The sequence below is a fragment of the Chroicocephalus ridibundus genome, chromosome 3 (assembly GCF_963924245.1).
Source record: "Chroicocephalus ridibundus chromosome 3, bChrRid1.1, whole genome shotgun sequence".
Lineage (NCBI taxonomy): Eukaryota > Metazoa > Chordata > Aves > Charadriiformes > Laridae > Chroicocephalus > Chroicocephalus ridibundus.
The window spans coordinates 122,252,818-122,396,996 of NC_086286.1; the positions used below are offsets into that span (position 1 = coordinate 122,252,818).

Genomic DNA, 144,179 nt, shown 5'->3' on the forward strand with positions numbered 1-144,179 from the left:
ACATAGAGGCTGCCTTCTGCTGCTGCTAAAATCATAGAATGGTTTGGGTTGGAAGGGACCTTAAAGATCATCCAGTTCCAACCCCCCTGCCATGGGCAGGGTCACCTCCCACCAGCCCAGGCTGCTCAAAGCCCCATCCAGCCTGGCCTTGAACACTTCCTGGGACAGGGCAGCCACAACTTCCCTGGGCAACCCGTTCCAGTGTCTCACCACCCTTACTGTAAAGATTTTCTTCCTGATATCTAATCTAAACCTACCTTCTTTCAGTTTAAAACCGTCACCCTCTCCATCCTATAGTTACACTCCCTGATGGAGTCCCTCCCCATCTGTCCTCTAGGCCCCCTTCAGGTACTGGAAGGCCGCTATAAGGTCTCCTCGGAGCCTTCTCTTCTCCAGGCTGAACAACCCCAACTCTCTCAGCCTGTCCTCACAGCAGAGCTGCTCCAGCCCTTGGATCACCTTTGTGGCCCTCCTCTAGACCCTCTCCAACAGGTCCATGTCCTTCTTGTGCTGAGGGCTCCAGAGCTGGACGCAGTACTGCAGGTGGGGTCTCACCAGAGCGGAACAGGGGGACAGAATTCCCTTCCTCGCCCTGCTGGCCACGCTGCTTTTGATGCAGCCCAGGATGTGGTTGGATTTCTGGGCATATTTTCTTGAAGCAGCCTGATGGCCAAATGCCTTCATCCAGCTGCAGTCTGGCTGTCATAGCAGGTCCCAAATGGGGTTTCAAGGGCTGGTTGCTGAAGGCCAAAGCCCCTCATGAGCTAGTCAGAAAACCTAAGGATTTGCAGCTTTTTTTTCTTTGACAACATTGGAAATGAGTTGTCTTGTATCTGTTTCAGATGTCAACGACTCATTTTTATGAATTTCTCAGCAACCAAAAAATTTGTCTTGACTCTCCTTTTTTCTTGCAGGTTTTCACACATGTGCATTACAGGAAGAAGACCCAAATTCCTATTAGTTTAACCCAGCTTGTGACCCAAAGGATGCCTTTGTGTACCAAATTAATTCTTCTGTCAGCTAGCAAAAATGGAAATCAATACAAATTCAATACTACAACTCCTCTTCTGAAAGGAAAAAGACAGGTCAATCCATCTTGCTTGCCCAAAATAAGGATGAAAGGTGGTTTGATCGCATCTGACAGCAGAAGGCTCTAGTTAATCTCAACAGTTTCTTTTGGCCTAAAAAAGAAAAGCTTAAAAAATTAATATCAATGAACTTTTTCCCAAAAGCAGACATTTTCAAGACACTTATTTCTTGGGAGTTCATTTTAGAGCCAGTGGGAATTTTACTACTAAATGGCACGTTTCAAAGTCACCCTTCAAGTCTTGTCTTCAGTAGATCTTTTGGCAGATCCTGGCACACGTTACGCTCTAGAGTAGCTTTACAGCTTATTGATAAAAAGGTCAAAATCCTCTATTCTACTGCTCTATTCTTGCTATGCCCAGCAATGCCTATGCTCGCAGTCCAGGAGATAACGAGAGGATTTCTGCCGTGCCTCTCCAGCTGGCTAGATGAATACCGTGGGCTCCGCAGCGCGCAGAGATTAAGATAACTATTTACTATAACGCAGAAGCTAAGCAAGAAATCCAGGTCGCCCCAGAGCTCCCGAGCCAACCATCTAAGCAATGTGGGAGATTTTCAGCTACAGCACGACACAAAAAAAAAAAAAAGGATTGCATGAGTGTCATTACCCATAAACAGTGAATCTTTTACTGCAGAGAACTCTCTCAGAGAGACGCACCGCAGTGTGATGGATCTGACGCGATTTAAACAGGCGACTGGTACCCCAAGTCCAGTTCTGCTCTCACGTACCACAAGGAGTCAGGATTAACTACTGACGTCAATGAAGCATTTCTGGGGAAAAAGAAAACACACACAACCAAAAAAAACCACTCTAAGAGCAGGGATGGGGGCCAAAGGTACCACTAACGAATAGCAGGGTTTATGAAAAAGGTTGGCACTAACGCAATTATACTGATGCAATTACCCCACAAAGAGACAGCCAAAGCGGAGAGCTCTGCCGGGGGATGGCCACCTGTAATACTAGAAATTCACGTTTCGCTACTGATAGCAATGCTGCAATAGGAAGAGAGGCCTGGGAGAGTTATCAAGTGTTAAGGCCAAAAGGGACAATTCCACAGGCTGGAGAACTGCTTTCACACCACTGCACAGATCCTAGTTATTGGTGTTTACCAAAAGCCTGATCAGAGAAAGGAAAACCCGCTGCTTCTCAAAATACTTTGTTCCAACTTGTCCTTCTTCAGCAAGGGCATTTGAAGTCGGACAAATTCAAGCTAAACACAGCTCGATCTTCCAGTACCCCAGTAATTGTAACAGCCTGCCTGTTCCCTGGCCGGAGATGCTGCAGCATGAATTAGAAACAAATTCTAAAACTTGACTTGCAGTCCCCAAGGGTCGGAATGATCTTTCTAATCAATCCGTTGTTCAACACTTAATCTTCAAACAACCCAAACAGATGATTTATTACTGGTCTCAACTTGAAACAAAAGCACCCGAAGGGTACATGTACATCTTTCATGTGGGCTGAAGAGCTATAATTAAACACTGATGCTTAAGCAAGCAAGAGTGCACTGGGTTTTTCAAGTTTAGCACTGCTGAGCAAATAAAAGTGCAATTCCATGTACTGTCTGCAGTTAAGTAAATAAATTGACCTAAGATGACTTTTTCCAGTTGTGAAAAAGAACGATTTTAGCACGTGGCTGCAGTAATTAGTGACAGACGAACTATTTCTGTAAAATCAGAAGAGGCATGCACCTTTTCCCAAATTTTGAGCTAGCCTCCAGGTGTCACTAAAGTCGGGCTGGGTTTCAGATACAATGGGAACCCGAGGGGCCTGAAGGAACACGGCATCCAACCAAATTTGAACTGAAATGTAGATTACACATAAACAAACTTTAAGCCATTAGAAAGATTTCTCTTTGTTACATTTAGATGGAAGTTGTTCAAGAAAAACACCTCCAACTACAGGGTTCAGAGCGAAACCATAAAGATTTCATTACATCAAAAGATAACAGAAAAGTTAAAATTATATATAACTCCAATAGCATTTGATATTGATTCTATTCCCCTTGGGAGAATGAAAAAAAAAAAAACAAAACAAAAAAATCTGTTTTACAGCGAAGACAGAATATGTTAGAAATTATAAGCTAAGTCACCAGCAACACTCTGCCTACGGACACAATGGGATATCTGACCTGGGGGTCAGTGCAAGCAAATGCCGTTGGTTTTATAATTTTGACCCCATCACATTCACAGACACGTTGAAAATACATTCACATGGTAGTATTAGCCTAAACAAAAGCAAAAAAGACAAAAAACCAAAAGACAATGTCTTAGGGAAAGCCCAGCAGTACACCAGGCAGCTACCGGCTGCCCTATGGCATAAGCCAGGAGGCCACAAGAGGTCCATGCATTAGCCTTCAAAAAATTGGAGATGGGCACTAGAAACAAAAGAGAGACAGACGTTGGGGAAGGAGGAAAGGCAAGAGAGACAGAAAGAGAAGAATTTTGCAGCAGGAAAAAGAAGTTGTGAGGGGGAACTCCAATCCATGGGAAAGCAGGTAAGAATAAAATGCTCAAAATAGCAAAGGAATCCACTTTTAGCCAGACAAGGAAAGTACAAAACTTGTTGGCCTTTCTGAGAATCAAAAGCTTTGACTGTTGAGAAACCAGGGGGAAAAAAAAACAACACTGAAACGGGAGCCAGAGGAGGCGGCAGTGCCCCCAAGGGTCTCCACCATGGGAGCAAGACCACCACAGATTTTAGGTGCATCTTCACGATGGGGGCAGAGCTGAAAAAGCGCTGCATGTCCAAAACCTGTGCTTTCCCCCCACACCCTGAAAGAAGATTTAACTTTGGGAGGGACATAACCCTACAAACCCTGCTCGTCTAGCAGCCACGTACCGTTAACGCCTAAAGCCAAGCAGACTGACGACAGGGCACCACGGCACTTCTCAGTGAGACAAACCAACAAGCCAGACCCAGAGCCACGCAATGCCTTTGTGAAGGACCACTGGTCAAGCACCCGCTGGTTCCGGGAGCCGCAGTCAGCGGGCTGGAAGCGTGCCTGGAGCTAGCAGTGCCAAGCCTCGCAGTGCAGGCGAGCGTCTACCACAAGCAAATTTTACAGGGCAGCCCAGCAGTCTCATTCGTAGCCTGCCAAGGCTCCGCTGGTTTGGCATCTTCCTCTCTTTTGATTCACCAACCGTGAAGGAGATGCCTGTGCTAGATAGCAAGAGAGAGGGGAAATTGCCAGACTGTCTCTGGAAAGGCAACGTAAACCTTGAGGTATTTGTGGTAAATTAATGCACTGCCCAAGAACTTGTTTTGGTGTCAACCTTGACAAAAAAAATGAAAAAATAAATTCAATTTTACCTGCCTGGCCAAGGAGCTCTGGCATCTCTCTATGCTTGGCCACGCAACCAATGCTGTAAGTCTGCAGAAAAAAAATAAATTGCATTGTCCCATGGTGAAATCGCATCTTGAGTACTTTGTTCAGTTTTGGGCCCCTCACCACAAAAAAGACATTGAGGTGCTGGAGCGTGTCCAGAGAAGGGCAACGGAGCTGGTGAGGGGTCTGGAGGATCCCCCCCCGGAGGGCTCTTGTGAGGAGCGGCTGAGGGAGCTGGGGGTGTTCAGCCTGGAGAGAAGGGGGCTGAGGGGAGACCTTCTCACTCTCTACAACTGCCTGAAAGGAGGGGGTAGAGAGGTGGGGGTCGGTCTCTTCTCACAAGGAACAGGCGATAGGACAAGAGGAAACGGCCTCAAGTTGTGCCAGGGGAGGTTTAGATTGGATATTAGGAAAAACTTCTTCACCAAAAGGGTTATCAAGCATCGGAACAGGCTGCCCAGGGAAGTTGTTGAGCCACCATCCCTGGAGGTATTTAAAAGACAGGTAGATGTGGTGCTGAGGGACATGGTTTAGTGGTGGACTTTGCAGTGCTAGGCTGATGGTTGGACTCAACAATCAGAAAATTCCTTTCCAACCTAGACAATTCTATGATTCTATGCTTAATTGTGACACCTTGTGCAGAGCAGCACTTGGGGTTTTCAAGTCTGACCACCTTGGCCCACGGAGTGGAACAGCTCCAAAACCAGCTCCTGCACACTAATGGGTCTACCTTACCCCTTCAACACTGACATTATTAAGCTGCTGCAACACCAATAATTTGGGAAACGGGCAAAATTCCAACTGTAGTTATTTTCATATTTCACCCCCCAGCTGCAATTAGAACTGGGGCCATCAGCCCACGGCATTTAAAGAAATAACAGTTCACAACCCATAGAGGACAGCTACAGCTTTCACCTCTCAAAAACATTTATTCATTAAATGCTCCCAGTCAGTTTAATTTTGGGGTATTAAAAATAAAACTTCGGTGCTCATCCTCATCCTGTACCATTAACTGGTTCTATGTAAGCCCCCAGTTATTTTTAAATACCTAAATGAACATAAAACACAGGGTAAAACTCTGCTGTGTGCCAGCTTCTGGAAATAAGCACCATACTTAAAAAACCCTTTTGATAAATGGTTTAGATACTTTTTTCAGCAAACTGCAGATGCAACAGATTCCTTTTGCAGTGCTGTTGCCTAGGCAAGACTCCTGCTGGATTTCCTGGGAATTTGCGTGGGGGGGTGGGTGGGGGGATGGGCGTGTAATCCAGGAAGCCTCATCCGAGACTGCCTATAAATCCACAGTCGTGATGGACTGTGGTTGCACACGCCAGAGAAGTATAAGGCACTGGAAGCCAGTTCCATACAGAACTATAAGAAAATCACAACATCTCATTAATAAAAATTTCACTGTTAACAGTAAAACAAATGAAGGAAAAATACCAGCCAAGTTAAATGCCATCCCAAGCAGAAGAGTGGTGGGAAACGGAGGTCTTTTTAAATATATCGCAGCAAACTCAGGTACAAGGCAGTTGTTTTCTCCACACTGCAAACTGCACAACGTGGTTCCCTTCCTTCAGAGGTGACAAGTGACATGCACACGGGCTCATGGCTGCCAAGGACACAGGCTGAACACCAACCAGCATCTTCACCTGACACTACACATCCCCTGACAGTCTTTGAGCAATTCTTCAAAATACAGTAGCTGATTTATAAACCAGGCATACAATACCGCCTCAATGAAACCAAACCCTCAGGCAGGAGGGGCACGTAGCTCTGACACTGCACTGCAAAAGGCCATGCAGGGACTTGGAGGAGATGCTATTGATGCCGAGAAAGGTCTAACAGAGACAACCTCCAAGATACATGTAACTTGTTCAGGGGAGGAAAGGGAAGGAAAGCAAAAACCCTCTAAGCGCTTCAAGAAGAGACAGAAGCTAAAGCACAGAAGTTGCTGCTTGACACCAAGAAGCAGACTTTGGGGTAATGGTCTTTTAAAATTTATGTTACAGCAGCACATAAGCCCAATTTTATCTCTATTTGATCAAAGCTCTCCAACATGCAAATGCGTTATATGAAAGGAGCAGGGATAGTCTCTTGTAGCAAGACAACAGCCTACGAGGAAAGAGAATAAGAGAAGATGATGCAAGGACGCAACGGTCCTAGGGGCAAGACCTGTCTCGTGGCCCAGGGCAGAGCCCTGCCCTCCAGAGCCCCAGCTTCTCCCCCCGACACATCTGGCTGTGGGGTTTTCCTAGAACCTGTCCGATGCCCCACATCCCCCAGTTCATTTGCCAACACATTTTTCTCCCTCTTCAGTAAAGGGATATTGATAACATTAAACAGTATTATTTTGATTAAATTTTCTCTATTTCAAATGATGTGAAGCCACACAGGGATTTCTGACTGGAGTAACACCAGTTAATATTAAAGGACATTTATCTACTTTTTTTGGTAGGGGAGGATAAGGACCACTTATTAGAACCAATGACAAAATTTCAACTTTATTTCCATTTGAAAGCGTCAATTTGTCCTGCCAAGAGACAATAAGATTTTTATCAAAGCTTTCGCTAGAAAGGGTTTCTCAGAGCACGGACTGATTTTCGAATAAAAACAGATACACCATCTCACATCACATGGACAAACCATTTCCTTCATCAGTACATCGCATGGGACATGGGAGATCTCCATCCACGTGATTCAACTCTGAAACACATTTACAGCTTGCTCCCCCACATCCAAAGAGGGAAAGTAATTATTTGCCCAGTGCTCTTTCCCATTTATCTCTGGCATCGTCTTGCAGGACCGGATAAAGAATGAAAATTCTCTCCTGACAGACCAAAAAAGGGCTTTGTAAATTCCTCTGACACCCAAGTACTGAGATGGAGAGAACAAATCTTGAGATGGAGAGAACAGCGGTAATGCAGAAATAGAGGTACGTTGTCCACCAGCCTGGGAGGACAAACAGAAATGATGAATACAGTGCCATCTAACAGAATCACTTTTGATCAAAGACAGCCAAAGTCAGCTAGATAATACTCAACATTTGTATACGACATTAAAAATTAAATAATTTTAGAGCAGTTCCACATGCTGTACAGCTCCTTATTGCACGGACATAGAAAAAAAAAAAAAGGAAGAAATTGAAGCACTGAAATGGCAAACGAGGACAAACTCTCCTCACAGCAGTTTTCACAAGCAACCTTTATGTATCAGCGTGTTTCCTCAAGGGTTGCAGCAACTCTGATGGTTTCCTGCTCCTGACAGCAGGTTCAGGACCTTTTCTTTTCTGGTTTTCACGATGCTTCCCGTGGTCGTGCTCCAAGACAGTGCTGTCCACACTCCGAGCTTCTCAGCCACTTCGGTTCATCTCAAACCAGGTTTTCAGTGCTTCCTCTCACTGGCCAGACCCACTGAAGACAACTATCCACTACTAGGACTAGGACAAAAGAAATCAGCAGGTCAGGTTAGATATATCATCCAGGTAGGTGGAGGTTCCATTTCAAACAGGAGGCGCCTCACAGTCCTGCGAGAAATGCTACAAGTTGGTCGTCTTAAAATCTGACCCAGAAGACGGCTCTTGTGAGTCTGGAGAAACTAGGAGACCTGAAGCAAGAGTCTGCATAACCCTTCTAGATGTTTTACATATCCACCACTAACCCCCCAGATGCACAGTCCCATTCTGAAGTTCTCTGAAACAAGATTTTTTTTTTTTATTTTTAACAATTGTTTCAGGTGTGACAAACTTTTCCAGCTTTCATGAGTCAAACTCCATATCTACGCCTAAGCTTATAGAAGGGGATGACTAATGTCTTCCCCCTCTCTGTTACACAACGGTAAACACCTACATGTGGTCTCTTCCACCCAGGTGAGTGACAACATCGACCCAAGTTCTTAGGCACATGCAACCATGGTTTCCACATCAAGTTTTGCCCAGTGAGATCACTTAATACTTTTAGCAAATGTTGCTGAATCACGGGATTAGTGAAAATTCTACATCTTGTTTCCAGAACATTATATTGGTGGTGACTTGAGAGAATTTTAACTTTCAAACATTTGATCCTGACCGAAAGCCTGATAAGATGAGAAACATCTTCACTGTTACTTATTTCCATGCCTGGAGGTGCTCAAGGCCAGGCTGGACGGGGCTTTGAGCAGCCTGGTCTAGGGGGAGGTGTCCCTGCCCATGGCAGGGGGGTTGGAACTAGATGGTCTTTAAGGTCCCTTCCAACTCAGACCATTCTATCATTCTATTTGGATCCTGAATATGTAAAAGCAGGAATGGTAATCTCAATTTATCAAATGTGGAGCTGTCTCAAGCACTTCCTTTCTCTTTTTCTTCTATTAGGTAGGAAATGGTTAATTTTAGCAGAAGTCTGGGGGTTAGTCTTTTTGTTTGTTATTAGGGTTTGCTTTGTTTTGTTGTTACTGGTTTTTGTTGGTTGGTTTTTTTGGGGTTTTTTTTGGTTGTTTTTTTTTTTTTTTTTTTTTTTTAAAGAGACAGCTTTCTGCACTGTATTTAAACTTAGCACATAACAGCAGTGCTGGATGCAACTGAAGGCTAAAATTGGCGAGGAGGGAGGCAGAGAAGAGGGGTCAGAAGTTGCACAAACATACAGCCACTCTTGCAGCAAACGACCCAAAGCACAGCAGGCAATGCTGATAGCAGAAGGGAGGTATAGTTTCCTTAATCCCTCTTTTTTCCCCTCATAAACCAAGAGCATTTGGGCACACTGTCACTGAAGGACACTCTGCAGCTTTCAATAGTAGAATCAGGACTGACGAATAGACTGGAGAAAAGCAAGGAAATGACTTTAGTTTTCCAAAGCCCAGGCTGAACTGACACAGTTTCTTTTGGTGCATCGCAGGAGCACCGCAGAGGATTCTTGTGAGACAGCTAAAGGGGATTCCCTTTCATAAACACAGCATGAAACCATTAAAGTCTTGGTACCAGAAGAAATCCAACCAAAGAGCAGATAACAGTTTTCCAGCTGAGGTAGGAAACACTAACTCAGTGATGTCAACGCATCAATTCTGCCAGCGTTTTCCCGGGAAGCTGCTGAAACGCACTTGTTTCCTTAAGGTTTATACGTTTCCTTTTTATGAATTGCCCTGATATTTTTTATTTTTTTTTTTTAAAAAAAAGAAAAAAGAACCAAACAAATCCTGAAGCTCTTTCGAGTACACAACATCGATTAGCACCAAATGTACTGGCTGGACTCTGAGTGGTTTCCATCCTGAGCTGACGTTCAGCTGGAAGCAGAGCAATCCTCTGACATCCTAAAGCAGCCCTGCTCTCAAACTGATCCATAGTTTTGTGAAGGCGGCAAACAGGTCATTACATCGGCATTTTGGACTCCTAATTCTGTTCCTGCTTTAGTCAGTAACCTTAATGTAGATCTATTTTACGGATGGGGAAAAAAAAGTCATTGGCATTCTCTATCTAAAGGGCTTTGATATCTACAGGTGAAGACATTAGATTAAAATGCCATTTTAAATTTTGTAATAACAGAAGTAGGTTATGTAGCGGTCATAAAAATCTATGGATTGCCACTTCTAGCGTTTAGAAGCTTAATATCCTCAACATACTTTTGAGATACCTGTATTTCCTTCAGAAAGCACTTGCCTTAGAAAAATGTTAAACTAGGTAAGATTTAGTGGATGGTTCCATTCTTTCCATGTACAAATAAGGTGTGAGAGTTGGTAAATTAAGCTATTAAGGGAAAAAAAAAATATTTACCTTTGCTAGACTACACTTCCGCTTTGATGAAAGGCAGTTCATCCTTAAGGCTTCTCTTGTCTGTAGATTTAAAAACAGTAATATTAAAGGAAACAGTTTCACAGAGTGTAGAAAATGATAATATAATCCAGAATAAGTGCTGAAGTGACCCAAGTACCTTTCTGTCCAGAAGCGTCCCAAACAACAGGATGAAGAATCCCTAAAAAATTGAAAAACCAGTTAACAAAACCAGCATTAACCACATGACATTTCTTAAGTGCTTCTAGATGACATTTCCTTAAGGATAGATCTCATCACCCATGACTCGGACAACAGCAATGCGCCAAACGAGTTTATCTGCCCAGCTCACATGGGCTCCCCGGGAATGTCAAGAATGGATATATAATCCATGCTAATTCTCATAACGAACTGGACTGATGGGTTACATACCAGGACTTTTCTCAACCCACTCAGAAGCAGTATTAGCCGAGAAGAGCCAAGGCAGACTGGGGATACAACGGTATGGCAGGTAACACGGGATGTTTATACTGATGAGTTAAACAAAACCATCTTCAATGGGAAGTGAGAATTTTCTGGGTATTCGTTAAATGATAAGGATGAGACGTCTTTGCAGTTACTGGACACGAACCAGTGTATTTTACATTTACAGAATGACAGAATGGTAGGCGTTGGAAGGGACCTCTGGAGATCATCTCGTCCAACCCCCTGCCAGAGCAGGGTCACCCAGAGCAGGTGGCACAGGAACGCGTCCAGGCGGGTTTGGAATGTCTCCAGAGACGGAGACTCCACCACCTCTCTGGGCAGCCTGTGCCAGGGCTCTGCCACCCTCAAAGGAAAGAAGTTCCTCCTCATGTTTAGGTGGAACTCCCTATGTTCAAGTTTGTGCCCATTACCTCTTGTCCTGTCCCCGGGCACCACTGAGAAGAGCCTGGCCCCATCCTCCTGACAGTCACCTTTTAAGTATTTATAAGCATTTATAAGATGCCCCCTCAGACGTCTTTTTTCCAGACTGAAGGGACTCAAGTCCCTCATCCTTCCTTCATAAGAGAGATGTTCCAGTCCCGTCATCATCTTGGTAGCCCTTTGCTGCACTGTCTCCAGCAGTTCCCTGTCCCTCTTGAACCAGGGAGCCCAGAACTGGACACAGCACTCCAGATGTGGCAACATAAAGATGAATTTAACATAAATTCATGATCTAAATTCTTCATCACACTTTACACCAACTGGTTTGTTTCATCATCCCTCTGCATTTACTATGTCAACGCAGGATTCTTAGTGCAGGTACCATGTAAAACAGTTGAGCCGAAAGGAAAGCTTACATCCAGTTTTTCATGCACAAGGCACGCTGCCAGCCCCTCTTTGACCTGCTACCTTTCCCCAGGCTCAAAGTCTGAGCGCGCGCTATTCCCAGTCTCACAGAGTTTACCTGGAAGGCGTTCAGTAGCGCAAACGTAATGTGGAATGCCAGGGAGCGACTCTCGACAATCGTTGCTAATCCAAACCCCCAGGTGAGACCCAGAAGAGGTGTCAGAAGTGCCACGTTTTTGCTAATTCGCATCATGTTCCTCAAATCTTGTGACTTGCAGCCTTCTCCAACAGCGGATCTCCCAGTCTTCACCACAACCACCACTACCACCACCACATTCACAACAATGATGCTCAGAGCAGGTACAACAAAGGCCAAAAGGGCTTTCGTCTCATACCAATTAAGCCAGCAGGCTCCACTCCTTAAATAGCCATTTTTTGGTTCAGTAATAGCAACAGTGAGGATAGATATGACCAAGGGACATCCATATCCAATTGAGAATGCTGTAGCTATGAATACAGATCTCGTTATCTTAAAAAAAACAAATAACAACCCATAGAGAATCAAGAGGCCCAGGGTAAACATCCAAAAAAACAAGGCAAGATAGAAAAAGTGAAGGAAAAAAGTGGCTGCTACACACAACTGGTAGTTTAGGGCTGTATGGTGCACAATAGCCGCTAAGATGAACAGAACATCAGCAATGAGAAGCGACATAGCGATGTTGACCAAACAAAAATGGCGCATGTAGGTTATTTCAGTTTTTGTAACGTGGTGCCAGACAACAGCCTCAATGATAAGGCAGAGAACCAAGCTGAAAATGGAAAGGCCTAACCCTACACGTGTAATGTAATCCAGCGCTGCATTTCGCAGCATGGTGGGGGACATCAAAATGGAGAAGGATTTGAACGTCCGGTGGTGATGCTTGCAGTTGCAAACAACGCTGCTGATGTTGTCCGACTTCATGGCGCACGCCCTGCTATCCCACCTCCTTTCCGTAGAGTGCCACCCAACGCACTGAGCCTTGACGTTCTCCAGTTTATTCACCTTTTCGAAGGTGAGCAAAATATGCCGGAGCTCTTCTGGCAGGGACACCGATAACACCATTCCATTCACAAAACCGGGGTCCAACCGGCTGGTTTCTATAATGGCTCCAAGTGTTGGAAATGCAATGCTGACGGCTTTGGAAGTCTTTGGTAACTTCAAAAGCTCTTCTTCTGGAATGACCACATGCCCGGTGATATTGCCTGTGTTATTGAACTCCATAGAAAAATCAAATCTCTTCCCTGAAGTATTTTTATGTATGCTGTAGCCTTTTGTAGAGATGAAGGGTTCCTGTATACTTTCCGAGCCATTCCTTAGAAGAAGTTTCCCAGCAAATAAATTCACCGAGTCCAGTAATATTGAACCGGCATTCCTGTCCCTTACAAAAGCCCAGTTGGAAATGACGGAGCTGTTCAGAATATGGTTTGCTATCCTGATGTAACTCTGAAACAAGAAAAAAAAAAGTTATTTTTTATGTTAAGAGAAAGTAACAATTATTCCATTGTCAAAGCCTCCAGAAAGGCTCATTGAATTCAAGAGTGATTTCTATAAAGGCAATATTCTTCTTTGACAATGAACAGGGGGTTCCCATGATCCATCCCAGTCAAACCCAAACATCTCACTGGCTTGGTCACTACCAGAATTGTCCTATCCTCTCCATAATCATAACACAAAAGGTGCTTGGAGAAGTAAGTGCGAAGCAAAAAATCAGCACACCCAACTTCTATTCCTGACACCGACTCACAAATGCAGGTCTGCTTACATCACCCTCCCTACATTTCTTTCCCCACCTCTCTGATTTCTGAGTTCATCAAGGAAAGATTTAAGTTTCCATTATGCAACACACGGCAAGAGCTGCGGGTCAACATCTCAAGGCTGCCTTCCCTACGGCATCATACTTTAAAAATTAATTCTTCCTTGTACTGCTCTCCCATGTCTGTAACAGCAGTTTCTGAAAACTTTTGCTTTTATTATTTTATTTATTATTATTATTTTTTATTTAAACTTTTTGTTTGTTGTACTCCACAGAGTATTTCCACCATACATTAATAGGTCAAACTGTTTCTCTGACAACAAAACATGGCCCTGCCTGGAAAACTTTTCCAGGTGATCTCCATGTGGTTTGCAGCCATCACTTCATTGGATAATGGCCACAAGGACAAAACACTGTACGCATGCTCTGGCAAGCTCAGAAACACCTCTTGAAGCCCATAAAAGTAAATACCTGCATTTTTCCTCTATTGACATCCTCCGATAGCAGCAGGGAAATCTTCTTTAGTAATTCCACTATATCAGCAATGTTTCCTGGAATGGCTGGTGAAGACAGGATTTCTGGGATAATGCATGAAAAATCAGCTTGGCAGTTACTATTCCCATGGTCGTCGGCACCAAAATATTTTGCTCCATGTCCAGGCTTCCCATGCACCGGCTTTCCTTCCCCAATAAAAGGAAGGTGTCCTCCAGCAACGCTAACATCTCCGCCAGAGCTTGAAAGGAGGTCACGCTCAGAAATCCTCTGAAGGGAGGAAAATAGATTTGAGAAAATTAATGAACAGAATTAAAATGAAGCTACAACTATAACCAGGCAGGTAGAGTGCTCCGTGGGGTGTGCAATGAAAGTGCCAGATGGCCTGAAACCGGGGACCAAAGACCACCTGAGAAGAAAGTCTTGCTTGTGTAACACACATGAAGGGAGGGGGAAGAACTAAACACAGTGCCTTACTATTGCAGTGGCTTGAAAAAAGTTCTTTATTTTGTAGTTGGGGAGGATTTCAGAGAATCATAGAATGTGTTGGGTTGGAAAGGACCTCTAAAGGCCATCTAGTCCAATGTCCCTGCAGTGAGCAGGGACATCTTCAACTAGATCAGGTTGCTCAGAGCCTCATCAAGCCTGGCCTTGAATGTCTCCAGGGATGGGGCCTCCACCCCCTCTCTGGGCAACCTGGGCCAGTGTCTCACCACCCTCACTGTAAAGAACTTCTTCCTAATGTCTAATCTAAACCCACCCTGCTCTAGTTTAAAACCATTGCCCCTCGTCCTATCGCTACATGCCCTCACAAACAGCCCCTCCCCAGCTTTCCTGTAGGCCCCCTTCAGGGACTAGAAGGCTGCTATAAGGTCTCCCCAGAGCCTTCTCTTCTCCAGGCTGAAGAATCCCAACTGTCTCAGCCTGTCCTCATAGCAGAGCTGCTCCAGCCCTCTGATCATCTTCGTGGCCCTCCTCTGGACCCACTCCAACAGGTCCACGTCTTTCTTGTGTTGAGGGTTCCAGAGCTGGACACAGGACTCCAGGTGGGGTCTCACCAGAGCAGAGTAGAGGGGCAGAATCACCTCTCTGGATCTGCTGGCCACATTGCTTTTGATGCAGCCCAGGACACAATTGGCCTTCTGGGCTGCAAGTGCACATTGTTGGCTCGTGTTCAGCTTTTCATCCACGAGTACCCCCCAGTCCTTTTCCTCAGGGCTGCTCTCTATCATGTCATCCCCTGGCCTGTATTGATAACGAGGACTGATTTATGATGAATTATCTGGTTTATTACAGATTATTGTGTTGCCCTTTTCTCAGGTTCATTGTCTTGGTTTAGATCCACATGAAGAATATAGGCCAAGCAAACAAGGCAACTTCATTTCTGAATGATGCTTCCACACAGGAATATCCCAAATTAATTTCCCCAAACCTTGATTTGAGATGAAGTCAAAGCCTGTTACCAAAGCAATTTGCTCTCTAGGACCCCATTTTCTTCCCTTTGCTCAAGATTTAAAAGGTATGGAGGAAGGGGGCGTCATCGCAAGAAATGATGAGCCTTTGCCAAAGCAGATGCATAACAGTTCCCTCACCTGAAAAAGGGACTGAACGTCCAGGCTTGCACAGGCATCTGCGAACATTTGCCACTTTCTCTCTTCGCAGACAAAGCTCGTCTCCCCGTGGAAGGAGGGAGAACAAGGCTGAATACAAATAGCCCCGTTATCTTTGCACGGAACGAGATTTACACACCCATCTGGAAAATAAGTCAAGCAGATATTGTTAAAAGGTGTAAGACAGCATGCCCTGGTCCATGAGGTGAGTATCAGGGATAAAGTATTGATAACTGATAAATTCTCACAAAGAATTAAAACGACATATAGCTATTCACTGTACCTTGCTGATTGCCAGTCTTTGATTCCTTACTGAGAACCTGAAAAATAAGGAAAAGTGGAATGTACATTGAATGTTAAAACGAGTAAGTAAAAGGTGACTCCTCGTCACAAACTGGAGAGGTGATTTCAAGGGCAAAAATAGTCCTTTTGAGGTCCAGAAGTCTTTCCAAGGTCCAGAATGGAGAGCTCATGGCCCCTTGCTCGTACAGACCAATTGAGAACTCTCTACTCACAGTTTGTCTCGACATATCAAGCCTTCGGTTGCACCTTTCTACTGGTGACACACTGAGCTAGTGGAGAGCACCACATGACTCCAGCGGTTATTACTCAGTCAAAAAGCCTGTATCAGACTTAAGCTTTCCAGCATTTTCATGTCGATGAGAATATTTGACTTGTACATGAGAACAGGCAATCTAAACGACTTTTGCCATAAGACAGAGCTATAGTTGTACAAATACCAGTAGTCGCTTTGATTCTTTCCTGACGGGGAAGCGACCCCGAGGCAGGCATAGTGGGCTCCTCGAGACGAGACCACTTGCTGGGACTGCGTGTCGTACAGCCAGGCGCCACCCAGAACAGCTTCCATCGCTGCCTGGTCAAACGGGCTATCATCTACAACCAGCCAAACCCTGTCAGTCTGGAAGCAAAGTTTGATTACGCGATGCCTTGGAAACAGTGCAGTTATTGCTGGGTAGAGCAGCCTGAACAGCAGCTTTCTAACGCTCCAAGAGTTGTGCTGGAGGTCGCCTGGCATATCGAATATATTGAATACTTCAAAGTATTTTCTCCTGCAGTGACAGGACGAGGGGCAATGGTTTTAAGCTGAAAGAGGGTAGGTTTAGATTGAACATAAAGAAATGTTTTACGATGAGGGTGGTGAGACGCTGGCCCAGGCTGCCCAGAGAAGCTGTGGCTGCCCCATCTCTGGAGGTGTTCAAGGCCAGGCGGGATGGGGCTTTGAGCAGCCTGGTCTGGTGAAACTTACCCTGAGAGCGGAGCGTGGCGTGGCTGGGAAGACGTGCAGAGCCCAAAGGAGCAGGCAGTGAACTACCCTCACATCCATCGCCCCTCATTTACTGCTTTCCTCCTGGGAGAAAGAGATGTTTAAGAAGTTTAGGCATCTCTGTTTTCGCTCCTGAGCACAGTCCAGTTGCTAGTAAGACAGCAGCTAAACCCATCCCCAAAGACTGTCCTTCCCAGGCTTGCAGGGTAATTTTCAGACATTTACCTTTTATTAACTTTTTTCACTGAGAATGATTCTTGAAACTTTTCTGAGAAAATAAAAAAAAATAAATCTGTTCAAGACTGGAAGTTACTGCATTAATAATTTACTTGCAAACTGTAAGCTGGAGAGCTTATTAAAGCATTTCAGCCTGTAGTTCCCTTTTGAAGTGCTTTGAGACACTTGGCCGGCTTCAATGCTGCTATCCTCTCCTTGAGCAGCTCCTGATGAGACCTGCCACAGGAGGTCGGAAACTTGAGCCCCTGGGGCTCTGATATACAAATCGGAGAAACAGGGACCAGACTGAAGTGAAGTGTTATTTGCTTTGCAGACGGGATTCAGGCCTCCACCCCTCCATGAAGCTTCCTGTAATCCTTGGTAAAAGCTTAATATCCTGGGATGCAACTTGCTACAGGCATATTTGCTGGAGGAAAATAATCCAGTAGAGGGAATGAAGGAAAAATATTGTGTTACATCAAATTGGATTATTAAATGACATACATATCGGAGGCAAAAGCAACAGCTGCTGTGGATTCAAGAGAATCGAGATATGTACTAAAAAAAACCCCAATAAAATGCATAAAAATCAGTGAGCTAAAACACTAAAGAAGAAAAAAAAAATGCACGGTGACAAAGCAGGATGATGGTTGGATTTCAGAAGATACACACATGAGAAGGATCGCCAAATCACCACACTTTGACAGAAGATGCTCAAATTTCCCCCCATAGAGACTGACCGGGACAGAGGATGCTGAAACAGAAGAGGTCCTGCACTGACGGAGCACAGGTGTCTTTTTCTATCCAAGAAACTTTAAGTTCTCATCATCTGCTGGTATCAAAGGGCCAGGCACACAGCTGGCTGCCCCTCTCATCTGTGACATTTGCTCACCTAACCGTATTTTTAGATCTACTTAATTATGAAGAGATCATAAAAGGAAGAGCGAGATTTATACACTGAATTTCTAAGTTAGCTCTAAAGGAGAACCCTGTGCCAGCCTCTTGGACTTGACTGGCATTAGTAAAAGCTTTTTCTGGGTTTAAAGCTCATAACCATTAGCTTTTCTAAGGAACAGAATGGATAAGGAGAACAAACCAAAAGACTTGGTTCAATATTGCTGAAGAACGGGAGGTGGCTGGGAAAGACCTACGGGTTTGAGGCAAAGGATTGCATTCAAATTTTCTGATTTCTGCAGTTACTAAATGTTTATTGTATGCCTATAGCCCTAACTCTATTTCACAGCTGGAAATCCTTGAACTCATCATGTACAAATTCATTTTCAGTTTGTATTTAATCAGTGATGTAGCTCCACCCAGGGCTGTTACCTTTACGTGAGGCAGAAATCTGGGACAGTTCCAGGTATCTAAAGCTCACCGAGATCCCGGCCCACGTTACCAGGCTGATCTCCTTCAGTTCCATTGGCTGACTCATCATGGAAAACACCCGGTCTCACCACTGCAAGAATGCGCCAAGGTAACCACAAAGCAGCAACAGAAACTTACAGCAAAACAAGCAACGGAGCAGCAAGTCACTGTCGCTTTAGGGAAAAAAACCCCATGGATATACTACCATAAGCCCACGTGAAAGCATATACAGCTATTCCTCTCCCCCAAAAACATCCAGTTATGGTACTTTTGATAGAGGATGATCTATATATCCTTCCAGTCCCTGAAGGGGGCCTACAGGAAAGCTGGGGAGAGGCTGTTTGCAAGGGCATGTAGCGATAGGACGAGGGGCAATGGTTTTAAACTAGAGCAGGGTGGGTTTAGATGAGACATTAGGAAGAAGTTCTTTACAGTGAGGGTGGTGAGACACTGGCCCAGGTTGCCCAGAGAGGGGGTGGAGGCCCCATCCCTGGAGACATTCAAGGCCAGGCTTGATGAGGCTCTGAGCAACCTGATCTAGTTGAAGATGTCCCTGCTGACTGCAGGGGGGTTGGACTAGATGGCCTTTAAAGGTGCCTTCCAACCCAACACATTCTATGATTTCATGATATCTAATAATAAACTACCTGCTGACATGAAGAGGAACACGCAGTGTGAAGGCAGGGTTTCAGACAGTGATTTCCTGGTCCAAACTCAGACAATGCACTTCTGGGTTTTTTTTTTTGGAGAAAGGTCCGTAAAGAACTGAGGTTCATAAAGGTCCATAAAAAAAGGAAAGGTCCATAAAAACTGAGCTGTTAATCCAAGACACCACAACTAGAAACTTAACACTTTTTGCAAACGGTCCCCTGGATGAAGAACAAGTTGCCTCTCCATGCACCCACCCTTCCTGGGATTCATTCACATTTCAAGGGCAATGGCAGGAGCACTAGGATATTAACTTTGCTTCCCTTTTTAAGAAGCTGTAAACACATTCCTCCTCTCTTCCAGAGGTTTCTGCTCCATCAGGGCACAGGCACGTGAGCTTCTGAGTTGTCAAAACCATCTCAATGTGGAAGGGACTTTCTAGTAGGAGGACACTTCCATACCCTCAGGTATCCCCCACCCAACTCAGAAGACTGTCACCAGCTGCTGATCCTCCTTCTTCAGCTCTTGTCATTTGGTCACAGCATCCCAGGGGAAACAAAGCCCTCAATAGCAGGGAAAGAGTGAAGACTCACTTCAAGGCCAGGCTGGATGGGGCTTTGAGCAGCCTGGTCTAGTGGGAGGTGTCCCTGCCCATGGCAGGGGGGTTGGAACTGGATGATCTCTAAGGTCCCTTCCAACCCAAACCATTCCATGAATCTATGAGTGAGTGGCCAAACAGTGGTTATGAGAGGGGAAAGAGCCTCTTAAAACAGTAAAAAAAAAAAAAAAAAAAGTAAAGCCACCACGTATTTATAAAGTAATCCATATCTTGGTTAATGTATCATAGCATTAATTTCAAAGGCCTTACTCGACAACTTGTGTTGGTTTAAAATCAAAATATTTTGTAAAACCCTACAAAACTACTCCCTCCCCCTACCTCAAGCACTTTCTTGCTTTTAATTTCCGGCAGGATGCTCTTAATTACCGGCACACGAGGCAGCCTGGCCCCGCGTGGTCACAGCTGCCAGAGGGCTCAGCCCAAGCAGCGACCGCTGTGGGAACTACACACCCCGCCCCAGGCCGGTGGACCAAAGGTCTCTGCCCAAAGGGTTCTCCACCACCTGGGGTCACAGCTTTCCCCCCCGCTCCACCACCCCAGACAATGAACTATAGCGAATTCCATGGGGAAAGGTATCCTGCGCAGAAATGACAGGGTTTTTATATACACACACACATATACACACACACATATACACACACACATATACACACACACATATACACACACACATATGTGTGTATATATATTATATACATATTATACAAAATAAAAGTTTACACTGGGCTTGCCATAATTAGCTAGACAAATATACTTTCCCAAACGCTGCAATCTTGCGTATTTAACATTTTTGTGTATTTAACATTTTAAAAAAAAAAATATATATATTAAATCCGCTGTTACAGAACCTGATCTATTATTTTTAGGGCTTGAATGGCTACGTGGCTAGCTTAAAACCCAATAAACCACCATAACGTGGTCACTCGCCATTGCTACCACCTAGCACACGAAAAAGACTGCAGCAGGAGACTTTAGAGCCTTCGACACGGCCATCCAAGAATAAAAAGTAAAGCTCTTAACTATACAGAATTGTATTAGTTGTATTTTTTAAAGGGATCACACTTGGAAAATACGCAATTTAAGCAAAGCAACTTCTGCGCAGAGTGATCTTTACAGCAAACTTTATCTGTTAAGAAAACATCAGATTTTCTTAAAAGTGGCAACACTGTGATTAGAGACCAATTACAAAACTATGAGCAAAAAGATCAGAGGATAATTAAGAAATCTAATTATTTCCACGGATGTAAGGGCAATATAAAACCAAGGAAGTATGCGCAAAGTAAATACAGCCTAAGCAGTTGGGTGCACTTTAGATTGCAAATGAACCAAATTTCACAGAGCACTGATAATTTTCAAGCAGCTCAGTGTTGTTTTGTGCTGGTACTTACTGTTTGCAGAAGTCTGGGTTCCACTGTCGGCGAAATTACAGGCAAAATTACAGCAAAATGAGACAGGCAGAGATCCTGAAGATATCACAGACGAGCATCCAACCATTCATCCGCTGCCATCGTGCCCCAGCCTCACTCGTACGGTCTCACCCAGCACCGCTCGGGTGCTCGGACTCATTTAGAGCTTTCCCATGAAGAAATAACTTTGGCATCAGCCTGTTTTCTTTTCTTGTCCGACTGGATTAACGCTGACGAACCTGCAGATGACAATAAAGGTATTGCACTGCAAAACAACACAACAAGCTACAAACACGCCCACAAAACCGCCAGATCGCCACCTTTGCCAGGAATCCACGCTGATGAATCACCCCTGCCTGGTTTGTACCCTTCCCTCCTGGTGGAGGAGGCACCTTCTGCTCTTCTGCACTTCACAGATCTTCTAGACTTTAGAAACCAAAAAAGAAAAATTCATGATCAAAACCTGGTCAAGTGAACGCATCACCCTTCGTAAATCAAAGCTGACACTACTGACATTGCTAAAAAGCTCAATGAGGAATTAATAATCTTTCCTTTATGGGCTGCACCCATCGTAAGGGGTGACAGTTGTCTGCCAAACCTTGTGCCATGTTCGCTCTTGGCTCTTAATACTGGCTCACCTCCAATAGCCAGTAATTTACTGCAAGTAGTTTATCATAACAGAAGAGAATTCCCAACACTTTCTATTCACAGGGCTGCTTGGGAAGAGCTTCGGTCACTAATTTTTTTTCCTACAGTCCTGCAACGTGTTTGTCAGGAGCTTAGAGAGTTTCCTGAAGTACTGGAATTTTTGTCTGCTACCCCAATTTCATTCAGTCCTCAGCCACAAGGCAGGTCTCCAGTTTTAGCCTAAAGGTAGGTGTTATTTACTGTTCTGTTGTGATAGAGCCAGCCTCGCATCTCACATTTGTATCAAGGAGGAATTAAGCCAAGCACAATTAGACACAGCCAACACAACCTACCTGGGAAGGTTAAAGGACTTGCTCTTGATACAGTACCAGGTAGAGGTGAATTAAAAGGTGGCACCTCAGCAACCTTTTAAATCAGAAGGGCCAAAGACCAGATCGCGTCAAGGTACGGACACCTGTTTTAAAAGGCTTCTTCCCCCAGTCACCTGGAGTTGCGTTTCTACACACTCCCTGAACCCGTGCTACAATGGCAAGACTGAACACCCCTTGATTCTCCAACACCTCCTCAACCTCAGCAACAACCCTCTGAAGGACACAAAGGCTGGCGTGCTTCAACACTCGGACACACGCACATCCACCTCCCAGAGGGAAGAGGTGTCAATCTCTGCTCCCCAGGGGCTTAGAAAGATACTCAAACCATGAACACGGTTTCCATGAATTCATGAACCATGAATTCAAGGAAGGTGCTCCAAGCCCTGAAGCCAGCAGCAGTCTCACGCTTTACAAGCTGGTCGAGGCCGTTTGCATTCTTCGAGCTGGGAGGTACATGCCTGGGCCCCCAGAAGGGAGTGGTTTGTCTTTTCAGCTCTTGCAAAATCCAATTACCCAAGATACACAAGCAGCTGCTTCAACGCTGCTCTAAGAAAGCAAACAGCCAGCAATCAAGAACATCTCTGAGAAACAGCAGCCAAAAAGTAAGGCAGCTGTGAAAACCTGTTTTTCCCCTTTTCCTTTGGGAAGAGTTAAGAGACTTCTGCTAATTTACAACTTTTAAATAAATACCTTGTATTCGTTAAAGTGCAACAGATACTTTGCTACACAACTCAAAGTCAAATCTTGCAACACATTACAGGTTTTCATCAGAGACTTCATTCTCCTAGAAGCAATATTAATGAAAAAGATTATCTTCACAGTGATCGTTTAAATAAATTAAAAAGAAAAAAGTAGATACCTATTTTTATTTTGAAAACGGTACCTTGTATGCAAGCAAAAGCTTTTTAGAGAATGTTATGAAGATTTAATAAAAGCCTTGCCGTTTAAAAATGCCCTTCTGTTGTTGTGTTCTTAATTTGCCTTTTTTTGCTCATCCACATCCCTTTTAAACATGCCATACTCTCAGTCTTCAGTTCTTCACTACAGATTTAAGAAGTGACTCAAACATGAATTTATCCATGTTACTGAGTGGCAACAGCGACCTTAAAAAAAAGGCTCTGAAGATGCACAGTAAGGTCAGTTCAATATGGACCAACGGAGGGGGGGAGGGAAAGGTATAAAGAGATACTGAGAAGTTAATATTCCCAGTTACACTTGCAAAGAAAACCAGTAAGCTTTCTAGCTGTTTGGATCCTAAGCCATCCTGACATTCAGGATCCACAGCATCCCAGTGAATAAATTAAAATCTGAAAGCCTTAAAGGGGACTATATAAATAATAACACATTTTGCACACACACACACACCCCCCAAACTCCTCCTCCAAACAATCTGATGGCATACAAAACGTTCCCGAACAGAACGGACCGGACATTTCAACAGGTTTTTAAACTTATTTTATTTGCTGCGTTTGGATAGCATGCATCATTTTACAGCACCGGTAAACAAGTCAGTGAAGCATACTGCTTTTAGGAACTTGTACTGTGGAATGTCTTCAAAAAACCATTACCCTCTCCCCCTCCGCTCTGGTACATAACACTAGCTGAAGACAAGACAGACATAGATCAGGGCAACTGCCTTATGGCTAAAAATACTCATAGCAGCGATTTTTAAAGGAGGGATTTATTAAATCAAGTCATTGCACTTGGGTCATTTATTGCTATAGCGAACAAAGGCCATTAAATAATGAACACCTCTCATTTGTGGTTTTAGCTGATTGTCTCGTTCTGTTCGTCTGCTCCAAGCTTACGTGCAGACACAATTTCTGTAGAGCAATCCGTTCCAAGATTTGTTTCATGCTCTGATCACAGTGAAGAGCTTGTGTAACAAAATTGGCTGTTCCATTCGGCTCAGTTCTTGCTTTCCATCACCTGACTTAGAGGTTATGAATTCTAAGTGCGAGTTTAGTGTCTGATGAGAAGCGTTACCGCTGCACATTACTCCTAAATACCAAAGATCTGGCTCAAGTCTTCATTTGTGATGCATCTAGACAATTAAAAGTTCAAAGCGTTAATATTGAATCAGCTTATTAGCAACGTGACTAGGAAATATTACCCAATACTTGCACAGCAGATTAATCAAATTTTACGAACAATTTAAATCAGCAACTGACAAACATCCTCCAATTGACTTTTTTGATGTATTTTATGATGCATCAACTGTGGAAAAAAAAAAAAATACTCTCAAGAAGTAACACTTCCATGTCACTTGAGCAAGTGATGTACTACATAATTACTATATTTATGACTACTTCCATGAATAGAAACTTAATTAGTTCTCTTATTGGTGAAGTTGCCAAACTAAGTGGCATGTTTTTGTAATGTAAATTCTAGCAGACCAAAAGGAGATAAGGTGATTTACTCACAGAAGTAATTCGTTTGACTGGCTTTCTAAAGCCGTGTGTTTTTTAATTTTTTAATCAAATGAACGCAGCAATACATATCATTGTCTTCCATCACTTTGCATATTATTCTGGTGCACTGTGTTGAGCTCAGGGGTTCAAGATAATGGCAATCCACAAGATCTCAACTGTTTTCCATAAAACGTGAAAGACACCCTCTTGGAAACCAGCACAATGCTGTCAAAGCAACTGTTCCAATCACTCATTAAAATACAAAGATGTTATTAAATTTAGAGGTACACAATATACTGATAAAGTTTATGGCATAAATATATAAATATTGAGACCTTTTGAGAGTATCAAAGTTCCAAAGGGATTTAGTTGGAGACATATTATAAACAAAACCTGACTATTGTAAAAACAGACCAAGACGCATATTTAAGCACTAGAAAGACCGATGACTTCAGTTTAGATACACAGAAGCACAGGCGTTGTGACTTAAGGTTTACTTTTTCATGCTGTAGTATTTCAGGCACAACAGGTTGAGTTAAGACTGGATTCTGGTCTCGTTCCCGTATTTCTTGCATTTTGTGGTTTTAAAAGTTAATTTTGTCATAACGTTATGATTCAGTCCTAAATCCCTTTTTAATCCAATAGTGCAAGTGACAAAGTGTTCTGCTCAGTTACCCAGATTAGATCATTCGTTCTTATTACAATGCATAGGAGTTTCACCTGCTTCATCGCATTAACAAATTCCTATCTCATGACATAACTTACAAACAGAATATTATTAATATTCTCACTGCAGACAGGCGCAACAGCAGAACCGCCCAAATGATACAAATATCATATATTCCCTTTTGCACGTAGGGGAAAAGTAGTGACTACAATTACGATACAGTTATTCCACCCCTCCCAACAGACTATTTTACAGATTAGTTGTAAAGATAGATCACCCTTTTATAGTATAGATCTCTTTAAAAATTAAGCTACAGGTATTCAATAAAAATCCATTAAGAATTCCCTCTCCTTTCTATACAGATTCAGTAGTATTTTCAAGCAAACCAAAAAATAAGGTCTGCAATTCCAGCACAGTAAGAAATAAGGCCTCTTTTATATTGGCAAAAAAATTACACCGTTATTCTTTTCTGTTTTCTTATCTCTCTGAATAAAAGACTATATTCCTTTTTTTACTACATTTTTTCTTTAAGACTGTAGAACACCAGCATCCATTATTACGAAATAAGAGTCAGTTCTCCTTGTGTTCAGCTTTGAATTCCTGATGAGTTAAAAACATTGAGTCCATAGCTGTCTCATGTAGACATCACTGCTTTCTTCAATTTTTCTATTTCAAGCTGGAAAAAGGACATTTTGAAAAGAAGAGTCAGTATTAAAGTACCAATAATCTAAAGCCTTCAGAGCTTTCACCAAAATTCTAACCTTTGCATTTCAAAGACACGTAAATAAAATTGTAACACGGAAGCATCTGCCAGCTCAATACTTACAGCTGATTTTATACTAATATATTGCTAAACAAATGAGAATTTAAAGTCATTAAAAATTTGCCTACAGTTCTGGTACATCTTATTGGATAAACTCACTCTGAATAAAGCAGTCAAAGCTGGGTTATGGAATCATTTGACATTTCTCCACTTCCTAAAGCAGCCTTCATGCAAAATATCACGCCACAATTGATTTGTATTTCTTCAAATGGATTTAGAGGATACATGGAAGTTACCTCCTCTGCGTTCCCAGGGCATGTTTAAGGCAGCTTCATTGATTGCTTTAGAGATGTATTAAAGAAAGACTCACCAGAAGGTCTTCTCAAGTTTCGAAAGTAGCTTTGTTGTGTCAATAAGAAGTATTATTCCACAAATAAAATGCCCTTTTGTACCAGACTGAAGTAATTTTCTGTAATAAGCTCATCCTATTAACTACTTAACAGCATCACACTGTAACGCAGGTAGCCCTCTTCATCATAGAGAGGTGTGGCGTTCATTCATAAGGAAATTCGTCAGATGCATTCTGTTCTTTTGGCAAATTATCCACTTAATATTTAAGCAGTTCACGAAAAATCTAAGAAAGTTTACTTCTGCCCTCTTTTTCTTTTGATTACATAAAGTAAACTTGTCCTTCAATCTTACAAAAGCAAAGTATTAATATTTTCTCTTGGAACATGCCCAGTTGGACCTATTTCAGCAAAGAGCAGAACCTAGCAATGTTGAACTGAACTCACATGCCAACACTCATACATATTGTTAAAAATAATTTTCCAGATAAAGCAAGCTGAACGAAGAGGAACTGTGAGCCTTTTATATACATCCAACCGCCTCGTGAGGCCCTCATTCAACCACACAGTAACACAGCAATACAAAAAGCTTGAGCAGGTTCGTTAAGACTTTCCTGTGGTATCAAATTCCAGAACACTGCCTAGGTACTTCTAACCTTCCCCCACCTCCAATTGCTAACGTTACCTCCAGATTACTTCGCAACAGCTTCTCTTCTTCCAAATCCTTCTTTAGTTTTTCCAGTTCTCTCCTAACAATAGTTAAGATATCAGAAGTACAAGTCAGAACAGGGGAAAAAAAAAAAAAATCTACATTACTAAGAAGAGGAAGCACGGGCCTTGTTTAAATTTTATGAGAGGAATTCACACAACTGTTTAATGCTACATCTTACAAATAAAACTCACATGTAAGTACATGCCCACTAGTGAACTGGTAGTCAAATCTGTTGGACAACAAGCTTCCACCAACTCTCAAGACTTCCTACCTATCACTATGCCCCTATCCCTAACTTATAATCACAATTTTAAGTAGGCTACTTAAAAATTTGTATTGTTATTTTACTTGGAGAGCAGAATTTAAGCTACAATAACCAGGTAATTTCTACATACAGAATAGGAATTCTTTAGAATGTTTCTAAAACATGCTTTATTTCATGGCTATGTTCAGGCAAGAAAGTGCTAAGAATTATCACGAAGTCGCTAAAGAACTAGTTCATTGATCACCAGAACTCATAATTTACTAGTTTGCTTTGGAGAGCAACTGATCCTGATGTTTTATAACCTCTCAAAAGGTCACTCTAAAAGCCAGTTTAGTTATCTGTAAGAATGTAAACAGAAATAAGGTAAATTTCCTACAGATTGGTCTTTACTACGTTTACTTAAACACCAGTTACATCTTTCTTCGACATCATTCCCCGAACACAACCCTACCCACATGCACACAGACGACAGGCCCACCACGATCACCAATCTGAAAAGCTCAGTAGTATCTTTCCCTACTGCCAGCCATGGCAATACTGCAGCTACTTCTGTGCAGTGTTACACAAGGCCAGCACCTGTACTTACGGTAAATACCACAAAAATTATCTCCTTTTCCTTACAGTGAAAACACTAACTGTTTAACAAATGTTTTCAAAGAGCTACAATTAAAGCAGGAGCGCAAAGGAGGAAGAAAAAAATGTGTATGAATTCAAAAAAATACTCTGACATCGTATTTGTACATTTTTAGGACGTCGAGTTGGATCAAATTCTAAAGAACGAAGTTCTGAATTAATATATAAATATAGGATAGCTTTTTATTTTTAAGAAGTTTAATACTAAAGACATTTGGAAGATATCTATGTATCTCTTTGCAGACTAAGAAGGAAAATATTTACCCATGTTCTTTCTTCAGTGCATCTACTAAACCCATCAAATCATTAATCTGAGTCCTGAGCTCTTCCATAGAAATTTTTTCATCATCCGTCTCTCCTTTAAGTTGGATGTCTCCAGGGAAAAAGTTTAGTACAACAGAGCTTGGTCTCTGAGACGAAGATGGAATTGGTGGACTGAGTGCAGATGGCTGAAAAAAATACAATCAGTAGAAAGCTAAGAAATGAAATCTTTATGAACCGGCCACTTACAGCATACAGATTATACTGGTATGGGAGCTACATGTGCACAAGCTTCCTTAATTTTCTACCCAAAAGGTAAAAAACAGTGTCCAGTCCAAACGAACTACTGTAGTATAAGAGAGAGTTCTTTTATAGAGCTCTTCATTAAGCACTTCCCTGAGGTTCCTGTAGTCACTAAAAGAAGTGCTCACACTGCAGGTCTCTACACTTTAAAAAAAACCCAAAAAACAAAACAAAACAACCCTGTGATTTACTGGAGCCCATTGGTTCTTTATAAACAATCTTTTGTGCACCTTTCTAATTTGCTCAGTTGTTCTGTCTGTTGGGAGACTAATGGCCGAGCAGATACAAAGCTCATTTGGGAAATAGCACCATAGTTTCATGATACTTGATACAGTAGTTCTCATCAGAACTGATGGACTTGATAAAGTATGAATAAACTTTACACTAAAATTTCTACTATGAACATTATACTAAGTGACATGGCTCACGTGCATTTAAATACAATTATTAGCATTTAGATGGTTGCATCAATCTCAATCGGGAATACGAGCAAGATGAACAGAGTACCTAGCTGCCTGGTACTTCTCTCTAGTGCCTTGGTATCATACCTTTTTTGTTTCCACTGGCTTTGGTTTGGCACTTTCTTCTTCTTTCTGCACCTTCAAATTTTTTTCTGGACTCAGATTTTGACTTGCCTGGTAAACCATTCATAAAAAAAATGAGAAGGTTTTCAGAATTAAATAAAAATAAAGTAGTAAATTAAAAAAAAGAACTGTTACATTTTCTAAAGATGCAATAGTAAAAAGAATAAAAATAAACCAAACTTAGATTGCTAGACTACCATAGTTCTCTCTCCCTGACAGTCAGAACTTTCCTTCCCAGCAACACTCATTCAGCTGAATTGAAATCAAACATAGGAATCTTGGGCAGGATTTTCAAGCACCTCTGCAGCACTTAACAAGTCCTTGATGCTTTCGGGAGCATATACAGGCTCCGTAAAACACAAACATCAAGAGGCAGTAACTGTAGATGGCAACTGGCACGACTGAACTATACAACATCCCATGATATAAATTGATTTCAATGGCTCTGCACCACCTGGTTCTCATGGTCTGACAATCTCACATCTTAGCACATGAGATCACAAGTCCCGCATTACAGCAACATTAAATTACAAATTTGTTGTGGCCAAAGACTACATATCGTTAGGTTTGTAAGGCACTAAAGACACTTTCAGAGTTGTGTGTAGGCACAATGCTTATTTCATCATGAGTGATGCTAGGAGAGCTGAGTATTTACTGCAGTAATACCCCTCAGAACAAACACTCCTTAAACGATGCGGCTGCTCTGACGTACACTTCCCTCCTGGGAAGGGATATTCCTGTAGACAAAGTCTATAGGAACTGAGCCTCTGCGGCATTTTGCATTTCACTCTCAGGTAGACGGTCCATAAGACCGTTTTTAAGAGCAATCCTGTTTCCTGGGAAGCTAATTCTTAGTTCACTACTGGGAAAACAAAGCCCATATACTCACAGGATTACCGCTACTGAAACGCGAAGGCGGCCTCCTACCAGGCATCTTGGGTCGGTTTGCAGTAGGGTGGGATAGATTATCTGAGGTAGCTATTACATCATCAAAGCTTAACAGATCTAGAAAAAGATGAGAACAGACCACCATCAAGACCAGAAGGTTTTGCTGTGTTTTTTTTTATCACTTTTTTCGTTAAGACAAAAAAAAAAAATCAGAATTCTTATTGTTTCAAAGACTTTCGGCACATAGAACACATGAGCCATATGAAACAACTACATGACTCTGATCTACCTGGGAAACCACATTTTCCCCCTTGAAAAAAATTAGGTGCTAACTCAACTAGCATTTAAGTTTGAGTTCTCAACAGTAGTGCTGTAGTAACATGGCAGGATAAAACAGACCTAACAAGTATCTGCAGAAAAATCTATTTATGACTGGGTTTTTTGAGAGGTGCCATATTCAACTATGTAAGAGGATATTTTCTTGTTGCTAAACTTGCATGAAAAGCATGAAAATACAAGTTTAGTGACTAAGACAAAAATAAAAGCAACGTGGTAAAGTACATGTCCAAACTTGGTGAAAGTAAGTTAACAAGACATTAACTGCAAGTATTTCTGTTCAGGGTAGTTTTTTCATATGCAGTACTTCGTCTAAACAAAATACACTTCATAAAGTCTGTAATAAAACATTTCAGAACTCCATTCTCATACTTTATTAAATCACAGAGAGCTCTTTGCTCCTTAGTCTCTTTATGCTCATAGCTCTAGGTAAACTCTGTCTTAGATCAGTAGAAATTCTTTATGTCCTATGGGAAGAGGCAACCTTAGGAAAACACCTATTAATGGGAGGAATAGAATATATCTGACCTAATAACATAAGTACTTCCACCTAGTTAACAACTGGACTTCTTAACCATTTCTCCGCAAAAATAATAATACTTACCTGTCGACGAATGCGTAACGAGACAGGATTTTTATGTAAGCATCAACATAAGATTATTGATGTTATATATAATTTTACAACGCAAATTCATTAGACTTGTTCTAGAGACTCTAAATGTTTAGCTAAAATGCCACACAGCATTTACTACAGGCACCAGAAGGTTTGGGGTTTTGTTTTTGGGTTGGGTTTTTTGTGGCCTCTGATTTTTACATGACATTATGATTAATCAAACAGAAGTTATGATACTTCTTTCCCTATTTTCTCATTCATTTTGAAGCTACAGCAAGAGGTCAGATAAGAAAAAAAAGCCCTAAGAACACTGAGCCGGACCATTCATACCACTTCAGTGTTTGGAGGGTTTAAAATCATCTGATTAATCCAAGTTTTACTCACACGTTGTCAAAGCTAATTTATACCTGTAGGTACTAAGTTTTCCACTGAATGCTTTAACTGATTTTAATGTCTTCTAGTCTGCGTTGCTATCCTTGAAGTCCTTAAAATATTCACATCTTTTGGACATCCCCAAACATATTTACTTCATCATCTGCTGTCTTGTTGAAACACAAGCTATCTACTACCAATCTGTTACCAATCAGTTTTGCTGCTTTTTAATTTTTATTAAAGAAAACGTAACAACAGTCTTTTGTAAACATGTAATCATATTTGCAATTAAAAAAAGCGGGGAAGAAAAACAAAGAAGGAAGAAACAGAAGAGTGATGAATGGCAAGCGGCTGACGGAAAAGAGGATGAGGGAGAAATAAATAACTACAAAGGTATTTTTGCTGTAGTTTGTGCCAATAAAATATTTAACTTATTAGAAGTCAAGCAACAGTGATCAAGGGGTATATCTTCATGTTCTTTACTCAATCGACAGTAACCCCAGAGCACTAACCCATGACAAAATGTAAAATCAGGATTTATGTTAGTTGGGTATTATTAAAAAGGTAACAATAATGCAGGAAAAAAATAAATATGCCTCTTCCCCCATCTCAGTAATTTCTGCCTTTAAACAATCCTCCTTTTGTCATTCAGCAGCAATGAGAAATCATTTGGCAGTAAATTTAAATAAGAATTGTAAATTGAGTTGCTACTATGATTGTAATGCCAGCCCTGTCTCCATGAACAAAGTACAAATCAGGCATATTAAGTGTATTAAGAACATATTAAGAATAAATACTGTGTACTTCTGAAAAAAATACGCAGTATTTGACAAGGCTTGAAGATGAAGACTGAAACAGTCTTGAACTGTACATGATTTAAATATAGATGGTGGGATGACGCTAAAGCCAAGGGGTTTTTTTCTTATTTGGAAGATCTTCTAAAGGAAATTGCTACACTTGAGACAATTGCTCAGCATTAGAACATTAGCAGCACGTTACAGTCAGAGGGAATTCTGACTGTACTCGAATCTTCCTTCTCACCTTTCCATTTTGCTGCTTTGGTATAGGGAAGAAATTAAGACACAGGCTGGTGGGGATTAGGGTTTATGGTTGTGGTGGTTTTGTTTGTTTGTTTGTTTTATTGTGCGCTTTGGGGATTTGCTTGTTTGTTTTTCTTTTTCAACAGCATTCTTAGTTATTGTAGGAGAAAGCTTGGCCCCACCGAAACCAATAAAGATACTGATAAAACCCACTGAAAATTCACAATTTACACCCATTTCAATCAATAAAGTGATTTATCAATTAACTTTCTTACAACAGCCTGTGAGTAATTGCAAAAGGAAATCCCACCAAAGTGCCAAAAGAGCAATACCGTACATCTAGGGATAATACGAGTCAAAAAAATTATTTTAAGGCTGAGCGAGAACACCTTTCTTTCTAGAAAGATGAGCTAAGCTTAAACAGTTACCTAGGACAGACTATTAGAAACGTCTCTTCAAGCTTAGCATGGATCCATAACAGAGCTGTTAGGAGCTTTAACAGACACAATTAGGTGGAAGGTTTTGTTAAGGTTCATGAATGCTTCGAGTGTACTCATAGCAGTTTGTCTTAAAAAGCCTTCACAAAAAGAAGCAAAGCTGAAGGGATGCCTAAAGAAATTATGGTTCCAACATCTCACGTGGCTGGGGTTTAAAAACCCATGACAGAAGTGAAACATATGCAATATTTTAGAAGGCAAGACCTCTCATTAATCTGCAGAGTAAGAGAAGACGGCAGGCAGCCCTTTTTCCTATTACTCGTTTTGCTGAGATTGCCCCCCAAAATTCTGGGGACATATATAAGCTCTAGAATATTTAAATTCACAGTTGAGCAATAGTAGGTATTTGCAACCATTAAGCACGTGCCTAATGTGTGACTTTCACAAATACTGTTTTACAATACTCATAATACTAAATACGCTACTATGAAGTCTTTGGCTAATCTGTGCTATAGAAAGGTAAGACATTCAACCTAAATACACCTAAATACATCTAGTCCTGTAGATATTGAACACATTTCACTAGAAACGCTATGTTTGGCTTATCAATAGCTGGACTGTAGTTTTTCTTCTTTGGTTGGTTTGTTGGGTTTTTTTGTTGTTGTTTTTTGTTGGTTTTTTTTTTTTTTTTTCTTTTTAACCTCTACAAGTTTCCTAATTGAAAAGTATAAAGTAACTCCTTGTTTAACAGCTAAGGAAAACAGGCATTCAAAGAAACAAAAAAGCATTTTAAATTGAAACCCAAAAATTTTAGTATCAATAACTGCAACTGAAAATTATGCTTATGACGTTAAGAAGAGGCTATGCGTATGGCAGAAAGCATTTGGATTTCCTTATAGATTGTTATCTTACCAAAATGGAGAAGGGTAGGGTAATTTCCTGACACGTAAGAAGGGAAACATGGCAAACAGGATAGGAAACAAAATCTGGAAAGAAAAGTCAAGGAGAGGAATGTCTAGAAAAAGATTCTGAACCAAAAATTTACTTTACAAAGCAGGAAAAAGAAACATTTGTAGAAGAAACAGAATCGCTTTACATGTTCAGCATGCTATTATTACAGCTTTAGTCTTTTACAGTACTTAATTCTAACCGAACAGAGAAACATTTATGCAATTTTTCAAATACAGCTTTTAAGAGGAGGTATTTCAACATGATTAATATTTCTGAGTGTTTTTGAGTATTTGTCCTTATCTGAAAGAGTATTTAAAGCTTTTCCTTATCTAATGGTTGGGGGCCTAATTTGAGGGGGGGGGGGGGAGGGTGTGTTCTTATTAAAGAAAAAGTTCCATCTGTTTTCGATGGGAGTTTTTTCCTGGGGAAAAATGATACAGTAACACATCTAGCACAGTCTTAGGGATAAACATCTGAGTAGTAGGACAAGGCTTATATTTTTGTCTTTCAGCTTACTTTGACCTGAAAGTGTTTCTTCTGTACCCTCAGTCAAAATACATTTTTAAATAGAGGCAATAATTAAACTGCCAATTCAAAGTCTTTAAAACAAAACATATCACAACATATGCATCAATTTTACTGGGGAATAAAAAAAGCACTTATAAATACCCTGAAGTATTTATAAGTAACATAGATAGTATTTGTAATATTTCCAGGATATTTTAAACCTAGTGAAGTACAATTTTTTGTGGTTCAGAAAAAACATGACTTCTGTCTTACAAACATACACGAACTAACCTTTCCTCCTACAAAGCATTTCAGCTTAGAAGCACATTTTAAAATGCTTATTGGAAAACAAAAATCAGGACTCCTCCTTTCTATTCATAACCTGCTTCAGTTTTTTAATGTGTTATTTTTTATCTTGCAGATGAATTTATTACATTTTAGGACCAACTATCCTACAACCTGAATATCATTATTTGCCTTAAAAAAAATTAAGTTATACTACAATTTAAGAATGTGTTATTACTAAAACTTCTTCTGAGATGAAAGGTTGCATTTGAGATATGCAAGCCAAACACTGCAAGTACAATTCACTAAAGCTTTTTCTGCAGTGCTTAGTCATACAATAAAAACAATTTAGAGTTTAAAAAAAAAAAAAGCTCACAACAAATGATGTCTGCCTAAGAGACAAACAGAGGACTGAAAGCAGTTGCTCTGTCAACTAAAGGACAAAATTTCACTGTACAATAGCTCAGAGAGCCTGATCATCAATGTGGGTGCTTTAACCAGTATCAAGGGTTTTAGTGGACAAATTTACATTTAAAGAGCTGCCAGGTTTGACTCAAGGTGCATTAAGCAAAGCCAGAAGCATGAAATTGAAATGCACAATGCTCCATGCTGGCCAAAATTTAAGGTCTGATAAAGTCAATAATCTAGAATAGCTACGAACTTAAATCACAGAATGCTGAAGGCAATGGCATTACTAAAAATACGCAAGTTAGCTAGAAAAGCAAAAGTTATCTGAAATGCAAGAGCAGAACAAACAGAACCAGTCAGTAAGGAAAACAATTTCATAAAAACGCAAGATAAAAGTGGCAGCAAAAAAACATGCTTTCAAATCAATAGAACAAACCATTACCTATGTTTTTCTCTTCCTGTCATCTTTTACAACATAAAGCTCATCGAGTACCTCGTTTGGTACTTGGAGCCTAATGACATCTGTTCATCACTTGCTCGCTCTTACCTTCAGCTACCTACAGCAGTTCTAAAAATTAGACTTTCTATTGAACAGGCATAAATACACTTTGTGGAATAAATTCCTTAAAAACCTTATTCTAACCTTGTAAAATACTGCAATCCAAACAGGAAGACCCAAAAGAATGTTTTTTTTCTTTTCTTACCTGATTCTTTAGAGCTCTTTACCACAAGTGAATCTACCTCTACTGATTTTGGTCTAAGTGGTAACGGTTCAGAGTCTAACTTTGGTTTTGCTACTGGCTCAACTTCAGATTTCGGTCGAAGAGAAACAACTTCTCCATTAGGCCTGTAGTAAGAAAAAATAAGACAAGGTATACCTAGTTAAGAGATTACGTAGTTCACCACTGAAACATAACAAGAATTAGAAGTAAATGGAAAAGTTTCAGTAGACTTTATAATTTTCTAAAGTCTTCCTAAAAATCAAGTCTTTCAGAGAGCAATTCTTGTCCTATAAAAGCCAATTGTTTTGTTCCAGCTTTCAGAGTTGTCAAACAGGTACAATCCCCTTGTAAAAATAATCCAAAACTTATGCACTACAGACTACATTTTGGCACTTAAATCTAAAATATTACACTCCAGTGCAAGAGAAGACAAGAGAGCTGAATAGCACCTTCAGTAATATCTCTTGAAATATTTAGAAACATACTCAGATTCCTTGACATCAAAGTTTTCCTGTAAAGAAAAGAGTTGCCAAGAACAAGTTATTTCTGTCAGATTCAATGTCTCCCTGACATTAACTGATCTCCCAAATCCTTTATTTGGAAGTTTTATTGCAGTAGAAAAAGAGATAGCAGCCCTGTCTTCCTAGAGCAATGTTAAACTTTCAGACATCTAAACACATTTAAAGACTCCTAAGATTTAAAGCTTTCAATTATTAAAGGGCCACAGCTTACTATAGACCTCTAACTGTACATGTGTATCCCTTTACATTCATACTTATTTCCTAAAATAGGGGAGGAGAACATGACTTGTAGTTTAAAAAAAAAAAAAATAATCTTTACTTGGGAAACTCTCTGAAATACCCCACGATACAACTCAATTACATACTGAAAACCTAAACAGAAGTAGCACAGCAATGGTCCAACTCTTCAGTCAGGCATCCAACGTTCCCAGGGCTGTGCTGAGCAGGATCAGAGGCATCTTTGCCCAGATTGTCCTCTGTTGGAGTCAACCCTCCAGAGTGTGTGCCTTACCCACACTCCCTTTCCCCACTGCCCTCCTCCTCACTGTTTTCTCCTTTTAGGCGTTTGTCCTTTTGGTTCAGCTATAGAGGAGCTTAGGGCTACCAAGATGATTAGGGGACTGGAACACCTCTCTTATGAAGGAAGGCTGAGGGATTTGGGTCTCTTCAGTCTGGAAAAAAGATGACTGAGGGGGGGGATCTTATCAACACTTAAAGGGTGGGTGTCAGGAGGATGGGGCCAGGCTCTTTTCAGTGGTGCCCAGCAACAGGACAAGAGGTAATGGGCACAAACTTGAGCATAGAAAGTTCCACCTAAACGTGAGGAGGAACTTCTTTCCTTTGAGGGTGGCAGAGCACTGGAACAGGCTGCCCAGAGAGGGGGTGGAGTCTCCGTCTCCTCTTATCCCGGAAACTATAGGCCTGTCAGTCTGACCTCGGTAGCAGGGAAGGTCATGGAGCAGATCATCTTGAGTGCCATTACAAGTCATATAATGGACAAGCGGGGGATCAGGCCTAGTCAGCATGGGTTTAGGAAAGGCAGGTCCTGCCTGATGAACCTGATCTCCTTCCATGACAAGGTGACCTGATTATTCGATGAGGGAAAGGCTGTGGACATTGTCTACCTAGACTTTCAAAAAGCATTTGACACTGTTCCCTACAGAATTCTCATGGAAAAACTGGCTGTTCATGGCCTGGATGAGCATACGATCTGCTGGATCAAGCACTGGCTGGATGGGTGGTCCCAAAGCGTGGTGGTCAATGGAGTTAAATCCAGCTGGCGGCCGGTCACAAATGGTGTCCCTCAGGGCTCAGTGCTGGGACCATTTCTGTTTAACATCTTTATTGATGACCTTGATAAGGACATAGAGTGTATCATCAGCAAGTTTCCAGATGACACGAAGCTCAGCGGGAGTGTCGATCTGCATGAGGATAGGGAGGCTCTACAGAGAGACTTGGATAGATTGGACCGATGGGCCAATGCTAATGGAATGAGCTTCAACAAGGCCAAGTACTGGGTCCTGCACTTGGGCCACAACAACCCCATGCATCGCTACAGGCTTGGGGCAGTGTGGCTGGAGAGCTGCCTGGCAGAAAAGGACCTGGGGGTTCTAATTCACAAGTGGCTGAACATGAGCCCGCAGTGTGCCCAGGTGGCCAAGAGGGCCAATGGCATCCTGGCTTGTATTAGAAATAGTGTCACCAGCAGAAGGAGGGAGGTGATTGTCCCCCTGTACTCAGCACTGGTGAGGCCACACCTTGAGTATTGTGTCCAGTTCTGGGCACCTCAATACGAGAGAGATATCGAGGTGCTGGAGCGAGTGCAGAGGAGGGCAACGAAGCTGGTGAAGGGCCTGGAGAATAAATCTGATGAGGAGCGATTGAAGGAGCTGGGACTGTTTAGTTGGAGGAAGAGGAGGCTATGGGGAGACCTCATCGCTCTCTACAACTACTTGAAAGGACATGGCAGAGAGGTTGGTGCTGGTCTCTTCTCACAAGTAATTAGCGATAGAACAAGAGGGAATGGCTTCAAGTTGCAACAGGGTAGGTTTAGGCTGGACATTAAGAAAAAAATCTTCCCAGAAAGAGTGGTCAGACACTGGAATAGGCTGCCCAGGGAGGTGGTGGAGTCACCATCCCTGAACGTGTTTAAGAGTTGTTTAGATGTGGTGTTGGGGGATATGGTGTAGGGGAGAACTTTGTAGAGTGGGGTTGATGGTTGGGCTCGATGATCCCAAGGGTCTTTTCCAACCTAAATGATTCTGTGAAATTCTGGAGACATTCCAAACCCACCTGGACATGTTCCTGTGCAACCTGCTCTGGGTGACCCTGCTCTGGCAGGGGGTTGGACTAGATGCTCTCCAGAGGTCCCTTCCTACCCTACCATTCTGTGACCTGCTGGTAAAGAAAGTTAAACCTGAACAAATGCTTGCTGCCACCCTGTATCTTTGCAGGTATTTAAGGTGTAAGCTCTTTTATGTAGCAGCCGTCTGTTCTTTTATTTGTGCAAGGTAAAGTTCATCACGACCTTACTTTCTTATGGTTCTTTCCAGTCAACTAAACACCCCAAAAGGGACAGTTACACATCAGCAGTTTATTTACAGTTTTGGGTAAGGATCTAGTAAGTACTTTCATGGAGGCAGAAAGGGAAACTGCGTGTGGGATTGTATCAATGCAAAATTAGCCTCAGCAAAACATATACAATTGTCTCAAACTCATGAGAAAAAAATAAAATTAAAACTGGAACTAAAAGAAAAAATGAGCAATTACTTGCTATTACCCTCCCTATTTTTCCAGTAATTCAACTGAGAATACTCAAGACAGAGCATAGGGACTGGATGTGGTTCTGTAATAAGTGCTTTCTTCCCCAGAAGAATACATGAGCTACACTGAGTACCTTTAGCACAGGTACTAACCGTGCTCAGCTCTTCCTTTCTGCCTATCTTACTCTATATAAAATGCTGAAACATTGAACGTTGATGCAGCTCAAGTCTTCAGTTTTTTTCCAACACAATAATACTTCTCAAGTGCCACGTCCACAGGTTCTTTTACACCATATTGCTACCATAGCTACAACTTCTTCATTATGGGTTAAAGCAAAGCAGCCCACAGATTTGTAACTTCATCCGCCCCATGGTTAGTTATGCTGTAATATTTACTTTGAGATGGAGTCAATCTCTTAAAGAATTAGAAAGTTATAAGTTCGCATTGATAAAAACTTGGTAGGTATAGGGCAAAACTTATCCTTGCATCCTTTTCACCCTTTAAACACAAGTTTCTTCCCACCTCATCCATGAAGGAACACAGAACAACAAATCCAATAAAATACACTTAGTGTATGCGATTTAAGTTATACTAACTTGGATACAGATGACGGCAAAACAGGCTTATCTGGACGTTTTGGGTGCAGGAGCCCTGCTTTCAGTAAGCTGTTAGTCTTGCTTGGAGGAATAGGTTTCTTGGGTGGTACTTGAGGAGCTTGTGGCTTCAAAGGCTTCTGATCCAAAGCTTTTTCATCTAACAAAATAAGTCACCGTAACATTTTGAAAGCCCATGTTATCTAGAATTTTTACACTGCTAGTCAATTAGAAAGCAACTGCTGTCAGAAATACTTTCTTTGAAGATCAGATAAAAGTGAAAAAGATATGGAAGTGTCTTAAATGATACCTTGTCAACACACACAAACTACTTACCTGAACTTAAAAAACATTATGTTAAAGTAAACAAAAAGTCCTTCTACTGACATGAAACAATAGTAAGAAATTATGGATTCACATTACTGCACTGCAAATGACAGCTAAGAAGCAAGAATCTCTGTGTACTGCTACTGCTTTCCCTTTTCTATGAATTTACCTTATCTCCTCTTAAAAAGGTAGGGTTTGTTTTTATTTTGTTGTAACTAGACTTCTTCCATACATACAAACAGCATAGTTTATCTATGGGGGGAAAAAGGGGAAAAAAAAGAATATTTATCTGAATAACTGAATTTATTTTAGATAAAGTCTATCTTCCTATAAATTCAAGATACAGATTAACTATGAATAATCAAACAAAAAAGTTAAAAGTATTGTTCAATGACTGTATGACCTAACTGAATACTGTCCAGAGGAGCTGATGTACAACTTATGGGACACTGAAAAATTCAAGCTGCTTCACAAGTGTCAGCTGAATAGATGTCAACCCACATTCCCTAACCACACCCTGTGCGATACCCCGAGCACACCTGCTATTTTTCCTTGTAAAACTACGCCACAGCTCAGTCAGGCATGCATGAAGGACTGAGGATTTAAAAGACTATTGTTCGGTTACAGCAAGGAGTTACAGTCCTTTACAGTTACTGCCCTTACAGTGCTGTAAATGAGTAAACTGGGATGGAGAGACTGACCTTCAGCTTTGATCCTCCCCATCCTCCCCTCCTATGACTTTGCTTTTAATGAAGTATTGGTCTAATGTCTACGTACACTATGGATTTGGGGGTAGGGTTGGAAATTTACTGCTGCTCCATCCCAGTTAAGCGCCTGAACTGCCAGGTCTACAACTGACTTCCTTTGGACAAGTCCTGCAGCCGTGGAGTGCCAGCCTTCCAGCTGTAACATGAGAAAACACTGATTTTCTTTCACAGGAATACTTGGAAGTAAACAGATCATAGAGACACTTCTGCAAGAAAGCATCATGCGGGGCAGAACTGCCTTCCTGCTTTGGGACATTTGACCATTAGGAGAAGACAGAACAAAACCCCTAAACCGGTTGGTATCGCCTCCCAGTCTCTCCTAGTATCGAGTTAAAAAAATAAGCTACTGAAGTAGTGGAAGGCTTCTGCCACACGGTGGTGCTGAGTGTCCAGTGTAAAACAGCCTGTTACGGTGGTAGCCACTTCTGCCTGCTGACCCTATACGCAAGATTTAAATTTCAAATGCCCAATAGCAGTTAGTAGTACTGAAGATCAACTGCCTTTATTTTAGCTATGCTGAACACAAGTTGAGAATTACGCCTTTTGTTTTTAAGAATGAGTTCATCAACAGGGCAGAAAAAATGCTGGCATCAAACCGTATCCCTGAATTACCAACTGTCAGTCTTCCCTTCGGTTACTCCCGCTCAAAATCCACAGCTAAGGGGAGAAGGTTAATACCAATGGTCAAGATTCACCATGAGCACAGAAATCGCACCATTCTGCTGGACAAAACGCATGCCTCTTAGTTGGCTTTTGCTCCACAATGAAAAAAAAAAAGAAGGGTTGGCTAAAAACGAGCAGTTTAGTAACGGGAATAAAAATACTAATCTGAAGACGTTTATACCGGACAAAAATTTCTATGTGACACCACTGAGTGTCCTTCACTATAAATACAGAAATACTTACAGAGTATTGCTTTTAATTTTTGATCAAGTTCCCACCGCAAGTAAAGGCAGCTTTATTAGTCTCCCAATAGGCATTTAAAAAATTACATGGTTTGATAGCTTGTGATTAGAGCTGCTCGATTAATATTCTTTTTGAAAACTAATTACTGTACAATTTCATACTTAATTAATTTAATCACTAGTATCAACATGGTTATTCTTCCACAAGTAAAATCGCACTGATAAAAGGGTATTTCTTCTAATAAAAGGCTACTGATATCTAAATAACTATCTCTTAAGGCCTGACCTTCAGCTGAAAACAAGACAGACTTCTCCTCCACTACTTCCTATACCACGGTAAACGACAGTTCTCTACCTTACTTTATTTTTTCCAGGAGCTTTCATGTTGCTAAGCATTTTGGATGGTGTCACTTCCTATATTCCGCCACAGACAGTTCAACTCAACCATGCAAAGATTAGCACCACAGTACAAACAGAACCAGTCTAAAATTAAACTTACTTCGGTTTAAATAAACCTAAACTTATGAAGAGCCAAGTGATCAAAATTTCCGGAATCATACAGTTGATCTCAATTCACACCTGAAGATACTGTTCCAACAGATAAAAATAATTTGTTTGCTCACATGCAGAGGAAACATAGCTGGTTTTAACAAGTATTCTGCATATGAAACACCTGAGAACACGCTTTGTTTAAAATGTGGGTTATAAAAACTGCCCAAGGAAGGCAAGAAACCCATTGAGCAGGTTTACTTGCCGAAATTCTGCTCAGCCATGGTCAGCCACAGGTCACTGTTCACAGAGCAGAGTATGTTTTTGTAATATGGGTAAGCTGCAAAAACATCAGAATTTTTCCTTTAAGGGCCAACCAGCACGCTTGTTTAAGCTTCTAACTGTGACTTCTAACATAATCAAAACAGTTTGACTTGGCAAGTTTTTCAAACATGAAATACTAGTCTATAATAATAGTAGCTTTTCTTCTGAAAAAGGTGTCCTTTAAATTTTAAGAATAAAGCGGTAAACATCTCCAAATTCTGTGCAACTGGAAAACATGGAACCTAGCAAGAATTAACAGGACAAGAAATCTCAGTTTCTGAGTATTGTGACTGTAACATCTAAGGAGTGTTGTAATCATTCTGTGTTATTTCTTTTCTTTTTCCATCAGAGACTGATTTTGGCTAAAACATTCAGAAGCAGCATCAGATGGTTTGGTTTGGGGTTTGGTTTTTTTTTTTTATTTCCAATAACTTACTATTCAAAATTTGATCTCCTATCACAGAACTATACTTAAACGAATTAAATAGCAGCTACATTATTATGCAGTGCAATACGTATTTTCCAAAATGTAATGCAATAACAAGAAATACACATTTCATACGTATGTAGTAGCTCTTCTAATCACTCTAAACAAATTTCCACCAGACACAAGAACTTCATAGATGGTATGAAGAGAATCTGTATGGTGTCTTCTGAACAGGAACCTACTGCACAGAGCAGCCAAGCTAAAAGCTACACCTCGTTTACAAGAGCATAGTCTGAAATTCACTACGAAGAAAACCCGTCTCACCTTTTTCTTCAGGCCTCAAAGAAGTGAATTTCTTCTCTCCAGTTGGCAATTCAGGCTTGGGAGCTGAATGCAAAAAATAAACCATAGACATTTCTCAAAAAGCTTTAATTATCTTAGTCACTAACTAAAAATACGACACACACCGATTTGAGTTTATAACTAAAAATACGACACACACCAATTTGTGTTTATATTTTCTCCTTTGCAAGGACTGTAACACCATTTATAAACACTCATTTGAGTCTAGCAAACCGTAGGCCTGCGTTAGAATGTTTCCAAAGTAGGCTCCATCATAATTGTGAAAAATATACAGCAGCAGCATAATAAAGCATAAAAAGTAACCTTAAACTGTGACTACAGGTGGCTGCGTTACTAGGAAATACAAAGCTACTTCTGGATTTTCTTTGAAGTCATGCACTACTTCTGAAATTTAATATTTCCTCAGACACGTACCATCATACACATACCGCATACCTGGAGTTTTAACTGGAGGTGGAGGTTTCTTTGGCTTCTGCAAAATGTAATTAAAAAAAAACACAACAGTCAAACAAACAGATATTTCCTATCAAAGGCAGACTTATTTGTGGTTTGTTTTGCAAGCTGGAACGTCTAGCTTGTTTACTAACTGATTTCAAAGTATTTCACAAAGGAGGCAAACAATTCACAGACAGAAAACACAGAGAGAACTGGAGTAGTTCCTCTAATATCTCCCAGACAACCAGTTGCAAAAACAGAAACAAAATGCAGGATTCTTCAAAATCTCAGACTGCTGCTTCAGCAACATGGATAAGCCACAAAGGTATGAGAACTAAACATTAAGAATCACATCTTTTCTAGTCCAAAGAATTTCTCACACCCATTTTGCTCGCACCCATTTTAGTTTCAGTTTCAATATGTAAACCTTGATTTGGGTTAGTACAATGCAAGTTTAAAGGTGTCAATTTTTGAGCCAAAAATGGACACTTTCACTGAAAAAAAAAAAGTTCTAAACTAAATGTAAGAACTACTTCAAATTGACTTCCAAATTACAATAGTCTAAGACAAAAAAACAGTTAGCAATGTTTGCAACACGAACACTGCAGTTACATGAAAAACATTGTTTTGAGCTTCCTTATCACTGTATATTTGAAGTGGGGAATGGTGCATAAACTATTCGAGCCATTAAAAATTTACGATGCCACAGTTTGTACATTGAAAATAACTATTTTAAAATGCAGTCACTCATCACTCTCCTTAAACTGGTAAAATCGCATTTGAATCTCTCGCCCGTTGCAGGAGTACCGGCACCTCTCAGGAGGGACGTCTCGAGCTACCTCACCCTCAGAACCCAATTCATGAAAATGCTCTAGAAGAGGCGTCTTTGTGATCGTACTAAGGACAAGACTCACTGATAAAACAATCCCAAAACCCTACAAAAAGCACTTGTTCTTTATCCAAGCGCTGCTGAAACCATATGAGCTTGGTCTAATAGAGCCCTTCCAAAAATACCTTGCAGTGGGTATTTTTGAAACAGTTGCTACGGATGGATTTCAGTTCTGTTCCCCTACTGCTATTGAACAAGCTCTTCTTAATGCAGAAAGATTTTATTCTGAAATGTAATTAACCAGCATGAAACCCCGTATTAAATTTCTTTCTCTAGTTTCAGAGAAGACAAAAGCTGGTGAACTTAAGTAACGAGACCGTATTTTCTTTCTTTCCCCAAAAAGCAAATACATTATCCAGCCGTGCAGCACTGCTGCCTGTATCAAAAGCAATTACACTGAGAGTTCAGCATCCGCTTGCCATTCTGTGATTCTGATCTGTGTTTTTATTAAGGTGATATCAAATAGCTGATTACAATAATCAGCCATCCAATGCCTTGAACTTCAAAGCTGCTCAGTGCCAGGTGAATCCCTGGACTGAGACACACCACACAAGGCAGAATAAAGGATCAAAGCAAGGTCTGTCTACAGGAAACATCGTTTCTGGTAAAAGAATCATGTTTTTCCCCTTTCAAGAGAGCAATTCTGTATTGCGAAACAGCGATACCACCCACCCCTCGAATCAAGTCAGCTGTATGTTACCGCATTTACGCCATCCTTGCAAAGCTGAGAATAAACGTGAAAAGAAAACGCTGACTTGGAGTAACTAGACTTTCTGTGTATGATAGGTAACTGAGGTTAAATGCTAAGTTAGTAACTATCTGTCAGGTTATATCTAGTAATCCTCTGAATGTCTCCAGTTCCAGCCCAAACGTCACTAAATTACTACGAGACTCTGCTCTGCTGACATAGAGGCTTCAACATTTAGATGTCCTCATCTGGAGCTGAATCTGTCCCATCGAGGGATGACATACATTTCTGAATTAACACAACCATCTTTGCTACACAAACTTGTCCAGAACCAAAACACCACACTAATCGCAACAACAACAAAAAAATAATTATAAACTAAGAACCAAAATTACAAGAGGAAGGAGTACCACATGGAAACATGAATTTCTGCAAGTTAGCACATGAGATGGTGAAAAAAAAAAAAAAAATAATATTTCGAGATCCCACCCAAAGGTTATCCTTCATGCACTGCAACCTACTGACAGATCTTAACATGGAAAAATCCCAGTCGGTCCCACAGGGGTCATTCAGCATTTCACAGTTATAGTTACTTACAGGACTACAGGTGGAAGAGACCGACTGCTTATCTCCTTTCAAAACGGTACGGGTTTAATTCAGTAATCACACATAGCACCACGTTATCAGAACTGTATTCTTTTCTATATGACCTAGTCATCTTAAAATGCATGCCTCAGTTTAATATTTAAGGAGAATTTTAAACATCAACCTTTAAATCTTTCTTCTTTGATATAGCTAATTCAAGATAAAGTTAAAAACTGCCAAAATTGTAATAATATTTTAAGCATAATGTGCTGTGAAGTCTTTTATTCCTTGTATTTCCACCAATACTTTTTTGTGATACTAAAAAATACACGTAAGAACTTACAGGGAAGTCTTTATCAGACTCTGGTATTTGAACAGCAAAATTATCTGGGAAGACTCCTTCTTTACCATTGAGTTCTCCTTTCCACCAGCCTGGCTCTCCAGTGTCCTAAAATAAACAACAGGACATTTCAATCAATATTTACTTCTTCCCCAGAACAGATACAGTTACAAGAACACTGTTTTTGCATTTACCCACAATATAAAAAAATTGTTTGTCTGAAATACCACATTTCTAAGAGGAATACTTTGGCCACCTTAGCAAGGGGAAACAGCTGCAGATCAGATCAGGTTTGGTCGCTTTTTGTTTTCTGAAAAGCAGGATGAAATTATATTACATCATATATAAGATAAGGGTAGAAGGATAAGATCTGCAAAGGGAAGGAACGTACATAAACCCAGTTATGACTCAATGCATAACATTCCATATTCTCAACTTCCTTGACCAGCAGCTTATTCAGTGAATACCTGAAGTGTAACTGGAGTAACACATAATTTTACTAAATAAAAGGGATTCTGACATGATTGATCAAGTCCACTGTTCTGAAAAGGGTGAAGAAGCAAGAAAGATACCTTACTGAGGGGAAAAATAGCCACATGTAGACGTAAGCAAAAAAAGAAATAATGGAGAATTAATTCAGTGGCACAGAAATCCATTACACGATCTTACTGGATTGAGGCCTTACTTTGTCCATAACAGAAAGTATGACATTATTTGAATATTGTAGCAGCATAAACAACAGCTTTCCCCTGTGCCTCAGATCCAAAACACTGCAGATGTCACTCCTGCGTACAAGTCCAAGTGGATTACTGCTGACACGTGCCACTGTCACCAGCACCAAGTAGTTCATCCCAAAGTTCAGTACACAACAAGGATAACTCAGCACTCAGTTCAGCTGAGATACGGAACAGGAAAGGAGAGGGGAAAAAAATAAAATGTAAAATAAAATTATCAAAAAAAAAAATCCCACTCCACAGAAACCTAAAGGAGGAAGCAGCAGGAAAAAGACCCGAAGAGGTGATCAGTGCTGGAAGTAAAAGTTTGCTGAAGTTTTCTTTCATTTCTCCCTCCGTCACCCTTTCAATTAAGTACAACAGAGTCCAGTTTCATTAGTATGGTTATTCTGAGACAGCAAGGATGTCTAACACCTGGACTTCATTCCCCTGCTTAAAACATGTGGTCAGTTTTCTTAATAATACCTAAATCAAAATCAGTAAGTACAGATCTTCATTTCTCTCCTTTTGACACCATAATACTTTCAACCACCACGTCTAGGTTAGCCTGATATAACACCACAGGAAAAGTTTAAGTTCTGAAGGTAAAAAGGCTATTTGCAAAGCTTTACCAATTTCCTCACTGAAAAGGCATTTGGTACTGGGCAATACTGATCCGCCCGGAATGTAAGATCATTTCCCACTCTGCAACACTCTAAGCGTCTCCAAGTTGAGAAGCAAAGGGTTGACTCTCACACAAGAAAAATCCATCCACAGAAGTATCTAATCCAACAGACCCCCCCCCCCCCCGCTCTCACATTTTACACGTTACCTACCTGTACAAAAATCCACAAAAGCTACATAATCGGTTAAAGCAGAACAAACATCTTACCTTACTGATTATCTGAATGATCTCGCCTTCTTTAAAGCTGAGTTCATCATTTGAGCCTTCATAGGAAGATATCGTCCTGCAATATTCCTTGGCTGAAACAAAGCAGTGCAATTAACTCCATTTGCATACCATGGGTAGGAACATACATAACATCAGCTCACTTACGCTGTCTGAAAGGAGAGCTCAGAAATTAACACTAGACCAGCCATCTAAGACTGTATTACAAATGTTCACTATGTCATTCGTATCACAAGAAAAGTAAGATTATACATGCACAGAGCAATGGAGATAAATCTTTGTGAAGCCAGTAGTTTAAGCTCTGAAACGTTTTTTCTACAACAGCAACTTAATTCAAGTACTCTGACTTCCGACAGAGAAGAGAGGAGCCTACTCACTTAGATTTGTAACCGCCTATCTAACCCTCCCCATAGCATTACATATTACATTTTCAGCTACCCTAGACAAAAATGGTTTCAAGCTTTTTATTGAATTTATATGATCTTTTCTCAAAATTGACCTAAATTTCAAGTTTGCAATCCTAATTCAATACATGCAATTTTTATTAACACGTGCAGTTAGAGAAACTTCAAGAGCCCAGGCAGCACATTTGCTGAAACTCTGCAGTGAAACCAAGTAACCGAAGCAAAGGAATTCCTTGGCTGAGCACCTGAAACCAGAGCCCGTCTGAGTGATCAATGCAGACAGTCACAGCCTCTTCTGCAAGAGTAGGAAGAATAATTCCTTTCTTTCCATTTGGTACAGTTCAATAACTAATCCATCTAAAATTGTGCTAACGATTGCAGGTAAAAAAGCAGGAGGATTTGTTTTCCTTTCCCATGCTAGAACAAAAACAACGTGAGAAAGGCCAAAATACATTAATGCAGAAGTCCCGACTGCAAAGAATTTTTGGTACCTTTTTTAAGCCCAGCACATTTAAAGTAACTGAGCTGATAAAAAGGCTGGATTTCTGTACCTGACAGATTAAGGAAGAGGAAGAAAACAAAAAAAAACCTCTAATGTGCTGCCATGACCTATCAGGTATTTGGCACTGACAACACACACAGATGAGCAGCTGCATCAACCCCCAGACAGAGAGCAGCACAACATCATCAGCAGGATCATCTGCAAGTCTTAATGACTGCCTTTGGCTGGATGGTAAGAACACAAATGAGTGAGTTGCAGCTGAATCTTTTTGTTGTTGTTGGATCTTGTTTAATCCACGTACAAATCTTCAGTTAGAAAATGCACAAATTGTATTCTTAAATAAAAGTCTACCTTGGTCAGTCCACTACGTTAAATGCAAAAGTATGCCAAGCTTAAGAGACAGATCTATATAGATATCTATATAGATATCTGCAGGTATGTAACTACACGAGTAATTGTAGGTACAAGAACTTGCGTTATTTTACTGCCTTATCTAGTGATCAAAAATGCTCAACTATAGATCGACGATATTGTGGTTTGTGAAGAATTACAGAAACATAAGCACAACCACGTCAAAGATAAATGTTCAAACTGAGGTCAAAAAAAAAACCCAACACACTGACTGCAAAAAAAAAAAATTCAACAGGTATACTACAAATATCTATCAAATTTGGGGATTTTATTCATTAGTAATGAGTAAATGTAACACAGGTGTAATACATTTCTGTACGTCCTAATTCTGTAAAAACACACGCATTTCCTCACTGCCTGGGGATTTGGCCAGTACAACTGAACTACTCAACCCTCCTTTCCTCTCCTCCTTCTACAAGCACTTCTCCCCTCCTCGCATACACCAAGCCCCACAACAGACAGAAAATGGTACCAGAAAGGGAAGGTTTCGCTCTGCTCCAGCTGCCAGGAGGGCTGGAGACAGGGAGCGCTGCACCCTGCAGGCTGCCACTGTCCCCATAGGTGCCAGGCTGCAAACCTCAGCAGCCAGCACCACCCGAAAGAGCCAGCCTGGTACTTTACAAGTATGAACAATTCACCACTTCAGCACCTCCTTTTGCAAGCCTGATATTCTGCCAGCAGTTAAGATGAAGAAAGAGTCCAGTTTAACTTTCCAGCATTTAAATCTAAGATGGTATTTACAAAGCAGTAAATCTGAACTTCACTAAATATTTTTAACAAAAGGTAGTTTAAAATTGAGTCTTTCCCAAAGACTTGGGACTCACAACACAGTAGCAGGAATTACAGATATTGTATTCTGACATAATGGGGGGAAAGAGGGATCAAATTGTGATTATTTTATTTTTTAAACAAAATTTTTTTTACATACTTGCACCAGAGGCCAAAACAAGCTTCCCAGAAATAGCAGAGCCACACCAAAATAAGCCACGCTAGTCTAAACATTTTAGAGATCTCTGTTTATTTGCTAACGTACTGAACACATTTTATTTTAAACTTGCTCTCTCAAAACTGAGGATGATATACATAAACTATAATATGGTCTATATTAAAATAAAAAACTCCAAAAAAGAAAACCAAGCTTTCTTCTAAAGGTCGTAAGTTCTTAAGTGGTGTCCATAGGTATTACCTCCTACTGATGTTCTACAGCATCTATTACCACTATACTTAAGTTCCTCTCTGATGTATTCATTTCCCTGGGGAGAAGAGACTCAGCATGGCTACGGGATGAGTCCAATTTCTATGCTTTTAGCATGAGGTGCACCTGAAATTATGAAAAGAGCTAAATACTGAATGTTCTGAATGCTCAGGACTGAACATTCAGATTTTTTAAGGCAGACTTGGGTTAATTTTTGTGCAATGTTTTAGACAAGTCAAATTTCACAATGCTCAGGGCTGTGCACTGTTGCTGGCTCTTACAGCAATAGACACGGAATGGTTTAAAAGCACAATCCCAAGATTATCCCGATTGTGAAGTTTAGTAAAGATTTCCAAGTTGCAAGTAAGATCAGCTTCCATCAAATGCACTGTACACAAATTTTTGCTGTATGCTTTGCAATGGCAAAACTTAAGTATTAACTACTCTCAAGCCATTGCACCAAACACTCCTTGACAGTATCAGCTGTTTGCAAACATGGTGATGCTATTTATAGCTATCCAATTCAATAAAGCTAAAATATGGCTAAAATGGCATGAATGGCCTAAAATGGCCCTATAACCTCCTATAGGTACAAATAAACTGGGGCTCTGACTAACAAACCTGCCATTCCAGGTGCCCTGTTGTGCCAGACTCCTGAATACAGGCAAAAAGTCAATTGTTTGTTGCAGTTTTCTTATTTCTGCAAATTATGTGTTCCATGTAAAACAACCCACTTGCACCGAAATAAGGTATTTCCGCACAAAACAAAAATATACTTGAAATTACAATACAGAAGTCGAAAAAATGTCTGCTCTGGAACCAGGCGAAACGAGCTGCTACACATCACATAATTAAGTTAATTCTTTATATGAGATTGGCACTCCCACAAGATGTTTTGGGTTGGCTTAAATATATCTCTCTAGATAAAACTAAGCAATTTGGTAGTTAAATGAAGTCATAATTTCTTAGAGATAATAAAAAAGAAAAATAAAATAAGAAGTTATTATAAACAGAACCACAATGGAACTGGATTATCTAGGGAACAGACTTTAACAAAACTTAAGCACCAATTTTCTGATGTAAGAAACTTAACATACGGTTATGACAGCACATGAGCAACTCCACAGTAAGTCCTGAGCTTAGAAAGTAACTTCTATAATCTAGGGACAGAAACGGAGTTAGGGGACTGGTTCCACAGCATCCCAGCTGAACACCAGAAACTAAGCAGAAAGTCAGTCTGTTTGAGCACGAAAATGTAGCAAATTAACACAAAGGGGCTGCTGCAATAAAACTTGGAAACCTAGCCTTATGTTGTTCTAGGAGACAACCCTACAAATGGTTTTGATTCGTCTTCTACAGAAATGGAAGCAAAAACTCTTTCAGACTCTTTTGCATTTGTGTAACTCCTCAAAGGTACAGAACATTACCCAAAAACCCAGTATACAAAAAAGTTTAAGATTTTAACACAAAAAAAAATTGACAACCAAATACTTCTCCAGAGAGGAATAACAGATGTACCAAGTAATAGATGTAAATGTTCATCAGCCTTACCTTTTGGTTTACTTTCAGCTTCTGATTTTACTACTTCTGATGAGTTTTCAGGTTTTGTTGTACTGGGAAAATGAATTAGCTTCGTTCCAGGGGGATGATTAGGTGATGGCTATACAAAAAAAAAAAAAAGAAACAAAAAGATCTTTGTTAACAAAAATTTGTTACAAGTTTTATTTTTTATTAGGCTACAGAACATCCTCAGTTTTTCAGTAGTTGAAATGACGTCAATGATCAACTCCAAGAGATTCAATGAACTTTCCCATTAAGTACTTAACTTACTGTAGTTACTTCATTACAGCCGCTGCAATAAGAATTTTGTCTACCGATTAACGACACAGCACAGCTTTCAAACTGGAAGAGAATCTCAGGACATTGGCAGATATACTTTGCAATCGTATTTCAGCAGTCCCAAGCGTTACTGTCCCATTGCCCTGAAAATTGCCTCCTCCAGCGCAGAACAGAAGCGGTTGTTTAACAGCTCTGCTGAAAGTCAGTCACTGACCACATTTACTTTGCACTGGAATAAAGCAGGAATATTCAGTAGCCATACACCACCTCAGCTGAAGAAACAATTTTTTTTAACTACTCAAACAAACATAAGAGCACATGAAAGCCCATTCCAGCTTCCCTTCATTCAAATCATTCATACGGAACAGAACCAGAACACATAAATGTCACTAGAGATTTCTCCCAAACGACAGCGGCGTTGCAACTGGTAACAAGTTTCAGAGTTAACATGTAAACAAAATAATTGTTCCAATATTTAGGGTTTTTTTTCCCCAGGAGACTTCCTGATTTCCCAGAAAGATTCAGACAGCTGCAGTTGCATCCGCTGTTTCACAGCTCTATGAGCTACAAACACGGAATACGATCTTACCGTCAGCGCTTACCTGAGCAGCCCTAACAGTGTTACTCATGTTAAAAATCCCATTGCCTTTAGTTACTCTGTTCATTTTCATTTACAGTTAAAACTTCACAGACTTCCTACTGTCAAAAAAACCTGGATTTACCCTCCTTAAAACCAGACGATGCCTGTGGGCTGGTGTGTGGTACCTCTGACATACCATAGAGGAAGCCACGGTCATTCGGGACATTCTCAGAGTACATATGCAATTTAACTTGCTCCAGAATGCTATATGAAGGAAGCACTAAAATAACCCACCTATTACATTAAACAATTCCAACATGGAAATAGCTCTCTACATTTCCCCCTTCCAAAAGGGGATGCAATTAGAAATACGAGAGGAAGTTTAGGCAGGCGGGGTATAAATAGCCTGAGCTCAGGAAGGATGCTGGGACCAGCTGAAACCCATCTCACTATCTCTTGCTGGAGCAGATATACTCTTCAGCACTTTGGGTACATCAGCGCTCAGCCTTCCTGTGCCAAACAGTCTCCAAGTTCCCCAAGGAAAAAAAAGCCCTCTCTAGAGTTTCCTGATCACAGCTTTTTTCTTTACCAGCTGAAAGACCAATAACGTCCTTCCAGCATCCCTCCATCTAACTCCAAAGCAGGTTGAGCACAAATCCACAGAAGCCATTCATTTTTGCAAGACTTTCATGAGAATTATATCCCCAGGCCTCTCCAGGTTGTTCTGTAAGTCAATCCGCCACTGGGATGAGTTCATCGACAAGCATATTAAGCGCTAAGCTCAACTGTTTATTTCATTGTCTTTAAACTGTGCAAAATGGTTTTCTCACATCATTTCCCCTCTTGCTGAGAAACAGCCTACGACACCTTTCCAGACAAGCCAACTAACACAACAGAGCACCAACATATTTTAGTATTTAGACACAGTCAAATAACACAATTCAAAATGTCTGAGCAGACTTCACATCAATTGAATATACTTTGAATCGGCTCTTCATACTCCCAAGTTACAAGGTAGAAAGTAGGGAAACACATTTTTCAATGATCAATCTCATGGCAAGAAAGCAAATTGAAAGCTAGGTGCCAAAACCCCAGTCTATCAGCATTCACATGAAGATGCAGTGATCCCACAGACTTCTGAAGGGACAAAGTCTGGAGAGAACAAGGAAAAATCAGTATGCCTTCATAGAATCATAGAATGGTTTGCGTCCTTGTTAAGGGACCTTAAACATCATCTAGTTCCAAACCACCTGCCCTGGGCAGGGACACCTGAACCAAGGAAAATCAATGTGCTTTCACAGAATCATAGAATCGTTTGGGTCCTTGTTAAGGGACCTTAAACATCATCTAGTTCCAACCCACCTGCCCTGGGCAGGGACACCTCCCACTAGACCAGGTTGCTCAAAGCCCCATCCAGTCTGGCCTTGAACACTTCTAACAATGGACACCCACAACTTCTCTGGGCAACTTGTTCCAGTGTATCCTCACCCTCATAATCAAGAATTTCATCCTTACGTCCAACCTAAATTTATCCTCTTTCAGTTTGAAACCACTGCCACTTGTCCCGTCACTACAGACTTTGTAGTAGGGGCTCCAGAATTGGACGCAGTACTCCAGGTGGGGTCTCATGAGAGTGGAGTAGAGGGAAGTTTTTGGATTTGGAGCCCCTACTACAAAAAAGATACGGACATGCTGGAAGGTGTCCAGAAGGGCCACGAGGATGATCGGAGGGCTGGAGCACCTCTCCTATGAGAACAGACTGAGAGAGTTGGGGTTGTTCAGTCTGGACAAAAGGAGGCTCCGAGGAGGCCTTCTTAGCGGCCTAACGGTATCTTAAGGGGGCCTACAAGAAAGCTGATGAGGGACTTTTTAGGATGTCGGGTAATGGTAGGACTAGAGGGAATAGATTAAAACTAGAGATGGGACAATTCAGACTGGACGTTAGGAAGAAGTTCTTCACCATGAGGGTGGTGAGACACTGGAACAGGTTGCCCAGAGAGGTGTTGGAAGCTCCATCACTGGAGACATTCAAGGCCAAGCTGGATGGGGCTCTGAGCAACCTCATCTAGTGGGAGGTGTCCCTGCCCATGGCAGGAGGGTTGGAACTAGATGATCTTTAAGGTCCCTTCCAACCCTAACAATTGTATGATTCTATGAAAAAAGTGTCTCTCCATCTTTGTAAGAAAGTTCCCTTTATATACACTGAAAGGGCACAGCAAGGTCTCCCCGGAGCCACCTCTTATCCAAGCTGAACAATGTTAGGAGAGAACATTCCCTGAGCTTCAAACAGAAGGTGACACTTTTGTAGCTTCCATTTTCTGAATCATCTCATGTTTTGACAGGACCAGACACAAAGAGGACAAACACCATGCCTACAGGTGGATGAGCGCTGTTCTTAGCACTGCTACAGATGGAAAACACATTCAAGGAAGTCTCTGTCCCTACCTTTTGCCCTACACCATTACAGTTATTGCTGTGGCAGCAGAGGAAAGCAAATCAGTCAGCAAAACAGCATTAATGACCATAACCCACAGACAAAAAATTGAAATTGGACAACACTTGTAAAGCTTTCTTGAATTGATCACCTGAGTAAAAACTGAAACACTGGATTATCTCAGCTGCCTTTAATTTATTGAAAGCTGAAAAAACCCATACATAAGCTCTTGGTATAAATGATGTGAAAGTTCAAGATAAAGGACTGATCACAGCTGTTGTGCTCCAAGGGATAAGAGGGCTCTCAGGTTCAGATCAAACTAGAACTCAAACTAAAGCAATTTCACTATCATCACATTATCGGCTCTCTCCTAAGCTTTAAGTTTGATAGAGAGAATGAAAATGCTCCTTTTCCCATTCACTCATAAAAAAAGGGGGAAAAGAAAATGAAAGAGGATGCAAAGTTGCAAAAGAGTATTTTTCAGGCTTGCACAATCAACAGTTTATGTAGCTCGTTAACCTAAGACATGACCAAAGCCAAAAGCTCGGGAGCATTCATTGAAGGACATTTATGTTGGTAATGACAGCTGACACCTAGAACAGCAATCTCAACATCCACCAAAATTTGAAAAAACCCAAAACCAAACCAAAACAAACCCCAAACCAAAAACTAAAGAAACCCCCAAAATATTCCTTGCTTTAAAGGCCAGGTTTAGCTTGTAAAGGAAGATTTAAGAGTCTTGTCCCACACTGTATACAAAGTCTGTTAGAAAGAGAACTATGAGAGACCTTGTACTGTAGATGTGTTGAAAAGTTCTCATGTCTTACACCGCACGGCTTTGAAACGACCATGTTTACATCAGCTTGGTTTTCCCTCTCTAATATTTAAATACCAAGACATTTGAAGAGCCCTTTTGGATATAACTTACTATGAAAGAAGTTTGAGGGGGGGGTGTTTTGTTTTACAGGCAAGAGCCCTATGAGATGATTATGGTCTGAATGTGGAACAATATTGACAAATTTTAAAGTGGCCAGTGTATTCAGCATGTGTAAGATATTATGTCTTTAGATACCATGTCTTGTAAATTGTTTTTACAGGAAACCCAAAAATAACAGTATGAACTGCTACAAACCTTATCTTGCTTTTTATCTTCTGATTCATTACTGGATAATCTTGTCTTAAGTTTCACTGAGCCCTCTTTAAAGATATCTCCGAACCCAATGCCTCGGATTTTCTTTGGCTGTGCTGGTCCAGATCCAGGTTCACTCCCATTTCCTGGAGAGACCACAGGTGAGGTAGGACCACTGAAAACAGATTCTGAAAGAAAAAAAAAAAAGTTTTAATATCTGAAATTATTTATTTGCTTTTCTGGGGAAAAAAAAGTTGAACGCAGCTGTGTGCCCTGCTCTTGCTAAACAGTTTTTCTAGGAACATTATTATAGCTGTAATACCTCACATTTGTTCTATCTGTATATTTAAAATAAGACCATTTGAAATGACACCAGTATTGCACTGAATACACCGGCAACTAAGTCATTAGATCACTAGTATTTCTTGCTATTTCAGTTCTCGCTCAGGCTCTGCAGTCTGTTAATGTCAATGTTATGTTTTCCATTAGTTTTATGAAACATTGCTTACGCATCCTCTGCAGATGTGTTTTTAGTCCAACATTTAAAAGCTGCTGAAAGCGATAATCAATAAAGGTCCATAATGAGTCCTACCCATTACCACAGGAAAAACACAGTGTGTTTCAGTAGCAGAGTGATGCCTCTCAAGACAAAGCGAAATTTTCCTAAGGCTCAAAATGCACTATCAAAAATACCCGAAGAGAGTGTTTTGCAAATTTATTTAAATAGCTTTTTAACCTGATAACACTTAAAACCTATTTTAAGAGTTAAACATACAAATCATATGTAGTCATTTGAGATTAATCACTGGTACATAAAGATTAAAAGGATCGTAAATATTTTGTTAAGTTTCAAGGCACAACATTTATCCACCCCAAAAAAAAACATAGTTCAGAGAAGAACTTAATTTAGGTGTCAGGAGCTTTTAAGACTTTTTTTTTTTAAAGCTATAGGCAAATCTGTTAAAACCTACAAACTAGCATTCATGGGCAAACTATTCCCATGTGCAGAATTCCAAGAGATAGTCATGTGAAAAGACACAGCTTTTATAAACTGAATTCAAAGCAGCCTCTACATCTTTTAGCCTTTCAGTTAAGTTCTTCCCAGCACATGCACGACTGGGAATTGCAATAAAGATTAAAGCTTCTGCCCTCAACCATAAACTTAGGGGTTTTGATAATACCATGAACTTACATAGCCCTTTGACTTCAGTTTCTCACTTTTCCTCAACTGAGTTACTCTCCACTTAGTTATATCCCTCTTAGATATCTAAAAGGACAGCTAGAAATTTCATTCATGAGAAAAGTCCAGGTTGCATGTTTGAAAGACTAACTCAGCAAGTGAGGCATTGACTGTTTCTCAGGAGTGAGGAAAGTACTAGCAGATACTTGAGATCCTGACTATGAAAGTACCAAGCATTGAATACAACCCCCGGGGGTGCAAGGGGTTGAAAACCCTACCTTGTTAGTTTCTGTCAGAAAATACAATTACTTCAAATTACTGTTCAGTCCCACTAATCTCAGTATTCAGGAATTCAGACCAACACGCACCCATTTATAAATTCAGCTCACCAAACCCCACTGAACTCAGGGAACTTGACCTCCAAGGAGACAGCCACTGAGCTATTTGGGACTGCTCGACTCAAACAACTCTTGCTTTACGCTACTGCAATTATTTCCACAATTTACCACAAAAATCCAAGCCAGACTTTTCTTTCCTATCTCTGAGCAAACCCTTGTTAGAAACAATCAATACTAAACATCTTGTAAATGAGGTGCACATTACTACAAGGCAAAAAAAAAATATTATTTTTTCCCTTGAACATTATATGGCTGTCTTTAAGCATCAATTAACGTGCATTAAGATGTTGTTCTCAAAGAACACTCCCACTCCAGCAGTATCCCATCAAAGTCACCCAGCCTTTTGGTGTAGAAATTTTTCCTCTAGACCTCCCCTGGCACAACTTGAGGCCGTTTCCTCTTGTCCTATCGCCTGTTCCTTGGGAGAAGAGACCAACCCCCACCTCGCTACACCCTCCTTTCAGGCAGTTGTAGAGGGCAATGAGGTCTCCCCTCAGCCCCCTCTTCTCCAGGCTGAACACCCCCAGCTCCCTCAGCCGCTCCTCACAAGACTTGTGCTTCAGACCCCTCACCAGCTCCGTTGCCCTTCTCTGGACATGCTCCAGCACCTCAATGTCTTTCTTGTAGTGAGGGGCCCAAAACTGGACACAGTACTCGAGGTGGGGCCTCACCAGTGCCCAGTACAGGGGGACGATCGCTGGCCACACTGTTCCTGATACAAGCCAGGATGCTGTTGGCCTTCTTGGCCACCTGGGCACACTGCTGGCTCACGTTCCGCCAGCTGTTGACCAACACCCCCAGGTCCTTTTCTGCCGGGCAGCTTTCCAGCCACTCTGCCCCAAGCCTGTAACGCTGCATGGGGTTGTTGTGACCCAAGTGCAGGACCCGGCACTTGGCCTTGTTGAACCTCGTACTACTGGCCTCGGCCCATCGATCCAGCCTGTCCAGATCCCTCTGCAAAGCCGTCCTACCCTCAAGCACTCCCGCCTAACTTGATTTAGCCACAAAGGAACGGCTAAATATAGATACTGCCTTAAAAACATTCCATTGTTAGATTAAAACATAATAAAGAACCAGGGCCCCCTTCCCAGGATTCATTTTAAGTGGAAGCTCTCTGTACTGTTTTTGATTCAATTCAAGTTTTAATTCTCAACTGACATGGTCAAACGCTTAAGTTTTGTGTTAGAGAACTCACGTCTGTGAGAATAAGACTGAATAAAAGCTATTAAACTGAAGAACAATTTTATATCCAATACTAAAAAAAGCTCAACTCTGAATATGTTAACATTTCTAGTGATAAAATGCAGAACATACATTTGCAAGATCAAGACCTTGACTGCAATTTTATTAGAAGTGTACTGGGAGCAAGACGGGTATCTTGATACTCAGCATCAATATTTGCTAGAATGAAATTAAATACTTATCGTTCTTATGAAGCTTGAATCCTTTATTTTTGTAAATAAACTGTAATACAACCATAATACTTCCAATTATACCCGAGATCTAAAATGACTTTGCTAAGGTTTTACAACAAACAGAATACCACCTGTGTCATCCAGAGTGTCCTGTGTTTCTCCATCATCCGTCAATTCCAATTCTTTCACAAAGTTTGAAGGAAACAACCCTGCCTTGCCATTTAGTGTTCCACTCCACCAGCCTTCCTCTACCTGTATAGAAACATTTTGCACATTACTAATAAATCAAAAAGAAATTCTTATTAATTCCATCCATATTTCACTTATAAAACTCTACAAACAACTTTGGGAAAGTTCAAATGACCATGATTTCTCTTTAAAGAAACCCACTAAAGATGTAGAAACAGCAGACAAAAGAGAAGAGCAAGAAAGTAACTTACTGTCACTTCTATCACTACGGCAATGATCCTGAAACACAAAACTAGCCCTATACCCATTAATCCGGAAGAGCAACAAAATGTTCATCAACTTTCTCACAGTAAGGCAGTGCAAGAGGCATTACACATCTAACAGAAGAAGAAAATATTAAAACTGTTTATGAAATAAAGGTGAAACTTTTAGCCTGGCTTTCTAAGGAAACTTTTATGTATTCTCGCTGTCCATCTGCCTTTTTCTTTGTCTTGTCCAGTTCCCCCCAGTCCTATTCCCACGAGCCTTGTATTCATTCAGCAGCTTCAACCAATTTTGGTCGAAAGACACAAGTTCCAAAGATAGAATTTCTACAGATGATGTTGGGTAGAACAGAGAAGAGTCCTTAAGGACATCCCAGCGTAATGGAAAACTAAGTTATACATTCCTTCTAGCAGGAGGCGACTGGCTGAACAGCATATGTCTAACTCTGGATGTGCCAGAAGGCACAGACACTTTCCCATCTGAGTTGGCCAGTGGACAAAGGTAGCTGAGACATACAAGGATTTTGTCGTGGCACAGCAGTCCTAAAGGTAGAAGTCTGTCGGATGCCAAATTTAGTTGCCTTTGCTATTCATAAAATAATTCATTTTTTCTCTGGAAATAAACCTGTTGAGGAATTAGGAAACATAATGACTCCTAAATGCTCAGTTATGTGTTTGGATTCCTGGTGTGCCATTTGCCCTGCAATACTCCAAAATTTAATTGAATGTTTTATCAAGAATATCCCATGATCTGAATCGGAACAAACAAGAGCTGGGTGTGCATAGGTGACAGCGTAAAACAATGCCAGAAGACTAAGAACTGCGCTCCTCACACTTATGAACAGTTTTCAAAATACCTTAAATAAATTGAATGCATCTCCCTAATGAGCACTGTTTAAAATTATAATTAAGATAAGTTTTAAAAATATTTTATTTCAATTGCTCTGTTTTGGGACCAGAAAGCTGTTTTTAGATAAGGAAAAAAAAACAACGGGGGTGGGAGGAGAAACCCGGCAGCTGTTTACATTATCTTTTTTTAGCCTTGTTTTGTAGGTCACTACGCCTGACACAGAGGCACAGTTTCTAAGCACTAGCCTACCTCCCGGCAAGCAGAACGGGCGCAAAACCTGGCGGCTACGGAGACAGGCAGGCAATGAAAAGAGCTTTGTTATTTTTAAAGGCATCCTGGCGCTCAAATAGAGGTTTGCTGTAGATGGTTCAAATTTATAGTCTGAAACAAATTTTAAGTGTAGATTACTGACAAGCGCTGACCAGGCTCCGGCGTCTCATGCTTTATATAATACACTACAGACAACTGGAATTCAAATGTCTTGACTAACCCATAGTGCACCCAAGAGCCATGAGAAATGGACTTTTAATGCTTATGATACAGAAAGCAACTCGAGCATCCATTTGTTTTTCTCCCAAGAAATAAGGCCAGCAAAGCACTTAACAGACTTGCAAGGCAAAGCTATGCCACTTCAGAGACAGTTGGGAATAAAATAAAAGTTTCTTGAGCATACTTGCTTCAGCTTCCTCACCACAGTATCTTTAAAAAAGACTGATTACATACAAACTGTGTTACCAGAAAAGGTATCTTTTACCTGTTTAATGTCAACTGAAGTTCTACGTGCCTTGGTGGAGAGTATCTGTGCATCCCTGGTGCAACACAGACGACAATTTCACAACTTTTACCTTCGATTTCAAAACTCTTACCACTTGATACAAGTTTCCACAAGAGGGAGTTACAGCTCTGGTACACACATCAGTACTTTTTTTGAGTGTGAATTCCATCAACTTATTTCTATAAGATGATAAAAACCTCAGACTCTCTTAAACAAAGGGAAGGAGGCTGAAACAAGCAGTTTTGCCCATCACGTTTGTTTGTTGTTTTGTTTTTTTTTTTAATAAAAATTCCACTAACGAAGTCATGAATTTCGATTATGCTTGGTAACACAGCATGCAAATATCACAAAACTACAAAAATAAACCTGCTATTCTGCATCTGACAGAAGCGGGGGGAAGATACAAAGAAGAAATAAAAGTTTTACAGCAATAATAGAGTTATAACAGGCACTTTGTTCATTTATTTTGCATGCAAAACCCACATATTCTGTAAATAAAAAACCCTGGGGATCCAGCCAGCACACAGCACAAGGGCCTTCCTCCCTAAAAGGTACTTCTGATCCTTGTAGCTGGCTCTCTCAATATCAGCCATTTAAGTTCTGAACCCATCTGCCTCCACTTCCGATTTCACCATCAGTAGTGTCAGTTGTAACTACTCTATTTATGAAAACAATTGCAAGGGATAAATACTGGCTTATTCTCAAGTAACTGGTGGAACCGATCCTCTTGTGGAGCTGATTTTACCTTATTTTCCCCATAAAAAAGGGACCAAATGGTCTTCCACTGAAGTAACAGTTATGAGTTATCTGCATATATGTAAATAGCACCTTTTATAGATAAATGGAAGCAAAGATCGTCTCACAGCAGTGAAGACAAGTTACCCAACAGATGTTATCCCAGCATATTGCACCACCAGTGGACGGTATTTTGTACCATTCTTCATGTTTCTGGTCCATCAGTAGAGTTTGGTGAAGCAGACCTAGCCCACACCTGTCAGGTCTATTCTAGACCATCATAAAACCAGTCTGCAAAGAGCTCTGTGCTAGGAGTCAGCTGTGATGTTTTTCTACCTGGTAGCATTTGCCTAAAAATTTGATTACAAGTGTTTCTCAGAAGTAGCAAAGGCTGGGTACTACAAATACGTATTTTCAAATCATTAGGAAAGGAAGAAGCACGGGGACTGACCAGAAAAAACTAAAAGACAAATAAAATCATGCTTCCTTAAGAAACCAGATGAGGAAACTCTCTGATCTTTTTATTCTGTTTGGCTACTTGGTCATCTCCGAGACATCACACTGAAAACCCCTCCCAAAATAATTCCAGATGTTAACATGTGTGACCCAAAACGGCAGCTTCCACAACAGTTTACTGCACATGCTGTCTCTTGTAAATGCTTATGCTGGACTATTCAAAGTCATGACTGCCGTGTCCAGGCACCATCCACAGATTAAACTAGTGAGATTATCCAGGAGCACTCCCTTATGAAACACCCGCACACAATGGTATTTATGAAACTGGGATTTTAGTGAGCAGGTTTTACAAGTCAATTGCTCTGTTTATTCAAAGAGAACAAATTCTAGAAGTCATTAGTGCCAATGCATCTAAAGCATAATTTTTTCCTCACTAGGAGAATGGAAAAGTCCTTCCTGGCAACTGTTGGGATCCCAGAAAGTTAGCACTCTCTTCAAAAGAGGACATGCATGTGAAAAACAATCTCATAAAGCTACTAGAAGGCACCACTAGACACACAGCTAGGAAAAAAAGTTTGGTCTTCTCCTTTCTCAGGCCCTCAGGGAGGTAATAAGAGATGGCACCAGTGAAGGTCAGAGCATGCCGTGCAGAAGTTTTCCACCTAGTTCTGAAAAGGTTCCTTCCACCATCACTCTGGTCTTTTCTGCAGATTCCCTGACAGATTCCCATATATTCAAGCCTCCAACAACACAAGTTGCTGTTGAACAGAACAGACACCAAGGAAGCACATTGGTAGGAAAAGATAAGAAACCCCCACTCAAATACACAGGGCCATTGCCATCACAGTCTGAACATCAAGACACATCTTTAACTGTATTGCTTACCCAGTGGAAAAGGAAGGCAATAGAAATAACAACATGTAGTTGAGTGCATTTCTATGCACCATATTTTTGTGCAAGTGGCTCGAAGCATACTGTACTACAGGTGCAGGTTTCTGTGCCTAATACTGTTACTATTAGCTCAAAGCTTCGATGAGTTTGCAAGAAAGCATGAAACTGGAAAACCAGGTCAAATAACATTTTTCACCTAAACCGAGATAGAGCATGTCAACTTAAAGGCAACTGGTCATACAGTTTTAGCGTAAGCATCCTAAAAACGAGGATCACAGACAGAGCCAAAGAACTGTAAAAGTCTTTTGAAAAGGAAATCTGTGTAACAGATCGCAATTTATTGCTGCAATGATCAAATACGTCCCTTAAAGATCTTGTACTCATTGATTTAGGATTAGATCCTGAGAGAAGGAACTCCTAAACTATTAGCTTTAGTTTCAAAAACACTGCTTCCCACGCTATTTTTCCAACATCCTTGTAATCCAGGTAATCAGCCAAAAAACCAATTTGACTTCTCGCCACATAAAAAGACAATCAGCTTTGTAAAACAGCTTACCTCTTCGTTGATGTCGATCACATCCCCCAGCTTGAGTTCCAGCTCATCCTCGTTCTGCGGGATGTATTCGTAGAGCACTTTGCACTGCCGCTTCTTGGACCCTGATTCAAGGGAAGTGGTGAAAGTAAGAACGCTTGCAAAAGAAAACTGATTTTTCCTACACCCGGCTCCTGAGGATCAAATCTGACCAGAACAACCATGAACCGACCCCAAAGAAGCTTATAGCTTTTGCTGCTGGTTTTCCAGTTTCCTTGTGTCACTTCAGGCTGGCAACCTGTACCTCAGGCAGAGCTCGAAAACCATCGAGCTTCACAGACTGCCAATTACAAACAAATAAACACTACACTGCCAGTTACCAACATGCTATAAAAAAACATGTTGACACAAGCAAGTCAGTTAAATCCCCACTAAAATGATTTTTCAAGCTATTTCCTGAGCAAAATCTGCAAGAATGGCAACCGCTGCCAGTGGCGGTGTTAGCACTTGCTTGGGAGAAAATGTGCAAGTTTGAGTCTCCGGTCTTTAAGCAATCCTGAGAGAAGTAACACGTGTTTTGTCCTGCGCAACACTGAAGTGCAAATAGCCTTTCTGCCCTCTAACAAAGACCTTGCTAACTACAGGTCTGAGGTAATGCTAACATTCGCTCGGCTCATATTTCAAAATCCAAACTCATTTTTATCTGTGAATGCAAAAAAAAATCTCCCTTTTCTCAGTGCCGGTGTGGAGTCAATAAATTCAACCTAAGCTTTAATTAGCAGCGTTTGCCAAAGACAAAATTAAAATGAAGTGCTGCCTTTAGATGTTTGCCACGTATCGTTAAAGCTTTGCAGGTATTAAAAGGCCAAACGACATGGCAAGAGGGGAAAGCATTGAAGTGGCTTCCAACAACCCCTCCAACCCCAGAGGTGTGAACCTGGAGTTGCCCAATTGCTCTGCACATACCCTGGAGCGACGCTACTGCTGCACCCCGAGGGTTGAGGTATTTCTCCTTCAAACAGGAGCCCGTGCCTTCAGACCTTTTCCACACCACAGAAGCCAGCATGCTTTTGAAGGCAACTGTCAGCCTGCGGTATGGCCCACTCCCTATCCTCCTCAAAAACTACCTGCCACAGCTTAAGTGAAAATATGAATCAAAAGCCTGAAGTAGTAAAGCTTAAACTTGTAGGAGCTGTACGATTTCCATGCTCTCTCACACTTTGCACTCCTCCCACTCTCAAGCTTCAGCAATTAAGATTAGCTGGGTAAAAACATTTCAAAATACAGATACTGCCTCCAAGATTGATCCTTGTCTTATTATAGCAGCGTTTAAAGTCCAAAGTCAGACATTTAGAAGATCGCCACACCCAGCGTCCCCAGTACAAAACACGCCAGGCAGCTGAGGAATATTCAGCATCTAAAATTTCTGAGGGAGGGCTCACCAAATCAAGCGTTTTCTACATGCTGGTATATGGTCAGTGCTCTAAAGAGCTTCAAAGGGGCAGGAAACAAACAATCCAGAAGTATGAAGCTCTATGGGTTATTCCTAATAACATGTAATTGCCCACATAATGCACCCTTCTTTCAACTCCACTGAAACTCATACATCAGCCAAGAGAGATTGTTAGGTTAACAGTAATTGCAAGAAACGGTTCACTGGCCTTTACTACCCCCTACAGCGCTTTCAGGGCTCCTCCTTTGTATGAGATTAACTGATACCAAAAAAAGGCAAATTAAAAAGTCACATCCATTTAATATAAAACTGATTTCAGCATTCCTTTTCTTATTGTAACTCTAAATGGAAGGAGGGGAAACAAACCCACAGATGCATTTCACATCCAGAGCTCTCTCTCACCTGCAGTCTGTTTTCAGCGATACACAGTTTAGGAAGTGCTGCCTTCCAGTTTTGAAAGTCCCTAGATTAACCTAGAAGGCTCAAACAACACTCCAGCTTCACCTGGTGCAACAGCCCTGCTGCTGGGCTGGCAGCCCCCAGGCAATTCCACCCGTTTCCAAAACAACTTGTCTGGCTTCAGGTTTTATTTGTTTTGTACAGCGTAAACCAAATTTAGCCTTTTGTTGCCATAATTTAGCACACCTCCTGTATTTTCCTTTCCCTGAATAAACGCAGCCGTCTATCTACAGGAATACTGCCTGCAGCTTACTACCCACCCGATATAAAATACTGCACTCAGCGAGAGCTGCACAGGAGAACCACACAAGGCAGAGACAACCTACCTCATCGCACGTTGGAAACATGCTAATAAAGAAGCTTAACTTTGTTTTTAACGTTGTAAACCTCATTTTACCAGGTTGGGAACCAGAAACGGAAAGACGACTGAGCACTGGAAACCTTTTGAAGGGAGCGAGCGATTGCCCAGGCACATAGCAAACAGGATCTGCAGGAGCTGTTTAAACAGTCTTCCAGGAAAGAGGGAACAGAAAGTAAAATGGAAACGCAGAGATTGTCATTGTGCCAAGCAAAGAGTTGTGTGCTGAAAGGAAGGTGCTTTAACATCACTTTCCTCTAGGAGAATGAGACTAGCCACAGCACTGCACAGTTTGAGACCAAGTTGTACCCACTACCTGGCCACAGCCACCAGCGTGAGGAAGAGACATGCTGAATATGGGATCATTCCAGGGTTAGGGAGAGCAGAATGAGTAGCCAACACCTGAAATGGCATCAGATCATGTTCACAGAATCACAGAATCATATAAAATCTTAAATTGGAAGGACCCGTAAGGACGATGTTGATTCCCTTTCAGAGCCTAGTTGCATTAATCTAGAAACAGCGTTAATTTTCAGGCTGATTTTCAAAAGCCTGCTGATGCAAACATCTAACACGCACATATGTGCTGTTGCCAGTACGCATATACAGCTCAGATGCACTAAAAAGTAATTTTGAAGTTAACATCCTTAGTTGCCTAGAAGGTTTCATCAAATTTGTATGCCTGGTGGTCCCATTTCAGGGCTTTAAAAGACGACCAGTGGCTCTTCTCCTTTTATGGGCAAAAACTCTAAGCATAAACACAGCAGAAACAGTAAGTTCTGAATTCTTCCTTTTTAAAAAAAAAGCAAGATTAAATCATAAATGGCTGCAGTCCCTTATAAGAGAGGGAGCCAGAGTAATTTAGAGCAATGCCTCTTATAAGACTGAGGTGTCCAAATAAAAAGCACAAGTCAATTTTCTGGATGCAGGGAACGTTAACTTTTCTGCTCTAGGTTTCAGTTACCTTGACTTCAATATTGGCATTAAAACACAGAAACCAGAGGTAGGGAGGCACCAAGTCTACACTCCTGACCATCCAGGGGGCTGCAGTTACAACCAAAGGAAGACCACTGCCTTTTCTTAGATGCCACCAACTCCACCTTATTTCACACTAGAAGCAAGCCTACCAAGCAAGAGAACCTGAACTAGAGGTTCAGGTGAATCAAGCAGCTGAACATGAGCCAGCAGTGTGCCCAGGTGGCCAAGAGGGCCAATGGCATCCTGGCTTGTATTAGAAATAGTGTCACCAGCAGAAGGAGGGAGGTGATTGTCCCCCTGTACTCAGCACTGCTGAGGCCACACCTTGAGTATTGTGTCCAGTTCTGGGCACCTCAATACGAGAGAGATATCGAGGTGCTGGAGCGAGTGCAGAGGAGGGCAACGAAGCTGGTGAAGGGCCTGGAGAATAAATCTGATGAGGAGCGATTGAAGGAGCTGGGACTGTTTAGTTGGAGGAAGAGGAGGCTGAGGGGAGACCTCATCACTCTCTGCAACTACTTGAAAGGACACTGTAGAGAGGTTGGTGCTGGTCTCTTCTCACAGGTAATTAGCGATAGAACAAGAGGGAATGGGTTCAAGCTGCAGCAGGGTAGGTTTAGGCTGGACATTAGGAAAAAATTCTTCCCAGAAAGAGTGGTCAGACACTGGAACAGGCTGCCCAGGGAGGTGGTGGAGTCACCATCCCTGAATGTGTTTAAGAGTTGTTTAGATGTGGTGTTAGGGGATATGGTGTAAGGGAGAACTTTGTAGAGTGGGGTTGATGGTTGGGCTCGATGATCCCAAGGGTCTTTTCCAACCTAAATGATTTATGATTCTAGGGAGCCTTTCCTTGTCACAAAGCCCTGAATTTGTAGCCAAACTTTTATGTTTAGAAAAAACGATCACAGGAAGATGTTTTTTATTATTATGAACAGGCCTGCAGTTCTCATTCAGGTATCTGACTATACAAGCAGAGCTCACACGAAGTTACATGGCAACCGTTTGGAATCTGGAAGGGGTCTAAATCCTGTTCCCAGGAAAATTCATCCCTATTCTTGATGTTACAGGTTACATCTAAGCTTTCTGCCCATGCATCCAGGAGCAGAATTTGGCTTAGAATCAAAGTTTTTTCCTCCGATGTCTCTAGTTTTCTATACAGCCTTAAAACTAAGTCAGCCATTAAATAATTCATATTCATTTTAAAAAAATGCACATCAGCAGCTTAAGCAATTGAATGAAATGGAAAGACTACGTACTCTTCTTGAAGGTTTTGGACGGGGGATGAGGCTGAAATCCTCCCGCTGGAAGCCCATAGCTGCTCATACGCTGCACAAGGCTGGCTACGTTACCAGATTTCTCCCTCCTGAGTGGTACGGCATCATCCTTGGGCTCTACATCCTTCTTAACTTCCTGGAACAAGAGATTTAAAAGACTGAGAGGCCATTCAAATTACCCGAGAGGTCATTGTTTTTAGACAGGCATTTCATAGACTAACAGATTTCAGGTACTCACCGTTTGGTGTGTAATGCTGTATTATACTCAAAACTCAAGGAATTCTGCATCTAAACATACTAAAGGCCTTAATAAACTTGACCCTTCCATACAATCATGTTAGTAAATAGGTACGCTGATGTGCTGAGAAAATTCTGAGACAGAGGTAGCATTTTAGCCGTCTACTCCAACCCTAAGAAAAGCATCTTTGAGCCCAGAAGTCCCATGTTACAACTTTTAAGTCACAGCTCATATTTAAAAACACTTTTAAAAATATAAAGATTACTTTAATGACAGACCCAAAGGGTAGGGCACTAAATAAAATATTTTGATATATAAAACCATATTAGGTCATCATCTCTGCCTCAGAAAGCTCAAAGGTTGTTTACAGATGAGATGCCATTTCACTGCTGAAAGACATGAGCGGAAAATAAAGTGAGACACGAGAAATAAAGTGGGAGGAAGCAAGGGAAAAGGTGTAGGAGGGAAGTAACAGAGGCATCATTTTTCTGGTAATCATCTCCCACCTTCCTCTTTCTAAATTAAGGTGTTAGCATTGGAATTCAACATGCCAATCAAGACTAAGAAGCCTATAAACAAGAAAGCATCAGTTCTTCACAGAAAATCAGCTCATCAAATGAGCCTCCCTGGAGAGCAGATACTCTGAAAGAAGGAAATCATCACTTTGCACAAGACAACACCCATTAAGTCAGATCAATGGCCCTTCTAATGCAGAACACAGCTCCCAGCAGTAGCAATCATACGCTCTTTAAAGAGCTAGCCAGCAACCCAGATCCTCCCCCATTCCCAGAGCACCCATAAGGGTTTCATTAGGGAGATACATCCCCTTCCCTCTCATCTCTGCAGATGAAGCTGTCTAATCCCTTTCTAAACCCATGGTCCTGCCTGCCTCCACAGCTCTCTTGGGGTTAGACAACACATATTTGCTCTCTGCTACATAAAGCAGCTCCTCTCTCTCATCTGCTTTAAGCTGACACTTTACTAGTCCCAGTGCATGCTCCCCACCACTGCATTTAGTTCATCACTACCTCCACGGCTGTGTAAACTCCGATCATATCCCCCTTGGCTTTATCCTCTCAACTGAAGAGTCCCAGCCTTGACAGCCCCCATCTCAAGCTGCTCCATCCCCTTAACCATCTAGCTGACTGTCCCCATCCTGGTCGCAATAGATCTTGTCGTCCTGCTGGTGTTTTGGGCTGTCACTGCACCAGGAGCTGAGGATTTCCGAGAGCTGAAAGCAGCACTGCCAGATATTCATGAGCTGATGCTCAACTCTCAACTGCAAGTTCCATGTAGTCATGGTATGGATTCTTATACAGATTATTTGGCATTTACTGCCACCCTTTTTGCCTACCCAGCTTATTGCCAACAGCATGGCATTGTACTGCAGAAAAGTTTAATAGCACTCACAAAATGGAAGTGTACGCACTAAAATCCCCTCTCCAGATGACCACAGATGCTGCGCAAAGCTGTTACCACAACCAGCTCCTGGGGGATCCCATCAGCAACTCTCCTCTATCCTGACAAGTCACTGATAACTCCTTCACTTCTTATCCTTTAAGCAACTTCCAATCCATAAAAGATTTTTTCCTTCAGTCTCAGAGCAACTTCATTCCTTCGATAACTTGATGGAAAACTCTCTCAAAGTTTTTCTGAAAACCCAAGTGTGTTTCACACACAGAGTCTCATACACCTGAGTGTTTAGCAAGACCCTCAAAGGCCATCAGCTTTCCCACCACTGCAGCATTACAATGTCTTGGGGAAAGCAAACACTCATAAGTACTTTGCAGCTTTTCGTGATCCACTTCAGAACAATTCTTGCATCCATCACCAGTAACCACTGGTTAACAACTGCACTAGTTATTTCAGCTACAGCTGCAATGAAATATTTAATAATATTTGAAAACAATATTGGGAATATATATACACACTTGCTCTTACTGATGTCATGTGAACTTCTAAACATGAGCTTTAAGACAACAAAACCCATGCATTGATGAAATGCCAAAAATAGAGAAGCTTATTCAACGGGACCTCTCGGGTGCTTTCTGGAACATTAGACTCCAGGCTACTTACTGCAGCTGCCCAGCTGGAAAGCTCAGCAGGTCCGGAAAGCTGCTGATGCTTCCAAACAAACTACAAACCTCAAGCCAAACAGTCCAAAGCACCTTCCGATTTCCCAAAAGAACAGGGCAAGTCAAATGAGCAAGACTGCAGGCAGCACAATTTTTCCTCCCGCTCATCTACATTACATAAAGAGCTTTTTCAGAAAACAGGCGAGTAGTTCCTGCTGTTACTCTCCTTCATCTGCAGAGACTTCTGCCCTGGAGATTGTAGCTCTGCTGAGATTCCATCTTCCAAGTTAAAAAAAAAAAAAAAAAAAAAAAAAAAAAAAAAAAAAAAAAAAACAACCACACACACACACACCAAAAAAAAAAAATCCAGAATAGCACAGCATCGTGTCACCTCCCATTTGAAGAGAAATTTCGCATTTCAAAGACTTTGTCATTCTCAGCCTTATAGTTGTTTTTTGCCCAGTTACTTGCAAGTCTGATAAACCATAAGGAACTGAATTAGCTACAGCTGAAAAGTTTTCCACGTGCAAAACACCTTCCCTATCTGCCTCAATGAGAAGGCCATTCTGCTCAACTGAAAAACATACTGGCACATGGAAACTTGTGGATCCACTAGAGTGGATCTGTCCCTGGGTTTTTAAAATTATAATCTTTTGCTATGCAATTTCTACAGCCTCCAAAAGCTGCCAGTTGCTCCAGGAACTAAAGCCTCCCCGGTTAACCGCTTTCCCAATCGTAACACTTTCCAGTGAGGAGTCGGCTCCAGGCTCCTTTCCCAGGTTTGCGCCTCGCACAAGACTTCAGAAGTGGCTGCTGCAATAATTTTGTGAAAAGCAGAGAGTCAAAAGAGGAATCAGGAAGACACACACAGGTGGCCTGGTCAAAAACATGACCTACTTCTAATAAATTTTTAAAAAGGAAAAAAAAAGAACAAGAAAACCCCACAAACCACTTCCAAATGCTAGAACAGGCTGTAAGGTAAGCACCACCTTATCAATAATCTGTAGTAAAAAGACAATGTATTTTGAAGTCCAGCAGTAGTATCAAAGGCAGCAAAGTAACTGATAGTTTACAAACAACAGGACAGGATTCGAGACAAAAGCAGCCACCACAATGAAAGATCACAGACCCCAAAACGAAAGGAGGAATGCTTGAGCAACTTTCTTGCCTGGCTTGAGTCAGTAATTGAAGTGGTGACAGGTAGGAAATACTCAAAGTCTGACATAAGACTAGCAATGGCAAATATAACAGAAAATATAGTGGAATTAGATTAAAAGATAAGAGATCTAAAATAATTCTGTGACCATCAGTTATGTGAAGAAAATCTTGCAGATAGATTCAAAGGCTCAAGATTTATTAATGAGGAATTTCATCAACAGAAGCCAGAAAGAACAATTGGACACTGGGAGAGACTGGTACCACCAGACCTTCCCAATACAGCTAACATATGGAAGTTGAATACTTCAATACACAGGTAAAAGAAAACTTGCTAATCTAAGACATATAAAAGGAAAGAGGATGCAAGGAAAAGATCAAAATGACTATGAGAAGATCAAGATGACTGAGATAAACAGGAGAGGAGTGCTGCAAATAATCAGAAAAGATTTGCAGCAGACAGACACGGGTAAGGACTGATACCGGCCACGCCTGAATCAGGGTCTCAACAGTGACATTTTACTTCATGTATCAGGAAGCACGCTGGGACCACAGCATCCCATAAAGGTGCTCTGCAAAAAGGAGAGGAAAAATAACCCCACAAGAGTCTACTGCTGTAGCAGCTAGGGATAAATGTAGTTTTGACAAAGCTACAGAAGGGTTAGTAAGCCAAAAACTGCTTTTTCCCCATATTCAACCTACTACCCTTTAGAACATCCTCATAAAGCAAGCACTATTTTTTTTTTCACTTCTTGCTAAAGAACTGCAGCATTAATTATCCTTCCTCAGGGCATTAAAACCCACAATAAAGCCAAATCAAGGTAAAGCTAATTCAGGAAATCCTGGTCTCCAAACCTGCATGCGGTCCACTGCACCACAAATATGTATTTTACATCAATCCTAACAGTAGGAAACTGCTCTAAGATTCCTAGTTCAAAAGCACACGTCAGGATGCTCTGACATACGTACCCATCACCACCATCAGCAGTTTCATCCTGGGCATCATCGCTGTGACTCTCTAACCTTTTGGACATACTAAGGTTTACAAAAGCAGTCACTTTTAAACAAGGTATGTATCCGTTTAAATTTCTGAGAACTGACACTAACCAATTCAAGCGCTAATAAGTGTCCTGTTAATAAGAGCCTGCAATTTTTACATCTCTGCCTAAACAGCTAGCCTGACTTTCAGTGGTTGGAAAACAGCGGTGCCCACAGGTCTCACCTCTGTGTCCAAATCAAAGATCAAGTGACCCAGGTACCATGATATCCAACCTGAACTTGCCAAGACTCCAATTCACTGGCTTCACAACAAGTAAGGCATTTTTCTTTCTTTGTTTTAGCTTTTTTTTAAGTCAGCCTTGTACAGCCAAACTAAGAGAGTCTGTTCTGTGACAATAACAACAAAAAACCTCCGCGACACTTCAGCTTGTTTTGAGATGAGGCCACCACCAGCTGCCAGCCAGCAAAAAACAAATGAAAGTCTGACATTAACTGCAGCTGGAAATTTTAATATTTTCATTATGCCAGCCCGCTGCTGCTCAAGGCTTGTCAGTGTTTCCATTAGCAACACAGATTTTAGGCATTTATGACTTGGCAGGAGAAGGTCAATACAGACTGTCTTTTGGCATGGAACACACTCAACTGAGAAGTAACCACCCACTCGTTCTTTTGCAGACTACAGCACTAGTCAGAAAGGTTTGAAGTTTTCATAATATCCACTAAACACGTATTTCACAACAACTACAAACTTTGCCAAAATCACTACAGGCTGATACGCCAAAATGCATATAAATCTAACTCAATAGCAAAAAAAGATTGGGGAGATAAGGGGCTTTTGTTTTAATTGCACCTGTCACAGTTTAACAATTCCTCAGGGAAATGTATATATTTATATATAAAAATCTCAAAGTCATTTAGATACAGCAACATGTGAAACAAGAATTATTCTTCTTTATACACAGACAAAAATCTAACACATCTAAGTTCTCCTATAGCCTCATGATGGCCATTAAACTAAACAAATAAGCAGGCGGTCCTGACCTACTTTTTAAGGGAGGGAGCAGACAGCCTTCCCACCATCAGCCGCCCGCCCCTGCATCACTCCAGCGGGGACAGCAGGATCCTCCCCACATCCCTCGCCAGAAGCAAAAGAGCACTACGCTCAGCAGGGCACCGGAGACAGAGAAAGCAGGTCAGATCCTCTGAAAGGACACGAGGAATGGACGGTTATAAATATGAAGTCTGTTCCTGAATTACAGGGCACAGAGAAGTTCATTACCCAGCAAACCTCAGTCCTTTTAGCTAGATTCTCCAAGGATAAATATTAAGATTGTCGCTGCCCACCTCCCTCTACATATGTCATTATACCAAGAACAGTCCTCTTTAGACTTTTTGCATTATTTTCACTATAAACTACAAAACATGAGCTTCTACAAAAGCAATGTGCATTTCTGTTAACGGCCAAGTACATTTTAAAGCAAGATCTCAAACAGCAGAAAACAGTCTCAATCTCCAAAGACGCTGAGATGACAAATACACAAATATAAGTGTCTGAGCCTCCACATACCATTTCTCATCTCTTTCCTTCCCCTTTTCTCATCTCTCTTCCTCCCCATCAGAACAGCAGTAACAACCTATGGACTGGCAAATTAAGTTTATGATTCATATCTTACTTGGGCAGAAAATAAAGAAGTCAGAATTGAACCTGTCACTTATTTTAGGGGAGAGGGAGGAATTGGAAGCTTGTGATAAATCTACAGGCAATAGTTTTGTTTATACAAGTTTATCTCTTCCCCTCACAGCCTGCAAAACCCCATCACTGAAAAATAACACATATGTATGTATGTGACTGCATATAAATACATGTAAAAATCTGTATAGCTGCATACAGAGGAGATAGTCAGCCATAATCTGTTCAAGCGCAGTGAAACACCATGGTTCTTGGACCGCAAAAATCTTCACATAGCCAGTTATTTAAGCACCCATTCCCTCTTGTGAGTTACAAGCAGCAGACAGGCTAACAACAGGCTGAGTTACAGCAGCAGACAGGCAGGCACAAGGCGGCTTTAACACCTCCAGTCTCTTAAATCTAAAAGATCCCACGTCCTTCCATTTTGCCAGTGTCTCCTCCTTGAATAGAAAACACGTTTTCTCATCCTCAATGCAGGCGCCTACAGAGGTCAAATATTTAATAAAGGCAAAGAAATATAGATGAATAATTTGCAGCTATTCCTACTCGCCCCATTCCTTTGCCATACTTGCCATGAACTAAAGGGCAAGACAACTGATGAACCAAAATAGCTGAGAAGATCCTGAGCTCTCTCCCTGGAGACAGTAGGGACTGTAACAGTAAACCACTGGGATTATTTTTAAGTGCTGACCCAGGATCAGGCTGAACCAACAGTAAGGCAGCATCACTCGTCATTGCCTCTTCCAAAACTGAAATTGCTTCATATTCCGACTTCTGTACACCCCAGACAAAGGCATTTCTGTTCAAGACTAAGGTTGGAAAAAAATTTCCAGCTGACATGAACCCCCAGCAGTTTCCATGGGAGCTACAGACACAGAGTGCTATGGAAGCGACTGGTCCTGTCACTCCTCAACACAGCACACCCCTCGCTCAAAGGCCATTATGGGCTGAGCAGGGCTTTGGAAATTCCCCTCTATATTATAGGAGTTTTACACATTTATATCTAAAGCTTTCACATGCTTTAAACATGAGAGTACAGAAAGCAAGCATGCAAAGTCCTGGTAGATAAACTTATCCACCGTCAAGGAATTCCAGAAGACATCTCTGGACTCTGAGTATAGCAGTTTCATAAATGGTTGGAGAAATATTTTCAGAAAGTTGAATTATTAATACTTGTGCCTGCTGCAGATTGAAATCACAACTTCTAACTTCCCCCCCAAGAATAAAATATAATTAGCTACAGAACTAACTCAAACCAGGCTTAACACTTCTCCAGTTTGCAGACAGAACCCCAACATTTCCTTCTATTAAGTCACGCCCCCATCAGATCACTCAGCATAAAGTTTAACAAGTTACCAATATTTTTTTTACATCCGTTATGCTAAATACAGATCATATAATCATACTGCTTCCCTGTTAGGAAGAAAGGCATCATCAGTCAGGCAAGGTATCACTTCTTTCTCACAATACATAAGCAGGATCTCTGGGAAGCATAAAAAAAAAATATTACTGAGTCATTTCAGACTTACAGACTAAAACTTGAGCCGTTGAATAAATGCAATATTTGAAGGTGAAGAACAGGCAGACAACTGGACTTTCCTAAATAAGGAAAACTCATCTCTACAGAGGGAATGTAGGAACAGGCTTGGAATTTCAGATCTTGACACAGATTACATATATAAAACAAGTTATTATACATGCATATTTTTATACATATATATATTATGGACAACTGGATACCTATAAGACTTGTTCCAAACAAGTGTCAAAACAGATTCTGATTTGAGGTCTTGTTAATATTTGCAAAATACACAAGAGCTAAAAATATGTAATATCTAAGAAGCTTTCGCAATGTTAAAAAAGGCTCTTTCCATCTGTTTTCAACACGGACCAAAGCCCAGATGCAGAAAGGCACAGCAGTCAGATCACCAGACCTACCAACAGTGGGGCACAGAATCTTAAATTAACAGGAGTAACTAAAGGAAGCACAGATGTTTACATCAATGTTTCCCAATAACTTATTTTAAAAATAAAGTTAGCCTTAAAATACTTCTAAAAATAACACCTGAAGAGTATTTTATGGTGATGCCACATTCACAGCCAGATAAAAACATCTTAAAATGTTAATTGCTTTTCTTTTTTATTCTACTTGCTTACACATACGAAAATTTAATTATATTTCTTGCAATTGTTTTATAGACTAACAGTTAATGTCCTGTCAACCACCAGCCACAAAACAGTGCTTTAGATGAATGAAACCACGTTATCACATGTGGCAGAGGGCAAGACCTAGATCCAGCTCCCACAGCACGTGATGTTTTATCAAGCCTCCTACACAAGGGAAGGCAGGAAGACACATTTCTTTCCCTTCTCCCAATTAACTGCCTCTATTGCTGGTCCACAGAAATGTGTGATCCATGAAACACTACAGGTTCACTTTGGTGTTTAACTTGGAACATCCCTTGTTCTTTCTTGTCATCCTCCTGCATCTGCTGTGCTCAGCTTTCTTCTTCCCTGCATCCCTCTCCCAGAGCACCCATCTCTTTCCATTCCCTGTAAAACCTCCAGCACTTCACTCGTGGCCACCCCTGCACAAAGGTTAAAGCAAATTAAAAACATTGCCTTGCTTAAGACACAACATTAAATGCTCGTGAGATTTGCTGAATCAGGGCTAAAAATATAAACCGCAAAATCTCACTGATGATTGATAAAATGTAATCTTCAAACCTGTTTTAAAGATTCACGTATTGACTAACATTTTTAACTAAAAACACAACTTCAACTAAAAACACACCTTGCTTTCTGCTGGTGTTTTTTTAAGCATAGAGAGGAGACTGGGCAGCTGCCCATTATCATCATCAGTTTCTAACAGTTTGAAAGCTTATTACATCAAGTCCAAATCTAATGAACTCACATTACATACACTGAAATAATGTTTTTAGAAAGTGAAGAGTACAGAAAAAGCTAAGCCCAGCATACATTTACCACATCTAACTTTGAGATCAGTTCATTGTAATAGATAGAACTCAGTGTTCAAGGAAAGAAAAACATATATTGAAAAATAAATTTAATACTGAAAATACCACAGTAGAGGAGAGCTAACTTCCCCCCTTCAAAAGGATGACACATCAAAAAAAAAATAAATTCACAAATAGTGCAAGTATTATGAGAAGACAGGCCAGATGAGTTAGCCTCACGCAAGTCTAAGTTTCAAGTTCCCAAGTAGATTACTTCATTCAACATCATTTAAAAAAGCAAAATAACAGATATAGTATTTAGCATTTGGGTGTACACACATGTTGATTTATTATACATATGGCAAAGTACTAAAAATGCAGCGCTGGAATGCACGCCCAGAGCCCCCCAGGTTGTAACAAACATTACTTATTACATTACTTGGATAACTGACCTTTTTGGTACTATTACATATGCGAATTCCAGAGTACATATTTATGGCTGTATTTTAGACTTCTGTATACAGTAAAGGCCTAAACGTAAAAGCAAGTTTTCTGGACACGTCCAGTCAATTATTGCTGACCAAGGCGCTGGCGATGCTGTGTGGAGTCGACTCAATAAGGGTTGCCAGCACCATCTGATGCAACACAGCCTGTGCAAGGCTCCAGCCAGAGAACGATTACCTTTCTCCCTTGCTTGGAGAGGAAGTTATAAAATTACGTGCAAATCAAGTGTACAAAGTAAATACGGAAGGGCAAAAGAGCAGAGTGTTTCATGTGGTTAAAGGAGTAACTACTTGTATATACCTGTTGGCCCTTCCAGACTAGTTTGTGCAACAAACCATCACACCCAAACTGAGCAGCACCACGAATATCCAGGAGCACGCAGTTACAGCGGAGGTGACACCACAAGCCGATACACCATTTAGGAAAGCAAGAGGCATATGCACAATCAAGAAACTTGAATAAGTCAAATCAGAGAGAATAATTGGCATCTTTAGCAGTACTCACACAAGCCGTTAATCACCTTTGATCGTGCTGTCCCTTCGGAACAGTAACTCAAGTTCCCTTCCATACCTGTACTGCCACTGAGGCAAAATTTAGGAGCTCCTTCCATTTATATAAATACATATATAAATATATTTTAAAATTCTAAATATTAAAAGAGGCACTGGTGTTTTCTTCCTTCTCTGTTCACATTCAGCCACGAAAAGACTTCATGATGCTACAGATTTTTACTCTTAGAACAATTTTCAAACGCAAAGTGAAAACTTCTTGACAGGTGTTTTTTTAAGCCTTTTAAAGCATGGATGCCCATCTAGAACAGGGAAAGGGCCACATAATTTCACCAGATTTTCTGCTCTTAAATAGTTAACTCTTGAGCAAAGCATCTGTGACATTTCAGATCTAATAGTCCATCAAGATAAGTAATTCGTATAGCCACATAACTTTCTCATGCCGTTGTCTTTACAATCAACATACCTGTACCGCCTTGGAATATGAAATAATTCACACATCCCCATCTAACGCCAACAGGGCAATAAAATCCCAGTGCAGACACAGTGACGATATGAGAAGACAACCCGGCAGGCAGGTGCCCAGGAGAGGCTGTGGTGGCATTGCTGTGTCAGCAACGGCAGCTCTAGGGTGCAAAGTCTCAGACCATCTGCAAACTCAAACCAACCTCAAAGCTTTGCTTTTCCCCCCTCTTCACGCCAGACTCAGTCAGCTTTACGGAGGGAACTCACGGGGTCAGGGCCCGGCTGGTATAAACCAAAGCAGTCAATCCAGGGATTCAACTGCAAGAGTCACAGGAATAAGAATAATCCATGATGAGCTCTGAATCCCAGCAAACACTCTTATATATGACTATACGCCTATATGTATCAGTGCAGTTGGCCATAACTGCCAATGTTTTCAGCTGTTGGTTTTTGTTGTTTTTTTTTTTTTGGTTGTTGTTTTGTTGTGTTTTTGTTGGGGTTTTTGTGTGGGGTTTTGGTTTTTTTTTGGTTTGGGTTTTTTGTGGGTTTTTTTGTTTGTTTGTTTGTTTTTTAAATCTTATCTTTAGAAACAATGGTTCCCCCATCATAAGCAAGGCTCACCCAAGCCATTTATGTTCCGGTTGGAAGAAACCTGTTTCCTTGTTTATTCAGGCCAAAATAGCTGGCTAATAGAGACCCGTCTCTCACCCCACCAGCACAGGAATCATTATGACCATTCTTGCAGATCCCAGACACATGCCGATGGACAGGATAAGCAGAAGCTGCTCAGGAAAGGCCACATAGCACTCCCTGATAACACACTCTCCCATGGCACTATTTTCTCCAAAAAACGGGAGAAAAAAAGTCAGCAGGAATAATAGATGCACCATCACACCAGCAAGAGGTCTTAAAGCACCAGCCTGAACTCTCAACTTCCTTCCTTGTCAGGAGACAAAGAGCCAGCTTGCACACATCATTTCTCTCATATACTCAGCACCGAAACCAAAATTACTTAATATGGCTTTCAATCTTGCATGTTATCTTTGTTTCTGAAAAACAAGAACTGCCAGCTTCAAAGCAAGCATCGCCTCCTTACCGGCAGGGCTGCCTACCTCTCCCTGGGGACACTAACGACACCTCCGAGCGACTCAGTGTCACCTCCCTACACTACCCACTGCCATGACAGTTTCCTCAAAACAACAGTAAAGCAAAGGAAAAAGGCTGTATAAACTGAAATATCATTTGACCAACAGGATTGATAAATTACTGCATATATAATTATCTCCAAGCTTTACTTGGATGCAAAGAATTCAGAAAGAACACACAGAAGAGCAAACCCCAAAATTCTGGAAATAGATGTGTGTTATTCTATTCTATAAAGACATCCTAATTACTTCAAACTAGATGCACCTGCTTATTCTATATACATTATTTAAAAGCTTGCAGTTATTAATCTGTTGGGGTTTTTTTAATTAATGTTATTACATTATTTAATTGTGCCTAGGTTAGAACTAAGAACGACCTAGAAGAGAGTGACACTGTCTCGTCCTCGATCTCTCCCGACTCCATGATTCCTGTCTAAAGTTCTGGGAGAGGCCTATTTTCTATTTTTGAAGAGAAATTATGGAAGACACTATGCTTGAAGGAGATTTCAGACAAAACTTCTCTCACCGGTTCACAGCACGCTCAGTGCTTAACAGCATCCCACCAGCGAGGACATGGGAAGGAGGCGGCAAAGACTCAGCCTTAAGAAGGTAGGTCAGCTCTGCTAATACTCTACAGTTTTGGTCTAGGGGAGCTTTTAAGGGAAGGAAAGGGGCTTGTTTTTTTTGTTTTTTACATGGACAAACACATAGACCAGGAAGTTGAAGAAGAAAGTAACCTCTAAAAACAAATCACCCTTTTTAAAAGAAATTCTTCATGCAAGCACCACAGTAGTCCGCAACTCCTAAGTATCTCTACGCACCACAGGAGGGTAGATAAGTTAAACCAAACCCAAGTACTTTTGTTGCACAAACAACCCTAAGGCCACGAATTGACAATATATATTAATTAAAATATAAAAGTTATATTGCAATCAGAATTTCTAAATTTGTGCTGCCATTCATGCTCATTACCGCGAAACACAATGTCTGTTTGCAGTATTTGATGTTAAGAACATGCGGAAAATAAAGCAAGCTTACCTCTTCCAAGGACATATTTGCTCAAACACACCCAGTGTTGCAGGTTTGTTTTTTTTTTATTTAGGGGGAGGAAGAAAAAAAAAAAAAGTCACAGCGAGCAAAGTTCACGTGTTAACCTGAAAAGGATCCAAGCTTGGCACTGAGCTCAGTGGGAGCAGCTGCACACACCTGCGCCGGCAAAAAGTCTTCTGTGAACCAGGCCGATGGCAGACGCGTCCTCCGCTGAGCGGGCGGCTGAAGCGGAGCATATCCCAAACACGCTTGGAGAAGTGTCCGGCTTGCTCACCAGAGCGCCTCTGAAGCCTACCGGCAAACTTTTCTACCTTAACTGATGAAAGCTACTAAGTAATCTAGCCGCTGCTCCTCCCTCATTCGGGTTACTGCCTTGAGCTTATGATCGAACTGGTTTTACTACTGTGAAAAAGGCATCTTAGTCACAATACAGCTAGTTACAAAACTAAGAGAGCAATAAATGAAATCAAACAAGGAACCTGAGTTCTTAAAAACCTTCTCAGCTATGTACGAACAAAAACAAGTAGAAGGATGACCACCAAATCATCATTTCCCGCTTATGAACACAATAGTTGGCTGGAGAGTGAATAGAGCTACTCTAAATAAACAAACAAACAACAAAATACCAAAAAAAAACAACCCAAAACCAAACCAAAAAGCCTTCCACGTCCCCCACACACCCTAACAGCTCCAAAAGCCTCACACATTCAGTCTTAACAGCGTTGCTGCACTGCTCTGACCCATGCTGGAGATGAATTTCTGTCTGCACGTTTCACACTCTGATGAGTTTTAGAAAGGAAAGGACCCTCTCAAAGAAAACAATAAAAGTCTGCTAGGTTTCCACTGCTAATTCCTTTCAGGAATTTATGAAGTTGTTTATTTTAAATTGCCCATACAGGAAGAGGAAGAAAAATGGCACTAACAATGTCAGGAACAAGAACTGTAATTCAAATATTTCAACACACAGTTCAAACAGGAATTTCAAATTGGGTTTTGTTAATAAAATTGGAACTCTATGAACTCCAAAATCCAACACTGCAACACAAGCAGAAAACCTTTTGAAAAGGCTTATTACTGAAAAGTGAATTCAAGGAAATTAGCTTCACAAGTGGGCAGTGTAATTGCTTGTAGTTTTTTTAGCTACTTGTTTTCAACTATAAAGTCACTGGAAGCTTCTCCACCACCCCTGGTGTCAGAGCGCTGGTTTCAGGACTGCTTTGGACATCCCACCCCTTGACTTCTCTCCCAACCTTTACAATACCTTCCACTCTCCGTCCAACACAGTGACACTGTCACACTAGTATCCGAGGATGTTCTGGAGGCTTTATGGGTTCCCTTTAACTGAATCTACCTTGCTTTTAATGCAAAACAACATAGGTGGAAACCAGCGCCAAGAACTGCACCTTTGGGAGACCATCTCAGACTGCTGGTTGACCCATCAAGTGATGAGCTTGCAGAAAATAGCCAGGTCTCAGCTGGCACTCGGAACCAGGCACTACCAAGCTCCAATCCTTCTTTCAGGATCTCACCGTCAATGGGCAAAAAGTTTGGGTAGAAGCCAAAAAACCCAACCAAAAAGTTACCAGCAGATGTTCTATGGTACCAAGCATCAGCATCACATCAGTGTCCACAGGAAGCTTCCATACATTCCTTTCTGCATACAAACATTCCAAAGTCATATAGTGCTTAGCTCACCTACTTGTCTGCACAACAAATTAACCCATTTGGAAACACAGTGACAGCTTCCTTTGCTGCACCTCTGACAGCAAGACCCAATCACTACTACTACGTGAAACATAAACCCAGTACCGCTGCCTAAAACTATTCTGCAGTACTTAGAAGATACGAGAAAAAAAAAAAAGTAAGACCTAATCAAGAAGCTATTTCCTGCACGACTTTAACAACTCAAAATGAAGTTGACAGCACTTGGTCAAAACATAAGGAGTTGTGTAAAACATCAGTATTAGCAGAGCCCAGAAGGAGGGAACAGAAGGGGACTGATCTGCTTTGGCGGTGATGACACAGTCCGAATCTGGGGCATCCAATACATCCAGGTGGCATGCAGCCGTAATCGTCCTGTCAACTTTTGGTTGTCCTTCAAACAGGCAAGAAGCAACCGCACGCTGCCTGGCAGCCAAGGACAGTTTACAGCCACCATCAACGCAACAAGCTCTTTTCCTGCCCTCAGACAAGATGAAGAACAGACAAACAAATAAAATGAGCAAAAAACCAAACTAGGCTTGACTTAGCGCATCCCTGCCAATTCTCCTGCAGTTGTCTGATGAAAATCAAAGGCTTCTTTTGAAGAATTCATCTTCTCTAAAGATATCTAACATTTGAAAGAAAAACATGTCCATCTTCACCCAGTTTAATCTCTCATATATTTATTATCATAGAATCATAGAATCATTTAGGTTGGAAAAGACCCTTGGGATCATCAAGTCCAACCATCAACTCCACTCTACAAAGTTCTCCCTTACACCATATCCCCTAACACCACATCTAAACACATTATGTTTTTAAATATTTTATATGTGTACATGAAGAGGCTAGGCAAATCTAGTGGATGACACATGCACTTTCAGTTTCAAATGCTAGTTTTGTTCAGGTCAGCACAGATGATAATTTACCATCCAAATTCTGCATGGAAAGGTTATACCCTGGCCTCAGTTCAATTCTTACAAACCAGCATATATACCACCAAAAAAAGCCAGATTTATCCATGTAGTGAGTTCAGGCCAGATCCCCATCTAATGCATGAAATTATACTCATAAAAGGAGAATAAGATCCTTTCAGGAAGGAAAAAGTATTCAAGCACAGTCCCTGAATTTTGCATCCAAACGTGTAAAACTTGGTGCAACCCTTGGTCCTGTCCACACTGATTTGTTCTCAGATTTGTTGACCCATTTGGTCACACTTATACTAACCTGACCTGTGAGATCCACCCCATGCACCTGAGGTCCCCCCAGCCCTCCCAGTCTGGTGTCCTTCCAGCTGTTTTGTCCTCACTGCATCATTCAGACCATCAGCCTCCTTTCCCTTTGGTGTGGGTCATGAGAACTTGGCATTATTTGTCCCTTTTCAGCATCCTTCTTGTTATTAATCCTCCCAATTAACTTGCTACACTTCTCTACTCTCAACCCTACATCCCCTTTGCAGGAGCTGTAGGGAGGTTCCTGCTTAGAGCAGTAAGACACCCCATCCCATCGAAAACTCAGAGGACACAGAGGCCACCACCACCTGGTGGTGGTGAGCTACTGGGCGAGGCAGCAAATAAGTAAATCCATTTCTCAAGGGACCTTCCTTGTTCACAAGGCCAAAGTACAGCCCTGCTTGTTTCCACCTCCCTCCTGCAGCTCAACCACACCTTGTCCTGGTGCAATGTTAACACCCGCACGCTGGAGCATTTGAGTTTAGCTGCTGAGGCTCGGTATTTGCAGCGCTGCAGTCATAGTAGCGTTTCACAACAATCTACTGCAGCAGCAAATGAGAAGGGGTGGTAGGGGGGAGGGAGAAAAACCCCACTTTTCTACAACAGCTTTCCCAGAAACAGTCTCTTGAACTATCACTACCTGCAAATTAATTTCTAAGAAGGAACTATAATCAAGTTGGCGATGAAGAAAACCATGACTTTCACTTCCCTAACAATTAATGCTTTCCCATCATCTCATCACTGCGTATCAGTCTTCCAGCCTATGCATACCGTCTTAAAAGTTCCCAAGATCAGCCTCATAACTTGCCTTTTTGGTGTTGAAGTTGAGTTATCCCCTGTTGTCATGAAACCAGAGATAATCTTCTTCTGCACAACTTCTTTTCCACTTCTCCAAATCCCTATGCCTTCTAGGAAACTGACTGTCCCCTATAACTCAGGATATCCGACCATGCCATGCCCATACTGAACAGCCGTATAGTTAAAAATACCTGGAGCTGAAATGCATAAGAAGTTTTCAGGATGGAAATAATTATAAGTGAAGTTTATAAAAGCCACAGGGGCAGAAGCGCAGAAAACACCCAAGAAGTTTACTTTTTAACGCGGAAACAAGCCACATCCAACCCCTCTTTGCTGTTCAGTAGAAAGATGCTCTTGATGACACAAAAACCAGAGAAGAGCCATATCTATGCTTTCTTCCTATATGGCACTTGAGTGCTAATTAAAGTACATCATCAACACAGTTAATCGTCAAAACACCACTTAAGGTAAAATCAAGTTATGATCTCCACAGGACTCAGAATGGACTTAGAACAAAACTACAAACAACTTAAAAACATTAGACAAGCGAAAGGCATTCCTTCAAACTTTTCCCTGGTAAAAGACCATCTCTGAGAATAACTGGATTATTCCCACCAGTTTTAAAGAGTGGATACTTAAATCCCTCCGCAATAAATCAAAAATGAGTAATTTTACTTTTTCACAGTTAAGTTGAACAGAAAAATTGACAAGTTTTATGTAAGCAAGTGTAAAATATTTATAGCACTGGACTAATTTCTCCCTAGGTGTAACAATATGAAAATAGCACAGTAAAATACTGTCATAGTTTGGGCTGGGCTGGCCACTAAATGAACGACAGATGCTCTCTTTAATTAGGTAGTTCTGTTTTACAAAGAATTAATTTCACCTCAAAAGACAGGAATATCTAAATTCTCTTTGATTATACTTTACGGTAGTTACACTAAGGAATCCTTGGAAGTTACCAACAAGGTTAGATAGCATAAAGAAGCAACAATCTCTGTAACACTTGCGTAGTTTAGATGAGAAAATATCTGCAGCTCAACAGACTCTGAATTTCAGGAGTTACATGTGGAATAGCACACCTAGCTGCTTTGCAGTCTCCTTCATTGTAACCAACTCATAAATAGGTGCATACTCAATATTACATTTAGAAACTTTGCAGAGAAAACAGGAAAGATATGGAAGGTGCAAACAAGAACTTCAATTAAAATTAGGACACAAACACAGAATAAATATAAAGGGTTAAATAAAAGGTTTCAGAAGCAGTATCTCACAGTAGAAGACAGCTACTGCAAGTCAGTTGCACAGCACTGAGGGAGACAGAGATCCCAGAGTCAAGGATCCTGTTTAGAGAGATGATGACTAATCCAAAAACAGAGTGCTTCAGCCCAGTGGAGCACTTACCTCACACCCTTCCCGTTTCAGATATTTGCTGCTGAAAAATAGGGAACCCGGTCAGGAAACCAAACAAGCTGAAAGCCAACCTGATGTCATAGTTACCTTTTAGCCGGACACATTCCTTTCCCTGTCCCTTTGCACAGTCACGAGAGAGGCGGTGCCGGCAGCGGGGAGTCCAGGGTAGGGCAGAATTGCTCCTTCAAACAAAGCAGCTTAACCCAACCCAGGCTGAAGCACCCACACAACCACAGCCTGAGGATGTAGTTTTTCATTATAGCTGAGCTGACTGAGCCGTGACCCCACTTTCTCAACTCTCTCATGGCTTGATGTCTTCTGTAGGGGTAGATTTGGGGTTTTTTTTGTGTGTTTTTAGTTTTTTGATCAGTTCATCTCACTAAAGCAGGTCACCGTGGGTGCAGACAACTGTTAGTGCACTGCCACAGGAAGAAGGAAACAGAATGTACAGTGCAAGGGTACAGACCAAGAGAAATGCTGAAGTGAATAAGAACAGACAGCAGAACTTAAATGAAAAGGTCTTCAAAAGCATACTAAAAAAAGAAATTAATCAGCTAAAAGGCCTTCCAGTTAAAAAAATCATCTTGTTACAAATACAACTGATGTGTAATTCTAACCATTTCAATAATAACTAGCCTGCTGTATGGTCACAGTAAAACCAAGTCAATGCAGAAAACTCACCTTCACAAAATTGTCAGGGAACATGCCCCTTTTGCCATTTAGCTCCCCTTCTAACCATCCTTCTTCTTCCAGTTTTTTCACATTCCTGATGATTTCCCCAACTCTGATCGTTAACTCATCATCATGCACTGCATCATAGTCATATTCCACGATATAGTCCACTAAAAAAAAAAATAAATTAAATACCACAGTGAGTGCAACTTAGGCACGGCAATGCAACTTGAAAGCCATGCATGTACAAAAAGGCAGACATAATGACAAATGCTAAGAACGAGCATTTCCCTTACAGCAACACTCATTTATTAATTGCAGTGTTCCCAACCATTTTAAGGGCGGGGAGGGGGGGAACGGACAGTCACCTATTAGAATACAGTGAATTTAGGAATATGACACCAGGTCGTATTTCAGTGGTGGGTGGGTTTTGTGCATGTGTGGTGGGAGGGATTACTAGCAGTGATTCCTTTTCCCCCTGCCTTGCCAAGTCCCAGCCCAAGATTTACCCATTATGCCCACAGGGCAAGAATTTGTTACTCAATGCATATTTGGGGCCAAGGAGGGAGAAAGGTTCAAATTGTGCGTGTACGGTACATACATGCAATGCTTTGTTAATTCTCAAACTTGCATTTGCTATCATATCTGCAAAAAACTGATTGCTGCACACACAATATTTTTGCAGGTTTCATCTAAAAAGTGTAATACAGCCAGAAGGTGTACAACTGACAATTTCATACAACTTAATTTGCACAGGTGTGTAAAAGGCACCCTCCTTCAGATTCATCTGGCTTTGTATGAAGAATAAGCAAGTGAGCATTAATTTTGATATAGTTAAGTTTACTCAGAGGAGCATAGCAATGTATTTACATACTTGTCCGTATGTTGCACAAGAGCCATGAGAGCTGCTTACTGACAGCTTAAGGCTTGTTTGGCAATAAAAACTTATTTGTTCATCAAGAATTTCTGTTTGTGCCAGAAATTTCCACAAGCCTGCAGCAATCAAATAATCTTCCCTCTCACTCAAACCCAGTCAGGAAACCCAGGCACTACCAAATATAACACTGTTCTCGCCGAAACCTCCCTCTCCTCTGCAGATCACAACAAACACGCACAAAGACAAGAGCACAACAGGGTTAAAAGACGGAAATCCTGAACGGCTGTAGACGTTTTTTGCCAGGTTACTACTAATTCTATCGGTGCACGATAATAGCCAACAATTAATTCACAAATTAAGGAATGAAACAGAGGAAAGTATTTTTTCCTGGTATTGAACTTACAGCTCCATTAAATCAATGTGTAATTCTGGTCTGTGGACAGTTGTGATTAAAAGCGCTGCTGCACACATGTTGGAATGTGGCTTTTATCACTCTGCTGCTTATAGAAGAGACCAGAAAACCCTTGGCAAAAACCAAGACTACATGATAGTGCCCTGAACACAAGAGAAGCTAGAATGGTCTGCTGTCCGGCAAACGATTGTCTGAATACAGCCATTAACAAAGGAGCCAGTCAAATATAAACACGAAGGCTTAAGTTTTGCTTTTTTTCCTTTAGGAAACAAAATTTGGTTTCTTCATTATGAACAGAAGTCATCACCAGAGTTACCTGCTCATCACACATACTCTGGAACTCACAACATACACTTTTTGTACTGTATACGTTTATTTTTGCCAAACATTTTCTCTAAGCTTGCTTCAAAGCATCATGTTTCCCCATTACCGCCTGCAGCAAGCATAGTAGTTTTGTCTTGCTTCTGCACTGAATTGTTTTTTGAGTGGCTGACATGAAATATTGCCCAACAGATAGGAAATTCTGGCAGCCACAGATCATAAAGACAAGTGCCGTTCATCACCTACAGTCTGGAAATAAAAGTGTCATCTCCCAACCAACTCAACCCAACAATTTTGGAAACCTACAAATGCATAAAAAAAATTAGGAAATAGCCATGTTACATATTTCTCTCATGATAAACTCTGTTTTTAAGCGCATTAGCAGGTATTATATTTCAATATACACACTACAGGACATTTTTACAAAGTTAAACATGGAAAATGGATCAGAACACAGTGTCAGTCACGGTAAATGCTTACAGCATGGCAGGCTACAACTCTAACTGCCAAAACACCTGGTCCTTTTTCCACAGGAGTAGTAGGTAATCACAGCCACACTACGCCAACATGAACTAATTATTTTGAAAGCTTCTTTATTTCCTTGGGGGAACATTTCTATATTTGTTCTTGAAATGCACAACACATTCATTTTGGTCACCTTTCCAGACTGTAAAGCATGGACTCAGTCATGCCAACAAGTGAAGGAGGATCTCCAGAACTTCTCAGTCATCATTCATGAGTCTGTGCTCCAGAGATAAATAGCAACAAATTAATATCAGCTTTTTGTTTTTGAGATCTAGGTGCTGAATATCATCTTGTATTTGTCAGTGATACTCAGTATCACCCTCATTCTCATGGATACGTATACAAAACAGATCTAAACTCTGTTCTCTCACCTAAAAAGTGAGAGAGGTCATTGGGAATATCAAGATAGTTTCATCCCATACCTTTTTTTTCATATGATGACACGTAAATATGAAGCAGCTACACATCTCTATACTACTTGGTCCTTAAGAGGAACATTTAACGGTTTTGCTTTTCAACATTAGCAATTAGCTAATGAACCATCCAGGTAATTTGGACTGCAGTGTGACAGGCAAGAAGCCATCCTACTGCCAGAACAGTCCAGATTAAATAAGCCTCTGAAAGGTCTTAAAGTACAATATTTATCCAAGCAAAAACAGTGTTCTGTGATGACAGAAAATGTTTTTAAGGAATCACAACTCCTTATGATAACAATAATTAGGAGTCACGTCAGTCCATGGATTATACTTCTGAATGCTTGAAGTAGTTCTGAATGCTTCAAGTTCTCACTTAAAAGCTTTACTCAAGAACAGATGCGATACTAAAATCGGTTGGCAATAAATTGGACTGCAGTAATATAAACTGGTCAAAACTTTCACAAACCAGAAAGCCTCAACTGATAAAAGGTGGAGATGAAGCCCTCAGCAACACGAATTACAAAAATTACCTATCTTAACTCCCCTCTGCTTTTTACGCAGCTTTCTGAATTTCAAACCCAACTCTGACCAATTATCTGTAGCTTAAAAGTCCATAATGACCAAGTCTTGGAAGAAAAATAGTCTTCTCAAGCTTGAGCATGAACATTGTGAGGTTAACCATACTTTTCTTCCACATCCAGCAGGACCAAAGCTCACCTGAGAGGAAGTCAACATCCTCCTAGTTTTCAGAGGCAGCAGAGGCCTTCACAAACCACCTCCTATACAAGTGTGCAAAGAAGATTTCTTTATCCTAAATCTCTAACAAATAAGTGGCAACCCTGTTCTGGCAAGAATTCCAAAGATAAACATAAGACATCACCTGGCACATCCTTCCAACCAAAGAAAGAGGGAAGGAAACAAAAAATGACAAACCAAATCAGAGTCAGGTTGATTAAGGTATTACAGAAAGTCAGTTATAGCAGATTGTAAGTACCGACAGAACAAATTTAGAAACACAGGAGTCAGTTCAGTGCCCTGGTAGCAGTCAAGGAGCTGGAAGCTCTGTTCAATGAAGCATCAGACACAGCTAAGCTTGTGTCACTCAAGAGCACCACAGTGGTCACAATGGGAATTAGCAGATGTATGAAGACAAAATAATGCGTGACTAACCTGACAGCCTTCCACAATGAAATGACTATTTCAGTAAACAATGGGAAGGCAGTGGACATTGTTTATCTCAACTTCATCAAGGCTTTGGACATTGCCTCCCGTAACATCCTCATACACAAACTGGTTGAGTAGAGGCCAGATGAGTATACAGTGAAATGGACTGATAACTGTGCAAAATGCCAGTCTTAAAGGGTTGTAATGAAAAAAAAGTCCAGCTGGAGGAGAGTCACCAGTGGTATGCTCCAGAAGTCTGTGCTGAGTTGTCCAACATCTTCATTAATGATTGGGATGATGGGACTGAATGCACCCTTAGCAAGTCTGCAGATGATACAAAACCATCAGGAGTAGCTGACAGACCAGATGGGTGCACTGCTATTCAGAGGGACCTCAACCGGATGAGGAAATGAGCCAGCAGGAACCTCATGAAGTTCAAAGGGAAATGCCAACTCCTGCCCCTGGGGAGGAACAACCCCATGCACCAGTACAGGCTGTGGACTGCTTGGCTGGAAAGCAGCTTGTCAGAGGAGGACCTGGTGGACACCAGGTTGACGTTGAGCCAGCAATGCGCCCTTGCAGCAAAAGGCAGGCAGCAGCATTTTGGGCTGCATTAGGAGGAGTATTGCTAGCAGCTCGAGGGAAGTGATCCTCCCCCTCTGCTCAGCACTAGCAAGACCATCTGGAGACATACCTGTTCTGGGCTCCCCAGTACAAGACAGACATGAATGTATTAGAGTGAGCCCAGCAAAGGGCCACAAAGATGATTAAGGGACCAGAGTATCTTCATACAAGAAAAGGCTGGGAGAAGGCTCAGGGAGATCTTATTGACAAGGGTATGGAGAAGACTGAGTGGTGCCCAGTAAAACAAGAAGATGGCACAAACTGAAATGGAAAAAAATCCACTTAAACACACACACACATACATATATATATACACATATACACACACACACTGCAAGAGTGATCAAACACTGTAACTGTTTGTCCTGGGGGGCTCTGTAGTCTCCTTAGAAATGTTCAAAACCCAACTGGACACAGTCCTGAGCAACCTGCTGTATCTGACTGTGCAGGAGAGTTGGACTAAATGATCTCCAAAGGTGCCTTCCAGCCTCAACAATTCTGTGACTGATTCAAGCCAAAGATACACCATCAGTGGCAGCTTTCTATCATCCAGCCATGACAGCTTCCCAACGTAATTAGAGAATTTCCCAGATGGTGCTTTTTGAAGGTTTTGACCCCTTTTCAGAGGCGGGGAATTGATTAAATCAATAGTGCTAAGTAAAAACACATATTCTGGACATCTTTGGGGGAAAGGTGGTTATAGCAGACTTTATGGGAGTGGTCTGTTCAGCCCTCCGTTTTGAGTAAGATGACAATTTGACTAATGAAACAATAAAACAGGCCAAACACGTCAAAGCCACTCAGCCCCCTCAACCACTACAGACTACGTTGTTCCCTGTGGCAAAGAGGAAAAAGTGTCCTATCTAACAACACTGCCTCTTTGACAAAATAGCTGACGCCTTAGCCAGCGTAGCAACACTGCCTGCACAAGGCATTCAGTCACTGCTGGCACAGGTGGACTCTCCTCCAGAACTTACACAACCGGCTCTTCTGCCAACCACATCGCAGTGCCAGAGCAGAAGGCAAGCCTCCCAATAGGCATGGCTGCATAACACCCATCGTCACTGATTTTAAACAGAGGAAGTCTTCGGCTACTCAGACTCTTTCTGAAGTTGGCTATTATAGGTAACTAAGGCCCTCTGGGCACCCTATAAAAAAACCCCAAAAAAACCAAAACACACACCCCCATAAATAAATCGAGAAAGAGAATGGAAAAATATACTGAAATTCTAGCATGCCTGTGTCTTCAATAGAAATAACCAAGTATCAGACATTCATTCAGCAAAGAGCACAATTTCACATTCTTGAAACTTTGTTTAGGATATTACAATACTGTCAGAATCCAGTGACCTTTCTGTAGTAGCCAGAAAAAGAGACAAACCAAATATAAAATAAATTCCATGAAAAACAAATTTAATAGCTTGTAAAATGAAAAAAAAAAATCATTCATGGGATAACTGAAATCCGTGAATTGACTCAAGCTATTCAGGAAGCCTTGCTGAAATTTGCAGAAGACATGGAGGGAGAGAGTCCAACATCAAGCAGCAAGAGGAGCTCGAGTTGTGTGCCGTGCTCCATAAAGGTCTCTTCAGGCAGGTTTTAGGTCAGTTCAGATTAATTTATTGGAACATGAACCCTGGAAAGTTGTGTGGCCTCCAAAAACATCTTGCCAGCAGAACTGCAGTTACGCTAGAAACTGAGATTTTGCTTTTCCAATTTATCATAACAGACAGTTGCTAGATGCCTGAAACAAACCGTATTAGTACTGGTATTTCCACCTGTCCACCTATCGCAAAAACAACAAAGTTTAGTCTCCTAGAAAACCAAGCTAACATTTCTGTCATTATGTACATATACATAGTTACAAAGATATTTAGTTTCACAGCAGACAGCAAGCTTACACTGGAGATAAAAGACAACAGAAGACACAATCTTATCCTTTTAACTATCATACTTCACAACTACCTCAAAATCAGGTATTAGACTGAAGGAGAAAACTCCTTCCAATTGCTCTCCCCCAGAAACATTCCTACAATTTGTGAGATGTAAGAGTTCCAGCTGTCTTAATAGTAATACCATATAGTATACACTTGGCCACTGAAGACAGATCTTAACACTGAAAGAGCAGTTCAGGTGTTTAAATACTGAACTATGAAAACACCTCCCTGAGTGTTAAACATAAGTAGTGGTTAACAGATTGGTTTCTTCCCACTTCAACATCACGTAATTCCCTGTTACCCTGACCTGAGTCACTGATGACAATGCAAATGCTCAAATAAAGAGACTTGGTGGACTCCCCACTGCCCTTAAAATTCCAGTCCCTGCTTCCAAAATTGCATGAATTTTGTCCTACAAAGCTCTGCTGGTAAAATACATGCATAAGGTGAGCACCAGGGTTTGGCAACCAAAGACAAATCCCTCCTGGCCAAGAGTCTGTGCTGCCCTGCAGACAGGCTCCTTCTTCTGCACTCTGCATCTGCTCCCATGATTCACTCTCCTGTTTACACAATGACCATAATAACCAGTTCCCCAAAGATCAAAGTATTCTTTTGGGGTACAGATGTGGGTTTGGTCTTCCTCATACCGAGTAGGGAAGTGCCTTGCATTCCCACTATTGGGTAAACCACTCTGACTACTGGTCTGGTGCAAAAAGGTACTTCCCTTCCTCTCAGGCCTCAATAGCCATCAGGATGAGAAGCAGCCCAGGGACTGAACCTTGAACAGATGGAAACATACAGTATTTCCTTCTTTCCTTCTCATAGTGCCCAAGACAGTGACATCACCAATGCAAAGTGGGAAGTTGTACTTACACGGCATCTTAACCCAAGGATGCTGTGATCCCATCCTCTCTTCTGTGTGCATTCGCACGCTCCCCTCCCTCTACTCTGCACTTAAATTAGTATTTATTTATACTACTGATGAATCACATAAAGAAAACAGCCCCAGAGAAAACTATTTAGTGCCAACTTTCTGCAAGTTTATCTCCCTAAGGTGGCTCACCGTAGGGTCTGCGACGCAGGACTGCACCAAACCCAACTTTGATCAACATCTACATTATTGTTACAGTCCAGACCTGGAGCTGCAAACCATCCTCATTTATTGTGCCTCAGTTCACAGTGTGGAGCAGTCTCACAGCAAGTCACCTGGATTTCTCTTCACTGAAACTAAACCAAAGATATGCAGCTTAGGAGCACTTTTAACGCATGCTAATCTTTAATAGGCATTAAGTCCATGGGATGAGACTAGAACTATGATGATGTAAAAGTGTCCCAAGCATTCAATATGAATGTCAGGTCCCAAACACCAGTAGTTTCTCTCTACAGATCCACTCATCTTGCCCCTCACCAGGTGCTGCTTTGTGCATAGCCGAAATCTGCCACGAAACCACATCCTAACATAACGCATTAATGATGCAAGGCCACTGGATTCCTGTCAACTCTGATGGCAGGGATGCAGTTCCAAGCTATTAAGACACTGAACAAGGAAGAGCATATTTAACTAACAAAGACCACACAGTCTACACGCATTTTACTGTACAATTCACTACAGCCTTCAGTAAGTCAATAGTTTTAAGTCACACTATAAAGAACAGCAGACACTTAACCGAGCTGTGTCATACAGAGCCACCACGTTCCCACTCCACATGGAGGACTTGCAAAACAGTTGCATCATGAGGACTACTGAAAAAGTGTTAAGTGTCACAAGTAAGACCTTCTGTCTTCACAGTAGCTCAAAAGAAGGTCAGGCACCTCCTGTATGGCCTCAGGAATAGCAGTGACACATAGCAGAGCCATTTCTACCTGTGCCTACTGCCACGTGAGCCACACCAGTCGTGCCAGCTCCAGTCCTGATAAACAGCTCTGTACCAAAGCACTCACGCTGCTCCCTGCTCATGAAGATTTGACCCCCTCCCTATCTGCCAGCCAAGCAAACTTCTACTGCCACAAGGAAGGGATGGGGCAGGAGGTACTCTGCAGTTTAAGATAGTGTCGACCTCATATACTCACGTATGAACTTCGGTCTTGTTTTAAGCAAAGTGCCCTGAGCCACCAAGATTCTTCCAGTAGCTTATAATAAAACAACATAATGCCAATGGAATTGAAAAATTTCCATGTCATTCTATGTACATTTTCTTCTAAGCATAAACAATTAACTCCCAATTTGCTGTAAGCTGATTATTCCAGTAATGGCATGTTTCAAAGACAAAGAACCTAAATCCGCAGAATTTATTAGCTTGGCAAACATTGCTTTCAAGCACTAAAGACACCTTCAATATAAACAAATACACACTGTTAGAACCAAGCTTATTCTACATAAATCCAGCTCAGCTGTGTCCACCCAAACCCTGGGAGCACCATGAACACCCTGCTGCCACCCAGCAGGGACGCAGTTTGGAACCCAACAGTATTTGCTCCATTTGAAGCAACAGCCTTCACTCGCTCCAGCACAGCCCACATCTCAGAAGGCTCATTAGGTTTGTGCAGCATTAGACGAGCCATGGCAAGCAGCCAAGCTGCAGAGTCAGGCTGAATTCCCCAACAAGTCCTCTTTCCACTTCGCCGGCATAAGAGCTGATCAGACAGAGCACGATCCCCGCCGGAGCTCGTGTTCCTGCAGCACTGTGCCAGGGCAGCTCAGTCTTCCAGGCCCGGACCCCTTTCCACTATCAGATTAAAAAAAATAAATCTCTTTTTAGAAGGGAATCTTCCCAATCAAAGACCTGGTTATCAAGAAAATATATCATTCTTCTGGAATATAGCATATCTTTTCTATCACAAGCCACCACCAAAAAGGTGCTGGATATATGTCATGGTTCACAAGATAAATTAGAAACTTACTGAGTACTCTCAGTGCCTACACTAAGGGTATTTTAAACTGCTATAAAGATAGCTTTTAGAACAAAAAAAAAAAAAGAAAAAAGAAAAAAGAAGTCAGAACAAACAGACACCAGGGAAATGAGAAAGAAACACATAACCCAAAAAACAGCAACAAAACAACTTTCAAACATATTGCTTAAGTCTCACAATATTTAATACCTCATTTGGGCCTTTGCTTGCCCAAACTTCAGAATCAGCAGCCCAGCTACTGTCAGCTTCCTGTTTTGGTTAAATACCATGAGGTTCAAGGGGAAAAAAATTACCATTGGAGGAGGGGAAGGAACAAGCTGGAATAAAAGGTAGTTCTGCTATTTTCCTAAAGTATAAGGTCCCACCACATTTATACTTTATAATGATAACGGAGACCTTATTGCGTACTTCCAGTATATAAAGGGGTGTTATAAGAGAGACACAGAGAGACTTTTTACCAAGGTCTGTAGTGACAGGACAAGTCGAAATTATTTTGAACTTAAAGAGGACAGACTAAGAGCAGACATGAGAAAGAAATTTTTCACTGAGAGTGATGAGACACTGGAACAGGTTGCCCAGAGAAGCTGTGGATGCCCCATCCGTGGAAGTGTTCAAGGCCAGGTTGGACGGGGCTTTGAGTAGCCTGGTCTAGTGGAAGGTGTCCCTGCCCATGGCAGGGGGGTCAGAGTGGATGATCTTTAAGGTCCCTTCCAACCCAAACCATTCTGTGATTCAGACACAAAAATATTTTCATGAGATTTTTACCCTAGGTGTTAGCTATACTATACAAATAAAAGAATGTATCAGGAACTGCCTTTAGGATGTTCTCTTCCAGAGACATCCTGTGACTTTCACAGACTCTTGTGATACACCAGATCTGTCAGATCCCTCATTAAAGTTTCACACGTTTTCAATTTTACATCTACAGCTGACAGGCAACTCTGCCGAAGCTGGCCAAACTGAAATTAATTTCAGTCAGTGAACACTTCTCCCAAAAATACCTTCTGGCTGCTATGCCACCAACATCCCAATGAGGAACTCTCAGACAGTACGATCCCCAGCCAGCTCCAGTCGCTGTTAAAGTCAGTGATAAGGCAATTTGAGTACTATTTCGCTTTTTTCTTCTTTTTTTTTTTTCTCCTTCCCATCCTGCAGTCTCTCTTATTTTTCCTTACTCCTTTCGTAACTTGCCCTACGCTGCATCACCCTGTTCCAGCACAAACATTTTCCGCTTAGAGCAACAATCCCTCTACATCAATAGCATGCCTAAAAAAAAGGAAAATAATAACAAAAATAGCAGTCTACCCATGAGACAGTTGAAAGACAGGAGCCTTGGTTCCGTCAGCACAGAACTGGTCCATCTGGAAGCCGATCTGGATCCACCTGGCATTTTTAGATTGGGTAAGTCAATGGTCCATTCTCCAAGAAATGACTCACCACACATTTTTAATAAAAGATTATGTCTAATTTTACAGCCCAGTAAGAATGGCTGAAATAATTACAAAAATGAACAACTGAAAACTGTAAAAAATGTACACTTTTCCTCGCAAACTATTTCAAGTAATGAGAAACTCATTGTATTCTAACAGTAACCATCTTAAACACCAGCTTCTCAAGCTGACTCCTGTACAATTAGCAAGATACTTTGTGAAGGAAATTAAACAGTATAGCAGAAATCGTGCCCAGCAGCATAAAAGATGCAAACCACGCATGCCTCATTTTCCTACTCCAGGCTCCCATAATTTTCTAGAGTGCATTCCAGTACTTACCACCATGTATGACCGAACATGCTTAAATTATGTTTGTGAATTTTCACTTCCCCAAAGCAAATCATTCCCACGCATAGAATCGTAGAATGGTTCGGGTTAGAAGGGACCTTAAAGATCCAGTCCCACCCCCCTGCCCTGGGCAGGGACACCTCCCACCAGACCAGGCTGCTCAAAGCCCCATCAGACCTGGCCTTGAACACTTCCAGGAATGGGGCATCCACAACTTCCCCAGGCAACCTGTTCCAGTGTCTCACCACCTTCACAGTAAGAATTTCTTCCTAATATCTGATCTAAATCTCCCCTTTTTCAGTTTAAAACTGTTATCCCTCGTCCTATGACTACACTCCCTGATAAAGAGCCCCTCCCCATCTTTCCTATAGGCCCATTTAGGTACTGGAAGGCTGCTATAAGGTCTCCCCAGAGCCTTCTCTTCTCCAGGATAAACAATGCCAACTCTCAGCCTGTCCTCAGAGCAGAGGTGCTCCAGCCCTCTGATCATCTTCGTGGCCCTCCGCTGGACCCATTCCAACATACCCTCATCATCTACAGGATACAGCTGCAGAGTTAAGTCATCGTTACCAGCCAGCTGTGAAAAAAGCACTTTAGTGATACATTCCTCACTGCAGGTACGTTAAACTGAATCTAGAAGAAGCATCCAATCAGGTCTTCTCCAATATTATCAGAAATACTTGCCTTAAGCTTGGTCACAAACTTAATAAGTGCTAAAATCATGGATTTGCTTTTATACCCTCACTTCTATGAGCAGGAATTGCCAGACTCCTCCCTTTATAGCAAGGGAAAACACGAAAAAGGAAGTATTAGGGTAAAATCTCTACCACCTACAGGTATTTGATACCCCCTTGTAAGGGCAGAAGAGGTCAAAATGTTTTACCTGGGAATTTACGTTAAGCAAAAAGTGATGTTTTGTGCTACTTGCTATTTCCTTCACCCTGAGTAGAACTCACTGCAAGAAACCAGCCTGGAAATGAGAGGTGACACCTGCAGGAAAGGTACCAAATGTCTTCACGAGCGAAGGTGAAAAACTGCTATTAATTTAATATGCAGAGAAAACCAGAGATCTTAGAGGACACAGAGAAATGTACTTTTTTTTAAAAAAAAAAAAAGCACAACACATTTTCTTAAGTCATGACTCAGACACTGTTCCATATATAGATTTATGCTTCTTCCTCTGTTCCTTCCCTTAAGTTAATTTTATAACATCTATTTGGCAAAACATTCAAGGTGAGTTGCAAAACACTAAATTACAGAAGCTACTATAACAAAGCCATACCAAAAAGCCCTGAAGAACAAAAGGATCATACCTGATTTAGATTTAGTTCAAACCCAAAGCACCAAATAAACAGTAGAAGTACCACAGGGTCAACACCACATTTATAGGTTTTTCCCCTAAAACTTCCACTACATATTTAGCTCACAAAAATACATTTGAAGCTGAAGATTCTGTTGCTTATCTTAGTTCAAATTCTTTTTATAAAGTCATCCCCCCCTCAAAAAAAAAAAAAATAAAAATCTGTATTTGAATTCTATAAAAGTTTCCTTCCTTCAATATCAGGACCCCATGCTACTACAAAAGCTTCAGCTCCTCCTGCAGATTTTTTTTCAGGACTCTTCTAGCCAAAACAGACAGCATGATCATAACTCCAGGTTACAAATTCATGAGTTATAAAAACAAGAAAGTCTCTGAAAGCCTTTTGGGTTTAAACCAAAAGAAAACTCCTTTCACGCTCTAAAAAAATAAATAATGCAAAAATGCTTTGAGAGATGGCCTACAATTTGGCACATATCTAATTCTGAATGACAATTAGTATTTCTGCAAACATGGCAAGAATCTGGCTTTGAAATAAATTTATGGAAACTTAAAAGCATCGTTCAGAGCATGCACAAAGTGTTCCCTTCATCTTTAAAAACAGGCATGATGCAATAGTCTGAATGGTCCCAGATGGGGATCTTGCAAAAACCACAAAATATGCTTAGCACTAAAACAGGGACAAGTGTTCCTATCTGACTTCATGCTGTCAGGACAGTCCATACTAATTATGGCATTAATAAAGTTAATTCACTTTTTAGTGTGGACATTTTAGTCAATACAAAAACTGAACTGTTGATTGAAAGGCACAGAGAGAAATCCTTATGCAATGGATTTTTACAAAAGCCAGTCAAAACCGCAAACGCTCAAGGACACCCTACAGTCTCCAATAGTTTTAAAGGAGATAAAATTGCTCAAAAGTTAGCTCAATTATGTTCTAAAAGTTAGGAGATCGCGTCCTTTAAACATCCATTTTTAACTTGAATTTAGAAGGATTTAAGCATATCTTATTAAGAACATGATTTAAACCTGCATGGCTTGCAGTACTTCCAATTACAGAAAAACAAGGTTTGAAAGGACCTCTGGAGGTGGCTTACTCGAAACCGGTCAAAGCAAGGGCTAACCTCAAAGTCAAATCAGGTCACTCAAGGCAACATCCAGCTCAATTTTGAAAGTCTTTAAAGGATAGAGAAAAAAACAGCCACCCTGGGCACCTTTTCCGGTGCTCAAGTCTCATAGTAATTTCCCCCCATTATATTCCATAAGAATTATCATTGTCCTAACTTGCAGCCATTGATTTTTGGTTTTTCACTGTGCCTCCAAAAAGAGTATCACTTTCTCTTCTCCAGGCTAAGACCAACTTCTTGCCCTTTATATGCACTAATCTCCTACCCACACTCGAATCTATGGTTTCTTGGCATCCCCCTTGCATTTGAGGGGAAAGAAGCAAAACCAGACATGGTACTTTAGAGACAGACTCGTGAGTGCCAGGTAGTGGAGAGCAACCACTCCCCATGACCTACTAGCTATTATCCCAGTAGACATCGAGGTTGTTCCCTCCTAGATACTGGATTATACATTTGTCTTTTTGCAACTGCAGGAGGTTCCTGCTGGCCCATTCCCCCAGTACTGCAACACATCAACCATCGCCCCCTCATTCGCTGCCCCCCACGGCAGGGGTGTTGGAACTAGAGGATCTTTAAGGTCCCTTCCAACTCTAACCATCCTGTGAGTCTATGATTTATTTTTTATTATTATTTTCCTTTTTTTTTTTTTTTTTTTTTTTTTAGGTACCTGAACAACATAGTCTTGAGCACTTGAAGAAACCAGGCTTGCATAAGCATCCCCAGCAGTCTTCTCCTCCTGCTTCAATCCCAATAATTCTTCCCCTGCACACCCATTTGGTTGAAACATGCCAGAAGAACAGCTCTCAAAATAAGAGCTGTATTTTTTCTTTTTTGCAGAATCAGCACCAGAGCACCAAATCACAGTCCTCCCTGAGAAAAAGCCTTCAGGACTGCCCCAACACTCCTCTTTTAACCTGATGGTTGGCTAATCACCAAATATGCAGCCTGGAAGGAGCTACAGCATGTGCTGTGTCTTGCTCAGCTAATTGATAGCAACGCAGAACGATCGGTATTTGAAGAATCTGGGGAGGGAGCAGAGGCATTACAGGAGGTTATGAAAAGCTGTCTGGGGCAAGGGATACCAGTAGCTGTGGTCAAGAGGTAGCGCACCTGAATGCAAGTTCATAGAAAGCTCACCTCTACTGTTCTCAACATGTTCACTTAAACAGTAGTTTGGATTTCAGAAACATAAAGGAAATCCTTTTGACTGTTCCCACCTATTTCACAACTACCAGGCACAACCCTGGTGACCAACTACGCACACAAAAAAAAAAAAGAAAAATCAAGAGGAGGGAAAAATCAGCAATATAACCACAGCTTTCTAAAAAAACACAGGTCAACAGGTCAGGATTTACCACTTCAGTCGCTGAACTGCAAAAGCACATACAGCAGCGTACAAGAAGATACAGCAACTGTCTTAATAGGAAATCAGCACAGTTGTCTTGCTGCGTGGAGATGGCAGGCTGTGTCTTATTCTAGGCAGGTTTTCTTTTTTCTTGTACTACCTACACATTAGAAGTCATTTACATTGCAATCCATATATATATATATATATAAAAAAAGATTCTCTCTCAGTAAGGAAGGATGCAGCATTAAGATTGAAAGAGCAAACCCTCTTCCCACAAAATACGCATTTAATAAAATGATAATCACATGAAAATCAGAGGAAACAATTTTATGCACTCTGAATTGTGCTTTTACTTGAGAACAACCATACTGCTAATTCACATGCAGCCTTATAACACAGACAGCTACAAGAAATGCCTTCAAGCTTTCCTCAAGCTGCAAAGGGTTTCATCCAACAGAGCTTCCGATTTCCCTTCACCACATCCTTACACAGGTACTGGTATGCAGTAAAAGCAGATCCTGTTATACTTAGGCTTCCCATAATGTGAAAACTTTAACATAATGTTTTTAACAATGGTCTTCCACTTTGCAGACAAACTCTCCTTCCCTGTGCTGAAGGACGAGGTGTATTTTCAGTACCACGCATAGTCTTGAGTCAGGCAAACAAAGCACTGTATTTGATTTTCAAGAGCAAAGCAACACAGTTTGTAACGGTTTATGCTTAATAAAAGGACTATATTCCACTGTTTGCAGTGTTCTGAAAGATCTGCTGTCTCCTTATCTACCATACCCATGATAGTATGAGATTAATATATTCGCTTTTGTCCTCATGTCTACAAAAGACTTACTGCCCTCAGCACTTCCACTGCCCCAGTTTCAGAACAGCATCTCATTTTACCTGGCTTCAGAACAGCACTCACTCAGATGAACAGAAAAAGATGTGTTGTCTGTGACAGTGAGGTTTAAAACAAACAGCCCATGGCCAGCTCTTCAGATAGTCATCTGAAACTGCCGACGGTCCCAGGCGGCTTGCAAATCTAGCTAAATTTGTAAAGTCTTGTACTAAAAACTCTGAACAAAAGAATATTCTTCACTTAACCACTTAGGAAACCAAACAGATGGGCTCTGCTTTTCAGGAACAGTTGCTTTAGTCATTTACAGAGAATACAGTTTCATACACCTAATACAACAATCTGAGGGAGAAGGAGTGACCCTGCATGCTCTCTCCCTACTCATTCCCATACTGCTGCCTCTTCCCTTGCGCTGGTCTCGCAGTTGTGCTGCTCCAGGGTGTGCCGGTTTAGTTTGCTGCCAAATCAGACAGCTGGTTCCCTTCCAGTTGGATTCAACTCCGGCCAGTGTCTTGAACTTGATCATCCCATGGACACATGAGCACTAAATCTGCCAAAAGGAAAGATTAAAGAATGCACTACTATGGGCATCATCCAGGGGACTGACCATATCAAGAAGTGATGGATCTAGCACTTCCCTTGGCAATTTGTTGTAGTAGTTAGTAACTTCCCTGATAGAAACATTCAGATGTTAACATAAGTGCAAACAGCAATATAATTTACCTTAAGTTTTAGGCAGGCTTATTCTAGTTAATCTTGCATTTATTGCTTTACAACAGTAGTAAATAAGCCAAGCTCCATAAAAGCATTTAAGTGATGGGAACAGTAAAGTCCAGTCCAACTGCAGAAAATCAGAATATAGAAGGACGGAGGCCTGTTTTTACTGTGCTTGGGTTGCTTCTCAAAACATACACATTATTGAGGACAACAAAAACCAAAATCCACAGAAATACAAGAAGCACCTCAATAACAAGTTCTAGCTGTTCAGGAACAATTTTCTCTTTAAAGGTATTACAAAGCCAATAAAAAAGAAAATGAATGCAAGTTAGAGGCACAGTTTTAAAATGGATAGGGGAAGATGACAAGTTCAAAAAAAGCGTATTTCACAGAAATCTGTGAAATAATCAGTTTGCTGAATCATGAACACTTAGGGAGAGCAATTAATACAGACACTTCTGAAGAAAGTTAGGAAATTTCAGCTTGGATTTAGTGCAAAGTAATTGTAGGCTAAAATGGAAAAGGGGAAACACTCTCCCCTCCCCAGCTCCTGAAATACAGTCCCATCCACTCCCCAGCTTGCTAACATGATGACAAACCTGGCACAAGAGTTTCTTCCACATGAGCCAGTTTATCAGCTCACGCCATGGACTCACAACCACCGGAGCGACAGCCAGCCAGGAAGAGGCATCGCAAAGCTCTGGCCCTTTTCAGCAGCAGCCTAAAGTTATCTCTGCTGAAGCACAGCGGGAAGCTGCACCCACAGGATGGCTTCAGGACAAGAGAGATTACATGCAAAGCAGCCTTAAAACAAAATCTTTTCATAACTCTGAACTTGTGTCTTTAGTTAAGTGATATGATTCTCCTTTACTAGGGAGTGTAAACTTCATGAACCTAGTGGGTTCATTTCTTCAAGCAGCAAGGATGAAGACTTTTCTCTGCCCAGTCCCAAAGATGCATTGAGTGGAAGTGACTTGAACCATTCTGAGAAGTTTGCTTGTTGTTCTGCTTTTGTATTTTTCCTGAAAAATTTAGAAACAATGCAGCTCGGAAAAAAAAAAAAAAAACAAACTACATGGAATTAAGGTAAACTGGTATGTTTCCAATAAATCCACAATTGAACTAAAGAGCTAAAACAGGAAGACAATTTCTATCAGGCACGATTTTGACGTCTGCCGTAAAAGTGCTGCAGCTGACACCAGTGTAAGCAGCATCCTCACCCTCCTGCTGCTTCCATCCACTCTATTACAACCACGATCTTAGTCTCATTTTCTGCAGACCCAGCCTGTCTGAAAGCTAATCCAAGAAGACAGGGAAATTGTGGAAGATTCAGCTTCTACAAGCAAAGGAAGAGGACAATCCTCGCTAGCCAGAGATAAGAGAAGGGGGAGACTTTATTTCAGCACCATCTTAAAATAAAAAGATCAATCTACATATACAGTCAAAAACATTTGACTAAGACTGACCACTTAGTAATTTTATCCAAGAGGTAGAAACTGATGACTTAAGAGCCTTCTTTAGATGGTAAGTCACACGAGTTTCCAGGAACTTGGGCAAAACTGCCTTCCTAATTTAAAACTAAAATAAAAATCATTAATAATTCCAATCCACAAAAATCTATTCACAGCAGCTGAGACTCAGCTGCTGTGGAAGCAAAAAAAAAAAAACACAACCACAAACTAGTACTGCTTAATTCCAAAACCATTTACGTTTTCCTCTACCTGGCAAAGTGTATCACATTCGTGGTGATCTAGGTACTGTTAAGAAAACAGCATGAGCTTAAGCTATTTAAATAGTTTAAAATAATACTTTATCTGATTGAAACAATAAAGGTGATAAAATTCATTTTGAGTTTCTTAAACAAAAATGTCAAATTTAAACTCAAAGTTTACAATCACAGAGCTCTTCAGCACTGAGGGACACAAGCAGACAGCTCCCCGCTTCCTTCTCCAGAGTTCCACAGAGAGCTCTTACTGCAACCCTCTCCTGTAACATCAGAAGTCAGCACTCTCCAAATTGCTGAAATTAAAGGAAAATGGTTCTTTTAAAAAAAAATAATTCAAAAAATTAGATTCTAATTTATTCCATGGAAGGCAATCTTGCCTAATACCTTGAGCATTTTATAGGCAATATATATTCCTTTAAGAAAAGTTAACTTAATATTTTAAATTAGCTCATATTATATTCCCTCCAGTGTACATCAGCCCAAAAGTGGAAAGATTTAACTCATTTGGCAGACAGACACATACTGTGACTTCAGTCTGATTTAGGACTCTAGCAGTGGCAGGTCTTAAATCTTTCAGGAAATGAAGATCTACTGTTCAAAAATACCTACAATGCTTCATTTTCTCCATTCAAGATTTCTGAAAAAGCAACATTTCATATTGATTTTGTATAAAGAAAGTCAATTTTCCATTTGGCTAGAGCAATAAAACATAAGCCCACCCAAAAATACTTGTTGGCATTAGTCAGAGCAAGGAAATACCTGAGCTGGCATCACATTCTTCAAATTAATTAAGTTTACGCTAGCAAACACCAAACGATTTAGGGTGAGAGGAACCTACAGAGACCATTCAGGTGAACATCCAGCTCAAAGCAAGGCTAGAGTCAAAATTAAATCTTTGACATGCTTTTATTTAACATAGCAAGGGGTCACTCTAGAAAAAGAGGCGTCTGAATAGGCACGTTTAGTACTTCAGCCCTGAGAACAACCAGTGTGACAGGGCAGCTGAGGGCGATACACAAACAGGATTACACTCACGCGTCACAGTGACAAAGTTATGTAAAACAATTTCTCATCGCTGCACAACAAGAAGATAAGGGACAGCGGAGGCACTGCTGTCACCTTCACAGGGAGCGGGGCATGTTTGAGATCGTTAGCACATTCACAGTTCAGAGCAGAAGAGAAAAGCAGCATTCATGTAAAGGAAGAGTGTCAGGGAAGAAAGAGTTAAACATAATTTAACTACATTACAAAATATAAGAAGCCGGTTAAACAAAAAAACACCACAACAATAACAACAAAACTTTAAAAGTAACAGAAGAAAAGGGCTAAGCCCCTGTAGAGTGCCAGAGACACATTTTAAGCGTCCAGGTTGTCATTCACCTTTTCTTAAAAATACAAAGGAGTCAGACAGAGCAAGCATCAGCTTTAGAGGAAAAAACCTCACGCTGAAAGGACATACTTCCCCCTCAGACCCCCATTCATGTTAAACTGGAACTGTCATTGCCACCGGCAGTTGTGGAGGGCAAGAACCACATCCCTCTTTGACCCCCTTTGTACAAGTCCCTGATGATCCATCACTATCTATCAAAAAGGCCCAGCGAAACTGCAGACACCTTCGAGCAAGTCCATAAATTACTATTACCAGCCCATGGGTTTTTATAAAAAATAAAGCACCTCCCATGACGGACCAGCTTTCCACATCCTTTTCCTCCCTACCTGCCTTGCAGACAGGACTCTCAGCACAGCAGCTCATACGTTCTTGGAAAAACAAAAGGGCAAGAGCTGAGCTGACAGAAACTCTAGCACCTTTTGATGGGACTGCCCCTCTGCCTTGACCCAAATGCAGTATCCATCAACTCTTCCCAGTTACTGTAATGTAGTTTCCCAGTCTCTTCCAGAGGTCAGCTTTCCATCATCTTCCCTTAAAGTTTTGTCTAGAAAAACGAAAGTGATAATAAGAAAGCACTTTGCTCAAAATTGCCTATAAAAGTACAGTTAGTCTGTCAACATTAGGCTTGTCAAGTATCCTGGTACAGAAGGCCTGTAATAGCTTGTACTTCTGACTAAGTCATTTTATTCTTCAGTAATTTACTGTGAATAAAGTTCAAACTGTACATTGCATCTTACCTATTTGTTGGTAAAAATACTAGCAGGAGGACTCTTCATCTGCCCTACTCATTTGTTTCGGGGGTTCTGGAGTGGATTTTTTGGGCAGGGTGGTTTGTTGGGTTGCTTGGGTTTGTTTAAAAATAGAGAACAAACCTTGAAGTAATGTTTTAATTCATTCTTGTAATACTACTAGTGAATACTGAAACAATTTATCACTATCCCTGTGACACTATTTTAAAAGTATTCAGTCTGTTTACAAAAGCCTTGCAGATTTTTTTTCTGTTGCCAACATGAAGGTGAAGAAAGCAAAAGGCTTCATACAATTTTAATGTTCGATGAACTGACTAAATAGTTTCTGTAGACCAAATATATTTACATATATTTGTACTCATTTATTAGCAATGATGAAGTATTTCTGGCTTCTTGAAGTATTTCAAAGGTGCAAAATTTTCAAAAGATGAAGTGCAGCAAATTCAAAAGTACTAACTCGTGGGAACCACAGACCAAAGCTTACACAAATGTTTGGAAATAAAAGGGGAAAGGAAAAAAAAAAGGGAGGGGGAAATGCATATAGCTAAGAAGATACTGACAGAAATTTAGTAGATTTCAGTGTACCTCTGTGGAAATTTAGCAACTGTTGCCGAAATCCATACAAAAATTTGTTGGACACTGCAAATTCAGCTCAACCTTCCTGTTAACGTGCAAGTTGTATAATCAAACCATTTCTCAACTACAATTAGGAAAATTATCTGTTATTGAGCAATAGAAGTAAATCACACAGATGTTACAATGCACCAATAGATGGACGTGTACCTCCCTTTAAGTGGTTATCAACCCAAAACAGCAAAAAGATAATTTAATCAAATAAAGTTTTTTCCACAGAACATCTAAATACATTTTTCCTTTAATTAATCTATTTCTCTATCTATTTGCAGAGCCATATATTAAATCCACATGATTAATGTAGTACAGAAGGCAAAGAATTATAACGACAAAACTTCAGTGTGTAACTGGGCATTCCTAGTAACTTTATATGGTCTAGTGTTTGTCACCTCTGATAACATCCTCCTCCGCATCTTTCAAGTACCCAAATGACACATGCTCTTGCAACATTAATTTCCAGCTACTACAAGAACGTAAGAACCTGTTCCAAGGCATTTTGTGTTTCTGCCCTTCTCCTTTTGCTTCCTCCAGAGTCATACTGTCCCGTTCTTACTTCTCCATAAGTCTCAGAAACCCTCGAGTTTCTCAAACAGATACCTCAGCAGTGCCCTCTAAGCCACCCCTTACATGTAAAATGTCTTCCATAAGATGACATAAAATACAAACAATCTCTTATCAAGAGCCAGCTTTACCATGACATCAGTAACAACATAACCAAATAATGACTTCTCAAGGTAAACACGAGGCCATCACTAAATATAGTGAGTGCAACTACAGTTAGTTCTTTTTCCATTCATTTTTAGACATGTTTTACTGTACACTCCTCCCCTCTTTCAGTCACTAGACCGCAATGCTTGAAAACCTGAATAAAGGATGACACCTTCATAGAAAACCTATTTAAAAGGCTCTGGGATCATTCTGCAATCACTTATAGAGGTTTGCCAGCGTTCTGGCAGAAGGAGTTCTATAATTGCCCGTGCACACAAATTGTTATGGTTATAACAACCCATGCAATAACAATACTTGACACAGAGTGTATGCACCCACTCAATTCAGTCGCCTCTGGAGCAGTAATAACATGCTAACTACTGTAATCGGAAGAGGCAGAGAAAGAAGCCACACTTAAGAAAAGGAAAGGTAAGAAAAAAAATATACATAAACCAATGTAATACAATAATTATTAGTCATAAACTGGTCTCAGTCCTTTAATAACAGTCTTATACAGTATTCCTAACTACATACTAATAGTACCCAGACCTAACATATGTAAATCCTCAGGTATTTCACATTTCAGCATTACACAGCCCGAGTCCAAAATGCTTAATTAGCACACTAAATGTTTATGCTTTAGGAACTACCATCACAGGCCACTGCAGTGACCTGGGTAGACACCTGTTGCTTGCAAGTAATACAACACAGCCCAAATAGTAAAGAACAGTAATTCTTATCTATTTGGAATAATTACAAGCAGCATCAAAACTGAGTTCTTTAGAGTTTGGTTTGTATCAGAATCTAAAATTCTTTATATTTCACTTCACTTTATATTTTCAGACATCTTCACTTTATATTTTCAGACATCATGTTAAGTGTGCTTTGACCACGTAAGACAACTTTCACTGAGATGAAAACACATCTTTCTATTCAGGAAGAAGACAAGTCAAGAGGACTGCAGTGTAAGCACACACACGGCTCTTCTCACACCCCTCCAGAAGTACATCAAGCACCTGATGTTATACAGGACAGTGAAGCAAGGGATACACCACCAGTGGAGATAACAGAGACAGACAAAATAGTTAATGGACCATTCTGGACCCCAATGGGGGAACTCTGAATACGGAGAGGGCTCTGAAGAGCGGGGCTTCAGGCACACTTTCATACTTCCCTATGCAATCACTATTACATTAAAAATCAGACCCACTGCAACTGATTGTTTCAAGTGTAAACCTGAACTGGCACATTATGAAAATAGCAATACTTTGAGTCGCTGTACACTTGTTTTATTTAAGCCAACACCTTGGTGGAGAAATGGGTGAAGGCACAGCTCAAACTGAAGCACAGGAAAAAAGAAAAAAAAAAGCCGAAAGTGCTGGATTCAATCAGGATTTTTACTCTTCACCAAGCCGCTCCAGCCAAGCTCCCTCCAGCCAACTCTGGATCAGCGTCCGCTGTACGGCTGTTAATCCTCGCTTCTCCCCACCGAGCATCACGGAACCCCCGGCGCTGCCCCCCGCCTTCTCCCGCCCCGGGCCCCCGCTGCCGCCCCCCGGCCCCGGCCGGGCGGGAGGGAAAGACCGGCCCCGGCCTCTCCCGGCCCCGCCGCCGCTCCTCGTCCCGCCGAGGAGGCAGCACCTGCGGGCACCTGCCGCCGCAGCGGCTCCTCCGGCCCCTCCTGCGAAGCCACCGGGTATCAGCAACGCTCTTTGCCCGGGGACTGCCCCGAAGCAGCAGCGCTTACCGGGCACCCCAGCTCCGCGCCCTCCCCCTCAGACAAAGGCCGGCGGAGGCGGCCTCGGGGGGAGCGGGAAGACGGGAGCCGGTCTCCCCCCGCCCCCCGCAGCGGCAGCCCTTCCCCGCCGCGCTCACCCATGCTGCGCCCGCCCGCCCGGGCTCGACGGTGCGGCTCCGGGTCCCGCCGACGCGCTCAAACCGGGCACTGCGGCTCCATCCGTGCCGCTACGGGCATGAAAGAGGGAGGGGGCTACTCCGAGCCGCCGGCGGCCCGGAACAGAGGCGACCGCAGACCCGTCCCGTCACCCACCCGCCGCCACCGCGCCTCAGGCGAGCTCGGGCACCGGCGGCCCCGCCCCCGCCCCGCCCCGCGCCGCGCCGTGCCGCCAAATCCCGCGAGAGCCGAGAGCCATCGCCCCCACGCCGCGACGCCGTTGCCAGGCGCGGTGACGTCACCGCCCGCCGCCCTCAGCGCCCGCCGCCGCCTTCCCTCCGCTTTTCTTCCTATTCCTCCTCCTCCTCCTCCTCCTTCTTCTTCTCCTCCGCCTCCGCCGGCGGGAAGAGGGAGGTGCCCCGCTGCCGCCCCGCTTCCCCCTGCCCCAGGCCGGTGTTGCCCCGTGTCTCCCGCCCGCCCCGCAGCCGTTTACCCTCAGGCCCTCCTGAGGAATCGTAGAATCGTTTAGGGTGGCCGGGACCTTTAGGATCATTGAGTCCAACCATCAACACAGCACTGCCAAGTCCATCACTAAACCATAACCCTCAGCGCCACATATACCCGTCTTTTAAATACCTCCAGGGATGGGGACTTCACCACTTCCCTGGGCAGCCTCTTCCAATGCTGGTAACCCTTTCAGTGAAAAAGTTTTTCCTAATATCATAGAATCATAGAATTGCCTAGGTTGGCCGGGACCTTTCAGATCATCTAGTCCAACCATCAACCTAACTCTGACAGAAACCATCACTAAACCGTATCTCTAAGCACGAGATCTCTACCTGTCTTTTAAACACCTCCAGGTATGGGACCACTTCCCTGGGAAGCCTGTTCCAATGCTTGACAACCCTTTCGATGAAGAAGTTTTTCCTAATATCCAATCTAAACCTCCCCTGGCACAACTTGAGGCCGTTTCCTCTTGTCCTATCCCCTGTTCCGTGGGAGAGGAGACCGACCCCCACCTCTCTACACCCTCCTTTCAGGCAGTTGTGGAGAGCGAGAAGGTCTCCCCTCAGCCTCCTTCTCTCCAGGCTGAACACCCCCAGCTCCCTCAGCCGCTCCTCACAAGACTTGTGCTCCAGACCCCTCACCAGCTCCGTTGCCCTCCTCTGGACACGCTCCAGCACCTCAATGTCTTTCTTGTAGTGAGGGGCCCAAAACTGGACGCAGCACTTGACATGGGCCCTCACCAGTACCCAGTACAGGGGACCGATCACTGCCTTCGTCCTGCTGGCCACACTGTTCCTGATACAGGCCAGGATGCTGTTGGCCTTCTTGGCCACCTGGGCACACTGCTGGCTCATGTTCAGCCAGCTGTCGACCAACACCCCCAGAGATGCTTCAGAGGGACGATGTCCCCTTCCCCTTCCCTCACGGGGTGGGGGACCTGCGCACGCCCCTTAGCGAAACCTCAGCCCTCTCAGCCCCTTGGGCTGCCACATATGGCTGGGGCCTTCCCCACCTCCTACCCCAGCAGCTTGTGGGCTCTACCCCTTACCCCAAAAACACACACCCTGTGGTAGTTTCAGAAAGCCCTTTTTGGGCAGAGAAGTTGTGAGATTTGGGGTTTTATGGTTGCAGGGGCCAGGCCTTTCCTCCTGGCTCAAGGAGTGCCTGGGAAGGAAAGCAGGGACGTCCCCATGGCCTTCGAGGCTGCGAACCTTGTGTGCGTGTTTGTGGGCTTTGCACATTGCTTTTGGAGAGTTTACAGGGTGCTTTCTTTTTTAAGATGTACTAAAGAAGGAGGGAAGTGTTCGAAGCTAAATCAGGCTGCCGCTGTTTAAGTTTTTGTGGGAAACTCAGGAATGAGGGAAAACGACTACTTAGAACTAAACTGATTTAAAGAAAAAACAGTGACCCTGAGGCCAAAAGGGCAAGTAAACATGATCTGTTTTTGATGTAAATCAGCGAATATAACACAGCAGGGTTCTCTGAAATGAAAATATTCTGTTTTCCTTGCTGCAGACATCCTTTCATGAGTGGTTCAAAATGAGCCATTTCAGCCAAGCTCAGGACAAAATTAGCCTAAAAAGAATGTCAAGTATTTCCAGGAGTCAGCTTTTGCTTAGCATCTTTCTCATGGAATATAAACAGAAAATGAGTCAGATAATGCATACTGAAGGCAAAATGTTAAGTCTGAGGCTGTAAACAAGCATATGCCATATTGTAGTATGGTATTTTATGTCCTTCACTGTACTTTGAGGCAGACTGTGCTTCCATTTCTTCCGACAGCAGAACTGGAAACATAAAAGATATAGTAAGAATTTCTTTGAAGCAGGTATAGTGTTTAACTCTGATAAATGGTCCCATGATACTCCCCTTAAGAGGAGAATCTGTTTTTTTATAAAAATACAACCTCTTCCTGCCCCAGATTTACAATAGTTAATAGGAAGAGGAGATTTGGGACAGAAAGGAAAAATCATCCTTAGAGTTTGAAGTCACTCCCAACAAAAATTCAGAAAATAACTTCCATGAGGATGGATTATCCTCATCTGTCTTCTCTGTATTTTTTTTCCACTTCCTGTGAGGAGCTACATGCTACAGAAAGGATGAAGGATGAGAGGAATTATAATTTTGATCCTACACAGCAATTTTTACCTTTTTAAGCCCTGCCACAAGGCTAAGTATGCAAGAAAAAAAGGTGAGAAATAAAATATTCATAATGTACGCCTTTACAGAGAGTCGAAGGAGCTCCATGTAGCCTTCTTTCAGGAAGCTGGTCTGAACTAGGGCAAAAGCTCATTCCAGTTTATTTAGGTATTGTTACTACCTTTGGATCAGCCCTGGGTGAATACTCACAGTGACATAAAGCCACCTTTGGCTTCCTCTTCAGTCTAGAACATGCTGGAGAGCAAAATACCAGTTCTCAGATCTTACACTATGCACTAGCAAGATACTGGCTTTCGGAAATTTTATTTTATTTTTATATATCTTGATGTAAAAGACAGCCAGGGCTGGCTCAAAACTTCTTAGCAGTCTGAGTACAAAAGCTGAATTTTATTCAGAGCCCATCTGCTCTGGTGATAGCGCACCATCATCCAGCCAGTCCTGTGCTTTATTCTCCATCTCTTCAGTACCAGTGAGGCAGAAATGGGATGGTTTCTGAGGGAGCCCCCGTGGCTGCTGAGCCCGAAAGCCTTTTTCTGTCTGGACGACTGGCTGTGATGCTGCTGAATCCATCATCTGCAGCCCTGGACAATTTTCTGGTTTGCCCATGTCTAAAGCTGGTCCTTCTTTGGGGCTTTGGCCTGTGAGTTATGTGGTGCTGAACAGTTGTGTCTGCCTCACGCTTCGTCGAGTTTGACAAGACTTTTCTGCAGTGAGTTTTGCAAAAATGCAAGAGTCCACTCATGTGTAACTGAAAGCAGCATAGGGACCCATATTTAGCATTCTTATATGAGTTGGCAATCATAATACATATAAGGAAAATACATCTGTGCTTGGCTATTAACTATTACGGCTCAAGTGTTAAGCCATGTGACTGCTTCGTTTCTTTTCTGTATGCTCTATGTCTGATGTCATTCTGAATGCTTTTTTACCAATAATTACCCTCTAAATCACCTATATTGAGTTCCTTCCTCACTTTCCACTTTAATGAAAGCTGAAAACGTTTAATTAGCCATTTTCACTTGGATATTATGCTGTGATTGGTATTTATGCAGGCCTTTGAAAATACAGTCTTGCTGTTGTATTGATAGACATACAGGGAACACTGGATCTTGCTTTTTATTCAATCATTTCTTTCCGTTCAAGCAGAACGTAGAGCACCAGTATGGGATTATAAAAGGGCATATTTGTTTCCGAGTATTTTCAAATCCAATTAAGTTCACCAAAATAACTGTGATTATTTTCTGCCGAGGTGGAATTTGTTCCATAAAACTTTTAAAAGTGAAAGATTAGCATTTTAAATGCTTTATGATTGAGCTTAATGGAATATCTGAATTTATTGCTTGCTTTTGAGAGAGGAAGAGTTGTGACATGTTCACAGGTCAAGAAAATATTCACTCCTAACATCCGTAACTGCTGTAATTTTATTTTGCAAGAGAAATCATTGTATAGAGCCTGGTATGTAGGTTTATAACATAAAATAGGGATGATACAATTTGTCACCACCAGAGATGCTTTTTTTTTTTCCTCTTACGAGAAAACTAGGAATAATGATAGACTTTTCCTAGTAGTGCTACAGTGAACATTTCACTTGAACTTTTTTGCCACTGTGGCAATCTTAAAATTACTCCATTACTTCCAAATAAAGAAACCTAAACCTGGAACTTTCAAAACTTCTCCCTAGAGTGCCAAAAAATAAAGGAACTGCCTTTTTTTTTTCAAACAAAAATGGTGTCTCAGCTGTTACTAAGTTACAGTACATTTGAGTAGTACATGTACTGCAATAATTGTACATTCCCCTTTAACCAAATGGTTTGCTCCCAAACGTTCCAGCCGAGTCAATTTTTCATGCTTTTAATACTCTATCGTAGTTTTCATGACAGCACCTTCTTGCCCAATAATACCCATAAAAATTGACTGGAAGCATACAGCCTCTAGAACTAAGGAGTTAAACAGTCTTGACTATAAAATTTCACCTTTTGTTTTCAGTAGCAGTTCCTACTAGGTAACACAGCATTACTGAAAAAAGACAGGTTTGTAGTTCAGAAGTTAAAAAATTATTTAGATGAGAAAACTCCCTCTGCTGGTTTGAAGAAGCAGCAGATATATTTCATTTAAAAAAAAAAAGACAAACTGTGGGAAAATATTCATTCGGCACACACGGTATTTTTCCCTTCACTGTATACTCAGTGGAGAGTAAATCTGCTTACTCCACAGAATGAGGCAGAACTTTTAAAAAAAAAAAAAGTGAGAAAATATAAAAACACAGAGCAGTTGTTTTGTAAACAAAAACTGTATAAAAATGTAGATTTTCAAGGAGGGGGCAAAATAAATTTGCCCACTAACATTTAATCCTACTCTTTCTTATAACTGTTGGGGGAAGTTTGCATTATTTTAGGAAGCAAAACCAACTTTGTCTTTCTTTTCTTCCTACCCCTCTACAGACACTCCAGTACGCAACATCTTAACAGCTATGCAGGGCTCTTAGAAAGGCTGGACCCTTTGCAACAACAGCACAGCTCCCTCCATCCAGGTAAAGAGCAAATACGCGTTGTCTTTCTTGACGATTATTGCAAAAAGAGGGTGGAATACTGGTGATATTAAGGAGTTTGGGGTGCTAGTTTTCAAGCTATTGAAAGAATCATGCACTAGTGACGTATTTTTCAAACTGTGGACTGTGGATCAGTGATGATCCATGAGAATTCAGGAGCTGCTCTGCAATATAATTGAAAATGGCTTTGTAAACTAACTACACTTGCATTCTCACACATGGAACGAGCAAGCCACCAAAATGAGGGAAATACTATGGACACTGGAAGTTTATGTTAATTTTAATTGTCTTTGGCAGGAAATTGTTGTAGCAACACCACAAAAATGGTTTGTTGTTTATTAGTTAAGTTCTTGGTTGAAAAGGTGGAGGAACATCAGCCAGTGGAAACAAATTCCTCTGTCTTTTGTTTCAAATTCAACCATTCGACCTATTTCCTCCATTATTACCAACTTCTTCAGTCAATCCCATTCTCTTCTCCATAATCAGTTCTAGCCTGATTTTTCCTCTCATTCCTTTGCTTCATGGCAAAGACTCCTATGCCCTACTCCATTTTGCTGGGCTGAGCACAAGACAGGGAGCCAGGATAAGTTTCAGTTCTGTGGCCTCATTTTGTTGTATAAAAATTCTTCCTTCAAACAGGATCCGATGTTGATTAATTCTTGTAGAAAACAGCTTGTCCAGTATGAAGTACTTTTAAAATACTGAATGAAGTATTCAAAATGTCGCTTCTGTTGCACAGGTATGAAATAAAGGACTTGTAACTGTTGAATCTTGAAAGAAAAGAATTGGGGGAGTGGGGGGCGTGTCTGAAATTCAGGCTAAGTAAGTACAAGCAACAATTAATCATGTTTCTGGCATAAGGCCATTATAATAGTAATCTGAAAGAGTAGTTACCCTGATGCCAGCTATTACGTTTTTTCTTTGACATCTCTTCTGAGGATTCAATTCGCTTATACTGGGCTATTACAACTGATTAATACAAAGCTGCAAACAGCAGGGACTTTGTGGAGAAGCTCAGTCCATGTCATGCTGATAAAAACCCTTTCACATGGACATGTAGTCATTAACGGTATAACCATCTGTGTCACCAGACGTGTATGTTCAAAGATACCGTATTTGATTTGAATACAGGAGAGCTTTCATCTCCACAGTTTGGTTGTCATACATCACACTGTATTTAAGAAGCAGCAGAAAAAAGCGCAAACTGTTGTTTTTACTGGCATATTTATTTTTTTTCTCTAATAAGCAACTGCCTTCCTCTTTCCCTTTTAGCTACTTTTGGCATTTTGCATTTGTATTAAGTCCCTTTGGCAGCCACTGTTTGGGATTTCCTTATATTAACATCTAGCACAAAGAAATCTCATCTTCAGGGTCTAGTGGGCTAATGGTTTCCTTCGGCATCTGAATAAATCAACAGCTGTGGCCTTCAGCCATTTTGTCTTACCAAAATAAAAGTAACTGAAAAACTGCTTGTTGTAAGAGTTCTCACTTGTGCTCTGAGAGGGGGATAAGAAGCCTTTTCTCTGCAGAGACAACTTCACTCAAAACGTACAGTATTAGCAATGTAATTTTTCCCTTGCTCCATCAGTAACAGCAATGTAGCCCTAATTGCAATGATCTAAAGTTTGCTCAAAACATAGTAAGTTTTACTAAAGCATTTGATACGTCATAATTAATACTTGCATCACTGTAATGCCTGCACATTATATATTAGGGTGCATCTGTGTGCCACAGGTAAGACGATGGTGTCAACTGAAAGTGCTCTTATGTTCAAATGACGGTGACTGATACTTCTACGGCCCCTTAGTGCTCTAAGTGTGGTGCCAAAAGCAGCTGAGTCACGGCCACCGCAATTTACACAAGTGTAAAGTGTCACTCTGACACTGAACTTCTGTTTCTGGCGCTCTTGCTCTTCTGCTGCTGCTCACCTGATGGTTGTACTCAGTCAGTTCAGCTTCCAAACCCAGCAGGAAGCTTTTAAAGCAGGGAACTTTTAAGTCTTCAGAGCAGTTTGGGCTTGCAGTTGAACTATATTCAATTGTAATTTTTAAAATTCTGAATCAAACCAGTCTATCACCAAAAAGACTGATCAGGTGCAGAAACTAGACATGTTACTTGCACTCAGGTAACTATTTTGCCTGTGATTGTCCTCGGGTTTTTGTGTGGCTTTAGTGTGGGTTTGTTTTTTTTTAATGGAAGTACAGCAAAGCCGTACCCTGCAAGCTCCAGGCCATGAAAACACAATATTCTCTAGAGTGATCTGCTATAGGGGACTCCTGGGAGCCTTTTGGAGAAAGGGATGTGGAGTTACCTCTATGTTTACATGTTCTCGTATTGATTTTTCTAAGCTGACAATACAATGAGCAGTGCATTTTCATCAATATCACAGTCTTTGATACAGAGGTCAAGACAAAAGAAACAAAACATACTTGTCTATCGCTTCATGCTTTAAGCTTAACACAATGCCTCTTCTTTCTTCGTTCTCAAACAATGTAAGATTGTCATTAATTTTCTTGAAAGTGGCAGCCTTTTTGTGAGTGCTCTCCAGCTGCTTTTGAGTTTAGAAATAGCATTCCCTAGGGGCAGTCTGTACATCTGTGGAATCGCCAGAGTTGACCAGATACCCACTGTTCAGAAAATTCTGTAATAAAATACTACTTTCCCTGACAATTACACACCCTCTCGTTCAGTTATACTACCTGAACTCTAGGATGTGTTACTATAATCAGTAGGTGCTTGTAAAGTGTATAACTATGTCCAGCAAGCTACTAAATTTTACAAAAAGGTTGATTACCTGCATTTTCGGTTCTGAAAGTTATCAAGTAAATTACAGCTGACAAAACCATTAGGCATTAGTGCAGAGAAAACAATGCCCAGAGCAAAGGCCACACATTTCTCCCTCCCCGTCCCCAGACAAACCAAACCCTATCAATTTTGTTAGTTAAAAAAGTCAGAATTGTGATTCAATCTAATAAATATGAAATATTTTCAATTAGAAAGGTTAGCTCCTGTCTTAGTAAGGAACTTGTAACTGTGAAGAAGGGCCCCTTGGCAGAGCTTTGGAGGCTTTCACTGATTATTTTTCTGCTGTTGTCATGTAGAGTAAGAGCTTAGATATTTATCTACATTCCTGCAGGCTTGTATATCCTCTCCCTTGGGGGATTGATACCTGCTGCCAACAATGCACATCAGGTTTTCTGGAGAGAGGCAAGCTTAGCCTAACAACAGACTGAGCACTTCAGAAGCACCTGATTGCTTTGTATTTTCCCTCCTAAGTAGTTAAAGTATTGGGGATTATTCATTTTACCAGAGCATATTCCCAGGAAAACAGCAGAAGATGAGTTGCTGTCTCACTCACTGGCTACAAGTGGAAATTTTTACTCTGTGTTTCCACTTTAACAGTTATCAACATCTCAACCTGAAGAAGGAAAAGAGGCTCCTATTCTGCTTTCAGAGACAATGAAGTTAGAGGCGGACAGAAGGTTGGATTTACGTCTTGACAAGTAAAATATTTTCCAGTTCCCATTTTAGGTGGGACAGTGAACTGAGATTACTTCTGCTTTTCCTGATTAAGGTGCAAAGAGTTGTAGGCTTTTCGTGTGCAGTCAGAGAAAAACACCACGAAGAAATTAATTGTACGGAGTATTTTTTAGCATTGTTTGTACTCGCATTTCCCCACCAGAAGGCGCAGAGGGGGATGTGTGACAGAAAGGGGGAATGTGCTCCAGCCATGGTGTCTGAGTTGCCAAAAGTGTGTCACCTATATTTGTCACAAACCTGAGTGTTTTTTTCTAAGGAAGCAACATTAACTAATCAGCCAATTTGCGAGTTGATTACCCATAGACATAGGCATGGATTATTCATACCTTTCCTACTAAAAGCTGAATCCTTTAGCTGGCAGCCTCACAAAACCACCCAGAACAGTTTGCAGACACGATGTTTTCTATTCTTTCTCACTTCTCCATCTGTGTTATTTCCAGCCCAGACTACTTGAAAGTCAGCATCCCTTCTTGAATCTAATTAATCTTTATGACTTGGCCCTTCACATCAAATTCCTTCCTTTTTAGAAATTACAGTTTATAGTTGTTCCAGAGCTCCTGCTGTACTCGGGAACTCCCAATGTCTCTTCATGACCTTTTGTCACAAACAAGAGCAAAAACAATAGTTTTGTTTAGATACACCGGTCTGCTAAAGGACTGTACTTTTTTTTTCAGAGTGAGCTCTTGGAAAACACAGTCGGTCCGATATAAGGACAGATGGTAACATAGGATTGGTCAGAGGCAATTTCCTGGCTCTGCCATTTTCTACACCAATTAATCAGAACTCTCTCGTGGGAAATCAGAATTCCAAAACTTATTCCAATTTCAAATTACAGCAATTCTTGCAATAAACATTCCCGAAAACACTTGTTTCTGAAAAAAAAGATATGTTTCAAACTTCCTACAATTTTCTTTCACCGTTTATGTCTCATGGCATGTCAGTAACGACTGGACTTCGGGAGTGCAGTTCTTTTATACAGTTCCCTGACATCCCAGGTGATTGCTCTGAGATCTGTTTTCTTCTCAGTGCGTGAAAAATCCAAGTGCCAAAACCCCAGTGTTTTTCATCCTTGCTGACTAGCTGTACTCCAGTGTTATACTGGAACGTTTCGTTATTCTACAGCTAGTGCTCAAAAGGGACATGGCAACACCCACACATGAAATCCACTCTTGTAATAATGTTCAGAAAAGTGCTAACATCCATATGCAATTTTTAGAAAAGTGCAGGTACTTCACGTACCCAGCCATTTCGGTCACTGACTGGAATATTCTTTTGAATTTTAACATAAACAGCGAAGAGAAGCTCATTTCACCTGATCTTAGCTGCAGGCTTCAGCTACTCTGCTGGTGCGGATTCATTTGACAGCCCGTGGAAAGGAAGAAGCAGGCACTGATGGGAAACAGTTCATCAGATCCTAAAATAAGTGCCTAAAATATGAGTGATAAAAACCCTGGAGAGGTGCCAGCATCTCTCTGGTGGCTGTAGAGGGAAACCACACAACTAGCTTAGACTTTGATTTCTAAAGTTTGATAAAGCAAATGCCATCATTAGAGTAGATGGCTACGTATTCCTCTTGCAGCATCTCTCTATTATTTTTGCCTTTATGTTTGCTATTAAAAAATTTTCATTGCAAACAAAATCAACAGTGTATTTTGGACAATCTAGAGTTAGATTTAGTTCTTGTTTCTGGAGATTGCTTCATATACCCAAAAGTGAGACAAGACCTAGACACAGCTGCTTAAAGAGGAAGTCTTGAAATGGAAAGAAAGTGATAAAATGCTGGCCTGATCCAACTATGCTCCTTCCATTTTTAAGCCTCTTGGTGAGAAAGACAGGAGTTCAAAGGGCAAGGTCCTGCCACTGGTCCTACATTTTAGCTAATGGTGAGAAGTTACTTCTTTGAAAGGATAGATTTTGAGAAGAAAAATCAGAGTAGTAACTGGCTGTACCCACTAACATGATGCAGCCACAAAAATGACACGTGTTCCTCAGGTTATCGGGGAAGCGTTTCCATTATAACAGGGAAATGTTGATGCCATCATTTAACTAGTAAGACCTATTCTTGAAAAATGAATGCAAAGACCACATTCAAGAAGAGTAAATTCAGCTTGGAATAGGTACAGAAAAGGGCCATTTGAACCATATTGGAGTGTGAGAATTCTAAAAGAGGTTGCTTAGTCTCACAAAACAAAGACTGAGAAGGGAGGGATTTGCTCTCTGTAAATACATCTGCAGGCAGATCCGAGGGAGAGGAAGTGACTAAAGCTCACAGCAGCGCTGCTCAGGATCAGTGGGCACGACATGGTGGTGGATGTCCTCAGAGTGGAAATTAGAAAGGAAATATTACTGCAGAGCTCAGCCATGATATTCAGGAACAACATTCACACAGGAGTTTGGAGAGAAGTGGTATTAACGCTTCTCAGAATGAAGCCTGCTCATTTTGTGTAACAGATTATTATTACTATGTGATTTGCTTTACTAGGAGGAAAAGGACTTGATTACGTTATTTCCTAAGTTCATTTATGTACACACACATATATATAATGCATGTTTGCATGTATGCATACATGTGCTGTATGTATATATATACATGTTTATTTTTTAAGAGTTCTATACAGAAGGGTCAAGTTTTTATCATTCCATGAGAAACAGAGGTCACGGGCACCTATGCACATTTATAGGCTGACAGAATGCTTTCTACAGCATGGACTTCACTATTACCATTTTGCCTTTGACAAATGAATCCAAATATTTACGAGTGACTGCAATATAGCACACAGATGCCAGAGCAAGCTTAGCATTACCAAATCCGAGCGCTGGTGGTGGCAGTGTAAAGATCAGAATAAGGTAGGGAACTCTGCAGTCTCCAGTGGGTTATCGTGGTCCCACTTTCATCCTATTCTCCTTTTCAAGAACGGTCTTCAGACTGTCAAAAGGGCATCCCTAAAGAGGCAGGTAGAAGTGCAGATCTGCAATAAGGAGTGCAGCTCTCTCTCCTTCCCCAAAAGGAAAGAAAGAAAAAAAAAAAGACTGAAATAAAGAACTGAAATTTTGTATCAGCTTTGGCTGTGCTCCCATGACATTAACCAGGTGAGTTACCACCCCAGCCCAGAAGAAAGGCTTGAACAGTGCTATGTGACAGCTGCTGATTAACTTGTGTGGTCTAGCAGCAAAGTGATAGGTGCCATACAGAAGCCAGACACTTGAACTATCACCATTTGTGCAAGCTGGTGGCCTGGCGTATCTGTTTCTGTGGGGCTGCCAATCCAGCATCTGTCACAAGCGTCTAGTTCATAGTGAGGAAACAAAGGGAAGTCCCAGTGACACATCTTCCAGCTGCAATCCTGAAGAAGTGTCAAAGGAGGGCAACAGAATGCCTCTTCCGCAATGAAAGAGTGGGTATTATTACAAGGCACATAAAATATGCACAGGGCTGAATTTTACCTCTACCAAAGACAGCAGACACTAAAGGTGTCTAATTGAAGGAAGCTCTGGAGTTTTGCTCTACAAGATCCTTGAAGAAAACTGTAGTAGGATAAGTGTCATGGCTGTATGCGATAACAGCATTGTAGCTTCCATTCGAAGTGATGATGCCTGCGATGTGGTCATCTCATTCTTCTGTGCTCCCAGGCTGTCTTCACAGGGAGGGAGACAGAAAAAAAAAGAGACATGATGTCATTTTTAAATGGTAACTTCTTGTCTTAGAAGAGGAGAAGAGTCATATTCCTTCCATTTACTGATTTTTCTAAGTACAACAGCGCTGCCCTACGCAGTCCTCCATCTCCTGTTCCTCTACTTTTTCTCCTTTCATGTGTATTTTGTTGGTTGGGTTTTTTTAAACAGATCTTATTCTGCCTTGGCCTGTACCACTCTTTCTCCTCCTCCTCTCCTCTACACACACTATTTATTTTTGTTTAAATTGTGTATCCATTTTATTTCATTCTGTAAAACTACATTTGCAAAAGAGATGGTGTTTAATCCACAGGTTTGTTATGTGTATTGTGCCTATTTGTAGGGGATGCTGATAATCTTTTTTTGTAATAGTCTTGAAGATGGTACTTGTTTTTGGAGAAGCTGCTATACACCTGTTGCCTTAAAAACCCTCTCAAGTCATTTCCCCAAAGAGGTTATAACAGTCACAAATATATTTTAGTCATTCTCAGTGGCCAGTCCATCCCAAACCATGAGACATCTATGTTTGACTGCCTAACTGGTTATTTTATAAATCACCTGGTTTTCATATAGTAACTTCCATAGCTGATTTCGGATAGTCTGGACATCAGATCCCAGTCTGATCAAAGCAGCAGAGGGGCAATACCAGAGCAGAAGAATATAAAGTCCATGGCTTGGGAAGGCAAAGGAGCTCCAGGCACGGAGGTAAACCTGAGGGAAGACAAAAAGACAGGAGCCTGAGATCAGAGGGAGGAGAAGGCTGATAAGGAGTCGTAGCCGATAGAGCAAACACAGGCCAGGCAAACAAATGCCTTTTCCAGGAGATGAGCACAAGCGTTCAAGAGGAAACTTACCTCATACGTAGTCTTCGTATCAGCTGGATCTGACCTAAGCCTCCGAGCCATAAGCCTGACGGTTGAGGTCTAAAGGAGAAGGGGAACCCCATCCAGAAAGCTCTAAAAGGATGGCAGCCTCGAAGGAGGGAGCCCTGGAGCTGGAGTCTGGTAGCAGGAATCTCCAGCAGGAGTCTGGTAGCAGGGAAGGGACCTAGGGAAATGGATTAATGGGCATGTTTGAGGCAGGCATCTGAAAGATGTTTGACGTTCGTTTATATTTTTAACATTTGGAACATTTCTGTTAAAATAATGAAAAAGCAGCAGAAATTACACAGTTACTATAACACAAGTAAAACCTGAGCCAATCAGTCAAGCCAAAACAGGCCTAGAGTGACTGGTCTGTCTGATCTCTCACGTAGCTCGTAGCTTTAGGGCATGAAAGTACCTAATTAAAAAAAGAGAGAGAAGGAACAACAGTTCAGAGGATCCTTTGGGGAAAATCGATCTTGGGGTAGAAATCACTGAAGAAGAGGAATAATGGTCAAAAAGGAACAGCTTGCTAGAGGACCCAGAAGAGAGGAGGAGCTTGGGTTGGCTGAAGGGCGGTTCAGACTTGAGGCATCAGCTTTTTTATCCTGGGAGGAGACACGGGGCTCACAGGCTGCCAGTGGGGTGTTAGTACTAGAGACACAAACCAGCCTGCAGTTTGCTTGCCATGAAACTATAGAGGAAGACTTCAAATTAATATACTCTGTTTATTGTTTAACTTTGGGAAAAGCACACCCGGTCATTACATGTTATTCTGTTTATCTTTTCTTCTCCACCTTTAATAAGCTACTATCATTTTAAACACTAGAATTCATTATTGTGATGGGAAAGTAAATTTTCGCAGGTGTCTGGGCTGGGGCTCAAACCAATCTTCACAACAGACCTTCGGAGATAGTGAAAGCCAGCCCTTATGGCTGCCAACCAGGGCTTTCCAGAATTACTTCAGAAAAGCTGACAGTACTTTTGTGATTTACTTGGCTCTTGGCAAAAGGCTGCAGCTGTGCTAAGCGCTGTGAAAGCAACACCTGTCCCTAAAAAACTTTGAGTGCAAATCGTGGGAAATGACACGGGGCCACAGTTCTGCCGAGGACCAAACTTTATTTCAAGAAGTACAAGCAAACAGTGCCATTTCATCCCAGGTAGAGAACCGAAAGGACTTCATGAAACAAGAGGGATCCAGCCACAGGCAGATTTTAGAAAAGCAGAGTTCAGCCCAGTAGGATCTGGAGGCTGTAGGTTCCTTCTTCAAAATATAAACCAACAGCCTCCCAGTGTAGTTCTTGCAAAGTCTAGTAACGTTATTTCCCTGTGACAGTGTATTGTTGTTTTTTTCTGACAAAGCTTCTTTTGTGTCCCTGTGGTTTTTTCTGCAACAGGTATTTATAGAAATTGGAGTTGCAAAGCTGCCAAAAGCACTTCCTGTAAATTACATAATGCGTCTGTCTCCCTTCCAGTGTCACGAGGACCTATTCACAAGCTTCCCATTACTTTTGAGACCTTTATTTTACAAGATAGAAGAGCTCTGACTGTTACCATACGCTCTACATGTGCCCAAAGAAAACACTGCCGGCAGAAGAGGACTGAGGCAGAGAGTAACTGGAATAGTGACTGTGAGTGGTTCGTGTTGTCGAGGGTGTTTTTGTTGGTGGTGGGTTATTTTCAGATCTTTAAAATGTTTTCTTGAGCAGATTTTTCTTCTGAAGGTGCTTAATCAGATTCACCAGCGTACCCTGTGTTGTGCTGTTGATTTGTCCCAGGGCAGAAGTGCCTGTGACTGTAGCTTCCCCTTAGTGTCCATCAAAATGGTCTATGCTCCCACCTCACCCAGCATTTTCACGGTGAAGTAGCTGTGCAGGTTTCCCTTTTAGATCTGGGGTACGTTCACCTTCATGGATAAGAAGGCCCTGGTGTATTCCCGTCCAAATTAGATAGCTTAGAACACACAACATTCTGAAATAAAGCTAATTTGCCTGGGTTCATTTTATATCCAACCGAGCATAAAATGGTTGATTATAGTGTTCAAGAGGAAAGCATGAGATTAAAGAATTGATGTAATCTGCATTGTAGTTAGTAAGAAAACATCCACTTATTTTAGTGGGAATGAGTTTGGGCCTAAACGTGTACGTTGTCTGGAGTTCAAAGGAAAACGGGATCCAAGCAAAAGGTATAAAAAATGTGGAGAGCACATTACATAGTAAACAATCCCATGAGCTCATGCTGTGCCCTTTCTTCGCCTGCCTTTGATGTTGGAGCTCCCATTTTATTCGTACAGGCTTGACCCTGCTGCCTTTGAGTTTAGCGGGAAGACTTTGTGCAAGAACTGGCTTTATATTCTTACATGGCTTTTTGGAGCAGCGAAGCAGTTTTGTACTTCTGTTGTGTGGTAAGATCCCAAGAGCAGAGGAAGAAAACAGAACCAGGGCTGTATTACTCGACTGGCTTTCTGCTCCAGGCAGGCCCAGGGGCAGGAGGGGAGCTTCACCCCCATTTTCCATCAGCTGTCCTTTTTCCTCTCCTCACCAAAATGCCAAAGCAAACAAGAGCAATGGTGCAAAAAGGGATCAGTTGGGATCCAAGCAGGGGAAGAAGCAAAGGAAGGATGGAGGGAGAGGGCTGTGCTGGGTTGATACAGAATCACAGAATAGTTTGGGTTGGAAGGGACCTTAAAGCTCATCCAGTTCCAACCCCCCTGCCATGGGCAGGGACACCTCCCACTAGACCAGGCTGCTCAAAGCCCCATCCAGCCTGGCCATGGACACCTCCAGGGATGAAGCATCCACAGCTTCTCTGGGCAACCTGTTCCAGTGTCTCACCACCCTCAGAATGAAAAATCTCTTCCCAATATGTAATCAAAATCCAGCCTTTTCCAGTTTGAAGCCATTACCGCTCATCCTATCACTACATGCCCTTGTAAAAAGTCCCTCTCCAGCTTTATTGTAGGCCACCTTCAGATACTGGAAGGCCACTATAAAGTCTCCCCAGAGCCTTCTCTTCTCCAACTCTCTCAGCCCATCTTCATAGCAGAGGTGCTCCAGCCCTCTGATCATCTTTGTGGCCCTCCACTGGACCTGCTCCAACAGGTCCATGTCCTTCTTGTGCTGAGGGCTCCAGAGCTGGACACAGGACTCCAGGTGGGGTCTCACCAGAGCAGAGCAGAGGGGCAGAATCCCCTCCCTTGCCCTGCTGGCCACGCTGCTTTTGATGCAGCCCAGGATGTGGTTGGCTTTCTGGGCTGTGAGCACACATTGACAGCTCATGCTGAGTTTCTCATCAACCAACACCCCCAAGTCCTTCTCCTCAGGGCTGCTCTCAAAAGTTTCGTATTACTTCTGTGCAGATAGCCATGAACACAAGATGTGTGACACACTACCTACATTTCATAATTGCTGGAGGAGGAATTTGACACCGTGTTGCCTTCAGGAAAGGAAGAAAAAATAACTGCAGCCTGGAAAAAAATGCAAATAACTTACCTTGTCGAGCTTGCGTGTTCCTCAGCGCTCTCATATTCAGAAAAGATGAACGTCCCTCGAGTCTGAATCTGCCTGTGACAGACTCCTGCCAGCAGCCACTTGCAATGGTGGCCTCCACAGAATGAGCTATTACTGTCACAAGACCTTGGGGCAACGATTAACCGAGGACAAAATCCTGCTGAGGCCACTCACAAAATCAGACTGAGTGAGATTGGCCCTAGTCTGTCCAGCTCGTTTCCGATTAAGATTTACAGTGCTATAGCAAGGAATAGAAAGTGCCACTGGAGGCCAGCATGTCCCAGCTCCGGCCGTGGCTGCTGCCATCATTGTCCCATAGGAGACAGAAAGCTCCTGGCTGTGGAGTGAGCAGGAGCAGAGAGGGATGGAGACGGACAGCGGAGGGCACTCAGCGGGAGGGGAGCAGAGGGGCTGTGAGCATTACTCGGCTCATTAGGGCTTCAGGGCTTTCTGGCAACATCACACACTTCTGATTTAATTTGGAATCGAGGTGATTTCCCAACACATTTTTTTGCTCTTGAAACCTCTCCCTTAACTCCTCTTTTGTTAATTCGTTAACAAATTAGGGTGTTTTCTGTAGCAGAGGAAGCAACTCACATTCACAACTGCACAACCACTGGTTTAAAAATAGTAACAAGAAATGTGATAGTTCAAATACAGGGTGTCTACTTGGAGAATAAACATGTCTCCAGTGTTAGCTCAGCTTTTAAAACAAACTAATAATTGCTTCCAGAGATAAAATATTTGCAAGCTATTATTACAGCACTCTTTCGTTAAAGGGAACGAAACACAGCTGTCTCTTTGGAGCAGGCAGACGGCAACAGAGAAAGTTGTGCTCCATAATTAGGCTTGAAGAACTGTCAGGTACCTGTACCTCTGACAGCTCAACATTAAAACCATATCAGCGGAGCATTCATCCATGCTGTTGTTTCCCAAGCCACCCAAAAGAGGTTGTGAATTTGTTAATTAATTTCTGAGAAACACCAGGGTTCTGTCTCTGAAAGCAAATAGCCCGCGGAGATGTAAAATGTCTTGAAGAGAAAACACAAGCCTGCAAGTGATTTGAGGGTTTGAATGTTGTGTATTCTTCAAAAGCAGTGGAAGGGGAGGGACTGTGTCAGCTCACTCATGTCCTTACAGAGACGTGTTTTTTCTTGTAAGTGGTTGTTTCACTTCAAAGCATCTGATCCTGTGGCTGCTAAAACTGACAGCCAGAGGAGCTGCTTCTTCATGCCAGGGCGGGTTGGACTGGGGACTGTCTGAAGATAATCAAGGCAACACATTGCTTTCTAGAGATTTCTCTAGGGCTATGCAATACAACATACCACTGACTCTTGTTGTCTACAGAAACATCCCTCATGCGCAGCAGTGTTTCTGATCATGGTTTTAGTTCAGCGTCTCCTGTTCTTGACATAATTTGGAACAATTTTGCACTAAAAATAACCTGACAGGAAAAAATAACCAAAACAAAGAACTCAAGCAAAGTCATAAATCTACATTGTTTCCGTCCCAAAGGATAATAATATTGTGATATGGCAATAGGCCACAGCAGTAAATTGCCCCATATCTACACTGCACACATGCCGCATCTGAACAGCACATTTCTGTTCACAGTGGCACAATCTAAAATTAACTACCAGGAGCTCCATGCCAGAGCAAGCTCAGTTAAAATCATGATGTTTAAAAAATGAAGAGACTCAGTAGCACTGAGGAGGACATCTGAAGTACACGGCCTGCTTCTGAGCTTTTAGCGTTTTCAGTGGGAACCTGGTACATGTGAATCCCAGGATTACTCACATGTTTTACAGTAAACACTTGTCTGGATTAAACCTCTCTGGACCTAATTTTTGGCCAAGGGTTACTTAGAATTTAGAAATGAGGCAACCCTTGGCAGGGCTGATTCTCTCCGGCTGTGTAACATACACTACAATGTTGTGTTCCCCCGTACAAAGCCAAAGGCAATGCCTGCCTTTTGTAAGAACACCACTGCCCAGATCTTTTGCTCGGGAGGGAGACTTCATATTCCAGGTTCAGCTTTTTCATTAAATGCTTTGAATTCCCACCTTACCATACTCTTAGTAACTAGATCGTCTCAGTAGAGACTCCTCCTCCACCTCTGTTAAGGTAAGGCCCTTATGAGCCCATAAACATACACTGCATGCAACTGAAACACTTTTTTCTGACTGGGGGGGTCTTTATTTGGGACTGGGGAGCCCTAGGGAACAGTCTGCTGGCTTTTTACGTGAACCTATAAAGCCACCATTTGGTAAAGAGCAAAGAGAGACCTTCGGGCAGCTCTTACCCTTGTCATTAGCATCCTGCTGGTGGTTACCCTCCCAGCATCGGTCCAGAAACTTCCCCATTTAGCACACGGAGAGTTTGGCCACTGTGAATTCTGCTCCTGAAGCTCAGCTGCTGCCACCACTCTTTGCAGATCTGGCTAGGAACATGCTGTGGAAAGCAAACCAAGATCTTTAGATTCCTAAACTACTACCTTACCCCTATACCTGCCCTTCTACCCTCTTGTGTGCAGTTTCAAATAAAGGAGCTATTGCACAGATGGTGGTGTGCTTGCAGGAAGATATTCTTCTACCAGGAGCAATACAGTATGGTTACCCTGGTTCTCTACCACTATTTGTTATTCAGAAGGAGCCTCTGTACAGAGGAAGGAAGTTTTAAAATGATTGTCTGCGAGGAATTCCAACAATCAGAACTCATGATCCATGGGGATTACTTGTAGTTTGTTGTGGCCCTGGTCTCATTTGTCCTCCTAAAGAGGAAGCTCAGTGACTCACTGTTTGAGGTATAACATAATGATTTTTGCCAGATCAACTTCCAACAAAAGAGAGCATTTAGTGTAAACAAATCAGTTATTGTAGAGCAGGTCTTTGACTAGTTTGCAGGGCAGAGTTTATTACACTGAATGCAAGCTGGAACGGTTCAGTCACTTGGGACTTCAAAACGCTAGTGCAAGTGTAATTTCTGCAATTTAAGCTGATTATTTTATGTTCCTTTGGAGTATACAGGAAGAACAGTTCTTTTCCTTTTTTCAGAAGTCTTTTTGTGTATCTAGAGGTTGTTATCATCTTCCCCATCTGTTCTCTTTTCTAGAATTGTCTAGAATTTTCTAGAAATGGATGAATTGTCTACATCTTTTCTGAAGTGTTTTTCCCAAACCAAGCACACTTATTCCACCTGCAGCCTTAGCAGTGCTACCTAGACTGGAAATGTTATTCCAACAGCTTATGTGGCTGAACAAATTGATTCTTTATGAATCTGCCTTGGCTGTTATTAATTAGATGTTTTCTGCGTTTTACAAACACTGTTTTGGTATTTTTTTCAGAAAATGCAGTCAGACTGATTAGTGACAATTCCTACGTACCTCCCTTCCTTCTTTTTTGAAAATATTTACCGTGCTTGCTCTTCTCCGGTTCCCTGGAACCTCCTCTGTCCTCGCCACCTTCTCAAGGATGATCACTAACATCTCATCCTGCTCACACCAGCTACTTAAGCATTTTAAATAAACTTCCTTTTTCTTAAGTGACCACTGAAGGGAAAAGGCATTAAACCTATCACCCACTATTCCTCTCTTCCTATCACATGTTGGACTAACCCTTTTGTATTTCATGTCTTTGGAGAATATCCTCATGTTATTCTTCATTCCGTGTCCTTGTTGTATCTTATTCATTTTTGTCCCTAGGATTGTATTAGTCATAGGAATTCGATCAGTGTCTACATCGTGCCAAAATCCTTTTGATGCAGGACTCCTGTTGCATAGTGCAGTAGCTTAGCTTTTGTCTGTTGGATAATAATAAGCAAATACCATTTAAGCAAAATACCACAGACTTTGCACAATTATATCACTTCTATATTCTTGTTCTAGGGGACAACTAGATCTGTTCCCCTTGAGCTCCTGATGAAACTCCTTACATCCAGAGAGGTGAAGGTGTTATCCTGAGCCCCAGTAAAATAAGACGTGAGCATTTCTCTCTCACACAGTAAAATCACTATTTTCAATGTGTGCAAAGTCAGCAGGGAGATGCCAGGTAAGTGCAGTAAAAGGAGGAGGAGTATTGCCTCTGATGTGTTGCAATGGCAACTTAGTTGTTGAAAGAAAATATAAGACTCAAGGTTAATTGCCAATGGTGAAAGTAGTACTTTTCTCCAGGATTGTTAATAAGCATGTGAAAGAGGAACACTTTGACCATTTAAAGCATATTTTTAGTCTATTTGAATGCCTGAAACCTAACAGTATGATTAAACAGCTGCTCTGGTTAAGGTTGGATATACCCAAACCCAAGTATTTTCTGAATGTTTGCCTGTTTCCCACACTAACCAGGAAACAGTATTTTGACAGTTCTGAAGTGTTTCCTGTTTTTCTCTGTTATTTTTCATTTCTACTGTTTAAAATGCTTTTGTTTAAATAGATTGAGAGTTTCGACAGCATTTTTTGTAACAGTTCTCTAAGCATGCTTCAAAACAAAGTGGGCCTGTTCTAAAATATTTTTACTAGTGAGTAAAAATGTAAAAAGCCCAGATGCGTGGCTGCCTATGTGAGCTGAGGGCAAAGTTTGAGCCACTTGGTATTTACCCACAACCAATTTTAATGCTGCACGCTTCCCATCTTTAAAATCCTCTTCAATCATTAACTGATTTCTCCCAGTTCAACACAGCAGGTAGATTTCTTTCTTCCTGTCTTGCAGGCTATAAACCGAGACAAAGCGATACAGTGAGTTGAAGAGACACAGAGGGAGTCGCCGTCAGTGCCCACGTTCAGAACATGATTTAATTAATCTGTACACGATGGTAAAAATGGCTCCCTCTTCCCTTTCACTCAGTGCTTCATCTCTCCTTCACATTTTCTCATCTGTATTACACATCTTTCTCCCCTTGCTTTTTACACAAGAAATTCTGGGTTTTTTTTCCATCTGCATGGTCTCTTCTTTCCCTGTGAAAGCTCTGGCCCAGGGGACAAGATCCTGTGTCTTGCTTTTGGATAATCTCTCCATTTCTTGGCAGGCAGTCAGGTAGAAAGCAAAGCAGAGAGCTTTGGCACAAGACAGAGGCTGAGTGTTTGGTTGTTTGGGAAATTTTTTTAATTGTTTCTAGGGGACTTTTTCCCCAATGTCTTCTTGGGAATGTTTCACTTAGGCTGCCCTTTAGTCCAGGGAGAGAATAGGAACCCATTATATTAAAGGCTGAGGTTTGATGTTACAGCTATTCACAGGAAAGTGGGACTTTCCTTTTATTGTTCACAACAAACATTTTCCTTTATGAGAAGCATAATAAAAAGGCAGGTCTGAAGTTAGGGAAAAAGATGTTTTGCCCAACTTCAATCAGATATGAATTGCTTGTGAAGTTTTACAAGAAGTATATTGTTTGAGCTAAAGAACACCAGCTGATACTTCCTTTTCTTTCTGGATGCATCATTACAAAATAAATATGGGAAAAGATAAAGTGTAAGTGTTCTAATGCTTCACCAAAAAAAAAAATTCTGTTAAAAAATAACTAGTAAGAACTTGTGGTGCTGGATGTCTGTGTATGGTCTGTCTCTGCTCTGGGTGAGCTGGTCTGTTCCCGAGTCTGTAGCACCTCCGCGTGGGCTGAGCCCAGAAAAGGGATTCCTCCTCTCTGGTCGCAGGGTTCACTGCTAGCCAGCAATCATTTCTCACCTGCTTGGCAGCTCTGGCATGAAACACCTTAGAGGTGTCCATGTTAACTCTTTAAGTGCCAGATTTTCATCATTTGATGGAAATAAAATCCTTGTGCTTTTTGGAATCAAAACATGACCCAGAACATTCAAATTTCAGCACTTTCCAAGCCTTGAGTGCTATTAATCACAGACAAAGCTTACCTCAAGAGTCCCCATCCATTGCCTTCACCACCCTCGAATTCACCACAGAGAAGAGTGGCTATTTCCTTATCCTGACAAAGACACCTTGGCTGATACTGCGAACCTCCTGAGGCAGAGAAACAATGCAGAAGGAGCAGGAAAATCTTGGGTTCCCCATGTCCCTACTCCATTCGCTAGCTCCTTCTTCGCCCATGCTCTGGGGCAGCTCATGAGAGTAGCCGAGCTTTATTTTCTAGCTATGGCTACTCAGTGTGGGTGAGGATCACAAAACCAATGTCTCCAGCCAGATGCAGTCCAGTCTCAGAGTAGGGGGGTGGGATGCTCAGTGATGTGGCTATTTTTCTGTATCGTTGCTCGCTGATGGCATTAGCAGTAGTATTTCTGGGGGAAAGGATTATTCAGTCATGCTAGCAAATGGTCTTACATGTACAGGTACTTAAGTGCACGCGCGCACACACACACACTACAGGTGTTGTGTGGAACTGTTCCTCCTTTCTGGTAGAAGCCATATCCCTGCATGATGCTCATACTGGATGTGCAACAGTTGGAGTTCACAGGATTGTTGAGCTTCAGCTGACTAATGCCGAGTCCCTTGGCAACAGGTCTCATCTGACTAGTCTTTCAATTCTTAACTATTTAATCACCATTTCTGTAAAGTATATATTCTCTAAATTATACAAGGTAGGCATGTTCTCTTTTTCTACATGCCCCATGTCTGTATAATATGTTCATAGAATCATAGAATCGTTTAGGTTGGAAAAAAACCTTTAAGATCATTGAGTCCACCCACTGTCCTAGCACTGCCAATTCCACTGCTAAACTATGTCCCTCAGCACCACATCTACCCGTCTCTTAAATACCTCCAGGGTTGAAACCACTTCTGGGCAGCCTGTTCCAATGCTTGACAACCCTTTTGATGAAGAAGTTTTTCCTAATATCCAATCTAAACCTCCCCTGGCACAACTTGAGGCCGTTTCCTCTTGTCCTATCGCCTGTTCCTTGGGAGAAGAGACCGATCCCCACCTCTCTACACCCTCCTTTCAGGCAGCTGTAGAGAGCGAGAAGGTCTCCCCTCAGCCTCCTTCTCTCCAGGCTGAACACCCCCAGCTCCCTCAGCCGCTTCTCACAAGACTTGTGCTCCAGACCCCTCACCAGCTCCGTTGCCCTTCTCTGGACATGCTCCAGCACCTCAGTGTCTCTCTTGTGGTGAGGGGCCCAAAACTGGACACAGCCCTCAAGGTGGGTCCTCACCCGTGCCGAGTGTAGGGGGACGATCACTGCCCTCGTCCTGCTGGTCACACTGTTCCTGATACAGGCCAGGATGCTGTTGGCCTTCTTGGCCACCTGGGCACACTGTTGGCTCGTGTTCAGCCAGCTGTTGACCAACACCCCCAGGTCCTTTTCCACCAGACAGCTCTCCATCCTGTAATGCTGCATGTGGTTGTTGTGACCCAAGTGCAGGACCCAGCACTTGGCCTTGTTGAACCTCATACTACTGGCCTCGGCCCATCGATCCAGCCTGTCCAGATCCCTCTGCAAAGCCGTCCTACCCTCAAGCAGATCAACACTCCCGCCTAACTTGGTGTCATCTGCAAATTTATTGAGTTCATGAACCACATGCCACAGCCTTTTCAGCAAATCTCGGGGTTTGTCTTCATACACGCTTACTCTGAAATAATTACATCAGTGTTCTTACACATTCCTCATTACTTCAGGGAAAGTCCATGAATGAACATGTTTCTTTCAGAGAAACGGAATTGTCAGCAAACAAAAGAAGCAGCCTGTATGGAAAGGTTGCTAGAGGGGAAGAATAAAGCGGATCTAATTTAGGCAGATATAGAAAGGTAAAGTTTGGAGGCATGAAGAGCCATGCTAGAGCTTACGTTCCTGGAAAGCCACTCTCTGTACTGGAGAAAAGTTCATGGGGAATCATACAGCTAATGAATGATGCGCTGAAGAGGGCAGAACTAATAAAGGTTGAATTGACTCTGTGTGTCCATAGGGAAAAAAGCACTAGTCAGTGTTCAGATTAAACCAGTTTTGGACTATGCTCAGTTCAGCCCCCTGTGTTTCAGCAGGAGATGTCGGCAGGTGTGTACGGTGATTCATTTCAGCAGCATGGTTGTAATCAGGAGTTTGTTGCATAATTGCAAAAGGGGTGAAAATAATTTCCAAAAAATACATTGTATCAAATCTTGCCTTTGCTTTTCCTCACCAAACACCAAAGTGAAATTTCACAAGACTCATTCTTCATATGAAATTTTTAACCAAATACCCATGTCATATTTTGTAAAAAGTCTGGATGGATTGTTCTCCAGCCATATATTCTATATTCCCGTCGTAAGGGATAACACACTAGTAAAATCCTTGGTTTAGGGATTAGGTGATACAAAAAATAAGCAGCCATCAGTCATACCCTTTACGTATGCCAGTGGTGCAGAAGGAGTTGGGCTGTGCTGACAGCTGATGGTAAAGTTTGCATCGTACATGTTTTTAGTGTAAATGCTTGCATGTACCAATGCACTTCTAGAAATTCAATTTTACAAGTTCATGTCATTTTGGAATCTTCTTTCTAATATGTATGTTCTTGTATAATTCAGTCAAGTAAAATTGGAAGTAAAATCTCCAAGGAGTATGAAAACCATTAATTTTATTTTTTTTTAGTGATCAAAATACTTTCCTATTCAGTATGATTTAATAAACTCATACCAAAGATTAAATTGCACAAAGAAGATCACTTGTAAAATGAAACCTTTTTATTAAATTGCATGAAGAAGATCACTTGTAAAATGAAACCTTTTTAACTATCATCTACCAAAGTATAATTAATGCTGACATGCACAACCCTTAATTAACCACAAGGTTTTTACAGAAACTGATGTTTTCAATGGGAAATTTCTAGCTGGAATATTAAAGTTACTCTAATATATGAAAAACCCTGTACTAAGGAAATACATGAATAATTTGCCTTCCAGCGTGGCTCTCTAGAGAGACGTCTTTCTCTTTTTGCATCCTTTCCTATGTGTAAATATTGGGAAAAATCTCCAAGCAAAACTGGGTGCGCTGAGTTATCCCTTATGCCAAAGTTTCTTTCCATGTGATCACAACCCCTTTTAAGAAGACACTTAGCCATTCTTGCACATCCATCAGAGACAGCAGGAGGGCTTGTCCACAAAGCCCAGTCTGGTCATTGTCCAAGATGGTGCACCATTATTTCAAAAAACACCTTGAAAACCAGGCTAATCTGTAGACGATCATCTGGGACATGATGAGTGCCACCTACAGCAGTCATGAGAGTGACAGTCACCCTAAGGTTCAAGGTCAGATTGGATAGGACTTTGAGCTAACTGATCTAGTTGAAGAGTCCCTGCCCATGGCACGGGGGGGATTGGACCAGGTGATCTTTAAAGTTCCCTTCCAACCCAAACCTTTCTATGATTCTATGATTCTCTCAAACTCCATCCTGGTGATGTGATGCTGAAGGCATCCACACTTTGCCACAAAAGCAGCTCTTTACCAAGACAGCTAATGACAAAACTGACCTGCAGTCAGAAACTCCATTTTGTGGTGGCATTGCATCTTGAAGCTTGACTTTACTCAAGATCTCCAGTATTCGTGCGGGGAGAAAATGTCAGTGCTTTCACGTAGTATCAAGCCATGCAGTTCATTCCGATTTTGCCTTATTTTAAAATAGAAAACCAAATAAAGTGCTTTTGAAAAAATAGTTTGCCCTACTAAAAATGCTGTGATGCATTTTAGTGTGGTAGGAATTAATTTCTAGATCACTGTAAGCTCTGCTTTCCATGAAACCTCAACTCTGCAAACCTAAGAATTGCCACATCTGTTTATAGTTTTAAAGAAATGGTACATTTCTGCCCCAAAGGCATGGAGCACTTTGAAAATGGGAATTGTACCGTCTGCTTTTTGCACACAAATAAAAGAATTCAGTATTGTTGCGGAATAAGCACACAGTCTGTTTTGTAGACCCAGGTCAGGCAGAAAAGGTTTGTTTCTACAGCTATTGGAGAGAAGGTGGAGCAGCAGAGGTCCAGCCCTCTATCCTCCGATGTAAAGCAAAAGTGCTGGGGTTTGTATGCATTTACAGCAGATAAAAACCTGCCCAGTGGAAGGTCTTGATGTGGCAGAGCAGCATCTGCATGGAAGGAAACTTGGTTAAGAGTGGACGTACCCCTGCCTTCGCGATAACTCAGCATCTGCAGCCCTGCGCCCTCGGCGAACCTCTGTTCAGCTCGTCCCTCTTGTTCCTGACACCGCTGTGTCCTTGACCAACTTTTAGGTCTGTGCCCACAAAACGTATAATTTTAAAGTATCATGATTTTCAAGCAGAGCTCCTGTTTGCAGAGGAGAAAGGTCTGTCTCCTAATTTCCAAGGATGCTTCACAACAACTTTCATTTCTCGCTTTTTTGTCTTGCACCACAGATCCACTTCTAAAGATGGGTCAATATTTGAACATTTCTTACTGAGAAGAGCACAAATCAGACTGGTGGAGTAAAACCATTCCTCTATTGAGTTGTGTGCAGGAGCCAGACTATACTTGCCACGGGGTATCCTTCAAGAAACCTCTCAATTGCATGGACAAAGTTGGAAAAACCCTACACATTAGGGGGAAAAAAAAATACCTTGTCCTGCACCTCTCTGTCAGTAGATGGCTCTGCAAGCCATCGCGTTGCCAGGTTAACCATTGCATCGTGGAGACAGCTGAGGCTCAAGATGGGTGGGAGCCTGGCTGTGCGCCCTTGTGCGGTTCTTGCTTTCTGCCTGGGGAAATCTGAGGTGCCCCAAAACCTGCAAACAACCCTAACCCTCGTTCTTTCTGCCGTCTTTCCCCCCCGCCCCCGACCTTGTTCTTTTCTGACAGACATCCATCCCATCCTTTCTGTTCTGGAGGTCCAGCTCATGATGAGCACACGGTCCTTCAACCGTACCCAGTCCCAGCTGCGCTGCAATGTCTTTAGCTGAATGCCGATGACATTGGCTGGGTGAGTACATCGGTACGACAGCTCCTGCCGCCCCAGTGGACCTGAGCAGGCAGCGCTGCACTCCTGCCTGCAGCACCCGAGCCACCTCACAGACATTGGCACACACTGCATCACATCTCACTGCCTGCAGTGGAGATACAGCTGTTAGCTGGGGTGTACCGTCAGGCACTGAATAGGTTAAGTCAGCAGCTGCCATCTAACGTACTGCAGAAAATACAGCTCAGAACAGAGTGTTTTATCATCTCTTTTCCACGCCTGATGCTGGAAGCCTCTAGAGGTCCAATCTGCTTGACTTTTTTTCCTATCTGGCAATGCGCTTTTACTGGCGTTTCTCTCTTGTGACCGTGCATGGTCAAAAATTGCATTTTATAGATAATACATTTAGGCTGGGGATGCAAGCCGTTTTAAAAAGCATTCTTATGGAAATCTGAACAGCACAGGCTTGGTACAGCCAGGGAAAAGGTGCATCCTTTCCAGTTAGAGCCCATTGCAGCAGATTGCTATGGAGATATCAGGAAGATTTGTCATGGGTGGCAAGCCTGGGGAGCCCGGAGAGTTTAAATCAGGCAAACAGACCATTACATACACAGTAACATCCAGGCTGGGCGTAAGGGGTTGCAGCTTTACTTGATACCTGAAAAGATGGGCTTGTTCTCTTAAATTCTGGTACTACACCTGTAAGAGTGTTTTGTGTCCTCTTCCTTACCGCACAGGGTATGATTAAAAAAGGTCTCTGCAGTTGCTGGGGTAATGGATGGCACCATTTCTACACTGTCACATACTGAAGAGGCACAGTAATTTTGTTCTCAGGGGGCTGAAACATGTAGACCTGAGTTGAAGGAGGCTGCCTCTGAATGGGGACCATGGTCATGTCATCGGATCTGGGCTGAAAAGACCACCACATCGAGCCCCTTCAGAGCCCTTCTCTCCCCAGGGGGCACATGTTGTTCTGCCTGTGTAGAGCGTTTCCACAGCTGGGACCTCACCTTAAACTGATACCACAAGATTGTCATCAATATTTTGCTAATTTAAAAAAACAAAGTTCTTGCCCTTCCTCCCACTATTTCCACTTTTATATTTATTTTCCCTGTGTCTGAGCGCTTGCATTCATGAAGATAAAAGCTATGGAGAAGTGAAGCAAGAAGCTTTCCTAGTTGAATTTCCACGAAGGAAAATCCTTGCCCCTGAGCTGCCGGAGAAGATACTTGTTTGGTGCAGTGGGCCTGGTACCAAAGAGGGACACAAAGGCCACATCTGTATGAGCGCAATGGCCAGGCACTGGTGCTCAGTTGTCTGCATGCTCATCATGGTGGGGTAGTCCTGGGCAAAAATTTGTCCCCGTCTCTGCTCAAGCAATTCCCGAGGTGGATTCAGGACTTAACCAAACACAGGGACCATCCCCAGCAGCAAACTGGATGCACCCACCTCTTTCAAGGGTAAAAGTGTAATAGAGAGGGATGCAGCCTTGTCATACCAGGCAACCTCAAGGTCAGAGAAAAGGCAAAGAAGAGTTTTACAAGAAAAAAGCTGAAAGTGATAATGTTTCAGAATGGAAATCAAAATGTTCTCTCACAGCAATGCTGAGCTTTGCCTCCCTTAACAAATTCCAAGTGAATCAAGGCGAGAGCGTGCTCATTTGGACAGACAGTGCTTTCCCGGCTGAAAGCCATTCCTTCAGGGAAGCTGGCACAGCCTACCCGTCGCACAGAACAAACCACACTTTGCCCATTCCCACCTGCCCAATGTAGCCCAGCTTTCAGCAGGGTTGAATGCTTCTCCGGGGGATGTCTCACAGGCAGTGTAGCACAATTTGGAAGAGAAATATCAAGAGCTCCAGCTCACACGCATTGAAAATACAGCTGCATACATCTAGAGAGTCCTTGCCCTGCTTTTCTACTCAGAACCACATCCTCACTGGAACTACAGCTCCCCAAATGGATCTGACAGGGCAGAACCTGTATCCATACCTTGGTTGGGCTGAACTACAGTACGGGCATCTTAGTGCAAACCCACTTTCATGGATTAGTTTGGTGGAAATGTGAAACGGTGAACTAGAGCAAGAAAAGTACCAGCTGCCTTCCCTTCTGGCCCACCTGCGCTGCTTTTGTAGAAGGCATGGTCACAGCGGGGTGGCACAAGAGCAGTGGACTGGGCAGAGCCTGTGTGTCGCAAGAGCCCAGGTTGCAGGATACGTCCCAGCATGTCTGACCACTCCCTGCAGTCATCATTTGGGTAAGTCACCTATGTCAGCAATCACCAGGGGACTTCAATGGCTGCTCAGATTTCTCCATTTTACCAAGGAATTTGCAAAAGCCCCTGACACCTCCTCTGGAGGAGCCCCGTAGATCTGAAAGGGCTGCCCAAGCCATGTGCAACCTGCTGCTGCAGGAGCTCCCCAGGGCTGTTGGCACCCTGCAGCCCTCGACCTTTCCATGCCTCACTTCTTCATCCCTTAGCACAGGGAAGGAGACATCCTTGCACCATTTGATCAGGAGGAATAAGGCAGGACTTATTGTGGATGCTCCATCCCTGGAAGTGTTCAGGACCAGGCTGGATGAGGCTTTGAGCAGCCTGGTCTAGTGGGAGATGTCCCTGCCCATGGCAGGAGGGGTGGAACTGGATGATCTTTAAAGTCTCAATGGACCCAAACCATTCTATGATTCCAAGACTCTATGACTCAGCAGCCCTGTAACTCAAACCAGGACAGCACTGCATAGCGCCGGGGCAGTGCTGTAGTGGATAGTAGCCTTAGGAAAGCAATTCCTCCCTCCCCGTCCGTCTCCTCAGCTGTCGCTCCACGTGTCCTCCAGTCACTCCGTTCCTCTTTTTCTGGTCCCTGTCTCCTTCCCACTGAGCTGAGCTGCAAACCACTGGTCTGCCTTTGCCTTTGCAGATACCATGGCCAAAACCTGGACTGGGCCCCCTCTCCCGGCTCAGTCTTGCTAATTGAAAATAAAAGCAAACAGGGACTGGCCTCCTTGCTGGGTTTTATCATTACTCATCCAGCTTGGGCAGGACGGGACAGGGTGAAGGTTGCACAAGGAAGATACTTGATGCCATGTAAAGGGCCAGCCTGGGGGAGGGAAGACTAAAGTCTTTGGAGGATCTATTGCCTAAGGATGCCTTCATGACTCTTGGCAACAAGAACGAGTCTTTGTCTCAGTATTGGGGCCTGGGGTGGCATACAAAGGCATACCAAAAATATCCTAGGCTGGGCTGACTTGTAAATGGCGAAGCTTCTCAGGCATTTTGGAATGAAAGGTGTGTTTGATGACTAGGCTTTAACGTATTAACGCCTGCTTTACCTTGCTGTGAAAGGGGTTCCCACCATTTTAGAATTATGGTCTTTATTAGCCCCCAAGAGGTGTTTCAAACAGCCCTAAAGGATCACAGCCTGTATCTAAAAACCTGGATGTGGCGATTTGTCTCAGGACCCTGACTGTGTTATCACTCAAGGGCTGAAATCTGTAATCAACAGCGCAGCTGAGCTCCACTTTCCTTAAAACATCTCCCTCCCTGAGCATCATCTTCACATCAGCCTGCTGGTACCCGGCAGCGGGGAATACAGCAGCTCCTTCATCACCGAGCAGTACCAGCACAGCTATGCATGGCTGCGATTTTAAGTTCTGATAGGCTGAAGCAAAAGGCTTGTGGAGCTGCTTCTTTCAGCAGTAAAGCTCCTGTCCCTATTTAGCCAGTGGGATTTATTGCTGGCGGTAGCCCCCAGCCTCAAGTTAGCATCTGGACACTCTGACCTTGTGCACAACAAGGGCCTGTGGGCAGAGGATCGGAGGCAGGGGTGGTGATGTGCAGTGTGGGGCTGGATTTCGGGTCTGTGCTCACTCCTGCACATGTTTTGGATGGTTGGAACAAGACACGTCTTTGAGGGACCCTCAGCAATGAGGGGAGCAATGTGGGTGGGGGATTTCTGGCTGTGTGGTAGTGTGGGCTGGCTGCCCCTGAGAGCAGGAATGAAAGGGAAAAGCCATTGGAAAGAAATGTTTGTTCTTCCGTTCGGCAGTCTCATTCCCAGCCTTGTCTGCACCTATGTGCTCTGCCAGCCTCATGATAAGTCCCCCTGAAGGGTACGAAATTGGTTATTCCCTTTCCTACTAGCCCTCCTTCCCCTCTCGATGACCTCTATCATTGACCTTCAAAATCTGACGTCAAATTCAGAGGATCTGTATAAAAAAATAACAAAACCCAGCAATCAGTAACAATTCTCCACGTACCTGTTGTATTGAATGGAGGCATCTGCCATGGTTTGTTCTGGCAGCTCCCCTGAGCAGCCCTGAAATCACTGGGAGTACGGTTACTTTTATCCAAATGCTGACAGGTATCTTGGAAGCCAGATTTGCCTTCAGAAATTTCAGTGTTTCCAAAACAAGACTGTGCAGGATTTTGGTTCCATTAATGTTGTTTGAGGTTTCCTTCCAATTCCGCGTGAAAATAACTGCAAATCACAGTGGAATATCAAGGAAATCAGGCTTCCCAATTTGCTCTGGCGTTGTCAGCCCTCTTGCCTCCCCTGTGCTCTGTCCCTGGTTGCTGAGACATGGAGGGACCACAGTGCTGTTTTTAGAGAACATTGTGCTCATTTAGGGAACAATGTGCCCATTTTCCATAAGACCAAGAAGCAAGGTTGTAGGAGAGGACAACAAGGTCTTACACTAAGCCGAAGTCCAAGACTTTCCATATCCTTCTATTGCGTTGCTCCCAGCAACTTCCTTCCCTTCTTCTGTTAAAGAAAAGACGGGCTCTTCTTGAGGTCCTCCCATGGAGGGGCTGCCCTAGGGCAGTAGCCCATGTGTCAGAACCTCATGGGGTGTAGGATAGTCCAGGCCTGCTGAAAGGAATGACCTGTACAACACCTGGTTAGCCTGAAATGGTGCAGATAGATGGCTCCAGGCAACATACAATATTAGGTTTCCTTAACTGGAAACTGGAGGAAGAGCTGCTAATTCCAGTACTGTTCAACTCTCCCACTAGTTTGAGGGCAAAATAAATATCATTGCTGGTAAAAGCTGGGGATTGAAGAAAGATTGGTGGGATAATCAGTAACCGCAGTGACAGAGCGGTCGTACTGTGTCCTGTACCTCTTCCAACGGCATCGGATGAATATCACTCCATGCAGTGGGATATACTGGGGAACAAGAAACACAGGCAGTGCCTATAGGATGGGGACTTAATGTATCCAGAAAAGGATTTGAGGGATTTAGGGGGATCATCTGTACCAGCTCACAGTGCGATGTTGCAGCAAAAAGGACTGAGGCTGAAGAACAGATGGGAAATGTGTGCTTTAGTCAAACACAAGCTGTTAAACTCAACAGGAGGAGCTGGTGACATGTTATAATTCAATGTCAAACAAGAAATCAAACTAGATGTTCCAACAGAATGTAAGTTTCTGATTTGCCAAGGGTCACGCATGATGTTTATCGTAACGAAGAAACTTGAAGACATGTCTTTGAAGCCCCGTGGCCGAAGTCCATCCTCTGAATCTCTCTCCCTTATATGAGAAATATCAAACAGTTTTCATTCCTTTTCCCTTCCTTCCCCTTCCCCTTGATCAGGAGTGGGCTGGCTGGGAAAGCTGTGATTGTGTAAGGCTGCACCCAGTGCTGTTAGTGGGAAAGCTGCTTTTGAGCAGAAATTCTGATTACAAGACAACCTTGTTGTCCTGCGGCACCTTGTGCTCGATCCTACCTGGATCCTGTCGTAGCCATCTTCTGCAGACCCCACTGCTGCGGGCACCCACTGCTATGTGAAACATGGGTCCAAGGACCGGCTCCAAAGTTTCTCCTGGTCCCTACTATAATTGTCCTGGGTCTCATATAGTTTGCTTCGCCTCACTGCTCTACGGTAATGGTGGGTCACCAGTTCAAAGGGGCTCAGAGCTAGGGTTCGGTTTGGAAAAACACCCAAAAGGGTGAATGTTCCCGGCGTGCTGGCAGTGCTTGTTAACTTGATGTCAGAGCTGCTACTCCAGAGACGTGGGAAGTGACATGCGGTTCATCTGGGAAGCTTGGCAGTACTTTCACTGCAAGCGGTTCAGCTGTGCTCCTCGGGGAGAGAGTAGGAAGTGTCCTCATTTCCCTGGGAGCACGAGGCACAGTGTACTTTTAGCATGTGTGCATGAGAGCCGTACCTTCACCTGAGTACTGGGACCGAAGGACATTTCCTTCCCTCTCACAGAAGCACGTCGCAAGGGAGATACAGCGGTAACACACGAGACATCAAAGATGGTTTGTCTAGAGGGCTGGGAAGAGAAGGGTTATAAGGTCCTTTCCCATCTGAGCCTTTGGGACATCTGCTGGAGTTGCAGAGAGAGTCTCTGTGTC

At 41.9% G+C, this 144,179-nt stretch overlaps 2 protein-coding genes across 6 annotated transcripts; both read right to left on the reverse strand.

Annotated features, from left to right (window-relative positions):
* Nucleotides 1-6,867: 6,867 nt before the first annotated feature.
* ADGRF4 (adhesion G protein-coupled receptor F4) lies at nt 6,868-16,703 on the reverse strand. The gene is made up of 8 exons (XM_063331268.1): nt 16,626-16,703; nt 15,642-15,678; nt 15,341-15,501; nt 13,728-14,018; nt 11,582-12,946; nt 10,313-10,354; nt 10,156-10,215; nt 6,868-7,854 (listed from the first exon to the last, which is right to left on the reverse strand). The coding sequence occupies exons 1-8, from the start codon at nt 16,701-16,703 to the stop codon at nt 7,849-7,851; spliced, it is 2,040 nt and encodes a 679-aa protein (XP_063187338.1). The 3' UTR covers nt 6,868-7,848.
* A 6,651-nt stretch (nt 16,704-23,354) lies between these two features.
* On the reverse strand, nt 23,355-110,379 carry CD2AP (CD2 associated protein). 5 transcript variants are annotated; one of them, XM_063330603.1, is made up of 18 exons: nt 110,169-110,379; nt 86,773-86,933; nt 68,143-68,296; nt 63,663-63,763; nt 59,079-59,199; nt 55,958-56,142; nt 51,524-51,632; nt 47,443-47,534; nt 45,841-45,945; nt 43,336-43,372; nt 42,862-42,924; nt 39,302-39,458; nt 35,404-35,546; nt 29,752-29,867; nt 28,827-28,913; nt 27,979-28,163; nt 26,790-26,853; nt 23,355-25,670 (listed from the first exon to the last, which is right to left on the reverse strand). In XM_063330603.1, the coding sequence occupies exons 1-18, from the start codon at nt 110,170-110,172 to the stop codon at nt 25,629-25,631; spliced, it is 1,926 nt and encodes a 641-aa protein (XP_063186673.1). In that variant the 5' UTR covers nt 110,173-110,379; the 3' UTR covers nt 23,355-25,628. The 5 variants fall into 5 exon arrangements, 4 of the variants coding, with proteins under 4 accessions (XP_063186673.1, XP_063186672.1, XP_063186676.1 ...); XM_063330602.1 differs by having other exon boundaries at nt 43,315-43,372; XM_063330606.1 differs by lacking the exon at nt 86,773-86,933 and having other exon boundaries at nt 43,315-43,372.
* Between the last annotated feature and the right edge of the window lie 33,800 nt (nt 110,380-144,179).

Excerpts from the sequence above, each read along its gene's own strand:
- CD2AP (XM_063330602.1), bottom strand. Across the intron at positions 39,459-42,861 it reads TTTGAGGCCTGAAGAAAAAG|ATGAAAAAGCTTTGGATCAG; the intron begins GTGAGACGGGTT and ends TTATTTTGTTAG. Across the intron at positions 29,868-35,403 it reads AAAGAGCTCTAAAGAATCAG|ATCTGTTAAGCTTTGATGAT; the intron begins GTAAGAAAAGAA and ends ATCTTTTTCTAG.
- ADGRF4 (XM_063331268.1), bottom strand. The coding sequence starts at position 16,703 with ATGGATGTGAGGGTAGTTCACTGCCTGCTCCTTTGGGCTCTGCACGTC. Across the intron at positions 14,019-15,340 it reads ACGTTCAGTCCCTTTTTCAG|AGGATTTCTGAGCGTGACCT; the intron begins GTGAGGGAACTG and ends TCCTCCCTTCAG. Across the intron at positions 10,355-11,581 it reads CGCTACTGAACGCCTTCCAG|GGATTCTTCATCCTGTTGTT; the intron begins GTAAACTCTGTG and ends TCAATTTTTTAG.